Source organism: Lagenorhynchus albirostris, chromosome 3 (genome assembly GCF_949774975.1).
Source record: "Lagenorhynchus albirostris chromosome 3, mLagAlb1.1, whole genome shotgun sequence".
Lineage (NCBI taxonomy): Eukaryota > Metazoa > Chordata > Mammalia > Artiodactyla > Delphinidae > Lagenorhynchus > Lagenorhynchus albirostris.
In genome coordinates, this window is record NC_083097.1 from 170,489,956 (window position 1) to 170,622,566 (window position 132,611).

The following is a 132,611-nucleotide window of genomic DNA, read 5'->3' on the forward strand; positions in this document are numbered from 1 at the left end:
TGCACTCTTCCCCTACCTCTCACTTTGCTGAATCCTAACCCCAGAGACGGGGGTCAGGTGAGGTGTCAATGTCACCCCAGGGCTCCATCTCACCCCAGGGCATCACAGGGCAAAGTTCAAAGGTGATGAATAAAAATAGGTGTGTTTCCAATCAGCAAAAAAAGGGAATTCCCTGGCGGTCCAGTGGTTAGGACTCTGAGCTTTCACTGCCAGGGTCACGGTTTCCATCCTTGGTCGGGGAACTAAGATCCCGCATGCCGTGCAGCACGGCCAAAAACAAAACAAAACAAAAATCAAACAGCAAAAAAAAAAAATCAGTGTAACCAAATGATTGACCAGGGATCAAAGCCCTGCTCTCAGGGTGCCTGTCGGCAAGTCACCCCCTATGTGGACGTCATCTGGCCCATGGAAGTTGCTTTGGAAATCATTCTTTCCATCTGGGTGACGCCGGAAACCCAGTTACCCCTGGGAAGGAGGCAGCTTCCGGCCTCACCTGGAGAGCGACCCACACCGCCGAGTCATGTGCAGGCCGAAGTGCATTGGGTCCTCACACCTAAAATTCCACCATAGGGCTCCCAGCTTCTTGGCCCACTTGGCGGGCGGGGGAGGTACCAGAGCATCAGCCATGAGTCAGGAGGGAGGAGCTCAGGGACCAGGACAGGGGCAGGGAGGGAGGCCTGAGGCCCTGCGGATGGCGGGGCTCACACTCGTGAACAGGCACGGGCACCCACACGGCTGCGGCTGGGCCTGCCCCCGCCTGTGCTCTCGGCCGGTCCTCTCTGCGGCCATCACCTCTGCCCGCCCCCCAGAAGCCCCTCGTGCTGGGAGATGAAGATAAAAAGCACGTAATAAAAGTAACATTCATCACAGAGATAGGACGAATAATTACAATAATTATCTTTATGAAACTCCCGTCTCGGAAAGAAAAATGTAATTTTTCTTATATTACGGAGACTTAATTTAAGCACCTTCTTCCCCTCCCCCACCCCCTTCTTCCCTGAATTAAAAAGAAAAAATCCAAATAGAGCAGAGAAAGGAGGAAATGGGAGCCTCGTAGAGTTTAATTTGACTCAGCAGGAACCGGGGTGGTGAGGCGCTGGGTTCCTCTCCAAAGCCCCGGGGGCAGACCCCCCTTCCCACCTGCTCCCCATCAGCCCCCAGGACGCTGAGAAATGGGACCCCACAATCCGTTGAAGTCTCACTGCCTCGGGAGAGGCATGAGTCCGATGCCAAGGTGGGCTCCCTGATACCCCCTCTCGGCAGGGGCGATGCCTGGACCCCAGTGTTCCTGGTTTAGGTTCTCAGACTACAGTCTGCCAAGGCCCCACTGAACGGGAACTTGAACCCAGCCCCGACTCTGCCGCCTCCCCAGACCCTGCCCTTGGCACTTGATGGGAAGGAAAAAGGGGCCCCTTGGGAACCCCTGATGCCCAGGACAGGTGGGGGCAGCCTAGCCGGCCCCCCCCCCCCGCAAGGCTCACAGCGGGGCACGCATGCGCAGTGTCCCAAGGCCGCCACCAGCCGACAGTGAAAAGCTCCTCGGGGAATCTGGGCGCGGGTGGGCCGCTGGGAGATGGGGGGGTGGGCCCGGGAGACCCCTGCCATGTCCAGGGTTGGTCGCCCTCACCCCCTCCCTCAAGATTCCACAGGCCTCAGTTTCCCATCTCCTGCAATGGGGGGATGGCACCCCTGGTCTCAGTGTGGGACAGGCTGACCACATGGTCCCAGTCCAGAGGCCCAGAGGCTTATCCAGAGGCCGAGGTCACAGGGGGGCTTGCGGGGAGGAGGGCGAGACCACCGGAGCGTCCGCCCGGAGACAGAGGCCAGCGCGGAGGAGGGCCCCCCACCCCCGCGCCCCTGCCCCGCCCCCACTCACAGATGTAGTAGTACTCATGGCCCGGGCGGAACTCGAAGCCCAGCGAGAAGGGCGTGAAGAGCTGGAACTTCTCCGAGAACTTGAGCGGCCCCCCGGGCGCCGCGGGCCGGTTACACTCCCAGCGCTTGAAGCCGCGCTGCCGGTGGTCGCAGGAGGCGTGGCCCTCGCCGTTGACCATGTACAGCACGTAGTGCTCCATGCGCTCGGCCGGCGGCAGTGGCGCCCCGTAGTGCGGGCAGTAGATGTCCAGGTAGTCGTTGATGCTCACCTCCACCGTGTAGCCGCCGCCGTCGTCCGCCGCGCCCGCGTGGAACCTGGGGGCGGGGCCGGCGGTCAGCGCGGGGGTAGGGGCGGGGCCCGAGATGCGGATGATGGATCAGTGCAAGGGAGAAGGGGAGGGTCAGGGATGGGGTAAATGGAGAGGGGTCAGCGGTCAGCGCGTGGGAGGAGACGGGGTAGGGGACAGGAAGCACGAAGGCGGGTGGGGACGGGTCAGTGCAGGTAGAAAGGGGTAGGTCAGAGATGGGGAAGGGGGAGGGGTTCGGGGACCGATGGGCGGGCACCCTACCCACAGACAGGTGCCAGGGTCCGAGCCCACGGCCCCCTGCCTGGCACAACCCTGCCCCACCAAGGCCACAGCAGGCTCCTTGAGACTGGGACTAGCGCTGAGCCCACGAGGTGGGTGCTGGGGAAGAGGGGCTGCCGCCAGGCATTCTGGGTAACCACATGCAAACGAGCAGGCGCCACGTGACTCGGAGCCCCCCCAGTCTCTCCACCCGCTGCAGAATCCACATCTGGGCCCCTCAGCCGCAACAGGCCTGGCACAAGATGTCCGCCCCCCCACCAGGAAGCCCCTCTCCAAAAACCTTACTACTTGACTTCGATGCCCCCTCCTCCAGGCAGCCCCCCACGCCATCCCCAGATGCAGCCTCCTCAGCTTTCCTTTGCAGATTTGCCTGCCAAGAAGGCCGAGGGCAAGACTATACTTTCAGGAATCATTTCTATAGTTCGTTACTAGAAAGGTTTCAATATTACTCAGCCATAAAAAACAATGAAATTGAGTTATTTGTAGTGAGGTGGATGGACCGGGAGTCTGTCATACAGAGTGAAATAAGTCAGAAAGAGAAAAATAAATACCGTATGCTAACACATATATATGGAATCTAAAAAAAAAAAAATGGTTCTGAATAACCTAGGGCCAGGACAGGAATAAAAACGCAGACATAGAGAATGGACTTGAGGACACAGGGAGGGGGAAGGGTAACCTGGGACGAAGTGAGAGAGTGGCATGGACTTATATACACTACCAAATGTAAAACAGATAGCTAGTGGGAAGCGGCTGCATAGCACAGGGAGATCAGCTCGGTGCTTTGTGACCACCTAGAGGGGTGGGATAGGGAAGGTAGGAGGGAGACGCAAGAGGGAGGGGATATGGGGATATATGTATATGTATAGCTGATTCACTTTGTTATAAAGCAGAAACTAACACGCCATTGTAAAACAATTATACTCCAATAAAGATGTTTAAAAAAAAAAAAAAAGGGGCTTCCCTGGTGGCGCAGTGGTTGAGAGTCCGCCTGACGATGCAGGGGACACAGGTACGTGCCCCGGTCCAGGAAGATCCCACATGCTGCAGAGCGCCTGGGCCCGTGAGAGCCTGCGCGTCCGGAGCCTGTGCCCCGCAACAGGAGAGGCCACAACAGTGAGAGTCCCGCGTACCGAAAAAAAAAAGAAGGCCGAGGGCAGTGTGGGACATAGACCAAGTGTTCCCAGCCTCTCTGGGGCAAGCTCTGACCCTCCTCTAGCCTCAGTTTCCCCAGAGGGGGCAGGGTTTGGCATAAAGGATGCTCAGGCCCTCCCTCGCTCAGTCCAACTCAGGGGTGCCCTGGGTTCAAGACCCCCAGTTCCACCCCTTCCATCCTGTGTGACATCCTTCCTTCTTCCTCCAGAGCCTCCAACTTCCTGGTCACCCCACCAGCTTCCCCACCCCTGACACCTCCACCCCCAAGCCCTGCCTCCCAGGCTTTGCTCTGGAGGTCTCCCCACACTATCATGCAACCTGCACCCCTTTCTCTGGGGGGAGGCCCCTGACCCAGGCTCATCTGTCAAGGATAGAGGTCAGCTGAGCGAGGGACCAGCAGCTCCCCTTCCATCACTGCCTCGGGCTACAGCGCCAGGAGCCCCTAGACCTCCCGGACGTGGTGCCCCAGGCCCCTGTCATGTAAACGTGGCCTGGATCGAGGGGGGACAAGGGGGCCTCCCGAGAGGGGCTTATTAGCACATAAAAGGCCTGAGCATCAGAGGGTTGGGGGGCGGGCTCCCCCAGCCTCCTCTACTCCCTGTATCGGCCAGTAAGCTGAGGCCCAGTGTGGGTCGGAGGCAGGGAGGGCTGCTAGGACCCCAGCCACGCCGCTGCCTCCGTGCCCGCCATGCCAGCCGCCCCGGCCCATGGGAGGGAGCCAGGCAGCCTCCACGCCGGGTGCTGGCACCTGAGGGGGGCTGGATTATCAGATGGCATCGGCTGGCCCCCCGCCACCCGTGAGACTGCGCCAGGTGGGGGCGAGGGGTCCTGGGAACTCAGAACTGGAATGACGGAGACAGGGGACCAGCTCACGGTGCCTGAGTCTCCCCCGCCGTCAGCAGGGACCCAGCATGATGATTCCCGTCTGTGGCTGAGGTCAAGGGCCGCAGAATTTCAGCATGGGGAGCAGGGGGAGTGGATTCACCTCCAGCCCCTTCCCTGCTCCACTGGGTTCGTCCAGGGACGGGGAGGCCACCCCCTCTCGCAGAGGTGAGAAGGCGTTTGCAGAATAAATGTGTCTGGTCTCGGGGGTCAGTTGGGAGCCGAGGAACCTCAAATGTGGTTCAGTCACAGGTTGGAACCCAGCTGGGTTCTCAGCTCCTCTTCTCAAAGCCTCAGATTCCAACTCTGTGCCGTGGGGATGGTCCTCGAGGCTGATGGGAGAACTCCAGCTCTGTACACAGCAGGCACTACATAGATGCATGCGGGGCGGCCCTGGGTCGGGCTGGGACCCTGCCCGTCCCTCGGGCAGCTCCATGGCTGGCCAGGCACGGGCGTCTCATTGACCGGCCCGTCCTCCGGCCCCTTGGGCACAATCGATGCAGAAGCTGCTCCAGGCTTTTTGAAAAGTCATTTTCGCCCCTTGCCGGCCCCACTGAAAGCCCCATTGATCAGCCGATCGATGGCAGCTGTGGCCCGGCAGCCGCCCAGGGACCCAGCCTCACCCAGGTGGGCCCCGCAGGGGAGGCTGTGACGCGGAACCACGGGCCGTGGGGGGAGTCCTGGTCCTGCCCTCCGGCCCTCAGCGTTCCCTCTTGTCCCTGGCACGATGCCGAGGGGTGTATACTCAACCTGAAAGGGAACGTGACTCCACGCATGGTCTTTCTGGAGAGAACGGACTCCAGAAGGTGGGCTCCCCTTTCCTCCTGCCTGTCCCATCAGGTTTGCCTCCCTCCCCCCGTGACACCTGCACCATCAGGTCCCCCCAGCTCACTTTCTGAAGAACATCAGAGACTGAAGCTGCTTTGCTGCCTCAGAGGCTGGACGCCTGGGCCCCACTAGGGCGGCCAGACTCCTGGCCTCCCAAAATCCAGGGCTCACTTTTCTGAGTGTACATCAGACCCCGTGACCCACTGTCTCAAAGCCCTCCATTGGCTCCCCCCACACACAACAAAATCCATAGTTCTCCCAGGCCCACGAGGCCCCGTGTGGTCCCCATCCATCCCCAACCTCATCGCCCTCTGGCTCCCCCAGCTCACTCCCTTCCAGGCACACCAGCCTCCGGGCTGCCCCTGGTCCCACCCCAGGGCCTTTTCTTTCCGGCTGCGTTGGGTCTTCGTTGCTGTGCACGGGCTTTCTCTAGTTGTGGCGGGCGGGGGCTACTCTTTGTTGCCATGCGTGGGCTTCTCTTGTTGCAGTCGCAGAGCACGGGCTCTAGGCGCGCGGGCTTCAGTAGTTGTGGTGCCTGGGCTCAGTAGTTATGGCTCGCAGGCTCTAGAGTGCAGGCTCAGTAGTTGCGGAGCACGGGCTTAGCTGCTCCACAGCATGTGGGATCTTCCCGGACCAGGGCTCGAACCCGGGTCCCCTGCATTGGCAGGCGGACTCCTAACCACTGCGCCACCAGGGAAGCCCCCACCCCAGGGCCTTTGCACATGCTGTTCCCTCTGCCTGGCACATTTTTCCCTACTTTTCCCAACTCATCTCGTTTGGACATCATCATATTTATACCTTTAAGCAGCCCATTGTCTGCCTTCCTTGGATCCTGGGGGTTGGCCTCCTTCTCCGCCCTTTTCCCTGTAGCCCGCACAGGCCCTGTATACCGTGGTGCTCGATATACGTTTGCTAATCAAACAAAGGCCAAAGACTCGAGGTCTTTGAGGTGCTAGAGTCATGGGGAGCAGAAAGCTGCCCCCAGGTGGGGGCGTGAGGACCCCAGACAGGCGGGTCCCCAGGAGACGCCTACAGCCACACACACCTGAGCTCTGGCCGCCTAAATGGACCATTCTTCTCCCTTTCCTGCTCTAAAATAGTGGCGGCCTTGCTGCGTTGGCATTCCCGTTCCAAACTGGCGCCACGCCCCTGCTCAGGGTGACGCTTATGCAGGGGAGTGGGCCCCCACCCCAGACAGAGCCCGGTGAGAGCAAGACAAAGCCTTCATTTCCTCCCTTAGCACCGAAGCCTGATATGCAAATGCTCCACTCAAGCGAGAGCGAGCGGCAGACAGAGATAGAAATTCTCACTAAGGGGTTAATGACTGACTTGGGATGGTTCCCAGACAGAGGGCTCCCCGCCCCCGCCCCGCCACACCTTCACCCCCAGCTGCTCACCCTGCCGGCCCCCTGCCAACGTCCACCCTGCAGGCAGCCCCCCCCAAAGCCCAGGTGACCCTTACCCGCCACCGACCCACCCACCACCCCTTCCCCAGCAACACCCAGCCCGCAGCTAATCAGCTTCAATCGGGCGACTGTCAAGTCATTAGATGCTAATAGCAAAAGCCACTAATTAGGAGTCTCACCCAAAATGGGGGTGGGGTGCTGTGCCACCTTCCCAGACTGGAAACTGAGGCACAGGCAAGGCGGGCAGGGGAGTCTGTGTCCCCCTCACTCCCTGTGGCTCTGCCTCTATCTCCCTGGTCTGAGTCCATGCACAGCTCCTACTAAAGGCGCTCAGACCTGCCAACAAAGATCCCAGCAAACAGCCCCAAGGCCCAGCATGGGCCGAGCTCGCCCATCCCCGCCTGCCACCCCCAGCAAGACCCCTGAGGCCTCAGTGTCCTCCCCTAGCTTTTCTAGGGGCCAAAAGACATGTCCCCCATCCAAGGCCTGGCCTCCTTCCTCCTGCTGGCGGGACGTGGGGAGGACCTCCCAGAAAATTAGGGCCCCAAGGTGGTGCGGGATCAGCTGAGAAAGGACGATTATGGCCTTGTGTGTGGATGGGTAAACTGAGGCACGGGCCCCAGAGCTGAAGCAAGAGGTAAACAAATGGGGCTGGGTGGGCGGGAAAAGTAGGGTGAGGGCCTCAGGGCCACCCCACCCCTCAGGCCTTGGTCTGAGGCAGGAGGAGGCCCAGGTGCACGGTCCACGGGGCACACCTGCCTCGGTCATCCCACCCTCCTCTGCCCCCCGGTGTGCACGGTGTCCCTGATGCTCCTCGGCCAGCCCCAGACGTGGCTGCCTCTTGGAGGGGGTCACCCCACTGGACCCGACTTCCTCATGACCACAGATGAGTCACTTTCTCTGGGTCCATGAAACGGAGGCCTAAGGGGGAGCCCGACCCACAGGGTGGGCAGATTAGGGGGTGCATGGCTGGGTTGGGGCGGGCGAGGGGCAACGTGGCCCAGGCGGTGGAACGAGCCCCTCGAAGCCAGGGTCCCTGCGTGTGAGGGGGTGTGGGGACAGGCACCCCCCCCCCAGGGCCGGCCGGAGCAGAGCTCGGACTCTGGCTTCTGTGCTCCCAGCCTTCAGCTGCGCGTCTGCCACGGGGCAGCCACAAAGGCGGCTCTGCCCCTTCCCCGCATGGCCCACCAGGTGGGGGACGCAGCCAAGCCCCCTCTGGACCCATCTTCCAAAGAGACAATTTCCCCAAAGCAGCACCTTGGGGGGGCAAGGCTGGCCGAGTGCCAGGTCCTGAGGAGGAAGAAAGGGGAGGGGGGGTGTCCCGGAGTAAAGCTGCTGAGAGGCGGGACCCCCCATCAGGCCCAGCTCGGGAGCGGCAGAACCAGCCGGCGGCCCTGCAAGAAGCCTGTCTTCCAGAGCCCCGTTCACGCACCTGCCGTCCCGAGGAAAACCACCTTTGAACCCATGACCTCGAGGGACCCGTGAACCTCGCGGGACGTCTGCTGGAGGGTCCCGAGGTCAGAGACGGCCGCCCCTTCCCCGGCCCAGCTCCCAGGCAGGCTGGAGGGCCCCCCCGCACCGCCCTGCGTCCTGAGCTGGTCCCCAGCCTCGGGTCCTTCCTCTGCAAACTGAGCAGCCTGGGGAGGGGAGAGGCCCACTGCAGGGAGGGACCAGGGCTGGGGACAGGGAGCCTGTGGACCCCAGCTTCAGCGCCCAGGCCCCCCACAGGGTGGGGGCATCTCAGAACCAACCCCCAGCCCCGCACTGCGGTTCCCCCCTAACGTCGCGACTGCTGCAGATGTGAGGGCCTGGTCCCCCAGGCTCCCCCACTTGCCCACAGGGGCTGCGTCGGTTTCCTCTCCCCCTCGGGGGCCTCTGATTCCCTGGGGTCACGCCCATGCCTCGCCCGTCCACACCGCGCCCTGCTGCCATCCGCAGAGCTGCCATCCACAACCCACCGGCCCACTTCCTGGAGGAGGCGCGGGGGCTCCGAGCAGCCAAGCTGCCCACCCGAGGGCACAGCCGGGCTTCCCGGATCCCCGAGTCCGAGCCCCGGCCCCCCACGGCCCCCCAGACCCATGGATTCTCACTCTCCAAGCCACCCCCCACCCCACCCCGCAAGCCGGCTGGTCGAGCCTCTTCCAAAGGAAACAAAAAAGCCTCATGCGGCAAAATATGGCATCTCCCTCTTCAAAGCCGGTTCCCCGGAGGCCTGGGCGAGGCTGGCAAGGACAGGGTGCCTGACATTCCCCGCCATGGGGAAGATGCTGCCCCAGTCGCCATCTTCCCACCCGGTCGTTTGAGAGGGGAACGTGGCTGCTGTCCACACCCGAGGGCAATCAGAGCCTCCACCCGGGTCCGCACCGCTGGGTCCACCCGGGCTACGGGCCCCCAACCAGGTGGGGGCCCCAGGGACGGCGGGTGTCCTGCCGGTGCCAGCTCTGAACCTCGATGGCCCCTCTGCACCGAGGACGGCACGGTGCCCATGGGACCTGGCCGCGTCCCCCCAGCAGGAACCCACCGGGCTGGAGGAGGGGGCAGGGGAGGAGTGGCCGGGTGGGCAGGGAGGGCAAGCTGTGTCCCCACTGGTGTGGAGTGTCTGCCCTCTCACCGGAGCCCCCGGGACAGCCAGAGCCGGGCCGCACACGCAGACGCTCTAAAGACACGCATGCATCCCACATACAGATGCACCTGCTCCCCAGGTGCCAATCTGCACACACGGATATACACACGCACCTCAGACACCACGTACATTCCACACCCAGACACACTGCTGCAAACATGCATGCACCCCGCACACGTGTGTACTCCAGGCACACTCACGTGGGCGCGTGCAAACGTCCAGGGCCAGGGTCGCTGTGCACACGTAGGCACACGAGTGTCTGTGTGGCAGGGTGACGCATGTGCTCCACACACACAGTTCTGCACCTCCCAGGGTCCCAGGACCCCCGAAAATCATGGGCAAGAACACGCAGCTACACGCAGTGACACATGCAGACACACCCTGCAGCCCAAAGAGACTCCTGGGTGCCCCCGGGTCCCCCACGTACACAGATGCACCCGCAGCCCCACGCTCGGCCCGTGAGCAGCCAGCCAGGACCCCCGGCCCAGTCCCACCCGGGCCGCAGACAGGTCCAGAGACACCCGGCAGCCAGCCCGGGAGTGCCCGGCCCAGGCAGGGGCCGGCCGGAGAGACGGCTGGACAGCCGGCTGGTCGGGGTGCCGGGGCCAGGTGGCTGGACTGGGCTCCACCCTTTGGCTGCGGCGGAGGTGGGTGCAGGGCTCCCTGGCAACGTCCGCCAGCCTCACGTGTGCAGGAAATACACGGCACAGCAGGAGAACGCAACTGGGGAGACATAGCCACATACGCATTACCTCGGCGCGGGTACCAGGCCCGGCCGGGCGAGGGTGGCCGGCCTCACTGCGGCGCCACCTGGGCCTGGCGGTCCCCCACCTGAGCGCACTCATCCCCTCCCACCCCCACTGCTCTGCTGGCTGCCTGATCGCCCACCACCCGAGCCCGCCCAGCCCTGGCTCCGTCCCCGTCCCCACGGTGCCTTTTGTGTGCACCCCTGTCTCCGGCATGGCCCCGTCCCTGCGTTCCCCGTCACCTCCGCCTGCCGCCACCACCAGTCTCTCTGTTTCGACCCTATCCTTGTCTCTCCCCGCACAGGCCTGTCTCTGCCCACGGGACTACCTCCTGCGTGGGGCCCGCTCAGTGACTCCACACCTCTCCCCGCACCCCCCGACCCTGGCAGCTGCCCCCGGGACTGGGCGCCCTCAGGAAATCTCCATTCCGGGTGCCCTCGGACCCCAAGGCCGGACAGCACCCCTCCTCCTGTGACTGACACATACCCTGTCACTGGACGCAGATTCCAGTCCAGACACCCCTGGACACGAAACCTCCTGAGGGGCCCCCGGGCCTCCAAGGCCCCCTTTGGAAGAGCCCCTGAACCTCAGCGATGGATGGAGCCCCAATTCTGGACCCAACCGGGCTTCTTGGGCAAGTGGCTCCCCAGGGCCCCAGACCCCATCGCAAGAGGTCGGGGAGGTCATCTCCCACCAAGGATGCCCCAGGCAGAGAAGGGGGAGGAGAGGTAGGAGAGGAAGGCCCTGACAGCCAGGGTCTGCTCTGGACAGCAAGGCCGTCCCCTCGGACGGCTGGTCGGAGCGGGGCTATCAGGTCAGCAACAGGAGGCGGCCGAGTGGCCGGCCGGAGCCCGGCCCCAGGGGCTATCTCCTTCCCGGCCGAGATCCTGCCTGCGGCCCAGTGGCAGGTGGGGCAGCAGGCAGCCCCAACGACCCCTTTCTGTCCCCGTTCGAGGCTCCTCGCGTGTCTGGCGTTTGCTAGAACAAAGGACAGGCCATGCCGGGACGGAGATTCCGGAGCTGAAACCAAAAACTTGGGCCGGGGAAGTGCTGCCCGCTGGGCTCCCTGCTCGGCCGCAAGGAAGAGCCTTAATCAAACCCACATGTGACCAGTGGGGCGGGCCGCATGGGGGACCAGCTCCATGATGGCCCGGCCAACCCTCCTAGGCCCGGGGTCTCTGCCCTCGGCCCCGGGGCCCAACCCCACAGCCAGGCAACGGACGGGGGTGTCTGGGCGCGCTCCCTGCCCCCACCCAGGACGCTGACTGCCCTGGTCCCAGGCCTGCCTCAAATATGGCCCTTTATGCAACTTTCCAGCGGAGGATGGAGAACGGTGGGGGACACTGAGGGGACGGCGGGCTGTGGAAGGCGGTGCGGCTGGCACTTGAAAACCAAGAGAAGGTGACTGGTAGCAGAGGGTCATGGGGCGGGGAGGCCAGCGGCTCTGCCCCCAAGTGCAGCCCGGCTGGCCTCGATGCGACCGTGACCCCGACCGTGGGGCTGACCGGGAGCAGCAGGACCCCGAAGCCCCATCTCCCACGGATCCCCGGCCCGCTCCAGCCTCCCAGACCCTGGGTGGCCCGAGGCGTCTGCAGCTGTCCAGGATGTGGTCAGTCACCAGCAAACTTTTCTCACTCGACAAACAAGGGCTTCTGCTGCCCCCCAGATGGCACTCAGTGCCTGACACCGAGGAGGACTGCAGGCAGGCGGGCGTGGCAGGCTGGGCACAAGGCCACCTGGGTCCCTGCCCCAGCTCTGCTCCCCTGGCCGTGACCTTGAGCCAGCCGCTCGGCCCCTCTGTGCCTCAGTTTCCCCACCAGCGCCAGGACAGGAGAGGACGCCACCTGGTCAGGACTCCCGGGACAGACCCCCAACCCCCTTGGTGCCTCAGTCTCTCCGTCCCTGCAAAGCAGGAGCCAGGGCCCCCCTGCAGCGAATGTGGACGCCGGGCCGTAGGGAGGGACATTCTAACTTCCCCAAGTTCATCTGGGGACCCGCCGGCAGAACGCACTCCTGGACCCCTCCCCCGAGGGGCCACGGTCCCCCACCTCCGGGCGCGGCTCAGTGACAAGGTTCCCGGGAATCCCCACCAACTCTAAAGCCAGCGGGGGTCCCTGGAGAGGCCAGAAGATGCGGTGCCCCAAGTCCGGGGAGGGAACTCAGGGCCGCACTGCATCTGAGGGTGCCAGAGGGGATCCCCAAACTCCAGGGCCGGCGGCGCGCCGGGGCACGCAGGGCGCCCAAATCTGCAGGCGGCGGGGCGCCCTGGGGGTAGATGCACACGGAGCGCGAGTCCCCCAAACTCTGGGGGCCGGAACTCCCTGGGGGCGCCCGTGGGAAGCGGGCGCTCCCACTCCGGGGGCAGCGCGCAGGGTCGCCCCGAGCCCGGGGCGGGAGACCAGGCTGGGATGGGGGCGTCCGGAGTCTCCCGGCGCCCGAGATCCCCGCCCGCGGCCACGCTCACCTGGGGTTGCTGCGGTTCCAGTAGACGGCGTAGCGGTCCGAGTTGGCGCGGGCGGCGTCCTCGGCGCGCGCGAAGGGCGGCGGCGGCGGCAGCGGCAGCAGCAGCAGCAGCAGCGGCAGCAGCGGGCGCTGCGCGGGCGCCATGGCCCCGGTCCGGCCGCCGCGCTCGCCTGGCCGCCGCCTGCCAGCCGTCTCCGCCTCCTCCGCCGCCGCCGAGCGGGCGGGCGCGGGGCGGGCGGGAGGAGGGAGCGCCGGCGCTTGGAGATCCCCAGCCGCCCCCGCCTGAGCGCGCGCGACCTCGGGCGCCGGAGAAGTCAGGCGGCGGCGGGCGGGGCGCCGGGGTCGCCCCGGGCGCCGGCCCGGCCGCTCGGACTCTGAGAGCGCCGGCCGTCGCCGCCGCACCGCCGGGGAGGGGCCGGGACTCCGGCCTTTGTCCCGCCCGAGCGCCGGGAGGGCCGCGGGCGCCCCCTCCTGCCGTGCCCCAGCCGCGCGGGGGCTGGGAGGGGGGCTCCAGCCCCCGCCGCGCCCCTACCTCTCCACCCCCCGCCCCGCCCCGACTTTCCGGGACGCGTCCCCCGCCGCCGTCGGGCTGCCTGCACCCCCGGGGTCCTGCCCCCTCCAGCCCCCCGGCCACCCCAACTCTGCGGGGCCCTGCATCTGCCCCTGTCATCACGAGACCAGGCCGGGGTCGCTGAGTTGCTCTCGATCACCTCCATTCAAGCCACCAAGCGGGTCTCCAGAGCCTGGCCTGGAGCCAGAAGCAGAAGACACAGAGATTGCTCACCCCCATCTCCCCTCCCTCATTCAAACCCAGACCCCAAAATCCTAAACCAGGCCCAGCCAATGCCGTACCACCCCGCCCAGCCTGGTGAAGAGTTTTACAGTCAGGCTGACCAAAGTCCAAAGCCAGTGTCCACTGCTGCCACCCAGGGGGACCGCAGGGCAGTCACTTCTCCTCCTTGAGTCTCTGTTTGTTCATCTAGGAAACAAAATAGGAATCCTGACCTCAGCCCCTAAGGGTGCCAGGCATAGTAGGTGCCCAATACTCCCCGCAGCCCAGAGTTGGGTCCAGGCCAACAGCAGGTGGGAGCACGGGTGTCTGACCAGGGTGGAAGATAGGAAAGGCGTCAGGCGGAGGGTGCAGCTTCAGCAAAGGGCTAGAGTGCCTGATGGGTTCGGGGCACTCAGTGACCACTCCCGGAGGAAGGGGGCAAATTGCTGACTGTGGAACTGGGAGACTGTCCTTCAATTCTGTCCTCATTCATGCCATAGTCTCCCTCACCAGACTCTGAGTTTGTGGAGGTGTGCTGTCACCAAGTGCTGGCAGGAAAGTGCCAGAGGTGCCCAGCCAGATTCCACTTCTCTGGCTTTGTTTCACTCTCCCAGGCCTGGCGCAGGGTCTGGGAGCCAAGAGCTGGAAGGTCCCCATGTGAGGGATTATCCAAACTCCTCGCAAGAACCTTGAGAGGCCAGAGACCGGCAAACTAAGTTTCGCCCCAGCCAGGCGGGGATGGCAAATGCACCCGCCCCAGCTACACATTTCCGATATGCTGTGGCCATGTTCCACACGTGCCCTGAGCTTCCTGCTCTCCTACCGGCACTCACCCCTCTTTGCTTGGGCTGCACCGTGCCTGGGAGGCCTTCCCTGCTCTTCCTGTAAAATTCTGGTTCCTCCTTCAAGGCCCATCGTCCTCCCTGTACTTCAGTCACCCCCCCAACCCCCACCCCCAAGGTTCTCTGTTCTCTGCCCTCCAGAGAGCTCTGCCCATCTGTTTGGGGTGTTCTGGCTTCTGGGTCTTGTGCATTGACTGCAGGTGCCCAAGTCTGAAGTCCCAGGGCTGGCTGAGGTGGCTCTACAGAGGAGGGTGGGAACCTGCCCCCAGGTGGTGGGTGGGGCAGGCCCGGGAGGCCGAGGGAGGACCAGAACTGGCCCAGGGTCACGTGGCAAGGCCCCAAACAGACCATGTGGACACCGCTGGAGTGAGGGCCTGGGGCTCCAGCCACACAGGCCAGGCTCGGCCCGGGATGGCTGGTCTGGCTCTTTGGGAAGTGATGGGACCACTCTGGAAGGTGTGGGGCCTGAGCCCAGGAAGAGGGGCTGCGAGCCCAGGGGTGCCAGGCCTGGCCGGCAAAGGGGTCCACCCAGAAGCTCTCTCTGCCCTGGGACGAGAGCACCCTCCATGGCATGGGACCTCATGGATGGGTGAGGGTCTCTCCTGTCACACCCAGCAGGACTTGGACCCGCAGGGTTGCAGGGGTGTGGGAGACAGAAGGGCACAGCAGGTGAGGGGACATCCAGCAAAGGCCCGGATGGGTCGGCTCATTTGCATGCAGGGGCCACCGAGGCGAGAGCCGCCGCCACCGCCAAGCGGATTTGAGCAGAAGCTCCATTTTCCTTCTGTTCTTGTCTCTCTCTCAAGGTCAGAGCCCGAGCAGGGACAGGAACAAAGGCGCACGTCCCCCATTCAACCTCCCTGCGCCCGCCGTGCTCCCGGAGGAGGGGCCCTCGAGGAGGGGAGGGGAGGGCAGAGCTGCTCCACGGTCCGGCCCCGGGCAAGGCGGGGACGGGGGCGCGGGAACAGCTGCCCAGCTGCCCTCGCGGACCCCTGCCCAATGGGTCCCGCTGTGGGCCCCCAAGAGGCTCTGTCGCCTCCCAGAGTGGGTGGCCATCCCAGCCTCCAGGCTCTGCCGGCAGGGGGCGTCAGCTAAGGTCAGGGGTCGTTCTGGAGTGAGCTTCTGCTGGAATCAAGGGTCAGTGGTCAGGCTCACTTTGGGGACCGGGGTCAGTCTTAGGTTCAAGGCCCAATCAGGGTCAGGGGTCACTCAGAGTCGACTGTCAGCCCCAGGCCCAGACCCAGGGCAGGGTTTTTGATGGGGTCTGTCCCCGTCCACTGCAGTCTGCACTCCTGGGCTCAAAGGTCCACCTCAGACTCAGGGAGGGTTTTGTCCGAGCCAGGCCCAGACCTGCCCCTAGTCTGTGCCCAGCACCCCTGCTCCAGCACCCACTGCCCACCGCCCACCAACCCTGACTGATCACCCCTACCCACTGTCCCCTGCCCACCCCCACTGGCTCCTGACCCACCACTGGTCACCCACCGCCCACAAGCTCCAACACATCACACAATACCCATCACCCTCTGCCCACTGACCCCTGGCCCAGTGCCCACCACCCATTACCTGTCGTCCCAGCCCATAGGGTGAATTCCCAGGGCTTGGCATCAGCGACCACTGCCCCCTCAACCTTCAAAGGCCACAGCGCTTCGGAGAAAGCTAAAAATATGCGGGCAAAAATTTCTCATTACAGAAAATATTGGACCCAGTCCACCGCCCACTCCGGCTCGAGCGCTTTCCAAGAGGCGGGATGGGGTCGCAGGGGAGGGCGGGGGGCCTTGGCGGGTCTGGGGCTTCACTGAACCAGTTCAGAGCGGGTCTCAAGGAGAGTTCTCCAGGCTGTGACTGAGCATAAACAAACTAACCTGTCCCTTTCTCTTGCTGGTAAATTAAAATTCCCACCCTCGTGTCCAGTGTCCAGTCAGGCCCTTGAAACCTCAGCCCGGACCTCAGATTCCTGCAAGCTCCACAGCCAGGCCAGCGCCGGACCAAGCAGGCGTCATCCCAGCTATTCCCCCCCTCCTCCCCCCTCCCCTCCCTCCTCTCCACCCTCCTCCCCCTCCCAGTCCCAGGGCCCTGGACACAGACCCCCTCCTCCCAGTGGTCACCTGACAGTCTGGGGGCTAGACCACCGCTGTCCAAAAGAACTTCCCACAAGGATGGACAAGTCCAACACAGGCACCACCAGCAGCTCCACATGGCTACTGGGCACATGAAATGTGGTCAGTGCGATTGAGGAACAGGACTTTAGGCTTCACCTACGTTTAATTAACGTGGATATAAATAGCTAGTCATGGCCACCATACTTGTGGCACAGCTCTGGGTGGAGCCGTGCCCGAGTGGGCACCTGGACCGCCACTCTTGTCCGGGACCAGGACATCAAGGCCTGCGTGGAGAAGGGAGGTGGCGGCTCAGAGAGCGCAGAGAGGAGACGTGGGCGGGGCTGAGCCCCCGGGTAGGATGGGGGATCAGGGGAGGGGTCCTGGGAACCCCAGGGAGGGCACAACTCCCTCGCCTGCTGACCCCAGGGGAGCGGGGGCCACGTCCGAGGGAGAGCACGTCAGAACCAGCAGAGGGGCTCCCACCTACAGGGAAGACGCCTGGCCTTGACCAGCTTCCCCGCCCTCTCCCGGCCCCAGTCCCCAGACGGAGAACCGAGGCTGGGGGCGAGGCCGTCTAGCCGCACAGCGACCCTCCCGGGAGCCAGAGACCCCAACGTGGCCCCCGGGCCGAGGGGGCTGCTTTGTTGCGTGTCCAGTGGGCACTCCCAGGGTGGGGGCTGGGGGATGGAGGTGGTGGGAGGGGCCTCGAGGGCGCCGGGCTGTTGGTCCGCGCGCCCTCACCCGGCGCGGGCTTGGGACCCGCTGCGGGCGACACCCGTGTGTGCGCGCGTGTGGACTTGTGCCTTGTGTCCGTCCCGCACGCCTGGCGGCCGTGTCGCCTGTCCTCGCAGCCGTGTCATGCCTGTGCCCGTGTGTGAGTGCGGAGAAGGTGCTGGAAGGCCTCCCGAGCCGGCATGCACACGCACACGCGGCCCTCCAACCATCCGGGCCCGGGGGCCTTTCATCTCGCGCTGACAGGCCCCTCTCCCGGTTCTTAGCCGCCGAGAACTTCCCGCTAATAGTGCATTAACCTTGGCGGGGGCTGCCAATTACTCGGCACTAACGCCGGGGGCGCGGTGCGCGCGCGGACGGCGCTGACAGGCGCAGGGGCCGGGAAGCGGGCGGGGCTCCCCCCCCACCCGAAGGGGGCGGGCAGGAGGCGCGGGGCTGCGGGGGCACGCGGTGTGTTCCCGCCTCCGGATGGCAGAGCGCCGGGTCTCTCCTGACCTCATTATAGTAATTAATGTGCCTTTTGAAGCTCGAGAAATCGCTCAGAGCTGTGGGAAAGGGGCGCAGATCACGGGGTGGGGGGCTGGGGGCGGGCCGTGGACGGTGTCTGAGCGCCTGTTAAAAGCGTGTCCCCCCAAAAAAAAAAAATGTGTCCCAGCGGGTCAGACACGGAGAGAGACAGAGTGACAGAGAGGGACAGACGGAAACCCAGGGAGGCTGAGTGAGAGGCGGTGCAGATGGAGAGAGACACCAACAGGGAGACGAGCAGAGGTTCAAAGACAGAGACGCAGAGACAAAAAGACAGAGATGCATAGAGAGAGACCCACAGGGGGAACAGGTGGGGAGAAAGGGCGGCCAGAGCCCGGGGGTCAGGGGGCATGACATCTCAGGGCCTCCCAGGGACTATGGCCTCACTTCCTCAACTCTCCCTGGCTTCTGGGGACCGGCTCGCCACTCCGTACAGGACCCTCCCAAAGAATGGGGGTGGCAGGGGCAGTGAGGACTTCCTGGAGGCGGCAGCTGGGCACCAGAGCGGGGAGAGGAAGTGTGAGCAGACTTGGAGCAGGGTCGGGGGCTGCCAACAGAGATGCCCAAGGAAGCCAACTGGGGGCCAAGGCAGAGGACCCCGGCTGGAGAGAGGGGTGGCCAGCTGACCATGACAGCTCTTCCGCAGGAACCCGGGCTCAGGCCGGGCCAGGAAGATCAGCAGGACTGCAAGGTAGACGGGCCACAGGGGCTGATGGGTCTTGAGTGGGCAGCAGGCTGGGACCATCCCATGGTGGCCATGGCAACAAGGTGGGGTCGAGAAGGCGTGCGAAACAGGGCCCCCGACTTCGAAGTACTTCCCCACTTGTACAACGGTTTGCCTCAGGCCACCCCAAGACGACAGGGCAGCATGGTAGAGGCCGGGCAGCACAAGGCTGCCACCTGGTGGCAGCTCCTCCTAATGACAGCTTCTGCTAACGACACGGCCTCGGTGCCTCCGGCCAGCGGCCCGGGGAGACCTCAGGCTGTGGGCAGCCACAGGCCAGCCCCACCTCTCCCACTCTCCAGAACCACAATGACAGGGTGCGGGCGGGGAACAGGCCAGAGCTGGACTCCACCTAGAAACAAGGCCCACAGAGGAACTCATCAAGCCCCTCACCAGGGATGGGGACTGAGGTACCCCGATGGGACTCAGGTGCCCAGTATGGATCTCAGATGGCCAGGATGGGGATTGAGGCACCCCAATGGGGTGCAGGTGCCCGGGATGGGGCTCAGGTGGGAAAGGAGGTCAGGTGCCCAGGATGGGGGTCAGTTGCCCCAGTGGGATTCAGGTACACAGGATGGATCGCAGGTGGCCAGGATGGGCAGTCAGGTACCCCAGGGGGGCTCGGGTGCCCAGAATGGGGCTCAGGTGGGAAAAGGGTTAGGTGCCCAGGGTGGGGGTCGATTGCCCCAAGGGGATTATGGTGCCTGAAAGGGGTTCAAGTTCCGGGGATGGGGCTGAGGTGATCAGGATGGGGGCTGAGGTACCCCCCATGGGACTGGGGTGCCTGGGATGAGGGTCAGGTGCCCCAGTGGGACTCAGGTACCCACGATGGATCTCAGATGGCCAGAACGGAGGCCTGAGTGCCAGAATAGGCTTCCTGGGATGGCGGACCAGGTTCATCAGTGGTTCCACAAGAGGCTGACGGGGGAGAGGCAGGGTGGGCACAGGGAGCCTCGGGCTGCACAAAACTCCAGACCCGTACACTACAGCCTGGGGTTCCTTAGGAAACACCTCCAAAATAGTGGTGTGAGTGTGGTGAGGCAGAGAGCATGGCCCTTAGGGGCCCCAGGCTGAAGGCATTATGGACAGGGGAGCCCTGAGCAGGAGCTTTGCTGGATGAATAGGAGTTCTCCCTAGGCTCAAAAACAATGACTGGCAGGGTCTTTTTCCAGGCAGGTGGGAGTAGTTCTCCCCCACCTCTTTGTCTCCTTTGTGGGATTCTTCACGGGACCCTCTGGACACCTGAGGATGGGACCAAATGGTCACAGGTGGGAGAACTAAGGCCCACATGGAGCCCAGGTCTGCTGCCCACCCCCCACCTGTGAGCCAGAGCGCTGGGTCTGGCCCACTGTGGAGCTGGGTACCAGCTACAGAACCACTGGCTGCCTTTATTGTCCTCAGCCCAGGGATATGGTGCTCCCAGACAGGCCCCCCAGCCCACCCGCCTACCAGGCCTCAGCTTGGGGCTGCCGCATCCCCACCAGGAAGGGTGATCGGCACAGGTCACAATGTGGCCAGGGGACCTCAGAGTTCTGCGTGCTGCTGCCGGGGACCCTCTGGCTTCCAGCCGGTATCCTGGGCGGTCTTGTCCAGGGGCAGGGCTGGGGCGGCTCCTGGCAGGCCGGGCAGGCCCCACACAAGCTCTTTGGCGGCAGGAGAATCAGCAGGGCATTCCAAGCACTGGGAGGGGCCCTGTCTCTTGTCCTTCCCACAAGGCCGCTGGAAATGCTGCCTTCCCGACCTGTACATCTGGAAACGAGAGGTAGGAGGTGAGAAGTGTTGGGTGGGGAGCCCGCCCCGTCCCCGCCCCGCCCCCGCCCCACTGTGCCTGTGCCTCTAACATGCCCAGCCCCCACCCCCAGCCTGCAGGCCCTGCCAACTCCCTACCTGGGGGAAAGGGGTGCCCCAACCAGGAGATGCCGGGACCAGAGGGATGCCCAGGCCATACCCGCACCTCCCTCGGGGGGCTTGGAAAGTCAGAATCGTCCTGTGGTCTCTCAGCTTCGGTGCCTGAGCCCCCGATAAGCTGGGGTTAAACAGGCCATCCCTCCCCGCTCAGGCCCTGTCAGTGGCCCTGAGCCCAGTGGCCACTGGGTCACCTCCGTTGTCAACCCTCTTTCTTTGTCTCTGCCATTGCCTCTGCCTGGGATGCTCTACCCCTGGCTGGGGCCGTGGAGAGGCCGTCTCTGACCCGCCCCCCGGCTTTGGTAGCACCTCGCAGTTCATTCTCCACCTCTGACACTGATTTTGGCCTTCGGGGTCAGGCCCAGAGCAAGTGCCCACTGACTCAAGCACTGCAGCCCGTTCCCATCTTAAAGAAATGGGAAACTGAGGCTGGGAGATGGACGTCCCTGGGACGAGGCCACACAGCCTGCGACGGCAAAGCCAGGCCCGGCCACTGTCGTGTGCTGACCGCACTGAGGACCTCACCGGCCGACAGTCTTCCTAACTCGCTGGCCTGCTGACCCCACCCCCCCAACCCAAGGAGCCCCTGAAGGTGTGTGGAGGGCTGCCTTACCATCTCAGGTTCCTTGTTTCAAAGACCGTCTCCTCGTCGCTGTCCAGCGATGCCATCTCGGTGGGGTCCTCGGTGTTGGCCAGGAGCCCGTACCTCCTCTGCTGCGGCTTTTTCAATCTGGAAGCAGACCCAGGCTCGCTCAGCGGCCCTCTCATGGCCCTTCGCTGGAGCTGCTGACACCCTGCCCTGCTTCCCACCTTCTCCGATAATGCTCGTCTGCTCGACTCCCAGAGTCTTGCTGTGAACTTTCCGGTTCCAACTGCGTTTCTTCTCATAATGGTCACAATCGTTATGAGTTGCTGTGCACATCTCCCTTGGCAGGCCCCCAGGGCGTAGGCCCTTGGGCGAGGACCCCTGGGAGGGGAGCGCTGTAATTCCATTTTACTAATGAGACGACTGAGCCTTAGAGAGAGTTTGCCAAAGATATCAAGTAGAAGGCTGTCGCGGGCAGAAGGCCCGGCTCCTGACCACCACCAGGGAAAGCACGGGACCCTCTGTGGTGGATGTGGCACGTATTCAGATGGGAGACGAACATTGTATACCCACAGCAGTGTCAATGCAAGACAGAAAAGGCCCCTTCAGAGCATCTGGATATGATCAGCTCTGCGTGACAAAGGCCCTCTGGAGATCAGCCCCAGAGAGGAAGCCAAACGGGGAGGACGGGCCTGAGGAGGGGGTCACGGGCCTGCAGGAGGCAGGGCGTATGCCGCGGGGAAGGCAAGGGGGTCCTCAACTCTTGGGGAGAGCGTGGGCAGAACCTAAACACTGACGATCACAGCCAGCTCTGGGCTGAAGAAACAGGAGGAGCAAGGTGCGGGGACAGGCTCCCGCCGGGCCCTGGTCAGGCTGTGGGCGTTAACTACAGGAAAGGATGCGGCCAGGCCCGCGTGGCAGATGCAAGTTGGGTTAGTGGGCGCTGCGCTCGTCGTCACCGGGCTGGGGGAGCCGCAGAGGATCCCGGGAATTCCCGGTGCCCTCATCATCCCGCAACCTCTAGTCTCGGTGGCTGCGTCTAGAAAACCAACCCCAACATCCCGAAGGAGCGGCTCGTCACGTGATTGCATGACCCCACCCACTCACCACCCACGTCCCCACCCACTCACCACCCACGTCCCCACCCACTCACCACCCACGTCCTCACCCACGTGACGATGGCGAACCGCGCCGGAGAGGCGGGGCTTTCGCGCCGCAGCACTTGGGGCGCGAGACGCGCGCCCATTGGCCGCGCCAGGGCAGCGGCGGCGGCGTGCGCCTGACGCACCTGAATGCCCGGATGAGGAAGTAGAGCACGGCTAGGACGATGAGGCCCGTAACCACGTAGAGGGAACGCAGAAGCGGCGAGTCCGGCGAGCCCAGCGGCCAAGGGCGTGTGGTGTTGTGCGGCGCGCCCGGCTGGCTCCCGTTCGTCACGGCGGGATGCGGCAAGAGCGTGACCTGCGTGCGGCGCAGTGACGGGGGCATGGGGTCCGCGGCTCCGAACAGCTGCACCGGCAGCAGCAGCGCCGACAGCAGCAGGAGCCGCGGCGGCAGCACACGCAGCCCCATAGCCCGGCGGAAGCGGTAGCCGCGCCCCGCCCCCGCGAGGAGCAGTCACTCACTGGCGCGGGGGCGGGGCCAGCCAATGGCTCGCGGGGGCGGGGCCTGGCTCCCGGAAAGGCCCGGGCCGCCACCGCCCCCTGCCTCTCACCTCGCTTCACCCGAAGCGGGGAAGTACCCCGCGCCCCGCTGGCTCCGCGAGCACCCCGCCCCCGAAGGCTCGGAGCCGCAGTTCTGTGTCCCCGGCCCAGAGCGTGAGCACCGCGGCCGCCCCGCAGGGGGACTACGGTGAGGGGACAGGCGCGACCGTGCCCTGCGGGCCTCCCTCCCACTTGGACCTTGGAACTCTCGCGTCCCCGCCCCCAGTCGCCCTGGGCTTCGGTGACACCAGCACGGTGGCCCGCTGTCCCTGGCCCTGCAGGAGGGGAGACCTGTCCCGGCTGTGAGCCTGGGCATCCCGCCTTTGGCGGGGGCCAGGAGGGACCAGACACACCCCGTGGGAGAAGGGGGGGGTACCGGTGACCCGGACCTCAACCTGCTGAGACTTGAGGTAACTCGCCCAGAGCCCAAGGCAGCTAGAACCGGGGCTCAGCCCCAACGTTCTGCACCCCAAGACCAGGCCTGGAGGCAAACAGCCTGGGAAGGCAGGCCGGCTCCGGGGGCGGACAAGCTGAAGGTGCCCGGGGTTACTCTGACAAGGCCTCTGCCTGGCTCCGGGGGACGCGCCGCCAAGGGACCACCTCCTCCACGGCTCCCTCTGCCCGAGAGAACTGCCCCGGGGGGGGCAATGAACTGCCGCCTGGCCTTCCGCGTCTGGATCCAGCTCGTGGCCAGAACGAAGGCCCCAAGAGGAGGCTATCTCTAGCGGACTCCCCGCCACAGCCCCTCCAGCCAGGACTCAGGCTGAAGCTCAGTGTCCGCCCTCCACGACGCACCCCACACCAGACTCAGATTTGTGGGTGTACACACCATCCCTTTATTCAAATGCACCTTCCACATTTGTCTTGTCACATCGCGAGTGAGGACTGGCCGCCGTGCCAGCACCACACGCCCATCCTCCTGGAGCACCTTGAAGCCCCGCACCCCAACCTCGCCAGTGAAGCACCTGCTGGAAAGACGGGAGAGGTGAGAGGGTGACACGAGGGCTGCTCCAGCAGGAGATGAAGACGCTGCCCCCGACAGACGTCACACAGCCAGGACGGGGGAGAACCCACCACAAGGGCCAGGGCCACAGGGCCACATGTCTCCCCCGCCGAGAAGCACTTACAGGTGACGGGCTGCAAGGGCAGGCAGCTGTGCCGCTGGCTCTTGCTCCCGGGTGAAGTTCCTCCTGGGGCAGTGACCCCAGGTCGTTGTTGCTCTCGGGTCACCCTTCCGGGTCGCACTGGCTTCCATTCAACCTGCCAAAGCAAAGGAGTGTTAACCCTGACACCCTGGCTGAGCTCACAGCCGCCCCTCCCCGACTCCCGCGAAACCATCCACAGCTCCTAGGAGGGTCTCAGCTAGTCACCGGGGCCAACCCAAGAGGCCCCGCCACGGGCCAGCGTGCCCAGGGCGGGCCTGCGCCTTTCAGACGGGCCAGGCCACTCTGTGCTCTTAAGCAGAGCCAGCTACCCACTTGGGATGCAGCTGCTTAGAGATCGGCGCGGGCTCTGAGCAAAAACTCATGGCGGCAACAGACATCAGAGAGAGCTAGTTAGGAGTGTGACTCAGAGGTCTGCAAAAGACAGTCAATTGATGAACAAAAAATTCCAAAAGGCGGGGCGTTTGGTGGTCTCCAATCCTGCTCAACTGCCCGGGCCGCTCGCCTGGCTGCAGGCGGGGAAGGGCAAACGGCCGGGGTCTGCCTTTAGTTCTAGCTTGATTTTTTTTTTTTTTTAAAAAGGAAAAAGAAAAAGCAAAAAAGTCAAAGGAACATTCCCCGGGTACACGACTTTACTTTCAAATGAGCTCTCAACAAGAGGAGGGATGCGGACGAGCAAAAGGAGTTACCTCGAATTACAGGACTATCTCCACATATGAGCTAGCCCAGGGAGCAGCTTGCGTCTCAGAGCTTTCTGTTGGGCGCACAACACTTCTGTCCTCCGAGGGGCTGCAGCTTCCATAGGCTAGCAGAGAACGCTCAGAACTTGTAAAGCAACAGCAGAGCTAGCTAATGAGCCGGTCAGTCTGGGGTCACCCGGGGACCCTGCCTGTGTCTGCTCTCTGGCCTGCTTCTAGACTAAGGAGTTCAGGGTCAGCGTCGGGCGCCCGCGTGTCCACCGTCCCTGCTAGGCTGCCCGCCCCATCGAGCCTTCTGGCTGCCACGGCCAGAAGCGCTCCGGGGCTGCCCTGCGGTCCGAGAGCCCGCTCCCGTCACCCACCTGCTCGCCTAACTGGGGCCGGTGGTCGTTGGCTGTCACAGGGGCCCAGCCAGCGTCACTGACCCTGCCTTTCTCCTCTAGCTGTGGCAGCCTCGGGCGGGACTGCGGACCTAGTCCTCTAGCTGCCCTCTCCGCTCAGGTCTGCCTGCCTCGAGCCCCTGCAGGGCGCGTGTGGTGCAATCAAAGGGAGATGGTCAGAGCGAGGTTCATTCAGATGGTCTTTTAATCGGCTTCGTGAAGCCAAAGAAAACTGCGTACAAGAATTCCTTCACCACTTCAGATACAACATCGACGGGATATGCGTACGTCTTCCGGCAAAAAAGGACAATATAAATACACATTTTCAAGAACCTCTCGGGGATGTCTGCAAGTCTACTGTGGGTCCCACACGACAGGTGGGCGCCCGGGCCGGGCCAGGGCAGCCCGGGTGCTCTGCTGCCACCCGCACGGTTCTACCACGCTACACTCAGAAACGTGACACCGAGTTGGAAAAAAGCTACAACTTGCTCAGCTTCCGACAAAGAGCAGATTCAGAGTCTGTTCAATCTCAAAGAGAAGTGACTCGGGGCACCCAAATTCATGGGGCCAACCCCACTGAAAAGAAAAAGAAAAAAAGCAACACAACCGAAAACAAAAAAACAAAACTCTCACAACCCCTGGTGATTTTCTAAAAAAAGAACTCTTGGCTCACGGTAAAAAGGTGAAAGTAAAACTGGAAGTGCTCTTCAAAACGTTTTTAAGACTCTTAAAAACGGACAGCGCTTCCTTAAAATGCAAAGTGTAGTAACGAGGCCATCTGGGGGCCAGAAGCAGTCAGGCTGTGTTTGACAAGATCAGAACCAATAAGACTACAAAAGTGGGTACAAGGAGGTGTGATCACTACACATTAACGATTCAGCGGAGCTCCCAAAATCTTTAAATATACGGCCATTGGAAGGACGATCTCGAGCAGGAAGGATTTTTACTCGTTGTGTGTAGCTGAGAACAAGAAGCAGGCACAGTGTAAAGGCGCTGAAGCACGCGACGAGAGGCAGCATTCCACTCCCGGCCCAAACCTGGGGGCTCAGCCCTGGGGGCTCGGGAGCGACCAACCCCCCCCATGGCCGAGGGTGGCGGGCACGGCCCACATGCACGGATGCGGCCTGCTCTGCTCGGTGGGCCCTCGCTCTCCCTTTCCTCCTTGGTCAGCCTGGTTTTGCCTTTACGTTCTGTGGCAGAAGTGGCTGCTGGCACCGAGACCCAAGAGGACAGTCTCGTCCCTTACGGGGCAAACATAGTGACCGGGTCTGAGCACTGCCCAGAGGGCACCGAGGCTCACTGAGCTCCCACCACAGGCCCTTGGAGCGCCGCTTACCGTAACTGTCGTAGCTGTCTCTGTAGGACCCGCCCGAGCTCCGGTCACCGCAGCTGCCACTCTGACTCCGGCTGCAGGAAGGACACAGGTGAGCGCTGGGGGCCACCTCGGGGGACTCTCACCAGTCCCCGTGCCAGCGTCCCCACAGAGCCTCCCAGGCCCCCCTGCGCAGGACCACCGCCCATACCTGCTGTAGTAGTCTCTGGAGCCTCCATAGCCCCCACTCCTGGACTCGAACCGGCTCCCCCCGTAGCCGCGGTCCCCTCCTCCTACAGACGGGACGGGAAGGAGAAGTGAGTGTCAGCTTCTGCAGCAGTGCCCCCACCTTGTCCCTGCAAGTGGCACTCACCTCTGGAGAACCCACGGCCCCGACCTCGGCCCCCGCGGAAGAAGCCCCGGCCCCCGACAGAGCCACCTCGGTACCCGCGGGATCGGTTATCAGACGATTTGCCAGCCTGGTCGACCCGGATCTGCCGCCCATCCACAGACTGGAGACCAGAAGTGGACACAGTTAGCCTCTGCACCTCCCGCCCTCGGTCTACAGCCCGGACCCACTGAACCCCAGAGCAGCCGGCCCTCACCTTCCCGTTCATGGCCATCATGGCGTCCTTGGCATCGTCGATGTTCTCAAAGGTGACAAACCCAAAGCCCCTCGATCGCTGGGTCTCCCTGTCCTTCACGACCACCACTGTGCAGGGGAGAGGTCCGCGGTCAGCACCCAGCCCTCCCCGTGAGCAACCCCACTCAGCCACCAGTCTGGCACCAGCCTCACCTTCTGAGATCTGTCCATATTTTGAGAAGACCTGCTCCAGTGACTGCTCGTTGGTGTCAAAACTCAGCCCTCCGACGAAAAGCTTGCCTTCATCTGATGCCATGGCGGCCTGTGACAAACATCATCGAAAGCCTCAGAGGTCCTGCAGGAGCTTTGAGACTCAACGCCCCCCCCCTTTACTTTATACAAATAACGTATGTTTCGGGGGGAAACGCTGGGAAACTATTTTTCTGCCCTTTAACCATCCCAAGCCCACACCCAGGACTTAATTCAAACAAACCCTTAATTCCTTTATCACTCTGAGTCCCTGGCCGCTTTTCTGTGTTTGGGCCAACTCCGCTCCCCAGACTGGGGGGGGGGGTCCCTGAAAGCTGGGGCCACACTGCGGTTCTGCAGTACTCAGTGCTGCCTGGCTGTGGAGCCCCAAAACTCCAGGCAGGGGACGCCCTCACGGGACGTTTAGGGGTACACCCCGAAGGCAGGCATCGGCCACCATCGTCACTGGCTGAGTGCACCTTGGTTTCTGCCCGTTGCAAACAGCGGGGGGGCTAACTCCTAACCCGACCGTCGCGGGGCGGGCGGAGTGGCAACGTGCTTGGTCCACTGCAGGGCGCTGTGCAGGCGGGGCGGGGACTCTGCGCCGGGATATCAAAGCGGGGCGGTGCTTATACCGACCCTTTACAGGCTGGTAGCCTACGCTGAATGGCTCCGAAATACAGGCCAGAAGGCGCCCTGCAGCACGTAACTGGGACACAAACTTGGGGCGTTGGGGGTGGCACCGGGGTTGTGTCGCCCTCGCACTACTCCAACGGGAAATCGGGGAGGAGCCCCAGCCTGGCCCCACCCACGCGCGCATGCGCCCCACGCCACTCCATCCGGGCACTCGGCGCTCCCGCCATTTCGCAGGGCGCAGCTTCGTGCTCGCGGCCGCCATTTTGCGGCGGTGTCCCGCTCGCGAATACCCTGGCCCACGGGGGATGCCCTCCGACCGCGGTTCGGCCCGGTCTCCGCTGCCCCTCGCCGCCGGCGGGGCGGACTACACCCCGGGCCCGCCCCGGCACCGCCCCCGCCCAGGGGCGTGCCGCCGCCGCCCCGCCTCCTCCGGCCGGCCGCAGGCCGCCCGCCGCCCCGGGCCCGTGGAGCCGGTGCCGCCAGGGCCCTCACCACTGAGTCGGGCAGGTCCCTGGCGCAGGCGGGAAGACGGCACAGCACAACGACCCGAGTCTCCTAACGCGCGAAGTGACTGGGGGGGCGCCCTGCGCCCGCCTTATGTACTTCTTCGCTAGGCCCCGCCCCCGAGCCCGCCCCTCCGCCCCTCGCTGGCCAATCCGAAGCTCTGGAGGCCGTGGCTGTGCCTCATATTCATGAGCTGGGGGCCGGGCCTGTACCGGCCGCGCCCCCTCCCGCGAGCGGGCGCGGGGCACAGTGAACGGCGGGGACGCGCATGGTCCGCAGTTCCCCTCCCGCGCCCGGGAGGCGGGGCCAGTGCTCGGCGGGGCGGAGCTGACCCACTTCCGCGCGCCCGCCCCCCTCCCCACCCCGGCCTGTGGCGGAGAACAAAGGGGTTCGGGCAGCTTCTGCCAGTGGCCCAAGCCTCCTGGGAACCTTCTGGGAGTCGCTGGAACCCAGACCTTTGCGGTGCTCCCGCAGTCGGCGACTTACCGACCTCACCCAGGTCCCCACACCCACCCGAGATCAAGTTCTCGGACACCTCAACTTCATGTGAACCCCGATATCAGTCATTATGTACTTGCCAACATAACCGACACCCCAGAACTCTCAGAACCCCAACGTTCCACTTCGTGTGATCCGCCCCAAGGCCCGCCCAAACCCTACCACTGAGGCAACTCCATTTATGTGGACCCCAATATTCTCCACGATCCCAATTCTTCCTGCTTCCCAACTTTGGGTCACCCCAACTTCACCCAACCCAGTTTGCCTACGAATCCCAACCCGCAACCACACCTAACTCCCACCCCAATCCGGACTTCACCCAGTCTGGTGCAGCACCCACACGCCACAGTCACCTGGCCAGACACTTTTTTCATCCCAGCTCTGGACCTCAGGCTGACCTCGACTTGGGCTCTCAAATCCACCACTGTGCCCAACTCTTGAGTCTCCACTGCACCCCAAAATTCAGCTCAGCCCCCCATCTCCCTTTCACCGCTGTGCTCCAGCCGCCCACCAGCACACCCAGAACCCACTTGGCTCCTCCCCCTGCATCTTTTTTCTGTCTGGGAGTCCTGAGACCTCTGCTATCGGAAGAACCAGCTTTGCAGAGATCTTCACCCCCAAGGCTGCTCCTGGGAGCCCCTCTTGTGGTCACCCCTTTCCCCCTGCCCAGGCCTTGGCTCATGTTACCTTCTGTGGCCCTGGCCCCTTCCATGGGTGGAAGAAGCTAGTGCAGACCCCTGCCTGCCCAGACCAGAGGCCCAAGCTATACCCCTGCCCCAGAAAGTCTTCAAAGGGCATACCTTCTGCATAAAAGTTAGGGGGAATTTGAGGGACTTCCCTGGCTGTACAGTGGTTAAGACTCCGCGCTTCCAATACAGGGGGCGTGGGTTCGATCCCTGGTTGGGGAACTAGGACCCCGAATGCCGCACGGCACAGCCAAAAAAGTTAGGGCGATTTGAGAACAGAGACCCCTGCTTTGCTGCCTACCCCAGGAAAGTTCCAGCCCCACTCCAGGCCCCAGACTCGGTGGGTCTAGCTGACGCAGTAGGAACGAGAGCATGGACACTGTCTCCTGTGACAAGGCCACTGGGACACCCTCCTCAGGCTCAGGACCCCTTCCCCCAGGCAGCAGCTCATGACTCATGGCAGCCATGTCCGCACCTCGTCCCCCCACGCCACAGCCCCCCCCCCATACAATTCCCCGTCAGCCACAGCCCGCTGCTGCGTCAGCCACTCACGCAGGGCGGTTACTAAAAGGAGCAGAGAGAATCAGCACTCAGCTCTCGCCCTCCCGCCAGGGCCCATGGAGGGGACCTGGGGCCAGGCATGCCCAGCCCAGGAGTAATCCCCTCCCTTCTCATCTGCTCCCCCAGCAAAGTCAGGTCGGCAGCTCCTGTCCCCAGACCAGGCGAAGGGGTCCTTGCAGTCACCGGGGCCCCTCATCACTCTTTGCACCACCCCCCGTCCCCGCCCTCACTGTTCTGTGGTTCCTAGTCTGCCTTCTCCTGGTTTTGTGAAGTTCCCTGGTTCATTCATTCATTCCACCAGCAGTTATCAAGCGTGTACTTACTACGAGCCTGTTGCTGGGTACGGGGCTCCATGCGTACCCACGACTGTCCTGGGTTCCCATCACGGTGTGGACCTTTACCTATGGATATCTATGGATACCATACCTTTACCTATGGATACCTGTCCCCAGGTGCGCCTGCACCGGATATTGTGTGGGAACTGTGTGCTTGCGTCTCAGGTGTGTTACCTGTCTGCCCACCTGTGTTTCTGCGGCTACCGACGTCGGCGTGTCCCTGTGACTCGGTGTGTACCTACGACCTTGTGAACCCGTGAGGGGCGAGATGGGGGACTGGTCTCAGGGGGCTGGCACCACCTTCCTCCCTGGAAGGTGATGCCAGCTCCCTCGGCCGCGACTCCACGCTCTCCCCGCGGACACAAGGGGGAGCTACGGCCTCGCTGTCAGCCTGGCCGGGGGCTCCCGGTCCCGCCCCGCCGTCCAGCCGACGGCCGCGAGCACCAGCGTGGGAAGGGGCTCCCGTCCCGCCCTCAGGCCCGCCCTCGAGTCTCCGCCCAAGCGCTGGGGGGTGGTCGGCGAGGAGGGGACTTAAAATAGCCGCGGGCGGGGGCGAGGCTGCTATTCACGGCCGGGACACGCGGTGCTCACCGCCTGCCCGGCGGGACGGGGCTTAGGCCGGAGGTCCCCGTCTGCACACTCACAAGACGCCCCTCCCCGGGCGCCCGCCGAAGACCACCCCCGGGGCTGCGCCGGCGTTGCCACGGAGACGGGGGCGGGGCCTTCTTGCTCCCGCACCGCCCCCTCTGTCCTCCCCGCCGGGTCGGGCCCGCCGGACGCCGGGTCCTCCCCCGACCCCGGCTAATGACCGGGCGAGAGGCGGTAATGAGCGTCTGGGCTCGGGTCGGGCGTGGACGGGATGAAAGGCGCGTGGTGGGGGGGAACCCTGGGGCCGCGTAATTACCGGCCCCTCCCGGCCGGCCAGGCGGGGGCAGGGACGGTGCACCTGGAGGCCGCCCGGCGCGGGCGCGGAAGGGGACCGCCCTGGCAGAGACTCCAGCCCGCCCGCCTGGCCCAGATCCCCGGGGCTCAGAGCCAGGGAGGGGGAAGCGGGGACTGGATGTGTGTGTACGTTGCCAGGTGTGGTGCACATGTGTGCCGTGGGCAGGGGACTCGTGGGTACAGAGATGGAGAAACAAGGTTTCTGGGGACCATGCCTGTGTGAACATGAAAATGGGGCCGTGTGCCTGTGCACATGGCTGTGGAAGTGTGTGCATAGAACTCACATGTGTGTGTGTGCGTGTGCACACATGGAAACATGTTTGCATGGTCATGCCTTATGTGCAAGAACACAAGGGGTTGTGCGTGGACCCCAAAGCATGTGCATAACCAGGATGTGGGATCAGCCGGGGACAGCGCTGCTGCGTGTGCATGACGCGGGGGAACCGGGACTCACAGATCATATGTGCCCATGGCTGGTGGCGTGACTCATGCCCCTGGGGTGGGAACATGCCACGCACTGTCAGCAGCCGCCGGGGTCTCTAGGGCAGAGGAGAGCTACAGGAGCCCAAAAGCCAGGAGGAAGAGTTTAACTTTAACTGACTCCCCCGTCCCCACCCACCCCGTTTCCCACCTGCATGAGTAGGTGGGGACATCTGAGATCCCTAGGTGGCTGCCAACTGTGAATTGGCAGGAGATTCAGCTGCCTGCGCCCTGGCCTCAGTTTACCTCCTGTTCCTAGGAGGGGTCTTCCTGGCGGAGGGGGACGTGGGAGGGGGCACCTGGGTGGAGCTCCCTGTGACTCATGGCCCAGGAATGTGGAAGCTGCCACTCTTCTGCTCCTGCCCCAGCCCCCATCCCAGAAGTGCAAAGGCCAGGCAGCGCATCGGCCTTGCTGGTGACCGCAGTCCCCATCAACGGCAGGCACACGGGCTGTGGAATGGGACCCGGGGGACACCCGGAGGCCCACACCAATAACATGCATTCATGCAGAGGACATACGTCAGGTGTGTATGAAACGCCAGGGCCTGTGCATGCGCAGAGACCCCTGTGTGCTCGTGGAAACCCCAAAGCTTGCCTCGGTGGGGGCTGGGGATGCAACCCCCTGGGTTTCCGAGACGGGGGGAGGGCTGAGGTTCACAGCCCCGCCCCAGGGGTGGGAGGAGCTGACCCCCACTGATGCCCTGTCCGCTCCCTTGACCTTGGCCCCACGTACAGGCTCCCTGCAGGCACACAGAGGGGCCGAAGCACCCCTGACTGGGGCTGTGGCATCTCCATGGCAACACTGGAGTGGCAGTCATGGAGAGCACACCCCCCTGGGGCAGCTGCCAGAGGCTCAGGGAAGACACCTGTGTGTGTCCAGGCGGCCGCACACAGCAGTCCCACATCCTGGCCCCCACACCCAAGCAGGAAGACACAGGTGCCCATGGACCTCGTCCAGCCTTCGATCACCATCCCACCCTGGAGTGTCAGCGATGGCCCGGTGCCCAGCTGTGCAGGTAGGCGGTGTCTGGGCTCCTGTCTGAGCCTAGGGTGCATCATCTGAGAAGTGGGCACAGCAGCAGCATCTCCTGGGATCAGCGGGGGTGATGGAAGGGCAGCCGGTGACAAAAACACACCACGGAGCGGCTCCCAGTTCTCTGCTGTTCTCTCCTTTCTCCGTGTCTCAGGACACTCAGGGAATCGCCGGCCATGCCGGAGGAAGCCCCAGTTCTTCTGTGGGCGCACACAGGCCCCTGCACCTGCCCCAGCCCAGTGGCCGGCTCTGCTCGGCTGGGCCTGCAGGCGCGCACGGTGCGTGTTTGTGGCTGGAGCGTCCGCGGGTTTGGGTGCCGCCTCGGCTGAGCTGCGTCTCTGAGGGTCTGAGTTTGAGCTGCCTGGTGTGACCTTCAATTTTGCGGGTTTTGTCAGCGAGGTCTTGGCCCAGGGTGAGAGTGGGTTTTGAGGGTCACACTGTTGATGGAGGTTGTGGCCCCCAAAGTGTAGCTTGGGGCGGGTTTGGGGGTGTGGGGGCGGTGTGCATTGGGGTCCTTGTGCTGCAGAGCCGGAGCCTGTCACTCAGGTGGGATCGGCATGTACCCGTTGACTGCGGAGGGTGTGCAGCGCGTGTGTGGGACGGGGAGACGGGTTGGTCAGGGTCTGGTGGCGGTAAGAGGCCCTGCGTGGGCGTCTGGGCTTGTGTTGATTTTCCGCGAGGCCTATGGATAGCGTCTGGGGTGTGGGCCGTGTGCAGGGCAGATGTAGCCAGCTGTCTCGGGCCACCGGCTCCGCCTGCCGGCGGGCGACCTCCTCCCCCCGACCCCGTGGGGCCGGCCCCGCCCACATTCCAGAAGAGTTAGGGGGTGCCCTCCCCATCCCCCGCCCGCTCCCGCCCTCTGACCCCGGCTCAAGCCCACTCCTAGCATCCCGGGCACCGAACGCCGCAGCAGCTGGCCCCAGGGAGGGGCGGCGAGGCGGGGGTGGAGGCTGGAATGTGTGCGGGGGGTGAGGGAGGGTGCCCCCGAGAGGGGGCGGAAGCGGGGGAGGGGCCAGGAGGAGGAGCCGGTGAGACCGAGACGGGAGGAAAATAGAGAAGAGACCTCCAGGGAGAGATGGAGACCCGGACAGAAATACAGACAGGCCCAGAGATCGAGGAAGGCGGAAAGGGGAAAACAGAAAGACACAGGAAAAGAGAACTCAGAGGGAGCAGGGAGAGGGGCACACGTGGGTGGGGGGAACAGAGGCAGCAGGCCAAGGACAGAGGCCCCTCCGAAGGGCAGTCTCCAGTCGTGGAAGGGCCCCAGGTGACAGCGGCCCCGCCCGCACCTGCGGGCTGGACGCTCTCCCATCCCGAGTGACACCGGCGGCTGCCTGTCCTCCGCCCTCCCAGGTCTGGGCGGCCGTGGGTGGGGCCCCAGCACCCTCGGCCGTAGCTCGGCGACTCCCGTTCCCAAGGTGCCTGGAAAGGAGGGCGTTCCCGCCAGGCGCGGTAGGGGTGGCTGTGCTGGGGCAGCCTCCGGGTGCTGGGGGTGCCGGAGTTGGCCCCAGCGGGGCACCACTCCCTCTCATCTTTCTAGGGGCCTGGCTCCTCCCTGCCTTCTTCCCAAGCCACCCCTCACCGCGTCCTTTGGCATTTCAAAACCGTGCAGCTTGCCCCAATTACCCATTTGGCCGCCCCCAGGGGACTCTGGCCTTCAGCAGAAAGACGTGACCCCAGTGACCTTCTATTGCCCGCCCACAGCCGCCTCATCATCCCAGAAGCCAGCACCTGGATCCAGGCCTCCGTCCGGACTCCACACTTTGGTAGCCACACCTGTCCACACCGCCAGCTCCAACCCCCATCAGTCTCAGGGCTCTCTGCCCGTCCGGCTAGCCCCAGGGGCTAACGTCGGACCAAAGGTTTGCTCACATCCTCGCCACCCGGCAAAGGCGACCCTGTTTACGCCGACCGCGGCCTGCTGCCTTTTCAGAGGGGACTCCTGGCCACAGCAAAACTGCGCCTCAGCCAGGCAGCGATGAGGACTTCCTGCCGCCATAAGCCCCCCCGGGCCCCCAACTGTCCCGGCTCCTGGCTTGTAGGCTTCCAGGTGCACAGGGGCGTCTCCAACTGCTGCCCTCCCCCAAATCTCCGAGCTCCCTGCAGCCCCCTTGCCAACCACCTCACTGTGAACCAGAGGCCACGTTCAGACAATGCCCCATCGGTCCCTTCCCAGGCCTCTCCGAAGCCCAAGCACAGAGTTCAGAAAGCTCCTGGGGTGTTCTGGCCTTTGCCCTCTTCACCCGCCCCTCCTCCCTGGGGTTCCCATCTCATCCCCCCCCAAGCCAGACTTGAGGAATCACCCCTTTCGAGTCCTTGCCTTCGCCTTTTGGTTTAGGACCCCAAATGGACTTCCCAATTGTTCCCCAAATGCACCCGCTTTCACGTCTTCAGACATTTGCACACGCCATGCCCCCCACCTGGGGCACCAGTTCCCTCTTCCTATCCTTGGCAAAGTCCTATTCCTTTGGCAGGGCCTCAATCCAAGTGCCCTCCTCCCGCTCCTCGCCCTGCGCTCCCCCCAGCCCGGGGCTCGCGCACACGGGGTCGTGAGGAGGGGGCAACAGGCAATGGCCCGGCTTAGAATGGGGGGGGTGCACGTGCGGCGCCCCCGGGTACGCCCCCTCTTCCGTCCCGGAGCTGCCGCAGGCGTCAGACCCCTTGGCGCGCATCCCGCCTCCAAACTGAGGACGGCCGCACGCCTCCGCGCCGCGCCGCGCCTGCGCACTCAGACGGGCCACGCCGCAGTCCCACCTCCGGGCGGCAACCCCGCGCAGCTATTGGTGCGTGCGGAAGAGCGAACGACGTGGCCACCAATGAGGCGTCCCAGGAGTGGGCGGGGCCTGGGCCGCCCGACGCGAGGACGGGGGCGGGCGGGGCGCCCTCCCCACGGTGACGTCAGGCCCGGTTCGCGGCGCGTTGCCATGGAAGCCGCGTTTCCATCCCTGCGGGCTTCCGGGGGCCGCCCCCTCCCATTCAACTTTTTCCTCAATGGGGGGAGGGGGCGGTGCAGGGCTGTCCCCGCCCCCTGTGATTCCGCGGCCCCTGCCTACTCTGGGCCTCGGTTTACCTTTCCGTGCTGCCCACGCCCACGTGGCCTGGCGTGCTGCCTTTCCGGTCGCTGCACCCCCTTGGCTGGGCACCTCTCCACTCAGCCCCCGCCTCAGGTGTGTGCGTTTCAGGCTCGCGCAGTGGGAAGGGGCTAATGGCCGCAGCACCCAACCAGGGTGGAGTTCTTCTAGGACTCCCGGGCAGGGCTGTGACCCTCGGACCCCAGGGCTGGGCGCCAGGCAGCGCCCTGTGGAGTGAGTTCCCCGGCAGTAGACCAAGTGCCCCCTGCTCTGCAGCATGCAGACACAGCCCCCGTGATTCAGCGGGTGCCGCCATCTACTCCCTCCTTCCGCATCTCCCACCCAGCCCTGTAGCGGCCACCTGGGTCACAGCCCTGACCTCCGGGGACCCGGCTGCGTGGGCAGGGGGCTCGACCTGAGCTGTCCCACCCACACTTCCACCCTGCGGTCCTCCGGGCCCGCGGGTACGTTTGACCTGAAGGTCTGAAGGGATCAGCCTGACCTGAGTATCCTACCTTCCTGGCGTGGGCGTGCGATGATTTGGGGGTGACAGGGTAGCAGGAGGGACAGAAAGGCCTTAGCAAGCTGCTCCCAGGACACTCCTGGGACTGCACCTGTTTCCGTTCCCCATGGGCGGGACTCCTAGAACTGAGGCTTGGGAGGGCAGGGTCTTGGGCTATAAGAAATCAGCCCGGGGATGGTGGTCGCTAACGTAACAATCACCCCAGTGCTCTGGAGCAAACGGTATTTCTCTTCGGGCCTCGGTTTTCTCATCTACCAAATGGGAGGGTAATTAGTTCTCTTAGGTGGCTGCGTTAAGTGAGGAAATACATGTGAAATGACCTTCAGTGTTGTTGTGATTGTGTGTCTTTGCCCAGCCCCAAAGTGGATGAAGGTGGGACTCGCCACCTGGCCCGGCCCTCAGGGAGCTCCAGGTGGGCAGGGGTGGGAGTTGCAGACAGGGGAAGTTCCCAGGCAAAGCAGGGGCGCTGGCTAGGGGTGTTCCTGGGTAGGGCACGGCCCGGAGGCTTAATCCCGATGGTCAGGGATGGGGAGCGCTGGAATGCAAGGCCGGGCAGGCCGAAGGGAGTCCACGCAGGGCTGGGGTGGAGCCAAACCGGGAGGCCTCGAGCGCCAGCCCCAGGCCCTGGCTTGACTGTGGGAGGGAGAGGGGGTGCTCTGGAGGCCTGGCGCCATACCCCGGGGGGGGCTCGGGTCAGGGGTCCTCAGGCTGGGCCCCCCACGCGTGGGCGGGCAGGTGGAGCTGCTTCCCCGTTTCTGGGGCTGGGGAAACCGTGGCGCAGAGCCTGCAGCCAGGTCTCCCTGGAGACTGAGTCCCTGGGCTCGCCTGCAGCCCACTTTATTATTTATTTATCTTTGCGGTACGCGGGCCTCTCACTGTTGTGGCCTCTCCCGTTGCGGAGCACAGGCTCCGGACGCGCAGGCTCAGCGGCCATGGCTCACGGGCCCAGCCGCTCCGCGGCATGTGGGATCTTCCCGGACCGGGGCACGAACCCGTGTCCCCTGTATCGGCAGGCGGACTCTCAACCACTGCGCTACCAGGGAAGCCCCCTGCAGCCCACTTTAGAGCCTAGAACGGAGAGGCCCCACCCAGGGCACGCAGGCTGGCAGCCCCGTGCCCACACCCTGCAGGACTTCCGGCCTTGGGTACCGGGAAGTGGCCGGCCCTCCCTCCCCCGCCAGGCGGCTTCCTGCCCACCCTCACCCCAAAGCGGGGAGGGGGCGTGGGAACTGTTCCGGGACGCGCCCCTCCCCCCGCTGGGCGCCCTGGGAGCACGTTCCACCTCCCACTCCCTGGGGTGGCGGGCTACCCCAGCATCCAACCCGACCCTCCTGAGACAGATCACCCCCTACCGTACTCAGCCCACTCTGTGACATTCAAGACCACCCCGCCCCCCGAGATGAGCAGGCCGGAGGTTCACTCGTTTCATTTTGTTTATTCCTTGAAATCACGGTGTTTGTGGAGGCTGTTTTCTTTTCCAATTTCATGTTTTCATACAGGAAACTCCCGCAAGGTGCTGGGACACCCCACAGCCCGACCCCCCGAGGGTGGGTAATGCTTTCTTGGGGGGGGCCCTGGAGAGGGCAGAGAGGGGTGGGCGGTTCCTGCCTGGGGCCTCCACTCTCAGACCAGCGGAGGCACAGACGTTATTTAAAAATCGTTAAAAAAAAAACCCCATCAGAACACACATTAAATAGATATCCAAGACAGCGCTTCAAAAACAAACCCGCCCCTTTTTTTCTTTTTTCTTTTTTTTTGGAAAAACGAAAACAAAAACAAAGATCCTTGACCCCTACCCTCTGACCCCTCCCTGCCCACCCCCCCCCACAAAAAATGTACAGAGCTACAGTTAACACAAGATGTTCACATCTGAAACCATTAACTTTAAACACATAATCGGGGGCAGGGTGAGGACTTGGGGTTCATCTAGGAGGGAGGGGCAGGCAGAGGGCGAGGGGTGTTGCGCAGCACAGAGGGGCGGGGCCAGGACGAGACTGACAGGTGGGGGGGCAGGGCCCAAACATCTCCTTTATCAGTAAAAAATAAAAGTGAATGAAAAAAACCCTCCACCCCACTGAAATGGCCCCAGTAAGGGGGGAGAGGTCTGTCCCTCTGCCCTGGGGGATGCCCCTGGGGCATGGGCATGAGTGGGGAGGGTCCAAATTAGACCAGCAGCGAACCCCCCCCCAAGGGGGTTAATGCTACACAGCGTTGCCCCTCCTGGGGTTTCACAGCTCAGCACCCCCTCCCCTCCCCTCCCAGCTGCCGGAGGGCCCCCAGACACAGTCCACAGGCCCAGATCCCTCAGGTTGGGTGGGGAAGGAGGGCTGGGGGCGTCAAGCCCGCCCCCCCAGCCATTGCTCTCCGTATTTTTCAAGAGATTCCCAACCACTATTGGCTCAGTCAGAAAATTAATAGTCTATAAATACCCCAAGCTCAGAAAAACGGGGTGGGGCGGTGGGGTAGCGCTGAAGGAAGTCGCACAGTGCGTGGATGGGGTGCAGGCTGGCGGCGGGCACCACCCCTCCCTCCCTCTCCTTTCCTGGCAGGAAAGGGTCCCCCCCCACGCACCCCAGCCCACACCGAAAGGCAGGCTCTGGCCAGCCTCTCCCCTGAAACGGCTTTTCTTTTCTTTCCCAGGAAAAAGAAAAATGGAAAAGGAGAGACCAGGAAGAGAAAAGAGTACGGATGTGGAAGAGAAACAGTCCCTGGTGGTCAAGGTCGCACCTGCCGAGTTGTTTTAGGGCCAGGGTTTGTGGTGGGGGCCTCTCCTCTCCGCGGCCCCCTCCCCTGTCTGTAAAGTGCATAATGAGGCATCTACATTTTTGACTTCAACCTGAAAAGGGTGGGGAGGGCGGCAGAACGGAAGTGGGGGGCGGCTTCCTTGTCTCCGCTCTCAACCATCTGGAAAGACTGCTACATATTTGGAGCTTGGGAAGGTGGGCGGGAGGGACCCGGCCAGGTCGGGGATGAGGATGGGAGATGGAGGGAGGGGCGGGCAGTGTGAGCCAAACCGAGGAGGCAGGAACCCAAGTCCATGGAGAGTTCGGAAAACCACGGTAGGAAGTGAAATTTCAAAAAAAAAAAAAAAAAAAGGCCGCGTAACCGGGAGGGGGAAGCGCCCCACTGCACCAGCCGGCCGCTGGCCCTCCCGCGTGGGGCCACGCTCACAGGCCACCCTGGGCGAGGGACAGGGTTCCTAGGCCACCACGAACTCTGACTTGATGTCGGGGTTCACTTCTGGCTTCCAGACGGCGTCCTCGAAGTCAAGGCCCAAGCCAGCTGCCTCACTGGGGCCGCCGCCTCCCCCGCCGCCGGTGCTGTCGCTGCGGCCGGCCTTGCGGCTGGGCGGCCAGTGGTAGGGGCCCCGGGCATCGCGCCGGGCCTTTCTGCGGAGCCGTTTCTGCTGGAGCAGCAGCTGCAGGCGCTCCACCTTACAGCGGGTGGCTCGGTTTTCTGTCTGCCGCAGCCGGTCCCCTGCAGAGGCGGCAGTGACCATGACCCTGAGCGACCCTTGGAGGCCAGACCCCCAACCAAACGCGAGGACCCCCAGCAGATGGGCATCAGGCCCGATCCAGCTCTTGTGGACGCTCCCGCCAGCGAGTGAGTGGGTCAAGAGGGTCTGCTGGACCTTTAGATCATTAATTCCACGTCTGCTGAACAGCAGGCTGTGAGCTCCATGAGGGCAGGGGCTGGCCTGAGCCGGGCACCGGGGACACGGCTGGCATAAAAATGAGCTGGAGCTTGAACCCTTTAGGCTATTTCTGTGACCCAGGGTAGGACTCAGGCTGTGCCCTGGTTTCCCCTTTGAGACCGGGCCTGGGGGCCCACATCACGGTTCTACAGGACTCCGGAGGCATCCGGAATAACGAGATGGCTGTGGTGGTGGGGCGGCGGAGGCCGCCCTTGAGCGGGAGGGGGAAGCTAACCCCCTCCTCAGCCTGACTGGCCCATTCACAGAGGCCCCACGCACCATCTGGAGAAGGTGCCCGAGGGGGGCGAGGAGGAAGTGAGGATGGACTCCCCCCCCGGGGAGGGCACAAAGATGCTGTGTGCCCCCAGCACACACACTCCCTTCTCTACACGCGCCTGCAAAGCAGGGCGAGTGGCAGCTGGCGGCCCCCTCCCCGCCACCAGCGGCTCAGCTGCTCTGAGAGGCGCACAGAGGGGCCTTGAGAGACCCAGGACGGGGTGGGGTGGGGGTGGACACTCACCCGGGGGCTTGCACAGGCGGGCCTGGCTCAGGGAGGCCGGGGTCGCGGCCGCCAGCTTCTCGCAGGAGGTAGTTTTGGGGGCGAGGTCCGGGGCACACTGGGCGTGGCACCGCAGCTGGGTCAGCGATGGGGGCATGCCCTGGTAGTGCCGCGTGGCACTCAGGAGGTCGTTGAGGATCTGCAGGATGGTGCCGATGTCCCGCCTCGGCCGCCCGCTGCTGTCCTGGCAGTTGGGGTGCAGCGTACCTGCGGGAAGGGGCGTGGATGAGGACCCCAGTGGTGGACGTGAGGCCTCGGCAGTGCCCGGGTCTCACATGTGCAGGCGGAACCCTGGGTGACACGGGCGCTCGCACCCACCCATGAGGACACGTGGCTTGCTGTATGGCCGGGCACACGCGTGGGGATCCCGGGGAGTGTGTCCCATGCCTGGCGTGGGTTCACGTGACTGCTCGCAGGGCACGCCATGACACCTACCAGAGAAGGTCCCTGAGAAGACCCCCGGGGCGTGGTTCACGAAGCTCTCGATGACTGCGCCAGGTTTGCGGGAGCGGGACGTGGGGCTGCCCCCGGCGGGGGACGTGGGGCTGGCACCGGTGCTGGCGGTGGGGGAGCAGTCCATCTGCTGATGGGGGAGGGAGGCACATGAGCTTTGGGGTTCAGGGTCAGGGGATCACCCACCAGACCAACACCAGCCCAGGGTCTGGGGACGGCCCTTGATACAAAAGACGTATCCAGGGCTCTGACGTTCTCCCACCACGTCCTCCCCCAGACTCACCTCGGGGCAGGTGGCAGAGGCCGAGTGGGAGCGGAAGGAGCCGGCCGTGACAGGGGAGGACGTGGGCGCAGGGCCAGTGGGCACTGGGGGGACGCGGGTGGCACTGGACACTGGCCGGCAGGGAGAGGACACAGGGGTGGTGGTCACGCTGGGGTCTCCACGGGCGGCAGCAGCGGCGGCAGCCAACACGTGGCGGTGCTGCAGTGGGGCGTGCTGGGCTGCGAGCTGCAGCTGGACGAACATCATATGGTCACCCACGCGCAGCGCCAGAGTCAGCGGCGAGCGGCCCGACAAGAAGTCACTGACCTGCAGAGAGCGGCCCATCAGCCCAGGGCTCCAGCCTGTCGTGCCCCCAGCCCGGCCCGGCCCGGCCCCCCGCGCTGCGTGACCTGGGGCCTCTCGCCGCCCCTCTCTGGGCTCTGGGGTCCCTGTCGGTGCCACGGATGCTTAAATAAAATGAATCGGTATTTCCGGAAGCTGCCTCCGCCAGCCCGGCCCGGGCTGGGCGCCGCTGGGGGCTGTGGGGGGACAGAGGCGGGTGAGACGGGGGCCTGGCCCGCCCTGGCCAGCTTGGTTCTTTCAAGGGGAAACCGAGGCCAGAGGGGGCGGGGCCCAGCCAGCAATCACTGTTCTCAAAGAACCCTCACCTCATACCTCTACCCCACCCTCTCTCGCCTGTGAACACTGCAGGGGCCTAGCTCAGGCCCCCTCCCAGCTAAGCCACTGGAACAGCGAGTGGGCGAAATTCCTGGACAAATTCTTGTCCTAACCTTTGCTTTCTCAAGATAAATATTTATCTGTCCTGGGCGGGGCCGAGGCTGAGGGGGAGGCGTTGCCTCTGCGGGCGCTGGGGGGACCCTGACCAGTTCCCTGGGGCCCGAGTCTCCCAGGGCTTCAACACAGCCCATTCAAACATGAACCTTCAGTCTGGCAGCCCCTTCGCAGCGGGCGAGGGGTGCATACCACCCCCATCTGCACTGGACCCCTCCTCTGGGGCCCGGCCAGTGCCGTGCTCTCCCCGGGCAGGGATGGGGCGGAGGTTTCTGAGAAGTGACACAGGCCGCGATGACTCAGAACCACCCCCTCCCTGCTGGCAGTGGCTGGCGTAACCTTCCCTGCTTGGGGGCCATGGGGAGAAGGCAAAGGAGGCGGGCCGAGCGCAGCCCCCACCCCGCAGTCCCTGTGCACACGCCCTCCCCAGCCCCAGAGATGCCCTTTGCAGGAAGGGCCTGGGGTGGCTTCCCAAGAGCAGCTGGGGTGTCCCCCCCCCCACTCCACCCTGCAACTTCCTCCCAGGGGAGGGTGAACGGGCAGGCATGACTCGGTGCCAGGCGGAGAAGCAGCTCTGGGAGCCCAGTCACTCCGCCCAGAGCCTCCCATCTCCCTCCTGACGTAGACACCCTGCAGCGGATGCGAACCAAACACGCCCAGGGGCCCCCTGCCAACCACAGCCCCCCCAGGAGCAGGGAGCTCAGTTCACATCTGCCCCAGGAAAGCACACGCTAGCCCCACCCGACTCCAGGGACCCTGGCTCTCCCCCCACCCCACTGCTCCTCCTGACGGCAGACCACCCAGCTCCTGGGTCCCCCCCCCCCCCCCGCGCCAGCTGGCTGGTGAGGGCAGGATGCTAAACGCCGGGAGGGGGCAAGGGCCTCAGGGCAGGAGGAAGGGAAGCCGCTGAGCAGGTTCCTGAGGCCGGGGACCTGCCACCCCCACCCTGGCAGCGGGCAGATAGCTGAGGCCTGTGTCACCCTCCTGGGAGGAGGGCCCTGCTGCCAGAAAAATGAGGAAAGGAGGAGGAAAGAAAAAACCTGAAACAAAACCGGGAACCCAGTGTGGGCCAGCCCCAGCCTTCCTCCTCGTCGCCCTCCCGGCACTTACTAAATATTTCCCTAACATCCTGTCTGGTCTGTGCTGGCCCCAGGGGCTGCGCGCCCCCGCCCCCTCCCCCTTTTGGGGCAGAGAACAAAGGGTAGAGGGAGGAGGGGGAGGGGTGACTCCCCACCCCTCGCAATGGGGTCACGAAAGGCGGAAAGAGTATCACCCAGTCCCATTCCTCCCCCCCCCCATCAGAAATGTTAAAAAGGTCGCTCTGGGGAAACCACAGTGGCGCAGGGGGGAGAGTGCCTCGGCACGGCTGGTGAGGCTGGGGACGCAGGCCCGGTGGTGTGGGAGCATGGGCCAAGGTCACCCCGCAGGCAGGCTTGTGAAAGCTAGGCCCCCTCCCCCATGGCGGCCACCGTGGGAGAGAAGGCTCTCAAGGTCAGATGGTGAGTGCTGGGGGGGCGGGGAGGAGGAATAGGAAGCTGGGTGACCAGGCCAAGCTGGCACGAAGGCGGAGTGGCGCGTCCCCTCCCCTCCTCACAGGCCTGCTGGGGGCACAAACAACCCCCAGGCCCTCCAGAGTGGCCGGGCACTGGGCCTGCTGCCCCCAAGGGCCAGGAGGGGGCCGGCGCGGGTCTTACCTGGGTCTCAGTCAAGCTCTCGAGGGCCTGCATCACAGACTGTTCTGGCCTGGAGGCCTGAGACTACAGAGAGAGGAAGAAGAGACCCTGAGGGCGCACCCGAGCACCGGGGTTGGGAGGGCCCCTATTGATGGGTGGGGTGGGTGGCCCGGAGGGGAAGGGGTCCAGTGTGTGATGGGGACTGTGCTGGCAGGGGAGGGGACTGCGCTCGCAGGGGAGGGGGCTGCCTGTCAGTGCGGGGCCTCGAGGCGCACCGCCCCAGCCATTTACCATGAGGCCCGCCTCCACGGTGGGCACGAGCGTCAGCTTGCTGCCATCCCCCACGCCGAGCTCCTGCAGCTTCCCCGAACTGAGCCGGCTGAGTGGGGAGGAAGGAAGAGGGTGAGGCTACACCGAGACAAGGCAGGGGCTCGGAAGCGGAGTCCGCGGGGGAGGGCTGGGCTCGTGAGGTAGAGACAGGCATCCATCACCCCCACCCCTTCCTGGTCTCCAGATCCAGAGACCTGAGTGTGTGCGTGGTTGAGGTCAGACCCTGGGAGCCCCTGCTGACGGTGCAGATCCCTTCTTCCAAGGAACCCCAACTCTGGACTGGGGGCACTCCCTTTGCGCCTCAGCGAGGCACGTTTTCACCATCTAGGCCCAGCGAGTCCCTTGGCACCCTCCCCCAACCCTGGGGCCGCCCCCCTGTAATTCAACCACCGGGGCCTGGGCTGTCCCTGCGGGCCAAGCGCTTAGCCTTTCCGGGCTTCGCCGGGCGGGCCTCCCCTCCTCCCTCCCTCCCTCCTTGGCGCAGGCCGCCGCCGCGGCCGCCGCTCAGACAAAGGAGACCCTCCCCCTCCCGCCCCTCCCCCACCGGGGCCCCTCCGCTGGGGATGGACACTGCGTGTCCCCAGAGGCCCGCGGAGGGAGGGCTCCCGGCTTGGAGACGATTTAAATGGCGGGGGGGGAGGGGGAGACTGCGGGAAGGGCTTGGTGGCGAGAACAAAGGGGGGCAGAGAGACGCAAGTGGGGGGAGAGGCAGCCAGACGCAGAGGGGGCCGCCGAGCAGATGCGGAAGCCGGCGGGTCGCAGGCAGAGGAGGCAGCCGCCGCGCCCCCCACCCCCGTAGCTGTGACCCCCGCGCCGCCCGGGACTCCTGCCTTCCGGTGGGGGACGCCGCCTAAGCCCGACCCGAGGCGCCCTCGCAGCCGCCTTTGTGCAGCGACCCCGGGCGGGGGAGGGGGCCAAGACTGGCAGGGCCGAGCAGAGGGCGCCCGAGAGCGCGCGGCGCGCCCCCGCCCCCCGTCTGGCCGCCCCCTTCCTTCCCCGAGCGGCGCGCTCTTTGTTCCCGCCCCGGGGCCGGGGCCAGAGGGGGCGGCGGGCCCGGGGGGCGCGGGGGCTGGGGGCGCGCGGTACCTACGTGTCTTTGTGGAGCAGCGCCAGGCGCTCCTTGGGCACTTTGAGACGTTGGGACAGCCTCTTGCGCAGCCCCTCCACCGTCTCGTCGGGGGGCACCGACAGCTCGTAGCGGGTGCCCGTCGTGCTGTGGATGGCCAGGCTCATGGGCGCCGTCTCGGCCGCCGGGCCCAGCTCGCAGGCACCGCCGGGGGCACCGCGCCGGCAGCTCCGGGCGCCGCCGGGCTGCGGCTCCATCCCCGGCCCGCGCTGGGGGGCTGGAGTCCGCGGGGCGCCGCCAATTCTTGCCGCGCCTCCGGGCAGGGCGGGGGGGGCTCCCCAAACAGGGGTCCTCGGGGCCCCTGAGGGCGGGGGGCAGCGCGCTTTCCCTTCGAGAAGGTCCCAGGAGCGGAAGGCGAATCAAGAATCAAAAATCCGAGTGGCGCTCCGGAGTCGCGTCGGCTTGTCGGGGCACCTTCCTGGGTGGGGACTACACTCTCAGCTCCTTTCAAGGGCGGCGGGCGCGGGAAAGGGTCTCGGAGGAGGGGGCGCCACTCAGCCGGCCGCGCTCAGGGCCGTCTGCCGCTCGGGCCGAGCTTCCCCGCGCGTCCCCTCCCTTAGCAACAGCCGCCGCCGCCGTCGCCGCCGGAGGATCTGGGGGTGAAAGTAACAAGAAAAAAAAGTTATAATGTATCAACGTCCCGAAGGGCGGGGCCTCCGCCCCCTCCCATTCACTACTTACTCCGCCGGCCCGCGCCGACCAATCAGCGCGTGCTGAACGCCCAGTCGGCCACACGGGCCGGCCAATGGGAGCCCCCGCGGCACCGCCCCACGTGGCCGCGCGGGCCCACCCCTCGCTCCGCCCCTGTCCCGTTGGCCAAGCGGAGCGCGGCAGGGGCGGGGCCGGCGCCGCTCTGGCCCGCCTCCGCACCCCCGCCCCGCCGCGGCCATTCATAAGGCCTGGGCCCGCAACAAAGGGCGGGCGGCCCGGCCCGGGGGGCGCGGGACCCAGGCTTGGGGCGGCGCGCCGTGGGGGAGGGCAGTGGCTGCGCGCCGAAGGAGCAGGAAGCCGGGGCCTTCCCTAAGCGCCGATCCGGGAAGCCGCCGCTAGCGGAAGCTGGACGCTGTCCCCGCGCCTCGTGGCCGAGCCCAGGCTGGGGCGCTCGCGGGAGGGTCGGTCCGGGGTGCCCCCCACCCGTGAGGCGTGAAGCCCCGGCAAGGGGTGGAGCTGCGGGCGGGGCCTGCACCCCCGTGGCCGGTGCCGTGGTGACGTGGCCGGTGCCGGAGAGGCCCTCCCGCGCCGGTGCCACCTCGCGTCCCACCCCCGTCCCGCCGGGCCGGGCCCGCTTCCCGACTCGCGCCCGCCCGAGCCGTGACGTGACGCGGCGTCCCCGGCTGCGCCCGCGCGCGCCGCTCGGGGCTGCGGTGAGTCAGCAGCGCCGGCGCGCCCTCTGCCGGCCCCACCTGGGAGCGCTGCCCGGAGACCCGGGGAGGGGTCGCCGAGGCCTCCAGGGACGGGGGCAGTCCGACGGGACTGCGGGCGTTGTGGGAGCCTCGCTAGGGGTATGAAGCCTCCAAGTCAGGAGACTGGGGCCTCACATTCGGGGAAACTGAGGCCGGAAAGGCAACTAGCTCAAGGTCACTCTCGGGGAGGGGGAGTGCCCGGGGGGCGGGGCGGGGGCAGAGGTCCCTCCCGGGCTGTGCTGGCTGCGCCGAGTGCCTCCCACTCCACGTCCCGGGGGGCTTCCCAGGGCTGGAGACACCTTTGAACACTGCCTGCTCAAAGAACAAAGAAAAGTGGGGCACCCTCAAGAGCCTAGAGTGAGAACCCCCTTCCTCGGCCCGCGAGGTCCCGCCCCCCACTCACCGGGAGAGGCAAGTCCGAAGTCCCAACTGTCCTGAGTGTACCCACGTCCAGGCTGAGTGCGCGGTGGCGGAGCCGGTCTGGGGCCGAGCGGGCGGCCCCCGAGCCTTTATCCGCGCCGCCTTCCCTCGGGGTGGAGTTTGGGCGGCCAGGGGGCGGGGGGCCGGGCAGGCGGTGACGCAGGCCGGCCCCCGCCCCTGCCTGCCGGCCAGGGCCCTGGGGCGCCGTCGGGCCTGGGCCACCCGCCCCCTAAATCTCGCATTTTAAACGGGGAGGGGGTGGCGCTCCTTGAATGCTACGAACCTGGGGTCACGGTCGGCCGCGTTGACGACTCGGGTGCACCCGCACTCCGGCCCGTGCTACGGGGTTTCGGGGTGCACAGCTGGATTCTCTGCCCCGCCCCCTTTCTGGCCGAGTGCTTCCGCCTGGGGGCGCCCGCGTGGGGGAGCGGTAAGGGGGGCCTGAGTCAGCGGCCTCGGTCCAGGAAAACAGGCTGGGGTCACCTGCCTGCAGTGGGGGGGCCCCAGCCAGCTGCCCTGGCGGCCCAGCCAACTACATCCCTTAACGGTGACCTCAGAGGGCATTTATGGAGCGATTCACCAGCGCCAGGCCTGCCTTGTGCATCCAGTCACCGCCCGCTGGGCTTTGTGACCCCGTAGGGCACTGACCTTTGTGAGCCTCAGTTTCTGCAGGGTGGCAGTAGAATGAAGTGAGAGAACACAGCAGACCTCACTCTGGAGCCTGGGGATGTGGGGCCCTCACCTAGGCCTGGCAATATTGCCATCATCCCATCAGGCATGCTCACCTGCTGGTATCCTGCCTTTGTGGTGGGCGTAATCACCCTACCCATTTTACAGGTGAGTAAACTGAGGCCACACAGCCATTAACAGGCAGAAGCCTGGCATGTCCTCAGGTGTGTCCCTACAGGTCGCCCTGTGTAAGGGGTTTTCTAAGGATGACCCTGGCTGAGGGTAGGGCCCTCTCAGTCGTCCCTCCCTCTCTGTCCAGAGGAGGGGGACCCCAGGCCACTTGTCCACTTATCTGGTGTCTCCCTTTATCTGACCCGACCACCTCCGCCCCCAGCCTTGCCCTGGGGGCCCCTCCCAGGGCTGTGCTCCTTTCCAGGTCTGCCTCCTGCTCCCACCCAAGGGCTCCTGCAGCCTCTGGCCCCCCACCCTCTCACAGGCACACCCAGACACTCCCAGCCCCATAGGGTCAGGGCTGGGCTTGAGGGAGGGATCAGGAGGCTGGGGTTGAGGCACGGATAGGAGTTTGCCAGATAAACAGAACAGTGCTCAGGTGAGAAGCAAGTGAGCGCAAAGCACCGGAGGCTCTCACGAGTGCCCCGAGACCTGGTGATGGGGCCGGGCTGAGGGTCTGCGGGCCCAGCCTGCTCTGCCTGCAGAGAGAGCAGGAAGGCAGCACAGGGGACCGTGCGCTCTGAAGCCGGAGCATCTGAACGCTGGAGGGCTCACGGAGGGACAGGCCAGGTGGGACCCTCAGGTGGGCCGGTGGCGCTGGGTGGGGTGCGGCTGAGACCTCCAACGGGTCTGTGATCTCACTGGGGCTGGTTTGTCTGCCTGCAGGGAAGTGGGCTGTCTCCTGGCATGGGGCCCCTGAGGGTCACACACACAGGAGACCAGTGGCCCCTGCCTGGCTTTGCAAGTCCCAGTTGAGCAACGTGCCAGATCAGCCTAAGGCCTGTTCTCTCCCACTCAGCATCCCTGTGCTATGGGGGGCGGTCCCAGACCGTGAGCGCACTCAGAGCACGAGGGGACCCCTTCCTGGGAAGGAGATGAACCCTTGGGCACCGCCTGCCCCCACGAGGCCCAAGGCCTGCACTCTCAGAAGGGGTCGTGACCCCTGGTTCCTGGCCCTGTGACCCATCCCACCCTGGGTGCCTCCCACCCCAGGACGCAGCCTGGCCAGCACAGGCTGTCCCTGAAGCTGTCAGGGCGCAGGTGTCCCCAAGCCGGGCTCTGAGGCGTGCACATCCCCCAGGGGGCCTGCACCATGCTGGGGGTCCTAGCTGTGTGGCTGTGTCCCATAGCCCCGGGCTGTGGCCTCAGGGGGTGATGGTGCAGGCAGGTTCCCTGGTGTGGGGACCACTGGTCCAGGGTCTCCTCCCACAAGCCCCCACCAGCCCCCAACTGTGTCCTTGCTCTTATTTATAGAACAGATGAGAAGCCAGTCCAGGAACTCGAAGACCTGGGCTCTAAGCCGGGAGACAAGGAGGGGAGGAGTGGGGCTGCACCTGTGACCCCACGGCTGTCCCAGCTTTAGCTGAGCTGGGGTTTCCTGAGGAAGTGGGGGCCGGCTGCTTGGACCTCACCTGCACAGAAGGAGCGAGCCCCAGACGGACACCGCCCAGAGCCGCAAGCTTGCCTGGAGACTCCTCAGACATCGAGCCTCTGAGGCAGCTACGGGACAGTCATTCGCATAAGATCGTGACACAAGACCACACAGCCCACCCGTGCCAATGACAAGCCCGGGAGTGGCCTCTCCGTCACCTTCTGGCTGCCGGTGACACACAGAGAGGCCCAAGCTTTCCCACACACTCACCCCCATGAAATGCCCCACCAGCTCTGCTCTGACCCAGGGCCGGGGAGGGGGACAAGGAGGTGGCCAGTGCCTGGGTCACCCCCATGGTTGCAAAAGTGAGTTACTGGCTGAAAGAAATGGGACAGCCCTGAAGCTTCAAGGTGCCAGGACCGCCCCCGCCTGGCCACCCCACCCATCTGGGGCCAGTCCAGGGGCCCGGGTGCCATGGAGGTGCCAACACCATCAGGGATCGGGCACCTGGCCAGCTGGGGCCACCCACAGGCCAGGCAGGCACAGGGCAGGGCCTCCGTTGGAGCAGGCAGGACCCACCCCCTCCCAGTGCAGCTGGGGCGGGGCCGGGGAGCCCACGGGACAGGCGTCACAGTCTGGAACCTGGCAGAGCCTCATGTCTGTCCAGCAGCCCAGGCCCAGCCCAGAAGTGGCAGCCACGCTGCTGCCTGCCATCCCCAGCCCTGGCTGGTGACCTTCGCCTGTGCCCACCCTCCCGGCGTGACAGCCAACAGCCTTCCCACAACCCAGTCTAGTTTTGCGAGCTGAGCCCGCACCGCCAACACCCCAAGCGGTTCAGACTACAGCCTGCTGAGCTGGGAAGGCTGAGGCTGGCTGCCCCACCTCGCTGCGCAGACACAGGACACTAGGGGAGAGGCCGCGCTGGGTCCCAAGCCCACCACCAAGCAGGATAAAGTCAGCGTATGCAAACTGGATTCCAGGTGTTTAATGAGGGTTCGGGCAGGGAGCAGGCTGTCCGTTGCCGGTGGCTGGGAGCAGAGGTCTCTGTGGCAGATGCGGCAGAGAAGTGGTGGCCAGCACGTCAGGTTGGGGACATCTTAGGAAGTGGAAGAGCCTTCCGGGGTGAGAGTAATCCCCACGGGTAGGGCAAGTGCCCGACCTTGACGCCAGCCCCCAGGCCTACCAGAGCTGGCTTGTTTCCCTGGTTTATTCACCACAGAGCGGCAGAGCCCTGAAAGGCGCTCTGGGCAGGCGCCGGTACTGCGCTGCCCCCTGGTGGCTTCCTAGAGAGGATGGCTTCCCCAGGATCACTCCCCCAGCCTCCCAGACAACCTGCACCCACAGGAACTGGGTCCTCACGCCAGGCCATCCCCTGCCCAGCTCTGGCCCAGTCTCCCTGCCGGAGCCAGCATGGGGCATGCACCACCTACTCCAGGGCCTTCACCAAGGCCTCGTTGGCCTCGATGCGGATTTGGATCTCGGCCCTCATGGCCTCGTCCGTGGCCCCCAACAGCTCCGACTGCGCCTTCTCCAGGTTCGCCTTGGCCACCTGCAGGGGGTGGGTGGCGGGTGAGGGCGAAGCAAGGAGCCCAGCCCGGTACCTGTTCCCTCCCTGCAGTTGGGGATTTCGTGGCAGCTCGGAGCACCAGCTTCCCCTGGGACACTCACCCCCAGATCCAACATGTCCAGTGTGACGACTTCCTCAGCCAATAACTGCACCGAAGAGTCAGCGTTCACCGTGACCGAGCCACTGCTCACTGCAGGAGGAGGGGGAGTGAGAGGTCCATGTACGGGTGTGGGGACACAGTCAGCCCCAGAGCCCCTGCAGGGCCAGGAGGGTGACCACACAGCGTGGCTCCACGATCCAAAGGCCCCAGCACACAAGTGAACAGAGGCCACCAAGTGCATCTACTGTAGACTGGACATGGGGACAGAGTCCCCTCCTTTTGCCCAGCAGCCCAGGAGTTGAGCCAGGGTTAGGAGTGAGCCGAAGCTGATTTCCAGTCTGGGTTGTACCGCTGGGGCCACGCTGTGGAAAACCTCCTCCGAACTGAGGATCCTTTCTCCTCCGATGGGCCCCCGCCCGGCCCACTGCTGACCACTTACATCCCTAACCACACCCAGCCCAGTGCCGGGGAGTTCTATATCCTTGGTGTCCTTCCTGACACTGCCAACTGAAACAAGAACTAACCCGTTGAGACAAGCATCTCCCACCCAGCCCCTTCCCTCTGCCCTCCCAATCAACTCACCAAAGTATTTGGAGATGGTGCCGTCCTCAGCGTGGACCACAACCAGCCCTGGTCGCAGGACCTGCAGTGTGGGTACGTGGGCTGCCAAGATGCCAAACGCTCCGGTCTGCGTGGGCACGTCCACCTGTCGAACGTTGACGCCGTTGAAAAACACCTAGACAAGATACATAAAGAAAGGGTCACTTCAGGCTAGTCCCTCGGGGAACAGCAGTCAGTCTCCGCCGCAGTTAAACAGCCAAGGCAAGACTGAAAGCTGACGGGGGACACGGAGGCAGCCGATGCTTCGGTGGGGTCCTCGTGCAGGACTGCAGCGCCTTCGTCTACTTGACAATGTAATCCAGGCACCCTAGCCCTCGGGTAAGGAGGCGCGGTCAAGGCAGAACCAGCGAGCCACCTGGGGAGGAGCGTACAAGAAAGGTGCCCAGGGACTCAGGTTCTGAACCACGTGAGGAAGGGCGCACATCGAAATGGGAGGCTGAGGAGCGACCTGAAAGTTGGGCGGTCAGATCCCGGACCACACGGGGGAGGGGCGCGGGTCGGGAATGGGGGTCGCCGACCTGAGGGTTGGGGGCTCGGATCCTGGGCCACACGGGGGAGGGGCGCGGGGTCCAGAATGGGGTCTCGAGCCCGGCGGACGTCCGAACCTGCGTGGGTGAGGCGAAGGTGAAAGACATCTGTCCCGGGCCCGCGGCGGGGGCCGGGGCGGCGGCGGCCTCGGCGTAGGCGCGGGCCTGGCGCACGAGGCGGCCCAGGCCTGGGCGGCGGAGGAGCGCAGCGGGCAGCATGATGGAGGGCGGACGGCGGACAGCAGAGCAGGGGCGGGCGGACTCCGGCTGGACGCCAGCGGCCTGGAGGTCGAGGAAGACGACGCTCGAGGACTTCTGGGAGAAGAATCCCGACGAGGGCGCAGGCGCGAACTACGACTACCGGCGCGCTGTGCGCGATGTTGTAGACGGCGAACCGCCTGGACGCGCGGCATGCTGGGGGTTGTAGTTTCCTTCCGGCAAGAGCTCCCAGCCCGGTGGTCAGGTGCGGGGGTCGGTTACACGGCTCTGCACGGGGAGCACCAGAAGCCCGCGCGGAGAAAGAGACACTTAATTCAAGATTTTGGGGGCGCTCATTGGATGTCAGGCGCTGGGGAGACATCAGGGAAATATTAAGATTCCTGCTCTAGTTTGGGGTGGTGGGGGCGTTTAACAGACACTCAACGTAATAAATTGTACAGTATGTTAGGAGGTGACAAATACTTAAAAATGAAAAAGAGTATGGGGGCCGGATGGGGCACGCAGTGATTGTAGGAGGTGCAGGCGTCCCGGGAACGGTATCCCAGGCGGAGTGTCCAGCTCCCGTAAGCGTCCAACGGTGTAGGAATCTCTTGGCTGCACCCCTAAGGGCGCCGGCAGAGGGCGCGCCGCGCCCGGAGATGCGCCCCCCGCAGCCCCTCCCGGCCACCGCCTCCGCGCGCTGCTGACGCAAGGGCGCGTGCGCGGGCGGCCCTGGGCTCCGCGGACGTCACCTCGGCCCGCGCAGCCTCGCTCGCGGCGCTGACGTCACCGCTCCGCCCCCGCGCGCGGGCAGGTCGGCACCCCGGGTTGGGCCCCAGCCCCCACCTTGGGCTCCGGGAAAACGTGGAGTCCGGCTAGACCGGGCTGGGGTCCACATCCGGAAGGGCCTTGGGTGAGGAGCGGACGGGTGCAGGGCGCGGGGGGTGGAGGGGGGTCACACCTGGGCTCGTGGCTGGGCAGGTGCTGTGGCCGAAAGAGGCTCCCACACCAGGGAGGCCCGGGGCCTGGCGCCCAGGCCCCCGCACCCTCTCTAGGTCAGCGCTGTGAGAGGTACTCGTGGAATCAGTCCTTATGCGCTGGGCATCCTGGCCCTAGTCAGGTGTGTGCAGAGGGAAGCTCTGCTCCCATTTCTTAGGGGTGCGTCCTGTGCACGGCTTGCTCGTCCCGGAACCCTGGATCCTACTGGAAAAGAGGCCTATTTTCATATGCTTCTCAGACCCATCTATTGGACTTGTCTCTAATCCCCACTCCAGGGTAGCCAAGGGGTCGGCGCATCACCTGTTACTCAGGTCCCCAACCCGGGTTTATCCTGGAATTCTCTGGTGTACCCATCGACAAGCCACCCAGCTCGGCCCCTGCAGCTACCTTTACTGACTTGGATGGCCACAGGCTCCTCCCCTAGCTTCACCAGGGCACCTTCTCCACAAACAGCCAGAGGGACCACATCATTCCCCTGCTGGGAACACAAGCTGCCTCCCCCTGGTCCTCCAACACATTCACCTTCAGCCCACACACTTGGGGACCTCAGGGACTTTGCCCATGCAGTTCCCACACGCCTGGAGCCAGCCTTCCCGGGTAATTGTCCACTTGACTGCCCCTTGCCCTCCTTGGGCTGTGTCACCCTTTCATCCACTGGACACACACCTTCTCTCCAGGGTGCTGCCCCTGTGCTATGCTCTGTTCTCGGACCCAGCTGTAAATGAACTGCTTTTGGAGGTCACCGCAGTGGGGGCAGGGGTGAGGAGGGACACAAGGCAGAGGAACAAGTAACAGGCAACGACGTGCAGGGCCTTGGAGAGAAGCAAAGCGCAGCAGAGCTCCGGAATGTGGGGTGGGAGTTGCTTTGTTAGCAAAGGGAGTCAAGAGGAGATGAAGACTTCGTCGTTGGGAAAGAGGTGAAGGAAGCTCCGGAGGGGACAAGCTGTCCGGGCCTGGCACCTGCACGTGCAAAGGCCCTGGGGTTGGACTGGGCCTTCCTCTTTCACTGGAGGAGAAAGGGGTGCCATTGTGCTGCGCTGAACACAAGGCCTGGCAGGCTGGGATGGGACCCCGACCTGGCTGGTGGCAGATTGGTGGCCTGAGCATCTAGAAAGATGAGGCACAACTGTCTGAGAAAGAGCAGTTTGGGGTTGACCAGGCATGGGGTTTCTGCAGGGGTAGTCCTGTTGTCACCCCACCCCAGGCAAGCCCTGGTGGCACTCAGAATGCGTTGTGTTCCATTATCTTTGCTGCTCATCCTAACAACAAGACAACCCTGACAGTGCTGCCCATGTAGGGGAAGAAAAGTGGGACATGTGCCCTGGAGCCCCTAGGCTGTGCACCCCGGAGACTCCCAAACCGGGGAAGCGATGGTTAGGGAGTCTGGGCACCCCCGGACTCCAGGCCGCGGGGAGTCGTGCGCCCTGGGACCAACACCCCTTTGGTCCCCCGTCCCCGGGGATCCAGTGAAGGTCGGGGAAATCGTGCCTCAGGGGCCGGGGGCGGAGATTCAGCTGCCTCGGGAGAGGGCGGCTTCGCGTGGGGAGGGGGCGCCCAGGAGCACAGGCTCCGCCCCCCGCCCCCGCCGGAAGGGACGGGGAGGCGGTGGCCGGCGCGGAGCAAGCGAGGAGCGGCGGCGAGCGAGGTGGGGGCGGCCGGCCGGGGACCCGGCAGCACCGGGCGGCACCGAGCGGGTCGGAGCGGGCTGGCCGCCAGCGCGGTCACGTGTGTGACCCCTCCTCTCGCGCCTGCCTCCCCCGCGCGCCGAGCTCTCCATTCATAAATTCTCCGCCTGCTCCGCGGCTACCGGGCGCCGGAGCCCGCCGGGAGCGCCGTGCAGCAGCCCGCCCGCCGCCCATGGGCCGCGCGCCCCGGCGCTGAGGTAGGCGCGCGGGCCTGGGGCTGCACCGGGGCGGGCGGGGGACAGGCCGAGGCCGCACGGCCCGCCCTGGCTAGAGACCACCGGCCCTCTCCCGCGAGGCGGCGAGGCCGGAGGCAGGGAGCGGAGGGGCCAGGGCCGGCGTGGGGGCCAACCTGCCAGGCTCTGCACCCGTCTTCGGCGGCCCGGAGAGGGACCCTCGCCCACGCCCTCCCTCAGCCTCAGTTTCCCCCTGAGAAATTCGGCGAGGGCCGTGGCGTTTCCGCCCCCGGGCTTAGCCCGGGGTTGAGATGTGCCCGAGGTCGGCTGTCTGCATCTCATCGTTCGCCATCCCGGTCCCCCGGGCCGGTTGGGGACGCGGGGGTGGGCGCGGTGGCGAGCCCGATCGGGAGCCGAGGCCCGGCAGGACTTTAGGGTGGCCCGTGGGCAACCTCCGCCCTGGTCTCCCGTCCCCACCTGCTCCCTAGGAGTCCACCTCCCTTCCCCTTCGGCCTCCTGCTGTCTTTCCTGGTCTCCTGTCATCGTCCCTGTGCCTCTGCCCCCTCCCCCCAACCTGAACTCATTTCCCGACCTACATAGAGGCGCCCCCTCCCCCGAGAATGCAGGGGAGCCGCGGCCAGCCTCTGACCCGAAGTGCCGAGGACACCTGGCTTTTCCCGGACCCTCCCCTGCTATGGGCCTCAGTTTCCCCCGCTGTCGAGTAGGGTGAAAGTCCCAAAGGGTTGGGGGCGCTGGAACCTGTACACAGGCTTTCCCTTTCGTGTGGGGACGGGCCGCGCGCCGTGCCCACTCAGGGCTGCTGGTCGTCCCGGCCCCGGACTCGGTTTCCTGAGATTCCAGAATGCGGCCACCGGTCCTTCCCGCCGGGAAGAGCCGCGCGTTGGGGAGGGCGGTCAGGTGCAAGGTCCAGGCAGTCCCTCTCCCGAGAACTGAGACCCTCTCTGCCTCAGTGCCCCCGGCTCCAGGCAGACGTGGAGCCCAGCCGGCTCGGGCGGGGACGGGTGCGGCGGGGGCGCGCAGCCGACCGGGCACCGGCGGGCGGCGGCGGCAGCAGCCATCTTGCCGCCCGGGGCTGGCTCCAGCCGCCCCTGCAGGAGGCCTCCCTCCCCCGCGCCCCCTCCCCTCCCCAGTGCTCCCTGGCAACCCGCCCCCCCCCCCGGCTTGGCCTGCTAGCTCAGTCGCCATGGGAACCAGATTCTTGAGGGTTGGGAACAGATGCGCCTCCTTTGGCCTTTTCACTCCCACCGGTACTGGGCGGAGGGGGAACCTGTACATCCAGGAGTCGTAACCTGGAGTCCCGGCGCTCAGCCCCTCCACCCCCTCCCCGGGCTGGCCAGCCCCAGGGATGGCCCGCGTCCCCGCTATTCTGGAACCAGTCTCCTGGGGCCGAGGCGGCCCCTCCCGCTCCCTGATGGTGCAGGCAGGGCCCCTGGGGTCTGGCGGGAGTGAGTTGACAGCCTCAATTTGCCTATTCCTCGCAGAGGCACTTCTCCTTTCCTGGGCAGGGCTCCGGCCCCATGCCACCTTGCCGGGCCGGCCCCACCGGCTGGGGAAGCTGTTGATACGCACGCGCCTCTCCCTTTTCAAAGATGGGGACATGGATGTCTGATCTGACCCGGGTGGGGGCTGCCTCGGGGCTCCTCCCCACCTCTTCGTGAGTCACCGCCCTGTGTGGTCCCCTGCTCGAGCTCCCGGGAAAGCGGGAGGAGGGACAGAGGAGCTGGAGCTGAGCAGGCCCTGCCCCTCCAGGCCCCTCCTCCTAGCCTCAGAATGCAGCCCACGGCCACCATGGCCACGGCCGCCACCACCTCCACCACGGTCGCCCTGACCACGACGTGGGACAACGCCACGGGCCGCCCCACCGTGAGTGAGGGGGGTGTGGGGGGCGGGGCCGCCAGAGTCCACGCCCACAGGCCCTGACCCTTGACGCTGGCCCCGCAGGGGGAGCCCGACCCTGTCCTGGACAACTACATGCTGCTGGTGGTGGTGATGGCGCTCTTCGTTGGGGGCACCCTCGTGGTGCTGTCGGGCACGCTGCTGCTCTGCAGGCGCTGCTGGGAAGTCCACAGGCGCGTCCACAGGTGCGCGGGCCCCCAGCCCCACGACCTGCCCCGCAGGGGAGCTAGGACAGGTCAGCCTAAGAGCCCACGCCGCAGGGGCGCTGGGCCTGCTTCTGAGTGACGGTGCCCACGTGTCTGCGCAGGAGCCTGGGAGAATGGGGTGGGTCCGAGGGAGTGGGCTCCGTGAGCTCAGGATGCCCCGGTGGCCATGAGCCCTGCGGGGGACCCCGTGGGCAGCGCCCTGGGTCCTCTGGCCCACTTTGCTCTCCTGCTGCCCCTCCCCAGAGCCACAGAGGAAGCAGAGAAGACCACCACCAGCTACCTGGACAATGGCGCCCGCCCTGCCCAAGGTGAGGAGCCCTGCCAGGCCTGTCGCCGCCCGTCTGTCCGCCCCCCCCCCCCCCGCCCCCGGGCCGCCTGACCATCTGTGTCTGTCTGTCTCCCCCACCAGACTGGGCGCAGCTCGAGTCCGACTCATCTCTGTTTCCTTAAGCCCACGCGTAGGTGCTCACAGGCGCGTGCTGCGTGAGTGAGTGTGTGAGCGGATGAGCGAGTGCCCTCCACACCCCCACCCCGCCCCCGGTGGTCAGTCGGGCCCTCGGCGCTCCCTTCCCGACCCGGCCCCGCAGCCCAGCCGCCCGCCGGCGCCTGGCGCGGCCCACCCGGGGCCCACCCTCTCTTGGCTCTCCTCGCAGACCCCGAGTTCAGGGGGGAGGAGCCCGAGGGCCAGGACGCCGAGACCGAGCGCTTCCTGTCCACCAGCTCCACCGGCCGCCGGGTGTCCTTCAACGAGGCGGCCCTGTTTGAGCAGAGCCGGAAGGCGCAGGACAAGGGCCGCCGGTAAGGAGGGCTCAGTGCCGGGGCTCACCTGGGAGGTCACCTTGCTGCGCTGGGCTTGCGGGGCAGAGCTGGCCCCCGCCGGTGCCTGGCTGTCCCCCACTCTCGGCGGGCAGGGTGACGGTGGGGCCGGGGAGGACGCTGGGGTGTGGGTAGAGGGACCCAGCTCGCCCAAGGTGACGGGCAGGCGCGCTGGGCGCAGGTACACCCTGACCGAGGGGGACTTCCACCACCTGAAGAACGCCCGCCTCACCCACCTGCACCTGCCGCCCCTCAAGATCGTCACCATCCACGAGTGTGACTCAGGCGAGGCCAGTGCGACTGCCACACCCCACCCCACGGCCGCCCCCAAGGCCAGCCTTGCCATCTTCCAGGTGAGTTGGGGGTGGCAGCTGGCCCGGAGCTCAGGGGCGGCCCACCCTCCCCCAGCAGGCACCACTTTTCCCACCTTCTGGCTGCGCCCTTCACCTCCGGGTGGGGAGTGGGGCCTGGCCGGGTCCAGCGGGTGGCGGGTCCAGCACGCATCCCCCCCACCCGTGCTCTTTGACCTGTCACTGCTTCCTCCCCACCCCGGCTCTGTCCCACAGCCCCCGGGGAAGGCCCTCACCGGCCGCTCTGTGGGCCCCAGCTCCGCCCTGCCAGGTGACCCCTACAACTCGGCCGTGGGCCCTGCCGACTTCGAGATCAGCCCCTCGGCTTCCAGTGACTCTGGGGAAGGCACCTCGGTGAGGCCCCCGCGCATGCATCCCCCATCCCACTCCAGGACGGGGCAGCCTGTGGCCCCCTGCCTGGTCCCCGAGCTTGGGGGGAAGAGGGGCAGGTGGCACACAGGGCACATGCACGGCTGGCTCACCTGCACACAGGGCAGTCCAACAGCTGCAGAGGGTGTGGTCAGGGACCCATCTCAGCCCAGGGGACGGGACCCCTTGTGTCCAGGGCTGGGGGAACAGAGGTGGCCAGCGCCTGGCCGAGCCCTGGGGAGCCTCTCAGGCAGGGTCTCGGGGGGAGGAGGCCCCAGCCCACCCCCAGCCCCCTGTTCTTCCTCTGCCTTCTGTGTGAGTGCCGGGTGGCCTGGGCTGGGCTGGCACTAGTGCAGCAGGGAGAGGCTGGGGGGTCTGAGAGCATCCCTCTTCCCTCACAGTTGGATGCAGGGGCCAGGAGTGCAAAGCCTGGTGGGCCAGGGGCCGCAGCAGGGCCTGGGGAGGCAGGCCCAGCCTCTGGGGCAGGCCCCGTCCTGCAGTTCTTCACCCGCCTGAGGCGCCACGCCAGCCTGGACGGGGCCAGCCCCTACTTCAAAGTCAAGAAATGGAAGCTGGAGCCCAGTCAGCGGGCGTCCAGTCTGGACACGAGAGGTGAGCTGTGGTCCCTGGTGGGGAGCGAGGCCCAGGGGCGGCCCCAGGAGAATGTGGAGCAGGCGGCTCTGCACCCTGGGAGGGGTCCCCAGCGCCCACCCCATGCTGGCCAGCATCGCCCGCTTACCAGCGGGCATCTCGCCCAAGGTCAGAGCTGGTCAGGAGGAAGAGCCAGGGCTGCACGCTGAGCCCCGGTAAAACAAGGGGTTGTCAGGCTAGAGCGGGCATCAGCGAGCGTCACCTACGAGGCACTGCATGGTGTGTTTCTGGTTCTGTGGTCAGTGTTTCTGCTGCGGTGGCGTGAAAGCAGCCCTAGATGGCGTGTAAAAGAGTACAGCTTTGGCCAATAAAACTTTATTTACAACTGCAGGTGGTGGGCCTTCGATCCTGCAGACCCCTGGTACGGGGCCCTGGATACAGGGCTTCCAAACCTCAACCCGAGGACCATGCATGTGTGTCTTGGGGGGGAGGTGGCACCAACAGCTACAACCATCCCTGCTCATGGGAGCTGAGCGGGGCCAGGCGCTGGGGTGCCTGCTGCCCTGTGGCGGAGGTGGTGGGTCCCACTGCCAGGAAAGGCGGGGCGAGGGGATGAGCAGTGTTGGAGGCCAGGGAAGGTGCGTGGCCAGTGACAGTGCCAGTCCCCTTGTTGGGGCCCGGCTCCAGCTGCTGTGGGGTGGGGGGAGGGGTCAGTTCTGGCTGAAGTGCTCCTGGCCGGGGAGGGGAGGGGAGGGGAGGGCTCGTCCCACTGTGCCATTGGGAGCCCAGACAGAGCCTGTGATTCGGGAGGTTGATTATAAGCAAATGCAGGCACAGAAGCACCCAGAACCTGTTTGCTGGGTGACTGTCATCCCCACCCCTGAGGCTTTCCCACTGAGGCCTCCCTTGTGGGAGGGTCCTGGCCTGGGCCGGCAGGGCTGGAGCTGGCAGGAGAGGGCGTCACCTCTCCCCCCTCACCTGTCCCTCACTCTCCCCCACCTTCGGCCTTCTTTGGCACTCTAGCCGGGCTGTGTCTGTTACCTGGCGTCCAGGACAAGGCTGTGCTCTGGCCACACCTGCCTGCCAGGGCCACTCGGATCAATGCTGCCACCTTGGCACCTCCAGTCCCGCCTGCCCTGGCTGCTGGGCTTTCGGTCCTGGTCTTTCTGCCCTCAGCACCTTGGTTTCCCCACCTGCACGGCTGGGTACATGCTCACCTGGTCCAGGCTGGCTCTGTTGGCTCAGGGGTCAGGGGGTGGGGCCCGCGGTGGGAGGGGCCCAGGCAGGCTGCTGTACCTTATTCTGCACAGGCTCCCCCAAGCGACACCACTTCCAGCGGCAGCGGGCAGCCAGCGAGAGCATGGAGCACGAGGAGGGGGACGCCCCCCACGTGGACTTCATCCAGTACATCGCCAGCGCTGGCGACACCGTGGCCTTCCCGAGCCCCCGCCCCTTCCTGGCCAGCCCCGCCAGCCCCGCCAGCCCCGCCAGCCCGCCCCCCACTCTCGGCAGGTATTTTTCAGTAGATAGAGGTGCTAGGGGTGGGCCCCTGCCCCACCCCGTCCCCCATAGGTGGCCCAGGGAGCGCTCTCCCCGCCCTTCGGACAGGTGGTCGTGTTCGTGTTCCTCTGGCTCCACCGTCCTTCCCGGAGGCTGCCTCGCTGGGGCCACCTCTCCAGCACGGACCAGAGGAGGGAAGCAGGGGGAGACTGGGTAAGGGTAGAGGGGCGGGCGGGGCCTCCAAGACAGAATGCCTGCTCAAGTAGGGCCGCTGTGGGTATGTGTCCGCGTGGGTATCGCTGCTTCCTGGTGGAGCCTGAAGGGTTCCGCTGTGGCCCCAGGGTCCCTCTTGCCTGTCCATGCTCCTGAGGGCTGGAGGCCGCTACTCAGAAACTGCTGTGACCACTTCTGCCAGCGGTACCCCCTCCCCCAGCCCAAGGACAACTCTGCTGAAGCTCTGGGCCCACGTCAGTGGGATGGGGAACTGGATCCCGGGAGCAGGGCTCCCGACTCTTGGGCATTTCCTGGTCTGGGTAGTTAACACTTCCTTTGTGTGTATCTTCCTCCTGGCTACTTGTCAGTCTATGGCGGGGGGCTGAGGCGACACACTCAGAGTCACCCAGGCGTAGGGGCTGAGCTGGACCCTGCTTGGTCCAGTCCATCCCCAGCCACCCCTTGGTACACGAAGCTCTTAGTCAAAGAAGGCCATCTCCCGAGAACAGCCTTCACTCTTTCTGGGCAAGGGGCCAACCTCCTGCAGTGGCAGCAGATGCTCTGGTCACATTTTGTAAGAGGCCCTGGTTGAACGGCAGGCGCCAGGACGGCTCCGGGTTTACTCGAAAAGCATCCAGTGCAGAGTGAACAGGCAGCATGCAAATACATCATCTTCCACAGGGCCTGGCCAACCTTAGAGGGTTCCCACCTGTGCCCACCCTCCCGGACCCAGAGGCAGGGTGGCCGGGGAGGGGGTGCGGGGGGCCTGGGCTGCCTCCTGACGGCTGTGGCCTGGTTTGCAGGCTAGAGGCAGCCGAGGAGGTGGGCGCCGCAGGAGGAGCGAGCCCCGAGTTCCCCCCGGAGTGCGGCGTCAGCGCGGGGCCTGAGCAGCAGCAAGACACAGATGGTGAGCGAGACGCGGAGCCAGAGCAGGCGCAGACCATCTATCGCGACATCTGGAGCCTGCGCGCCTCGCTCGAGCTGCACGCGGCCACCGCCTCAGACCACAGCAGCAGCGGCAACGACCGCGACTCGGTACGCAGCGGCGACAGCTCGGGCTCCGGGGGCGCCGCACCCGCCTTCCCGCCACCCTCGCCGCCGCCCACACCACGGACGGCGGACGGCGAGGCGGGCGGGCCGCGCAAGCTGCTGCAGATGGACAGCGGCTACGCCAGCATCGAGGGCCGCGGCGCGGGCGACGACGGGCCCCCCAGCGCGCCCGAGAAGCGCTCCTCCTTCACGAGCTCGGGCCGTGAAGCCACCGTGGGCTGCAGCTTCGAGGGTCCCACGCCCGAGGCGCCCGCCCGGCCTGGCAGCCCGCGCGCCTGGCCTCGCCGCGCCCCGCGCCGCGACTACAGCATCGATGAGAAGACAGACGCGCTGTTCCACGAGTTCCTGCGCCACGACCCGCACTTCGACGACGCCCCTCCCGCCGCAGCGCGCCACCGCGCGCGCGCACACCCGCACCCCCACACGCGCAAGCAGTGGCAGCAGCGCGGCCGGCAGCACAGCGACCCAGGCGCGCGTGCCGCACCCTCCGCCCCACCCGCAGCCCAGCCCGGCGCCCCCCGCCCCGCACGCGCACCCCTGCGCCGCGGAGACAGCGTCGACTGCCCACCCGACGTCCGTGTGGGCGACGACCCGGCCGCGCCTCCCATCCCCGTCATCGAGGAGGAGCCCGGCGGCGGCTGCCCTGGCTCCGGCTTGTGCGCCGGGCCCCCGGGCGCGCTGCTGGATAAGCTGGCGGCCAGCCTCGACGACAGGCTCTTCCCGCCACGCCTGGCCCAGCCTGTCGCCGCGGCCCCTGCGCTGGCCGTGGCCGCGCCCACGTCCCCCGACCACAGCCCGGTCTAAGCCTGCGCCCCGCGCCCACCTCGTCAGCTTAGTCGGCACCGGCGGGGCCTCGGCGCTGGACACACCTGAGGTGCGACGCCCCGGCGCGCCTGCGCTGGGACCGCGGGCCTCGAGCACGCACGCAGTGCCCCAGGCACCCTGCGCCAGCCCAAAGTGCGCATGCACACAGTCCCCTCCGGGCACTTCATCGGGTCGACTAAAGGGAGTGTGGCGGATTCTCAACTTAGGGGTTCCGAGGACCACATTCAACTTCCCTTGGCCCCAGACAGCGGCCTCGGCCTAGTGACCGGGGTCGCCGCGTCCACGGCCCGACGCAACGGGAAGCGCATGCGTAGGGCTTGCATCCTGGAGGGGCAGTGCGAGCCAACTGCGCGAGACGCATGCGCAGAGCGCCCCTCCCAACACCAATCGAGCCTAGCGACGCGTCCGGTTCGCACGCGTCCGGTTAGCACGCGCCGGAGTTCGCGCTAAGGCGCACGCGCAGGGACCAAGGGGCGCCGAGGCTCCGCGAAGAGAGGGCGCGCGGGCCCGGGCTGTGAGGTTAGCTCGAGGCCGTGGCCTCCAAGCCCCCGAAGCCGTTTACCTCACCGCGGCGAGTGCTCGCGGCAGTCCGCGCCCCCTCCGAGCAATAACCGTACTCGCCGCTGCCGCCCCCAGCCCTGTACACGCCCCCCGGTCCCCTTCCTCCCGGTGTCTGCACCCTGAGCCCGCCCTCCGCATGTTGAGCGGGCCGCACTTCCCGTAACCACACCGTCCAAAGAGCAACCAGGACTCACCAGTGTTTGAGACACAAAACCCAAACGGTCAAAGTTTCAAGTTTCCCAAGCTTTATTTATTGCCAAAAGATGGGGCAGCCCTCGCCAGCGGCCGAGTCGCCCTGCCCCGCCCCTCGAAGCTTTGTGCTGTCTGTGTACCATCCAGTGATGGAGTTTGTGTTGTTTTCTGATTGATTATATTTACTGCATACTCTTGCTTGCTCTGGGTTTTCTCTGGGGACCCAGGAGTACAGAGGCCTTGGGCGAAAGGGGATCAGGCCCCCCTGGCCACTGCACTGTGGAGCTGTGGCCCCTGGGCTGAGCAGAGGGGCCTGTGGAGCTCTGGGGAAGCCGGGTCACCAGAAAGCACAGAGATCCAGCATGGCCAGAGGCAGACACGCGTGGGAGGCCCACGTTTCCACCCGGCACCACCAGCAAGACCTGCAGACCCGGGCCAGCCCGTCCACTGTGGGGTCCACAAAGGGCCCCAGGCTCAGGCTCAGACTCACACCCCCCCCACCTGACAGCACGTCCTGCCACCCACAGTTCCCAAACATCCCTCACAACCACAGCTCAAATCCACCTGTTTTATTTTTTCTTAAAAAAGAAGAAAAAAGAACCAACCAAACAATGAAAACAAGGCAGCCGCCGGGCTCCCCTGGGCACTGGGCATGCATCTCGGTCGACAGGCCCACTTGTCCTGCCCGTCCCGCTGAGGCTGTGGTTGGTGGGAACACATCACCAGGTGTGGGAGGCGCTAACGAGCGGCAGAGTAAAAAGAGGGGTTGGGGCGGGCGAGAACCAGTAGTCTCAACGTAAAGTGCATGGCGAGGGCTGGCGTGGGGCCGCGCCGGGCCCACTCCCTCCTCCCCCGGCGGGGGGAAGGGGCTCAGCACAGGATTGCAGTCAGCAGGAGGTCGTGTCCACCGGCCACCAGGGGAGGGCGGACCCCAGTCCCTGCTGTCCCCCAACCACAGCCCTCCAGGACACTCCGGCTTCCGGAGGGGCAGTCAGCACGAAGGGTGCAGCGGCCGCCTTCCTGGGCAGTGGGCGGCAGGCCAGCAGTCGGCGGGAAGACTGAGCAGGACCTGGCCGGGGCTCCTGGAAACAGGCTGAGACCAGAACAGAAGGTGGGTCACTTTTGGGTCAACGAAAGGCCCTGCATCCCAGGAAGCAGGCCCCCCTGAGGCCGCCCAGAGGGTGGGGAAACTGAGGCCTGGTCATGCCTCAGTGCTGTCAGACGCCTCAGGAGGCTAGGGAGGGCTGCGCTGCCTCAAGAGCCACCCCGGGCATCTCTGGCCACCTGGTGGGATTAAGCACGGCCTTTCTGCCACGGAACCGGGCCTCCCTCCAAAGAGTTCCTACCCCACCTGGCTGGTTCTGCTGCTGGCATACAAATTCCTTGGGAGGTGTTTCAGGGGCAGCTCCCTGGGAGAGGGGACATGGCTCGACAGGGGCTGTAGCCTCAGGCCCCTACCCCACTGCTCACATCCTGAGCAGGCGATGGGGTCTCCAGTGCCTCTGGGGCCCAATCACCCTTTGTGGACTGGGCGGTCAGGGCTGGGAAGAGGAAGCAGGGAGGGGAGATGACGGCCTCAGTCAGAGCCCAGCCCCTCCTGACCTGCTCACCCCCCAACCCCCAGCCTGGTCTGACGCCAGCATCGCCCTGTCTCAGAAGCAGCCTGGCGGGGTGGGGGTGAGCCCCGCAGGTCTGCAAGACAGGCTGCCGGCTTAGGGGCCCTGATCCTGCACACGCCGCCCCCCGACCCCAGTGTGTGGCCAATGCCCTGATGAAAGTGACCTCCAACCCAGACCCCGGGGGCGACAGGCACAGGCCGTGACAGTGACACCAGCCAAGCAGGACAGTGACACCAGCCAAGCAGGGCAGTGCCCACGGCACACCCCCAACCCATTCCTCCGGTCCCCGCCACTTCCCACCTGCAGGCGGCCACCCTCACTGCTGCTTGCAGGCTGACAGCCGGCGAATCTTGCTGCTGGCCGAGCAGGCCTTGCGGGCGGGGTTGGAGGCGGCACTGGCCCGGCGCTCCGCCCTCGACCTGGCGCTCAACTGGGCTGACTCGGTGCCATTCACACACACGGCTTTGGGCGGGCCCCGGCTCTGTGCGCTCCGCCCAGCCTCCTCCTCCGGGACCTGTCCTAGGAAGGAGAAGGCAAACTTGTGCTGACTGGGGGTTCCCGACCAACACGCCCCCAGCGCCCCGCCTGCCCGGGCCCAGGGCACCTCCACCACCTGTCCCACCAGGTCCTGCCAATGGGGAGCAGCGGGGCTGGCCTTCGAGCCGGCTGGGGCGGGGCCCAGCCTACGCTCACCTGCCTGTTCAGGTGTGAGTGGAGCCCTGCACTCAGGTGGGTGGGAACACGGTGGACATCAGGGACCTGGGGCCCGAGCCTTGGCTCTCTCACCTGTGCGATGGCCAGACCTCGCTGGGCCCCGTGGGACTCGGAGGGGCTGGGCTCGGGCCGGGTGTCCGGACTCGCCGTCTCTCCCACAAGAGCCCGCCCCGGCTCTCCACGCCGGCACAAACGGAGAGGCCGTCACAGGTGCCTGCCATGCCCCGGCCCCAACCGTGTGGGCTGCCAGTGCTCACCGGGTCCCAGGGCCACTGGCCCGGGGCCGCCCGCCCCACTCTGTCCCCGCTGAGGCGTGGCGGGAGGGAAGGGTGAGGGAAGCCCGTGCTGCCCACGGTGCACCCCCCTCCCATGGATGTCGGCAGGAAACTGCCTGCAGCTGCCTCAAGCCCATCTCCTCCGCACACGGAGCCCCGTCTCCACCAATGGCATCCTGTGCCTGACTCAGCCTCTGAACCTAGCCGGGAGGCACCGGCCCGTGACCGAGAAGCGTCTCAGGTCAGAACCCAGAGCGTGGGGCAGTGTCAGCTGCCTGCTCTGAAGGGGGAGGGGGGCTGCAGGGGCGCTGAGCACCGAAACTCTGCGCAGATCACCTGGGGCCCAGCCTCTGGCACCGTGACCACGGTCGGAGGGTGGCTGGAGGGCACGGGATCTGCCCCACATGCCCTCAAGGCACTGGGGCCAGTGGCCCCGACCAACCAACACCCGGCCCAAGGCCCAGCACCAGCCCTCAGGGTGGACGGCAGGACCAGGGACCCAGGGGAGCAGCTGAGAGCCAGCCTCTGACCGTGACCACACGACAGGACCAGAACGGGAGAAGCCCCAACACGGCCTTCTGCCGGCCCACGGGCAGGTCAGCGAGAAGCGGCTGCCCAACCTCAGCACAGGACCGTCCGTCCCCACGTCTCATGTGGAGGACGTTCCCAGGCCAGGGATCTGGCTCCGGCCCAGAGAGCCGCTCTTGAACAAGCCCTCCCCCACCCAGGCAAAGCAGCCCCAAGCCTCTGGAACAGGCCTGAAGAGACGGTGTGTGGTCAGTGCCTCTACAGCCGGCTGACCAGCAAGGCTCACGCCCAGGCACCTGTCCCGGGGCCCTAGTGCCTCTGAGAGACAGGACACCTTGCTTCTATCCTGTGGAAAGGACGGAGGATCCAGGAGGCCTCAGGACTGGACCGTGGCCAGGGTTCCCAGGGCGGGGCATCCCACCTGACCCCAGGACCCCATGGGGAACAGCTGCAGCCAGATGCACCAGAGGCCTGAGTGTGCCCCCAGGAGAGTGGGACACGCGGACCCACCCTGGGGCTGCTCCCTGGAGGCCCCACTGGCCACCCTGCACACGGGCTCTTTCTACAGTAAACGCCTAAGCCCTAGGCAGCGAGCCGGAAAGAAACAAGCATGACCCGCACACGCTCAGCGGGGCAGACCTTTATGCAGGAGCCTGCGGAACCAGCCCCGGGATAGCACAGCACCGCGGGGAGGCGGGTGGGGCAGCGCTACACTAGGGCCCGAGCTCTGCCCGGAGCTCCTCGGCGGCCCTGGCCTCAGCTTCCTCTCCAGAAAGGTCTGAGCACTGGCTCTCCTGCGGGTCTCTCTCTCTAAGCCCTGCCTCAGACGCCTCCTCGCCACCTGGGGAAGAAGGCCACTCGTCAGAAGGGTGGCCACTGCGGGGAGGGCCACTGGACCCTCGGGCCGGGGGCGGGGCCTCCCCACTTCTCCCGTGATCCCCGGGGACTCACCGGGCACCGTGAAGTCCTGAGTGTAGATGATGTCGTCCTCAATGTCGAAGAGCTCGTCATCCGCAGCGTCGGCACAGCCGTGCAGGTCCTCCAGGTAGGGCACCACTGTCATGCCGCGCCACCGGTCCTTGCAGTCCGCGCTTGGCGGGATGGGCACCGGCTCCTCGGCCGGCGGGTGCTTCTTCCGGAACCAGCTGCGGAAGCCAGCGGGTCACGGCAGCCGGAGGCTTGCCTGGCTCACCATGTGGGCCCACCCCCAATTCCCGCTGAGAACCACGCGGGGTGGGAGAGGGAGAAGGGGCCCAACGGGAGAGACTGAGCCAGCAAGACCCCCGCAGCCCTGACCTCCCCCTCCCCTGCTCCCACTTGCTCTCACCACATGGGCCCCCAAGTGGGGAGCCCTGCAGGGACTCACCTGTGCTGCCGGATCTGCTGTATGGAAAACCGCTTGGCCGGCTCGTATTCCAGCATCCCTGCCGGGGAGACCAGCGGTGGGTGCAGGGGCCAGCATGGGCAGAGGGCCCTCCCCTGCCTGGGAGAGGTGGGGACGCCCGTGGGTGCCCGTACAGGGGAGGGGGTGGCGTGAGTGAGCGGAGCCCCCTCCCCTGCAGGCCTGGCCTCTACAGCTGGGTGCCCAGCACGGGGGCAGATGCTAAGCCCCCAGCTGAACGGAGAAGGACACAGCTGGGGCCGTCTCCCTGTCTTGACACGAGGGGCTGCCCGGCAGACACTACAAAGCCAGGTTGGGAGGACCAAGACCAAAAAAGGCTGGGACGCAGGACGGACAGCCCACCCCAGTGACCCTGAACCTGTTCACACGCCCTAAGGAGACAAAGCACATGGCTCGCCCCTGCTGGTGCCCACCGGCTTTGGCCAGCAAAGCCTGTGACTGGCCATTCTAGCTAGGACACCAAAGCCCCCCGAGGCAGTGGCAGGAGAACCGGAGGCCTCGAGGGCAACACACCGTATGTAGACATTGGTGTGAGGGCCTTTTGCCTGGCACCCGGACACTCAGAAGGGGCAAGGCTGACCTGCAGGCTGTGCTGGGCTGGCCCGAAGCAGCAAAGGGCGGCACCCCCCCCCCAGGGCTGCAGGGGGCCCAGGGCCCAAGGTCCCCAGCCCCCACCATGCTCAAGTGCCCACCCCCTTCCCCACGGGAGGACCGAGCGTGACGCAGAGAGGGGGATGGGGGCGGCAGGGCTCTGCACACCACCTCTTGGAGGTGCCTTTGTTCTCAGGAAACGAGAGGCCATTTCAGAAGCTGGGGCTCAGAGAGCTGAGTGTCTGAGTGATGTGAGAGAGGAGGAAAGGTCAGGGTCGCGGGCTCGCTGCAGGAGGGCAGGGCCAGCGCGGTGTTCCAGACACTCACGGGGGAGGCGGCTCAACAGCCCAGTGGCCGGGAGGAGCCTGCATGCGGAGTGCAGTGCAAAGGCCCTGAGGCAGGCCTGGGCGGAGGAAGCGAGAATGGGACACCCTGCCTGGACCTGGGGACAGGGACACGGGTGCCCTCTGCCATCTCGTCGGCCCCTCCTGGGGCTGTTTTGAGCGTTTATGAGAGCGAGGGTGGCAACAGATCATCATCTGTGTCACTGGAGCAAAGAAAGCTCCGTACAGAGGAAACTCCAACCCACCAGCCCCTGGCGAGGGAAGGAGAGTCCGAAACAACAGCTCACCGCCTGCAACAGCCCTCGGCCCTCAGTGGAGCTGGGGGAGGCCGGGGGCACGCTCCAGGCACCCCCAAGGACGGGGCCCACGAGCTGCTAAGGAGCGCTCAGGTGGGGAGGGCTGGGACTGAGCCAGCCGGGCCACCGCCTCCCGCTTGCTGGCTCCTCCCACATTCCAAGAAGACCCCAGGCAGGCGGTACGCCCACCCCTCTGAGGGTCCTGGGGCAGCTGGCAATGCAGGCCTGGACTGCGGGGGGCGGGGGGGGGGGGCCGCAGAGCACTGGGAACGCGGCTGCCCAGCTTCATTTCACCTTCACTAACAAGCCAAAGAACCGGCGAGACTCAGTCATCAGAAAGCTCAGGCGCCACGCAGGGCTGTGAAGATCCTCTTGGCTGTGCCTCACACGAAGGCCGGGCACTGACCCAGCGTCCAGCACAAGCCGAGGGTCAGGTCAGTTACACAGAGCCCGGGACTGTGGGCAGGGAACCTAGGACGGTGCCGGTCACACAGGGCGATACCCTGCATGTGCTGCGTCATCAAAACTAACTTCAGGCAAGCCCCAGGATGCTGGTGTGGCTCTCACCCATCCACGCCCAGACAGGCCCCTGCCATACACAGACAGCGCCACCTGCTGTACAGGCCGGGAACTGCAGCAGGAAGAGCCCCCCCCCCCCCGCAGGAGACCCCCACTCAGCAGGCGGACTGGGGTCCCCGCTGCTACTTCACTGTAGGGATGGGGGATCAGAACAGGGTGGAACGAAGGCCCAGGGCAGGCAGTGGAGCCCAGAGGAGCCAGCGGCCCCTCGCAGGCGCCCCTGCGCCCACTGCTCTCCACACCCGACTAGGCTCTGCACCACCCCGCCCCGCCCCGCCCCATGTCGGGGAACTGCACAGAGAAGGGTCGGCCCACGGGAAACCCACGGGGGCCCCAGTACCCGCCGCCAGCCCACCCACCCCACCCACCCCACCCACCCCTACAGCCCAGCCTCCTGCCTCGAGGGCCTCACCTTTGAGCAGGTCTGAGAGTGGGGGGCCGCAATCCCCCGGGATGGTGTAGTCCCCCTTCCCGATGTTCTCAAACAGTTTGTAGATATTGTCCCCCTCGAACGGGTACAGGCCTGTCGTGATGTTGTAGCTGCGGCCCCAGGAAGGACAGACCAGTCAGGAGGGCCTGCCTCGCGCCCCAGCCTGGAGCCAGTCTGGTCCCGAACCTTAACCACCCCCACCTGTGGGGACTTGGACTTGGTGAGGAGAATGTTCTGGAACACATGGTGGTGGCGGCTCACTAGGAAAATATGGAAAGCCACCGGATGGCACGCTCTGACACGGTGGGTCAACGGTATATGAGTCAGCTCTCAGAAACATGAAACGGGACACCCACGCCACTGGCTGCGCGCACAGGGGGCTGCAGCGTGAACTCGCCTCGGGCAGGAGAGGCTTCCAGAGAACACAGGCCCACCCAGTGCCGCCTGAGCTCATGGAGGAACAGACGACTACGTGGCGGCGTCTGGGTCAGGGGTACGCAGCGGTGGGCCGAGCATCGCCGGCGACTCATGGTGTCTGAGAATTCTCAGCCCCAGGAGTCAGGATGGAAACACCCACCCAACAGCGACTGTGGCCGGTGTGGGAAGCAGCGCAGGTGGAGACCAGCACAAGCCCAAGGTGGGCGGGGGCCAGGAGGATGGCCGGTCCCAGTGCCTGTCTCCCCACCCATGGGGGCTCCTGACCCTGGCTCTGTGGCCTTCACAGACTCTAGGGGGCGGCAGCAGCTGGGGGACCTGCCAGGAGGGGCAGGTCAGGGAAGCCTGGAGCCCAGACGGGGTACCTGGGGCTGGGGGGGTGATGGAGGACCCCTGGGGTGGAGGGACCCAGGCCCAGGGGCACTTACAGTGTGACCCCAGCTGACCAGATGTCCACCTTGAAGCCAGAGAAGGTGTCCAGGCCATTGGCGATCTCGGGCGGCTGGAACGCGGGGGAACCCTGGCTCGTCCGGCACGTGTCGTCCTCGGCAAACGGGTGCAGGGCCTGTAGCAGCACCAGACAGCCCTCAGGGAGCGGCCCTCGGCGGGGCCGGGACCCCACCCCGGGTCTGGCTTGGGGGTGGGGGGCACCTACCTCGGCCACGCCCAGGTCGGAGATCTTGAGCGTGCCACCCGTGGTGAGCAGCAGGTTGCCGGGCTTGATGTCCTTGTGCACGATGCCCTGGCTGTGCAGGTACTCCAGGCCGTCCACCAGCTGGCAGAAGTACCTGCAGGGCACAGCCTCTGTGACCCACCGCACCAAGAGGCGCGGCCCCACCTGTCGGGAACCTCAGCTGCCTGCAGCGACCCAGCGGGACCAAGGATGGGAGGCCGAGGCTCAGGGGCCGTCGGTGCCGGGCAGCCCATCAGGGAACCAGAGGGCCAGTGGCTGGGCTGAGCCACTCCTGGGCCCCCGCTGCAGTAGCTCCCACCACGGGCACCTGCCCCAGCTGCCCCCCCGGCCTGGGCAGCCCAGGGGCCCTGCTATCACCCCAACCTCTATGGCCTGGATACAGCCCTGCTGCCCCCCCGTCCTCCCTGAGGCCAGGGACCCAGGCCAACCCACTGACCCCTCACACCACAGGCCAGCTGGTCCTACAGCAATCGGGTGTTAGGGGTTGACTGCCCAGGAGAACTAGCCAGCCGGGGCAGGACAGGCCGCTGTCAGCAGCTTCCCAAGCACAGGAGGCCCCAAAGCCTCGGTGGCGGCCACAGTGGGGCAGGGAGGTGCACAGAGAGGAGCTTGGACCCGTGAGTGACCGGGCGGGGGCGGAGGGGGCAACAGTGGGGTCCGCACGCTCACCCGTGGGCCTGGCACACGGGGAAGCGCTTCTCGGGCACGCTGTCCAGCATCTCCTGCATGCCGCACACGCAGTACTCCATCACCATATACGTGCGGCAGTGCTAAGGAAGGCACTCTCAGCCAAGCCTCTGCCCCAGATGGGCCATCCCCAGGGAACAGACAGATGCCAGGGGGTGAAGGCTGCACTAGTGCAGTGAGCTGGAGACCCCAGAGGGATCACAGGTGCTGCAGGAAGCCCCCCGGTCATTCCACACCCCAAGGAGGAGCTCAAGCCCCAGCCCTGGCCCCCAAAGGAGCGAGGAGGGGCGTGCTGGCCCTGTGGAGAGAAGGCCTGAGCAGGGGCGGGAGGCCAGGGAGAGACGAGGGCAGCACAGGGGTGGGGCTGCGGAGCAGGGGTGGGGAGCCCAGGGCCAGGCTGAAGCCCCCCAGCCGCATCTACACCGTGGAGGGGCAGCCCTGCGACTAGGATGGAGAGGACCCCCATCACCCTGCATCCAGCGAGTCAGTGACAGGCCCCTCTGCGACACAGGCCCCTCAGCAGGCCCTGGGGCCCCTATACCCTGCTTCTCGGAGCTGCAGCCCAGGAGTAAAGGGCGAAGGCCGAGGACACTCCCAGTACACCACTGCCGCAGTGACACACTCCCCATCCCTTCCCCCATGCATCCGCCACAGGCCAGGGCGCACAGGCCCCCAAACAGAAGCCAGGAAAGCGTCTTGCTCCTGGGACCAGGCTGACAGCAGGGCCCCAGCTCCACTTGAGAACAGGAGATCTAAGCAGAGAACCAGCCTGCATCCTGCAGCGCCCCCCGTGGGCACTCACTGGAGAGGGGCCCCAGCCCCAAGGTCGGCAGCGCTCAGGGAACACCTGGCACCCCGAGCCCCAAAAGGATATATCTTCTGCTTCTCCTCGTTGTACAGCACGTCCACCAGCTGGATGACGTTTTTGTGCCGTAACCTCCTCAGCAGCTGGATTTCCCTGAAGACAGAGGACGGAGGCGTCAGCCAAGCCCCTTGGCCCGGCAGTGCCGCCAGCCCCCAGGAACCGTGCAGAGGGCAGCACCGGAGTGAGCAGCTCCGCACAGGGGCAGCTAGTCCTGGGCATGTCCCCGAGCCCAGCAACACGACCAGGCCCCGTACCTGCATTTTAACTGAAGACGCACAGAGACCACAGCGAAGGCCGTGCGGGGACAGCAGGAGAGCACGCGGGAGTTGGGGCTCCAGCCAGGTCCCCGCATCCCCCCACCCACTCCTCCCTCTGGAACTGAAGCCCAGGCTCCCCGCCGCTGTTAGGGCAGCTCCACGAGGACTCCCTGCAGGAGCTGGGGGCGGGGGGGGGGGCCGGGCAGCTCCGCAGAAGGTTGAACAGTCACCAACTGACCCAGCACCTCCAATCAGGGCACGTGCCCGGGAGGACCGAGAGCACGGCGACCCGGTCACACGTGCTCATGGCAGCACTGTCCACGGGAGCCCAAGGGCGGATACAACTCCAGTGTCCCTCCACACATGGGAACATCACTCAACCCTGAGAAGAGGTGAAAGCCCTGACACTCGCTACAGCGTGGACGGACCCTGAAACACGATGCTCAGTGAGAGAAGCCAGACACAGAAGGACACACAGTGTGTGATTCCATTGATGGGCAACGTCCAGAACAGGCCAGTCTACAGACAGAGAGTGGGTTCCTGGTTGTCAGGGACTGGGGATGGGATGGGGTGACTGATGAGGACAGGACTTCCTTTTGGGGTAACGGAATGTTCTGGAACTAGACAAAGATGAGAGTTGCTACGAAGATACTAAATGTCACCGAATTGCATGATATGTGAATAATACGTCAATAAAGATTTTTTAAAGTCCTCACCGGGAAGCCCAACCATGAAACATAAGACCAGCTGGGCAGGTGAGGGGTCCCCAACGTCATGAGACCCGAGGCGCATGCCTCCCACTGTCCACATTCCATGAAGAGGTCGCCTATTCCAGGAAGCCGTTCCTGACCACACCCCACCCTCGCACACCAGCACGGATCCTGTGCCTTCGACACCACCCACCCTCCCCAGCGTAGGTCCTCCTCCCATGCAGATTCCCTGGCCCGGCACTCATGCAGCCTCTGAAGGGAGGGTGCCCCGGAAACAGCATTTCTGTGTAGCACCCACTCCCCAGACCCATAGCACAGGAGGCCACCGACTTGCTGGAGGAAACACAGCTTTACAGCTGCTTCCCGTGAGCTCACTGCCTGCCTGGCCTGCCCCCCACCCCACTCCCACCCTCACCAGAGGGTTGCGGGGCGCAGCAGTAACTCTGCCCTCATTCCCCCCATCATTCCGCGCTTATCCCTAACCACCTGACCTCTGAGGTCTGGGATGCTGCACACATTTCAATCCACACCTGAGTGGGAGGGAGGGGAGGAGACTCACAGACGTTGGGGTCACCCTGGTTTACACCGCCTGACCTTTGGGATTTATCCTGGTGTCCAGTGTGAACAGGGATCACACTCAATTTTCCCCCAAATAAATGACACACAGTAGCTCCGCCTCAGCACTGTGACGTTGGCGTGTCCTGGGCTCTATGGGGTGTGGAGCAGCATCTGACCTCCACCCCTTTGATGCCAGGAGCCCCCCTCCCTCATCGTGACAACCACAGATGTCCCCAGGTATCGCCAGGTATCCCTGGGGGCAAGACGGCCCAGGTGAGAGTCCTGCTATAAAGGACCAGGAACGTCCTGGGGTGTGGGGAGCAGACCCTGTACCGCCCCTTCTGGCCTGTGAGCCCCTCCTGACCTCTGGCAAGTGCTCCCTGAACCTTCCCACCTCGGGCCCCAGTGCTGGTCCCCCAGATCTCACTCACTCACTCAGTCTTGCAACGGACGGACCTTACCAGGCCCCTGTGGGTCAGGCCCCGGTCAGGTGGGTGCCCTGTCCGTGGGGGCTTGGGTGCACCTCTGACGCTCCGGGTCCACCACCACTTGTCAGGGAGCGGCGCTGTGCCCCCAGGCGTCCTTCCCGCTCTCGCCCAGACCACCCCACAGCTCTGACTCCCAGCCTTGCTTGCTGCCAGCTCTCCGGGGCCAGAGCTCAGATCTGCTGACTCAAGGACCCTCCCCCGCGGGCAAGTCCCCTCCCTTTCTGACAGTCGAGGGCTGGTGGCCGCCCCGGGCCACACGGCACAGCAGCCTTTGTCATGACAGTGGTGACCAGGCCTTTGGGGTCCCTGCCAGGACTGAGTATAGAACTCCTCCTTGCAGGGGTCCCAGGGGCAGGGGTTCCAGGGGCAGGTGCAGAGCCAGCTCCCCTCAGAGACCAGTGTTTGGCACCTGCCGTCCACCCAGCCAGCCAAGTACCCGCTGAGCTACCTGGCCAGAGCCGCCATGGGGTCTGCGGCCCAGAAGGGAAGGGTGTCAGGTGGGGAGCAAGCTGTCGCGAGCTACAAGCTGGGGGGGGCTGAGGGGGGTGCCCAGCGCAGACTCTGACCCTGTGCCAGCCTCCCTGGGAAGCTGGCTCCGGGCACTCTCCCTCTCGTCTCCATCCAGAGGCGCTGCAGCGGCTAACTAAACCACACGTGTGGACACCAGAAGGCCCTTCGTACCTGGAGCCAACACGTGGCCACCACCTGGAGCGCTTACAGCCAGGCTTCAAGCAGCGTCTGCCGACCCAAGTGTGGGAACCCGCCTGAACTCAGACACAGGCTGCCAATAACACGCGTGGCAGCTCCGGGAGGGGGCCCCGCGGCTAGTCCAGGGGCCCCGGGGAGCTCACCCCAGGCCTTCCAAAGCGAGGACAAGCCCCATGGCTCTGCCTTCTGTGCCGTGAGATACCTGGGCCTGGAACCATCTTCCGGGCCGCACCTCCCCATCCGCCCACTGCCTTTGGGGCAAACTTCTGTGCGGGAGGAGGCGGACGGCAGCACCCCTCCCTCCACAATTAAACAGCTCACCCCCTACTCCGATGCCGACAAAGCCAGCCCTGAAGGGAGGTCCCCGCGCTGTGGGTGCGTCAAGCGCTCATGTGGTCAGTTAACCGCGATGGAAACCTCCTGGAGAAAAATGTGTAAGTTCCAGTATGGATACCAGAGAAGTGGCTACAGTGTCCAGCTCCTCCGAAAGAGGAGAACCACACCCACAGGCGACATGGAGATGTGCGCTCCGAGCGGGTAAAATGGGTGTGGAGGACCCCCGAGACATTCACTGCAGAGACCCGGCCAGGGAGGAGCTGCTACACCTTCTCTGAGTTCTCCGTCTCCTACAAAGCACACCACTGACCGGAAAAATAGAAAAACAGTATTTAAAGAAAGAGGAAAAGCCAGGCGCTCAGCCAGGATGCAGGAAGTAAAGTGACAGGAAGCTGAGCCTTCCGGCCCGGCCGCAGCTGCTCAGGGCGGGTGTCACAGGGACCTGCCTGCAGTGCCGCCTGAGCAGAGCGGACTGCTGGGGATGGACTCGCTGACTACCCAGGAGGGAAACGGAAGAGCCCCTGGAGCTCACAGAGGAATGGAAAGGAGCTGCCACCACGGTCGCCCATCCCACAGCCGCCGGGGATGCACCCACCTCTTTCCCTCCAGACGGGGATGGTGACAGGCATGGGTCCACAGAGAGCAGGGGAGGGGACGATGGCAGCTCTGGACGAGGGACACTGAGCAAGACCCCCCTCACCCCTTGGCCTCTCTGCTGATGCTTCTAATCATATGGCAAGAGGCCATCGGGGATCCGGGAGAGAGACTAAAATGAGGAGGAATTCACTAAAAGTGAAGTTCAACACAAACACTCGCTCACGCAGCTTCCCAGAAGCACAATTCCTAACGGGCACCAAGTGGGGACAACCCGAATGTCCACTGACGGTTGAGTGGATACACCACGTCCCTCCACACCCGGGAACATCACCTGAAAAGGGGTGAAGCACTGACACTCACTACCACGTGGATGGACCCTGAGAACACGATGCTCAGTGAGAGAAGCCAGACACAGAAGGACCCACGGTGTGTGATTCCACTGGTGGGAAACGTCCAGAACAGGCAAATCCATAGAGACAGGGAGTGGGTTCCTGGCTGTCAGGGGCTGGGGGAGTGAATGCTGATGGGGGCGGGGCTCCTGTTGAGGGGATGGGAGGGATGTCCTGGAATTAGAGGTTATGGTTACACTCTCTGAAAATACTAAACGACACTGAGTTACCTGTTAATAGTTGAATTTTACGTCACGTAAATTATGTCTCATTAAAGCCGTTAAAAGAACGAATCGCCGTGTAAAAGAACGAATCGCCGTGCAGCATGAGGTCAACATGGGATAAAGGGCAGCTTTGATGTGATTCCCAACACACTCCTGAGTGAGGAGCCAGTGTCCCCCCCCACCCCCTGCGCCACAGCCTGGGGTGTATCCCAATGGCCCCTGAGCTCCCACTGCACCTCACAGTCACACCCCTTGGCCAGGGAAGGACCAGACAGGGAGGCCGCGAGGACGTTCAGTGCGGGGCGCCTCAGTGGACCAGCCGTGCCCTATCGCTGCCAGCCTGGCCTCACGGCAGAATCCTTCCCAATGGGGGGTGGGGGGCAGGTGCCCAGCAGATGCCAGGACCTGGCAGAGGCCACTCAGGACGGGAACAAAGGCCAGCAAAGTCCAGGCTCTGCTGTACGTGCTAAAATCCCAACCACTCACCCCCCAGGTTTAAGTACCTGCCAGTCGCTACTGGCCTGGCCAAGGGAGGCCCAGCCTAGAGACTGGCGTCGGCCTGCTGGGACCCAGCCACACGGGCAGGGACGCCGATGAAGGAGGCTGGCAGGGCCGCGAGCCGCCCAGCACCGGCCCCGCACGGCTAAGTGCCCGCACCCCGCATACACTGGGTACAGACCCTGACCTGCCTCACACAGACGGGCCGTGGGGCACACAGACTGCCCTGGCCGCTGTACGCTTCTAAACAGCTGATGAAAGCCCACAAAGAACAGTATCTTGGGACAGGTGAGAATCCCGTGAGCGGGGCCCATCTGCCACCCAACTTCCCCGGGGGGTTGCGTCAGAGGGGCGTGTGCCCACCGTCTGTATGGGTGCGAAACCCCACGGCTGCCCCCAGCCAGGGAGGCGCCAGCGCGGCTTCTGCTGCCAACCGGGAAAGCAAGCAGGTACAACTTACTGTTGAAAATGATCTTTAGGGGAGTTTAATTTTTCATTAAAAAGTGCTTGGATAGGTGACGAAAACATGCTAAACAAAGGCTCGAAGGGAGCGTGGCAAAGGCATTAGTATTAAAACGATGAGTAATTTCTGTCTTCTCGGTGATTTTCAGAACTTTCGTGTTTTACAATAAGAGCAAATTAGTCTTTGTGAGCAAGAGGGGGACAAGCACAGACCCACAGCAGCCCTCCTGGGAAGAGCCACAAGGGGGGAGGACCTCCTTTAACACAAAGTGCATTCTTTAAGGAAAAGCTTCCCATCCCAACTGGAGCTGGAGGACTCCTGAGGCTTCTCTGGAAAATTCTGGATGCTTCACTCCAAGAGAAGAGTCTGGAGTTGAGTTCATTAAGTCTCTCCAAGACAAAGGAGCCTTTTTTCCCTGCAGCCGCCTGGCGGCAAGGCTGACCCAGAAGCCTGGATCTCTGGGCCGGGGAGTGGACACCCAGCCCTTGCTTGAGCCCAGGGCCTCACCTCCTCCGGCCTCCAACCCGGGGCACTCTGTCAGGACTCAGAACAAGGGGACAGGGTGCCTCCGAGCAGGGCGCGCCCCCTCACAGCGCCCAAGGAAGGAGGAGCAGTGGGTTTTAACCCGCAGCCGCATACCCAGCAGGTCCTCACGCCACACGCTGCAGACGGCAGGTGAACGCACGGGGCCAGCGCTGCGCTCCAAGGGGCCTCAGAGAGGTGAAGACCTGCGCTTCTAGGGCTAAGCTGGAGGAACCGGCCCAGGCCCTGCAGCTGTGACACCTCGTGTTGACTGCCAGGCCGGCTGTGGACCGCCAACCACTCTGCCTCCTGGGCCTCAGTTTCCCCTCCGGTTCTTCGGATGGACACTGTGTCTCCACAGCTCCTGGGACCGTGGCTGACCGCTCAGGAAACGAGGACTGGGAGCCAGCAGGCTGCGACCCTCCAGTGGGGCAGCAGAGTGTGAGGGTACGCTTTGGGTGGTGAACGAACGTCCCCTAACTTGACCTTGAGCATGTGCATTTGCATGTGGGGAGGGCCTTTATCACGTGTACATCATGCTTTGGCAGAAGTGGCCGCTCGACACCTCCATCAGCTCTGCTGCCCCCAGTCCACGCCCCTGGACGCGTGCACTCCCTGAAGCCCCAGGGATGGCCAGCAGGGTGGGCTTGGGCGACTCTAGCCAGACAGATCAGTTGGGGCTGGAAAGGAGCCTGGCCCCTTGGGGACGGACTCTGGGAACCCCTCCTACCTCGGGGTGCTACTCCCAAGAGGCTGGGGCCTGGGGTGCCAAAGCAGCCCAGCGTAAAGCACCGGCACCAGAACACCTCCATGGACCCAGGCTGACCTCAGGCGGAGGGAGGGTGCATCCATTCTGCAAGAGCACAGCACCGCGTTCCCTGGACAGATCCAGGGATGAGGCCTAAGAGGAGCCAGGAGGACGAGGACCAGCCCTGGAGAGTGGGGGGGCCCAACCCGGAGCAACGGCCAACTGGCATCCCAAGGGCCACGTCTCCCCCACACGCTTCTGCCTTAATGAGAAAATGTGACTTAGAAGCAGGGAGTGGGGATCTGATGAGAGGCATGGCCTCGCTTGGCCCACAGGAGGGCACCCGCTGTCCCCTGGCCTGTCTCCCCAGGACACCGGTGGCCCCTGCCCCACCCCCACCCTGCAGGTAAGAGACGGGCGCAGAGAACTGAACAACTGGCCCTGGGGCGCCTGGCCCCACCTTCGCCGGGGGTCCACAGCTGGGGCACTGACCACAGCCAATCAGGTCTCAGCACCCTGCTCCCCGACTTGACCACCCTAGGCAGCCCAGAGCAGGCAAAAACAGCTGGGCAGCGCGCTGTCACACTGCATGAGAGCAGGGGGGCCAGGAGGAGGGAATGAAAGTGGATCTGGGAGCAGCACTCCCAGTACCGGCCAAGGTCACCAGCCAGTCCCGCTGCCGCCTGGCCCGTGAGATAAACCCCTCGGCTCGGGCAGGGCAGCAGCGATAAGGATGGGTGGCCCCTCCTGAAACCAGCAAGAGGGATGGAGGCAGGGCTCCCACTGTCCTGGCGGCGGTGGGGTCTGCACACAGACCCCACCATCTCTGGGATGTCAAGGGGCAGACGGGTGCCTGAAAAAATACGTGTAAAAAGTTTGCGGGGTCACAAGTTGACCCCCTTCTCAGGAGTCACCGGGCCTGCGACTCGCCAAAGTGTCCTGTGTCACATCCCAGGAAAGTGAGAAAGGGCGAAGTTCCCCCCTGCTGACTGATAAGCCGGTGCAAACAATTATTTTTGGCAACCGCACGGTCCCCCTCCAACAGGATAAACAAACCGCGTGTCCCCAGCCCTACTAAGAGCCGCGCGCTGCGCGGAAACCTGCCGGCGGCGGGCAGGCCCCTTTCCGAGCCCAACTGCTCTCAGCCAAACCAACGCCGGCCGCTTCCGCCGGGCACCTCAGCCCTCCGGACAGCCGGGAGGGCAGAGGGGGTGAGGGGCGCCCCCTTCCGAAGAGGGTTCCGCATCGGCCGAGAGCACAGGACGCCCAACCGCAACAAGCTAGTCTGACTTCACCAAAGTACCCTAGCGAGTTGCCCACGACCTTCCCCGGCTGGTCGGCTCGGGTGTTTAAGGAAAGAGAGGACGAAAAGAAGAAAGCGAGAAATGGAGGGAGAAGAAAGGGAGGAAAGGAGGAAGGAGGGGGCCGCCCAGCGGCCCGCGCCCCCACCCAGGAAGCCCGCACTTACTTCTTTACGTTGGCCTCCCCGTTGGGGATCCTCCGCAACTTCTTCTTCTTGAGAATTTTGACGGCTCTCCGGCACAGCGTCTCCGAGTCCAGCACCTCCTTCACCTTGCCGTACGACCCCTCCCCCAGCAGGTCCCCCATTAGGTACTTGCCGATGAGCTTGGCCCGCTTGCGGCGGGGCTGGTAGATGACCTCGGTGGAGTCGATGCGGTGGATGAACGTGTCCATCCCCACCGACATCAGCTCGCCCTCTGTAAACATGCCCAGCTGCTGCGGGTCCGCCACCTCCATCCTAGACCCCAGGCCTCCGACTCCCGCCGGCGGTCCCTTATCCCCTTTCTGAGCTTCGCGGTGGACGGTTCTTCCGTTTGTCACCCCCCCCCCAAATTCCCTTCTTCAAAAATAAAAGTCAACAAAATCTCAAAAAAAGAAAAAAAAAAAAAAGGAAAACCCTTCTTGGAAAAGAAACGATTGTACTGAACGTGAGTTCAAGAGGCGCGCCTGGTCCAGAGCCCGGGCAACCGGGCGTGCGCAGCGTCCCAAGTTTGGGGGCCGCCCGGCCTCGCAGCTTCGAGGCGGGCCGGCGCGTCCACGGGGGCCCTCGAGAGGCCGGTGGGGCCGGGAAGTGCTAGGTCATTCTCCAGGGACTTTAGACCCTCGAACGAACACGGCCGCGGCAGAGTCGAGTCTTCTCCGCGCCATCCATTACCAGCGGCCCATGGCGCGCGCCGGGGGCCCCGCACAGGCCGGCCCCGGGGCCCCCAGAGCTGGGCAGGCGAGCTTAGCCGGGGGCCGGGCGCGCCTCTCGGGGGCGTCTCCCGCCGACCTCGCCGTCCGGGGAGCCCGAAACGCCGGCAGGTGCGTGTCCTGAGCGCGCGGGGCACCTCCGTCCGGCCCAGCCGGCTCCCGCCAGCGCCGGGGCAGCCCGGGGCCCGCCAGCCGCAAGGAACAAGCCCCGTCCGAGCCGCCCACTGCCCGGGCGCCCGCACACCGGCCCGGGACCCCGAGCGGCCGCGCGGGCCCGGCGGGCGCCCCTCCCCAAACGGCAGCCCGCGCTCGCTCTCCGCCCGAACGCCGTCGGCCGCGGGCCGCGGGCCGCGCGGGGCTCCGGGCGGCCGAGGCGGCGCAGGCCGCAGGCCCCGGGCCGGGGTTCCGGAGGCCGCCGGAGCCCGGGCGGCGCGTCCCCCGCCGCGGCCGCCGCGCGCGTGGAGCAGGCGGGGCGGCGCGGGGACCCAGCCCATGCAAGGCGGCCGCACTGCCGGCCGGCGCCCGCCGCCGCTGCCGCCGCGCCCCGCCTCACTCGCGGGGGCCCCGGGCCGCCTCCCCCTTCCGCGCCCGACACGCCGCCGCCATCTTGTTTACCTCCTCCCCCGCCCTGGGCCGCCGCGCCGCCGCACGCCCGCCGCGGGCCCGCCCCTCGCGGCACCGACGTGCACGCCCGTTGGCCGAGCCGGCCTGCCCCGCCCCCTAAGCGAGCCCCGCCGCCGCCCCCCATTGGGCCGTTTGGACCCAGGCGGGCGCCCGAGCGGGGATTGGCTCAAGCCCGGCCCCGCCCCAGGGGTGGATACTCCTTGATCATTGGTCCGCGGGGGCGACCGTCAATGGGAGGGGGCGGGAAACAGGCGTGTGGAGGCGAGGCCACGACGCTGACCTGGGAGGGGTTGGGGGCTGGGGGCGGAGGTCGCTAGTGCCAACAGTGTCCTCGGAACCGGCGGGGTCGGAGCGCAGCTCTTGCGGCCGGGACGCGGCTCGGGGACCCTGGTGGGTGCCTACCAGGGCCTCTCCCCCGAAACCCCGTTTGAGGCTAGGTCAAGGGTCAAAAAGTAGCAGAAAGTGGCCAATTCGAGGCAAAAAGCCTTTAAGAATCTCTCGGCCTAGATCGTGAGAGAAGTGCGCTGGGCCGAGTCTGCCCAGAGAAACTCACGGGCTAAAATTCAGAACCCAGCTGGGATGGTGCCAGCAAAGTGCTTTGGATGAAAAACAAACAGTTGGCAAAATACTACGTCTTAATGAAACTGAAAATACTTCCAGGCCTGTGTTGTTGTTTTTTTTTTACCTTTCTGTTTTTTATCATTAGATTCTTACTTTGCCGGAACAAACTGCTTGAGTGGAAACGTTGGGAGCTGACACCATCGGATTTGAGCTCCAGGTTGGTGGTTCTGAGCCTGACACCTGTGAACTACCTAAACCTATGTGCAAAATTGAGTGTGCGCATGTGCTTGTTCTTGGGGACATCCGTGAGTTTCATCAGATTCTCAAATGACCCACAGAAGAGGGATTGCTGTGGCTTTGGGGGTGGGGGGCCACAAGTCACACCAACATACCAACAAGTCCTAATCAGACCATGTGGATTAGCCTGAGATTTCTAAATCATAAAGATCAGAGCAGAAACCACTGAAACAGAATAGAAAAAGAATAGCGAAGGGCTTCCCTGGTGGCGCAGTGGTTGAGAGTCCGCCTGCCGATGCAGGGGACGCGGGTTCGTGCCCCGGTCCGGGAGGATCCCACGTGCCGCGGAGCGGCTGGGCCCGTGAGCCATGGCCGCTGAGCCTGCGCGTTCGGAAAAGTTAAAAAAATTAAATTAAATTAAAAAAAGAATAGCGAAAATCGATGAAGCCAAAAGATCGGTCTTTGAAAAGATAAAAACAATTGATAAAACTCTAGCCAGACTGACCAAGAAAAAAGGATGACCAGTATCAGGAATTAAAGAGGGGATATCACTACAGACCCTGCAGATATTACAAGGATTAGATATAGGAACAACTCTATGCCCATAAAGTCAACATGAAATGGACCGACACCTGAAAAGGCACTAAAATGAAAGCTTACTCAAGAAGAAATAGGTAATTTACATCATTTTATATCTATTAGAGAAATTAAATCTGTAGAGAAAAACCTTTCTTATTTTGGCTGCACAGCTTGTAGGATCTTAGTTCCCCCATCAGGGATTGAACCCAGGCCCATAGCAGTGAAAGCACAGAGTCCTAACCCCTGGACTGCCAGAGAATTCCTGGGAAAAACCTTTCAACAAAGACAATTAAGGTCCAGATGGTTTCATTCGTGAATGTCCATCAAACATTTTGGGAAGAAATAACATTGGTTTCAAACAATCTCTTCCAGAAAACTGAAGAAGAAGGAACACTGCCCAACTCCAATTCCTTTTAGTATTTTCTATGTTTTTGACTGCTGGCTTACGCCCAAATTTCTTGGAATCTGGGGTATTTGATAATTTTGGCATCTGTAGGCCTCACTCTCCTTCACTCCACCCCTCTCCTGATGTTCAGGACACATGGAAGGGACTTGGGAAATGTTTGGTGACCATTGCAGAAAGAGTCCATGAAGGTGAATCTCAGTTCAGACGCCACCTTTTCTGAGAAGTCCTCCTGATCATTCCCTTGAATGTAACCCCTTTCCAGTTTGATTTTCTTCTTAACACTTGTCACCAGCAGAAACTCTCATTTATACATTCTGTTACCCGTTTTTCTTCGGTGTCTGGAACTACGCTGGGAACTCTCTGAGGCAGAGCCTGGGTATGTCTTGGCCACTGCTGCATCCTCTGCAGTTTGAGCTGTGCTGTCCAGTACGGCAGCCACTGGCCACATGTGTCTGTTAAGCTCCTGTAATGTGGCTGCTGGAATTGAGATGTGCTGTGGGTGTAACCGCACACTGGAATTTGAAGCCTTAACGTGAAAACATGTTAACGTAATATATGCGTATATACATATATATATGCGTATATATGTATATCTTAATAATTGCAATGTGAAAACACCCAATAACTTACATTGATTACATGTTGAAATGATAAATTTTGGATATGTTAAGTTAAAATAAATGTTATTAAAATTAACCACTTCAGGGAATTCCCTGGCAGTACAGTGATTAGGACTCCACACTTCCACTGCTGGGAGCCCAGGTTCGATCCCTGGTCAGGGATCCCACAAGCTGTGCGGCACAGCAAAAAAATTAATTAATTAAATTCAATTAGGTTAACCACTTCATACCCACTAGGATGACTATGGTCAAAAAAAAAAAAAAAAAGAAAGGATGATAACAAGTATTGGCAAGGATGTGAACAAACTGGAACTTTCATATAGTTGGTGCAGCCGCTTTGGAAAAAAAGTTGAAAGTTTGACATTGAGTGACCACGTGGCCCAGTAATTCCACTCCTAGGTGTCTGCCCAAGAGAAATGGAAGCATACGTCCACACAAAAACTTGTACACAGATACTTGCAGGAGCATGATTCACAGTAGTCCAAAAGTAGAAACAACTCAAATGTCCATCAACAGATGACGGATAGACAGAATATGACATATCCACACACTGGAATAATATTCAGCCATGAAAAGGAATGAGTCATTGACACACATGGATGAACTTGAAAACACGGTGCTCAGTGAGAGAAGCCAGACACAGAAGGCCACCCAGTGTGATTCTATTGATGGGAAACATCCAAAACAGGCAAATCTGCAGAGACAGAGAGTGGATTCATGGTTGTCAAGGGCTGGGGGAGGGGCTGGGGGTGTTTGACTGCTGATGAGGACGGGGTTTCCTTTCCAGGTGATAGAATGTTCTAGAATCCTCCTTCCACCCTCCTTCCAGGTGACTGAGGTTTGCAGAGGCGAAGCCCCCGACCAGGTGCCTGGTGGAGCGGGCACTCACATCTCAGTGCCCAGCCTGGGAGCCCCCAGGAGCCCAGTAAGAATTCTAGCATCATCCTCTCCGGGTGATGCAGGCCTTGGAGCTGCCCAGCTGTCGTGCTTATGTAAGGTTCAAACCCAAGCCAGGCTAGCACAGAGCCAGTTTTGGGGGACCTTCCCAAGCACGATGAGGTTGAGACCCCTGTGAGGGCTGCTCTAAGCCTCAGCTGCGGAGCTGGTGGGGGGGAGGCGGGGGGGTGGGGGGTGGTGGAGTGCTGGGGGGGTTCCTGGCTTCTCCTATACCATTTCTCTGAGTGGGGGAGTAACAATACCGTGTCATCAAATATAAGAGCCATGGGAAGTGAGATATACTTTTACTTTATGAATCACCACAAAAAGAAAAGACTTAGCAGCCAGGGATGACACTTTGGACCTAGAGAGGCAGCATGACCTCTGGGACAGTAAACTGTGACACATGGGATTAGTAATAGGCCTAAGCCGTAGTTACAAATATCTACGGGAGCCCTGGGGAAAATGCTTTGCCAGCACGCTCTCACCCTCACCATGCTTCGGGTTCTGTTAAGGACCCTGGGTTACAGGTGGGGCCCAGGTTATAGAGGTGGGGGGCCCCAGGATGGGGTCTCAGGTTACCATTGAGGGGCTCCAGTTTCTAGGTGGGGTCCCCAGGTTATGCGTGGAGGCTCTAGGTTTAGGTGTGGGGCCCAGGTTACAGATGGGAGCCCCAGATTACAGGTAAGGGGCCCCAGGTTACAATGGGAGGCCTCAGGTTATAGACGGGGGCCGCAGGTTGTAGTGGGGGACCCAAGGTTATAGGTAGGGGGGCTCATGTTACAAGTGAGGGGCCCCAGGTTTGAGGTGGGGACCCCAGGTTATAAGTAGGAGCACCAGGTAATAGCAGGGGGCCCCAGGTTATAGGTGGGTGGCCTCAGATTATAAATAGAAGTCTCCAGGTTACAGGTGGGAGCCCCAGATGACAGGTAGGGGACTCCTGGTTATATGTTGGGGCCCCAGGTCATAGCAGGGGGCCCCAGGTTATACATGGAGCCCTCTAGGACTCAGGACTTTCCTCTGCCCCTGTCTCCTCCTGTGTACCCCATCCCTCTCACCTCTCACTTCTCCCAATCCCGCACAACTGTCACACACAGACACGCATACTCAGCAGGGCCCCAGACTTGCTCGCTCCCTCGCAGCCCCCTCGCTGACCCCCTTGCTTCCCTCAGCTCTGATAGCAAGACCCCTTCACCCATTCCGTGAGGACCGAGGAGGCAAAGGTCCTCCTGGACCCTCTCCTGGCCAGCTGCCCCACCCTGGGTCTCCTCCCACTTGGCGGGTCTCTTAAATGTTGGGCTCTGGGCCCCAGGACCACCCCTCTCCAGAGGCCCAGCTAAGCCCCCCACCTGCGGAGTGGGGCTCCCAGGAGCCGGAGGTGTCGTTTCAAAAACGGGGTCAGCCTCTGCCAGGAAGCCAGCCATGGTTAGGTTAGGGGCTGCGTCTGTGTGGGCCAGCGTGGCCGCCAGGGGGCGAGTGGGGATCGTGGCCGAGGTTAGCCGGGTACGGGCGTGAGCATGTGCATGTGTGCGTGAGTGTGTGTGTGTGTGTTGCCAACACGAGAAGCCACCTCAATGAGAAGTCCGCGCACCGCAAGGAAGAGTAGCCCCCGCTCGCCGCAACTAGAGAAAGCCCCTGTGCAGCAATGAAGACCCAACGCAGACAAAATTAAATAAATAAGTTTATCAAAATAAGAAAAAAAAAAAAGCCCCCGTTCCCCCCCTGTAGTTAAATCCCTCCCCCAGCCCTTCTCAAGTGCGGATCAAGTTTTGGCCTCTTATTTTGATCTTCTCTGGGATGTCACGCGGTGGAATCAGACAGTAGGAGCCTGCTCTCCTTCACCTCACATAATTCATCTGCGATTCATCAGCATTCTTTTTTTTTTTTTTTTTTTTTTTTTGCGGTACGCGGGCCTCTCACTGTTGTGGCCTCTCCGTTGCGGAGCACAGGCTCCGGACGCGCAGGCCCAGCGACCATGGCTCACGGGCCCAGCCACTCCGCGGCATGTGGGATCTTCCCGGACCGGGGCACGAACCCGCGTCCCCTGCCTCGGCAGGCGGACTCTCAACCACTGCGCCACCAGGGAAGCCCGCATCAGCATTCTTGAGAGCACTGACTACTCGTTAGGTCTGGATGATGTTCCTTCGTACGGACATCCTGTAGGGTTGTTTCTCATCCTTTGACCAGTTGAGAACCATTTGGGTTGTCTTCAGTTTTTGGTGATTACAAGTCATGCTACTATGAACACGTGTGTGCAGCTTTTTCTGTGGACAGAAGACTTCATCTCCCTTGGGTTAACACCCAGGAGTGGAACAGCTGGATCATCTGGCAATTCTGCATTTCACATTTTGAGGAACCGCTGAGCTGTCTTCCAAAGTGGCTGCATCCCTGCTGGCAACATCTGAGGGTTCTGGTGGTTCTGCATCCTTGCCAGCACTTCGTTTTGTCTAAATTTTTTTGGTTTTGGTTTTGCCATTCAAATAGGTGGCACGTTAACACACAGGCATGCACAAAAATGTGGCCACATAGAGGAAAGGATGGAGGTTCAGTTATGTGCTAAATAAATATAGTAGAATGTTAATCGTAGGAGCTAGGTTTTGAGTTTTTAACCGCAAAATCCTTTCAACTCTTCTCCACACTTGAAAATATTCATAATAAAAAGTTGGAAGAAATAATCCAAGGGACTTCCATGGTGGCGCAGTGCTTAAGAATCCTCCTGCCAATGCAGGGGACACGGGTTCGAGCCCTGGTACGGGAAAATGCCATATGTCGTGGAGCAACTAAGCCCGTGTGCCACAACTACTGAGCCTGCGCTCCAGAGCCTGCGAGCCACAACTGCTGAGCCCGCGTGCCACAACTACTGAAGCCCGCGCGCCTAGAGCCTGTGCTCTGCAACAAGAGAAGCCACCGCAATGAGAAGCCCGCGCACCGCAACGAAGAGTAGCCCCCGCTCACCGCAACTCGAGAAACTCTGCGCGCAGCAATGAAGACCCAACGCAGCCAAAAATAAATAAATAAATTTATAAAAGAAATAATAATCATCCAAGGGTGAACTGGAGAAAAAACAGGGGGTGGATACTGGTTGAGGCTGGATGCGGGGGGGCGGGGGGTGTCCATCTACTTTCTCCTCTCCTGTGTGTTTGAAATACTCCATAACAAAGAGTTAGGGGCTCATACCTCACGCCCCTTAGGTTGGCTATGAAGGAAAAAAAAACAGAAATAACAGGCTTTGGTGAGGATGTAGAGAAATTTTTGGAAGCCTTGTGGACAGCTGGAGGGAACGTAAGAGGGTGCAACTGCCATGGAAAACAGCCTGGAGGTTGCTCAAAAAATTAAACATAGAATCACCATATGACCCAGCAATCCCACTCCAGCGTACATACCCAAAAGAATTTAAAGCAGGGACTCGAAGAGGTATTTGCACACCCGTGTTCACAGCAGCATGATTCACAAGAGCTGAAAGGTGAAAGCAACCCTAGTGTCCATCGAAATATGATGGATAAACACAGTGTGGTCCATCCACACCACGTGGTCCATCCATGGTCATCCTCAGCCATGAAAAGGGGAGAAGCACTGATACTCGTTACCACGTGGATGGACCTTGAGAACACAAATGCTGAGTAAGAGAAGCAAGGCATAGAAGGACACACAGTGTGTGATTCCACTCATAGGAGGTCCTTACGGTTAAGATAGTGAAATTTATGTTATGTGTTATGCTATTTTATGTTACGTTACCCCTAAACGTACGTTACATTACGTTCTCTAAAAATTTGGAGGTCCAGGAAACAGTCTCTGGTCTTCGCTGGTGGGACCAAATGGTCCCCCCAAGGGCAGTGAGGCCACATCTTCTGAAATGACAGACAGCTGCCAGGGCTTGCTCCCTGGTTCACTTGCCCACGTGGAGGAGTCGGGACCACGTGGCTGCCCCTGGCAACCCCAGGGGGCTAGGTCAGGGTATTGTCTGGCTGAGATTCCTCTGGAAGGACACCCAGGGCACCGTGGGAGGGGGATGTTCATCTGGGCACACCTTTTTGTGGTAAAATACACATAATATAAAATTAACCATCTTCCCCATTTTTAAGCTGACAGCTCAGTGGCATCGAGCACCTTCACACTGTTGGGCAACCATCCCCACCATCCATCTCTAGAACTTTCTCATCTTCCTAAATTGAAACTCTGTCCCCATGAAACCCTGACTCCCCACCCCTCCGCCAGCCCCTGGCCCCCACCATCTACTTCCTGTCTCTGCGGATGTGACTCCTCTGGGGACGTCATGTGAATGGAATCAGACTGTATTTGCCCTTCTGTGTCTGACGTATTTCACTGAGCATCATGTCCTCAAGGTTCATCCACAGTGAAGCAGGAAATCTTCCTTTTTAAGACTGAGCAATATTCCACTGTGTGGATGGCTCATGTGTGTTTATCCCTCATCTGTCGATGAACACTTGGGTTGCTTGCACCTTTGGCCATTGTGAATCCGCTACTGTGAACATTCACACACAGGCAGGTACCTGTTTGGGTCTCTGCTTGCAGGTCTTCTAGTTCACACCTGGTAGAAGAGCTGGTGGGTCAGGTGGCAATTCTGTTCAACTTTTTGAGGAGCCACAGACTCTCCCACAGCAGCTGCCCTCTGGATGTCCTTTTGACTCTTGAATTTTGAAACAAGGGAATGAACTACCTATTCAAAAACTTAAATCATCACAGGGAAACAAATCAGCAAGTTCTAGACTGTGGGAAACTTAACAGGAAAAACAACTGGGTTTCATGCATAAAAGCACAAAAAACAAAAAAACCCACCAAACCACAGAAAAAAGGGGGGGGGAGGTGAAGCTATAAATTAAGACGTGAGCGGCATCAGCTACATTTTGTTTATTTGTTTATCCATCGATAGGCATGAAATGACCAGGTTGGACTGGGTCACCAGGGCCAGCATCTGCTGAGATGCTGTGGGCACCAAAAACCTTGAGCAAAAGAATGAGTGAGTGAATGAATGAATGGGTGGAGTGAATGAATAAATGAGTGAGCGAATGAATGGAGTGAGTGAATGAAGGAAGGAAGCAAGGAGTGAGTGAATGAATGAGTGAGTGAAGGAAGGAAGCAAGGAGTGAGTGAATGAATGAGTGAGTGAAGGAAGGAGTGAGTGAATGAATGAATGAGCGAATGAATGAATGAGGAGTGAGTGAATAAATGAGTGAGTGCGTGAATGGAGTGAGCGAATGAATGAGTGAGTGAGCGAGCGAATGAGTGAGCAACTGGGGTGATGAAGGAGGAGAAAACCTGCCCGTGACCACTCCAGTTTGCTTAGGACTCCAGGTTCCCAGCCCCAGCTCTGGGTTTCCAGACCTACCTTGAGCCTCTGTGGGCCCACCTCTGAGATAAGCTTCTCATTCAGATCCAGGATCCCTGGGTGGCCAGGGAAACGCCAAGGAAGGGGCAAGGCCGACGGCCAGCCCTGTGGGAGCAGGGTCCTGGCAGAGGAGGGTCCCTAGGGTATCTGTCCCCACTGTGCCCAGGGCTCTGCTCTCCCTGACAACCGCACCCTCACATTGATCCTTCTTGGCTTTAATGGCAGGGTTGGGGCTTGGGGGCAGCACTTACTAGAATCGGACACCTGTGGGGTGGGAGAGACATCTGTCAGTATTACCCTCCCTCCCGGGACCATTAGCCCATCAGCCCATTGCTGGGCTTTGGGAGCCAGAGATGTGGTGGCCGGCTTGACACACAGCCAGGCCAGCACAGACCTGAAATTCCGGGACATCATTGGGTACTAGCCCCCATTCTACAGTTGGGGAAAATGAGGCTTGGGAGGGGAAGGCTGGATTGGGGGTGGATGAGGGACCCACCAGCCCAGTGTGCCTGGTGGTCTGGGGCATGTGGCTTTGGCTAGGGGTCATTTTGTTCCAGTCACATTGTCCTTTCATCTCCAGTCACCAGAGCAGCTTATGTCTTACCCCAGGGCCTTTGCAATTGCTTTTCCCACAAGTGTCCACACAACTCACTCATTCAGGTTGTGGCTTCAGGTCCCCTGACCCTCCTGGCTAAGCCCCCACCCTGACACACACACACACACACACACACACACACACACACACACACACACACACACACACACACACACACACACACACACACACACACACACACTGCCCCCATCAACCCAGGCTGCAGGATCCTGTTGCCCTATTCGACATGATCTCACAAGGTTGTGCTGTGGTTCTAAGGCACAAGCATGTGTAGGTGCACAGGATTCAGGTGTGGCTTCTTCTCCCACCTGCTGCCTGGGAAAGCTGGAGGCCTCATGCCCCAGGCCACCTAAAGAGTGACAGTTATCATCATAGTGCTGACCCGGAGTTCACCTCTTGCTGGCTTGGAGGCCAAGATCCTTCCTCCCTCTCACCAACCCCTTTTTTTTTTTTTTTCCGGTACGTGGGCCTCTCACTGTTGTGGCCTCTCCCGTTGCGGAGCACAGGTTCCAGACGCGCAGGCTCAGCGGCCATGGCTCATGGGCCTAGCCGCTCCGCAGCATGTGGGATCTTCCCAGACCGGGGCACGAACCCGTGTCCCTCGCATCGGCAGGCGGACTCTCAACCACTGCGCCACCAGGGAAGCCCTCACCAACCCCTTTTGACAGAGGGGACTCCTGGGCTCAGAGAGGTCCCTGCATCCTTGCCCAGGGATGTACATCCATGTAGAGCAGGGCTCAGCCAATCCTTTGTGTCAAGGGCCAGAGAACAAACATTTTCAGCTTTGCGGCTGGATGAACTCTCGTAACTGCTCAGCTCGGTCCGTTGTGTCACCGAAGTAGCCACAGATGATGCTTAATGGAAGGTATGTGTCCGTGCCAGTGAAACTTTGTTCGTGGACAGTAAAATGTGCATTTCATGTCATTTTCACGTGTCACAAGAGAAGTCTTCTGATTTTTTTCACCCGTTTCAAAATGTAAACATCACTCTTACGGTGATAGAGTCCTCATTACAGACGGACGGTGGCTGGACCAGGCCTGCAGACCAGAGTCTGCAGACTCCTTCAGGCAACCTCACTCTATTTCACTCAAGCACTGAGCTGCAAGACGGTGGTCCTTCTTTGCTAAGGCTGGAGGCTGTGTGGAGGACAGGCCCTTAAGTGGCCTGTGATTCCACCTCCTGCTGGTCATGCCTTGGTGTCGTCCACTCCCCTTGAGGTGGGCGGGACAAACAGGCTGTGGACGAGGTGACATCATACACGACCAGACCTACATCCCCTCCCTGTGGGTTTGACAAAGTGAGAAGCTGAGTTGGAGAAGCCCACGTGCAGCCGAGGGCAGCCTCCAGCCAACAGCTAGCAAGAAACAGGACCCTCAGTCTTAAAACAGCAAGGAAATAAATCCTGCAACAACGTGAGTGGGCTGGAAAGCAGCCCCCTCCATGGTGGAGCCTCCCGATCAGCCCCCAGCCCTGGCCAACACCAGTGATTCAGCCTGAGCAGAGGACCCAGCTCCACCAGCCTTGGAAACTGTGAGATAATCAATGCGTGTGTTGTTTTAAGCCTCTGTGTTTGGAGAAATTTGTTATGCAGCAGCAGCTAACTAATACAAGCTATATGTGGGGACCATCCCAGCTTCCACCACTTGTCAGTCCATTCATTACTTTACATCCAGCATGTATTTATTGAGCACTACTGTATACCACTCATTCATTTATTGATGCTGCCACCCCCAAAGCCCAGAGCGGGATGACTGGCCAACCTTGCCCAGCAGGGGTCTCTGCTGCCCAGGGCTACTCCTCCTGTTTCCAATCCAGTCCAGAGGGTCCTTATCCCACTGGCTGACTTTATACACCCCACTAGCTGACACCATGGAGTTCTTACCCCATTGGCTGACTCCATACAACCATGTGATCCCAGCTCGGCCAATCAAGTCTTTCCCTTACCTGGCCACAGAGATTGGTTCAACAAGGACATGTGACTAAAGTTGGGCCCCAGAGATTGGCTCAACAAGGACATGTGACTAAAGTTGGGCCGATCAAAACCTTCCCTGTGACTTTTGCTGCTTTTCTTGAGGAAGAAGTGCTGACCTTCTTCTGGGGCTGTTAGGCTGATGGGGGGATTTGGTCTGGGGCTGCCGGCACCATCTTTGTCCCCTCAAAGGGGGAGACTGTTGAGGAAAAAAGCCAAGAAAGAGGATGGCAGAACTGAGAGATGGAGAGGTAGACAAATCTTTGCAACACTGTTTGAGGGTCCTGGATCCAGCTGAGCCTGAAACTAGCTGGACCAGGGACGGTCCTGCCCCCAGGGGACACTGAGCAACACCTGGGGCGTCTGTGGTTGTCAAGACTGTGGGGCTCCTGGCATCAAGTGGATGGGGGGCAAGGAGGCTGCTCCACACCCCACAGTGCCCAGGATAGCTGCAAAACACAAAGAGCCATCTGGTCCCAAATGTCAGCAGTGCTGAGGGGGAGAACTCTGAGTTAAATCTATCCCTGGACCTTTCAGTTCCATGAGCAAAATTTCTCATTTAAAAGAAAAAAGTGCCAGTTTCAGTTGCAGTTTCTGTCACTTGCAACCAAAAGATTCTAATCAAACTGGAGTTAAGACTCATGCAGGGGGTTTTGGATATGGAAGCTACGGTGGCCAGCCTGGCTGGATTTCATTCCACAGGGTGGGGTGGGAGGACAGGTCAGTCCTTACACTTTCATTATTTTTAATAGGCTTATTTTAGATTCATAGAAAAGTTGCAAAGATGGTACAGGGAGTTCCTGTATCCTGGTACCCACTTTGTCCTGCCGTTAACATCTTCCACGAGTGACAATGACATTTGTCGTTGATACATTATTATCAACTAAAGTCCTCGTTTTTTTTTCAGATTTCTTTAGTTCTTCCCTAATGTCCCTTTTTTGTCCCCAAGACTCCATCAGGATTCCACATGACATTTAGTTGTCACATCTCCTTAGGCCCCTCTGGGCTGTGACAGTTTCTCAGACTTCCCTTGTTTTTGATGACTGGACAACTTTGGAAGGGGTTTGTCTGGTGTTGTTCTCAGGGTTCAACCGGAATGATGGGCTTGGGGAGGAAGACCATAGAGGGGAGGGGGCTTCTGATGCCATCACTTCAAGGGTCCATGCTGCCCACACCGATGATCACAGTCAGGGGCCACGGAACTTCTTGAGTGTGTTTGCAACTATTTTTTTTGTTTTTTTGGAGGCCTTACTGGGATTTGAATGCAACTTTAGTTTAGGATTTGATGACCACCTGGCCGTGACATCTATCACCCCTTTGATTGCCTTTTGCTGCTGCTTCTTTTTTTTAAATTTTGGTGAAATTCGCATGACATACAATGAAGGATTTTTTTTAATGTTATTTATTTATTTGTTTATTTTATTTATTTATTTTTAGCTGCGTTGAGTCCTCATTGATGGGCACGGGCTTTCTCTAGCTGCGGCGAGCAGGGGCTACTCTTCTTTGCAGTGCACAGTCTTCTCTTGCTGTGGAGCATAGGCTCTAGGCACCTGGCCTTCAGTAGTTGTGGCACGCGGGCTCAGTAGTTGTGGCTCGTGGGCCCTAGGGTGCAGGCTCAGTAGTTGCAGCACACGGGTTTAGTTGCTCTGTGGCATGTGGGATCTTCCCGGACCAGGGCTCAAACCCGTGTCGCCTGCATTGGCAGGCGGATTCTTAACCACTGCGCCACCAGGAAAGCCCCATGGACATGGGTTCGAGCCCTAGTCCGGGAAGATCCCACGTGCCGTGGAGCAACTAAGCCCCTGCACCGCAACTACTGAGCCTGCACTCTACAGCCCGCGAACCACAACTACTGAGGCTTCGTGCCACAACTACTGAAGCCTGCGTACCTAGAGCCCGTGCTCCGAAACAAGGGAAGCCAGTGCAATGAGAAACCCGCGCACTGCAACAAAGAGTAGCCGCTGCTCGCCCCAACTAGAGGAAAGCCCGCACACAGCAATGAAGACCCAACACAGCCAGAAATAAATAAATAAATTTTTAAAAATAAATAAATAAAGTGTACGGGACAGTGGCTTTTAGCACATTCACCTTGTACAATCACCATCTCTCTCTAGTTTCAAAATATTGTCATCACCCCCTAAAAACATCGAGTACCCAATAGCACTCCCCCCCACCCGCCTTCCCAGCCCCGAAAACCACGAACCCACTCTCTGTGTCTGTGGATCTGCCTGTTCTGGACGTTTCCCGTCAATGGAATCACACCCTGTGTGTCCTTCTGTGTCTGGCTTCTCTCTCTGAGCATCGTGTTCTCACGGTCCGTCCACGTTGTAGCGAGTGTCGGGGCTTCACCCCTTTTCAGGGCTGAGTGATGGTCCCGTGTGTAGAGGGACACATCATGTGTATCCATTCATCAGCTGAAGTACATTGGGTTTGTTTCCACTTCTTGGCTGTGATGAATCGTGTTGCTGTGAATTTGTTTTTTTAAACAATTTTTACCATAAAGTCCCCAAGCTCATACTGGTTCATGACAAATTCTCACAAAAACCCTCCAAGGGAGGTACCATGATTTTTCCCATTTTATAGGTGGGGAAACCGAAGCATGTAGAGATTAAGTAACCTGCCTGGGGTGACCCAGCCACTGGCAGAGCTGGATTTGAACCCAGGAAGTGTTAACCTCATGGTCTGCTGCTGGACCTCCACTCCATTCTGCTGGTCATTTTTGCAGCCCTGGGGACATGACACGACCATCAGAGAAGGACAAACACCCCAGACCAGCTCCAATAGCCACCCCCAAATTCTCACCCATTGGAACCCAGATTCCTGGCCTCACCCTGCAGATTCTGATGGGGACACCTGACCCAGGGCTGGGGAGTCTGGCTTCTCCCTCAACTTAGGGGATGCAGGAGGGTGGGATTCCACAAAGTTTTACAAATGCCCCCAGTGCCCCTCAGCAGCCTGGCCGCTCACGTGCCACTGGGGCCTGGACGTGAGTCAGCTTGGCCCCGGCTGGTTTGGAATTTCCCCGTGGGTCCGGGCAGATCCAAGGTGAAGGTTCAGAAAGTTCCAGCGCAGGTGACATCAGTGTGCAGGGCTGGCTGTGGTCTACACCCGAGAGGACGGGCCGGGGCAAGGAGAGGTTTGGTCCACCTGCTCAGACCCTCCTCTGGCCCTTGTGTTGCAGGGACTTGCCGGGAAAGGCCAGCATAGCCGTGCCCTGTGCTGCAAGGGTGTCCTGTTCCCTTGTGACCCAGGAGCATAACGGGTGTGCCCTGCTCTCTGTTCCATCCCTTGTGCCTGGCCCAGGATGATAAATGTTTAATGGATGAACATGTGGCCTCAAACTTGCGGTCAGCCTCGTCTCTGTGCCCTGCGGCAGCCCACCCACCTCCCTCCCGGGGCCCTCTCCCCTTCCTATGTCCACCCTTGCCCTAGCTGCCTTTCTGCTGGTGCTCTAAATCCTCCTATTTTCCTACTGCCCTGGGGATAAAGCTAAGCCGAGTCCCCCTCTGAAGTGGGGTTGGGGGTGAGAGCACATCCTGAGGGTCCTCACCTCTCTCCAGCTCAGGCCTAGCTCACTGCTGGCCTTTGATAAAAAGAAATTCAAAGTTTGGCTCCTTTGGCTTTGGGACAGCAGCTGCACCTCCTCCAGTCTCCATCTTTCCACCAGATGAGCTTTGGAGAGGTGGCCCCTCTGTGCCGCCCTGTCCAACATATGTGGCAGATGGAGTGACCTCCAGCCCCACCCTGACCATACCACACCATTGCTCCATAACCTTCAATAGCTCCCTAGTGTCCCCAGGATAAAGGCCTCGCCCTAGCTTTCCACGCCCCCCACCATGCCACCTCTCCCTTCCCAGCCTCGCTCCCTGTCCCCCGCCCCCCCCGGGGGGGGTTCCTAGTCAGGTGTCACATTTAACCCCTGCTGCCCTTGTGTCCCAGGCTCCGTGCAGAGGCAGGAAGCCCTGTCTGGGGCGGATCTCAAACCCGTTAGACAGGTTTGCTGTTCCCTGAAGTGGCTCTGGCTCAGAGGCAGCCCTGCCCAGGCCTGGCAGGATCCCGCTCTGGGCTCAGGCCAGGCAGGAGGGAGCCGTAGGGCCCTGGAAATCGCCAGCCGGCGCCACCTGAGGACACCTCCGGGCAAGTGGCAGGTGGGCCGGGTACAGGGAGGGCGTGGTGGCTGGACTGGACAGAATAGGCTCCAGGCTGGAGGGCTAGTGAGAGCCGGAGATAGAGGTGGGGACAGCGACAGAGACAGACAGAAAGACAGAGAGAGAGGCGGCAGAAAAGAAGGAAAGTGACCAGAGACAGAGGCCGGGGAGGGCACAGACGTGGCTTGTGGGACCTTGCTGCCTCTGCCTCAGTTTCCTCTTCCACACCCTGGGGAGGCCTGACTGGGACTTGAGAAGGAGAGAAAAGAGGGGAGTGGGACAACGGATGGGAAAAGATGGGGAGGAGGGGGAGAGGGGAGGGGTGGGGTAGGTGAGAACCCAACCCGCTGAGCCGGGGGGAAGTGGGTGTGGAAAGGAGAAGTGGTGAGGGACCCAGGCCCTGAGGAACAGGGAGGGAGGAGGTGCTCCGTGGCCCGGGAACGCCGGGGCTTTCCAGAACGTGGAGAAACAGGAAGTGGCTAGTCTCTGCCCCCGCTGGCTGGATGGGCCAGGCAGGGCCCACCTGCCCCGCCTCACCTGCCCGATCCCCCAGGGTTCCTCCTCCCTGGATGGGCCTGGCCCAGGAGTCCTTCCCAGGAGGGAAACAGAGGCTGGCGGGTGGGTGGGGCGGTTTCTCCTAACTGAGGGTTAGCCCAAGAATCTCCTGACTGACAAGGAAGCCCCCAGGGATCTGACCTCTGTCAATCTGAAGTTTTCTGCTCTTGAAAATAATGACCTGCACAGTAAGCTTGCCTGTATGTTGGTGCTAGCATCTCGCCAATTTAGCAGGCGGAAACACCAAGGCTCGGAGAGAGGGAGCTGCTCGCCTGGCCCCCTCCTGGCTTGGCTCATGGGCCCCATTTCTCTCTGTGGTCTCCCCATGTCGGGTCCCTTAATTTCACTGATAAAAACACTGGACTCCCAAACGAGTTAGATGTGAATTTCAGATACATGGAGGCTACTTCTTTAGTATAAGTATATCCCAAATATTGCCTGCGATATACTTGCACTAAAAAGTTATTCTCCGTGTACCTGAAATTCACATTTAAGTGGGTGTCCTGCATTTTATCTGGCGACCCTACTTCCTCGAGCCTGGTCAACGTGCCTGGGGTACAGTTAGGGGGCCCCTGCATGGGGCGGGGGCAGAGGGAGGGCTTGAAGAGGAGGCTTTTTTACCTCAAACAGCGCTTCACCAGACAGACCTGTGGCCTTCTGTGAGCCCTTTTCTCACCGGACGAGGAGCCTTGGGCATTTCTGACTATTGAGTGTTCACTTAGGTGACCAGATCCAGATGTTCACCTAGAAATATTCATAATGGCTTAATACTAGGCACTGTTCATTTAGCTGTCTGAACAGCCTTGGAGATAGATACTATTATCCGTGGGAAACGGAGACACAGAGAGGTTAACTCACTTTTCAGGGGTCACACAGCACCCAGCCCAGAGCCATGCCTCGAGTTCCAGAGCTGCATCCTTTCTACTCTCCCAGGCCTCCTCTTGCGATTCCCTGGAAATCCCCAAATCTGACTAATTCCCTAGACATCCCCAGACTTGGCTGTTTCCTCCATGCTGAGATGGCTGGACCCACCCCGGCCTGGGCAAACTGCCCCCATTTCAGGCAGAGTTACCCATAGAGACCCTGTGTTTACCCGAGGTGGACGTGGTGGAGGTCGAGTCCACGCTTCCCTGCAGCTTGCTCCCTGACCTGGGCCAGCTGCGAAACACTTCTGTGCCTCACTTTCCCCACCAGCAAAACGTAGGTAATACCGGTCCCGACCCCAGAGGGCCACAGTGGGAACAGGGCCCGCTTCGGGGGCGTGTGACTCAGGACCTCGCCCAGGCCTGGCGCTGGGGCGGTGGCGGTGGTGCTCTGCTCAGTTGAATGCTCTGCGGTTTCCAACTTGAAGTTCTTAATACTTTTTGAACAAGGGGTCCTGCGTTTTCACGTTTCACTGGGCCCTGCAAATTGCGTGGCTGGTGCTGTGTAAGTGGAAACAGGAAAATGCCACCAGATACCCTGTAAATCAGTTTATTCACCCTTTCAAAGCTTAAGTGTCTGTTGCTCAATTTGATTTCTTCTCATTAGCTGTAAAAAATAGTTCCAAAGTCAAGGTTATAACCCAATTGCCGAAAACTACACATGCCAAAGTGAAGCTTGCTCTGGATAAATCACTTCTCTCTGGGTCTCAGTTTCCCCATCTCCTCCCTTGTGCTTGTGGGTTTGGGCATAGGGGTCCTTGGCCTGAATTTTTTAGGGCAAACAGATTTTAAACAGACCAAGCCTTTGAACAGCTTATAATTTGCCCTTCTTGGGACTTCCCTGGTGGTCCAGTGGTTAAGGCTCGTGCTTCCAATGCGGCGGGTGCGGGTTTGATCCCTGGTTGGGGAACTAAGATCCCACATGCTGCACAGTGTGGCCAAAATAATAATAATAATAATTTCCTAAGTTTAGCTGCCTGGCAAACTCCTACTTGAACTTCAAAGCCCCAGCTTCAACACCCCCTCAACCCCTCCTTCCACGATGCCCTAGGCAGACACTGTACTCCTCCCTGGGCTCTAGGCTTGATCTTGCAGATGGAAGTGTCTGGTCCTGGCCCTATTTCCCCTAGCCTGGGGGCTTCCTGAGGGCGGGGTTGATAACTGAGTCCTCTCTGGGGCCCCGATTTGTCTCCAGGCACGTAGCAGCATCCATAAGAATTCACTGAATAGATAAGTAAGTGGAGAGGTGATCTCTAAATTCAAGGGGTACAGGAGGCCTCTGGCTGGTGGTGAGGTGGGTCCAGGGATATGGTGGTATCTTCATTCCTGCACATCCTGCTGGGGAGGGGATGGTGCCTCCTGCCCTGGCTCTGCCTGAACCACCAGGCCCACCCCGTGGTGGGCCCAGTGGGCTCTAGTCGCAGGAACACAGCTTGTCTGTGCCAGGGCTGAGTCCCATCCTGTTCCTGGCAGTAAGGCAAATCCCAGCATCATCTGCATCAGGCCCCTAGAAGCCCTAACAGGGAGGGAGCCAGGAGGGGAGCCACCCAGACCCCGTGGCCCTGCCTGAGAGGATCCAGCTTTTTCTCCTGGTGGCCCCTGGGGCTTATCAGACGCCTTGTGTCAGGCTCCCCATTGGGGTGGGGGGTGGTCCCCGGACTCCTATTCTGGGGTGGAGACAGATTCATGAGCAGACTACTTTCGGTGGGGAGGCAATAAAGGGAGGGGGCATGACTGGGGGACCCAGGGCCCTTTCAGATGGTTTCGAGGCCAAGATCTGGGTTGTCCAAGAGCCCCAATGGCTGACAGGTCAGGGTCGGAGTGAACCAGGGGAGGGCACAGCCGTGCAAAGGCCTGCAGGTGGGGGTGATTCCTCATGCTACAGAGGAGGAAACTCGCGAGGGAAGCCAGTAACAGTCAGGACGGGATTCAAATCCAGGACCCATGTAGTCTGAGCCTCTCCCTAAGGCGGAAGGGCCTCAAGGGGCTCAGGGGCCGTCGCGAGATGGCCCCGCCCAAGACCCCGCCCACCAGAGGCTCCGCCCCACGGCATGACCGGAAGTGCGCGGGGCCCCCAAGATGGCGCCCGAAACCCGGAAGTGAGCGGGGCCGCGGCGAAGCTCGGAGGAACGGAGGCGCCGCGGGCTCCGCGCCCGGCCGGACCCGGGTCCGAGGTGAGGCGCGCCCGGCCCCACCCCCCGGCCCGTCCCCGCCGTCCCTGCCCGGCTGAGCCGCGCTCCCCGGCCTGCGCGGGCCCTGGCACCCCGCGGCCGCCAGCGCCCCGTGCCGGGGGTTCCGGGGTTCCGGGGTTCCGGGGCAGCGGGCGCGGGGAGCGCGGTGGCGTGTCCCCGCCCTCCTGTGCGACCCCCGACAACGTCCTCCGCCGCGATCCTGCGACCGCGTCGTCCGTCGTGAACTCTCTCTAACCGCGTCCTCCTCGGCGACCCTCGACCTTGCGCTGCTCCGTGACCCCCGCCCGACATTCGCCTTGGCGTGAACCCTGAACCCAGGCGACTCCCCAGCCTTTTCCTCTCGCCCTCCTCGGCGATTCCCTGACCCCTCCCGTCTTGGTGATCCCCGGACTTTACTTTGGTGACCCTTGACCCCGCACTTCTCTGTGACTCTCCTGCAGTTGGTGACCCCCTCCTGACTGCTCCTCCGTCATTCCCCGATCCCTCTGTTCTTGTGACTTTCCAGCTCCATTACCTTAGCCCCCCTTTTCTGGGTGACCCCTGACCCCAGGCTGCTTGCAGATTCCTGCCCTTCCTCCTCAGTGTCCCCTCTCCCAGGACCCCTCCTGTCCTGGCTTCTCCACCCTGGGGCTGTTGTTCCCTGTGTTTCCACTGGTGGGATCCTGTGGCCTTGGGATGGGGGCCTTGCTGGTATTAGCTGAGCTGGCAGAGCGTGTTGGGTGGGAGTGTCTCCTGGAGCTGGCACTGGAAACAGCCCCCAAGGATGTGCCGGCGGAGGTGGTGGGCAGAGGGCTGCCGGGGCTTGGAGTGGGTGGAGGAGCAGACTGTGACGGTGGATGGGGACAGTGAGGCCCCCTCCCAGCACCCCAGCACTGGCCGGGAGAGGTCGGGGTGGGGGAGCAGAGGCGTGGACAGCCAGGCAGGAGTGTCTCATGGCATCGTGTTGTTAACGTCCTGGAAAAGGAAAAAGAACCGAGCGTGTGAAGTGTGTCTGCCCCCCCTCGGCTTCTGCTTCCCGGAATGCGCCTTGGTCCTGCCTGCCCTGGACATCCTTTCTGCCTGTCCACTGCCTGGCCCGGCCAGGTTTGTGGTCATCTGTTTGCACGAGGGGCGGGCCTGGATGTGGCCTGGGATGGAGCTGCTGGCAGTCGCGGGGTGGGGGTGGGGGGGTGCGAGTGAGTGTTCCACGTGTGGCGAGGGGGCTGGTGTCGGACGGACTTTAGGTGGGAACCTGCCTACCTGCTGCCGGGCCAGGTGATCTAGCCCCGAGCCCACCATGGTGGGTCTGCCCCGGTACGAAAGGTTCGAGGGATCTGGGGCTGGTCCCCAGGGGCTGGAGAGCCCGGAGGGAAGAAAGGCTACCTGTCAGAGGCGTGAGACTCCAGACAAGTCAGTGGATGTGAGGCCCGCCCTTCCTCCAGGCTGGGCGGCCAGGGCTGGACCTGACCCTGTGTTTCCGGTCCCTGCCCTGGGCTCTTCGTGCTTGGCTGTGTGGGGAGCTCTGCCCTCAGGGACCCTTGTGAACAGAGGAGAAGCTGCGGGCTCCTGTCCTTGGGGCTGAGACCTGGGGCTCTTGGGCAGTCTGGAGAAGCCACCGCCAGCCCAGCTGCACCTTTTCTTCCAAGCACCCTGGATTTTCCCAGGGGAGTCCCCACAGATGGGTAATGGATGTTTAGGGCTGTCTGCTTGGACCCTGGGTGGGTGGTCTGGGGAAGGGTGGTCCTGGGACACCCCAGGGCCGGGGAGATTCAGGCAGGCGCCTGACAGACCCTGGGGAGCCTGGCGAGTGTGAGACACTGTCCCCAGGGACAGCCAATGGGGACCCAGGGGAAGGCTCTCTGGGATTTTGGAGGGCTGGAGGGCCCTTTGTTTAACTCTGTGAGATGTCTACTCACACCTGCCTGGAGCGGACCCACCCTGTGTGTGTGTGTGTGTGTGTGTGTGTGTGTGTGTGTGTGTGTGAGCGCACGTGCACGCACACACTGGGGAGGTGTTTACACTTTGGCGGCAGGATGGTGGGCCCCGGGGCCCAGATGAGGGGCCTGATTTCCAGGGGAGCCTCACGGCACAGCACAGAAGAGGCAGTTGGCTTTGAAGTCCAGGTGGGGTGGGCCTCAGGTGTGCAGCCCAGGGCCAGTGCTCTCCGGCTGCCTGACCACCTCGACCTGGGTGGGGTGGGGGAACGGAGCTGGCCCCCACTGGGAACATGACCAGCCCAGCTGGCCCAGCTTGGTTCTAGCAAAGTCTCAGACACCCCTCCAGCAGGGGCTGGGCCGGAAACGCTGACCCAGCACAGGGCTCTGGCCACGTGAACAGCTGGGCTGGGAATAAAGAGGCAACTGTGCCCAGTCTCCAGAGGCCGCCTCCCTCCCAGGACGGCCTCCACCCTTGAGGCTTTTACAGAGGCTGCTGGGGGCGGGGATCTGCTTGTTCTCCGTGCAGGGGCGTCTTGTCATCAAAAAGAGGCATCTGGAGGCTGACACACAGAGTGGGGAGACAGGCCCCCGGGGTGTCAGCACAGTTCCAGGGGGTGCATGTGTGTCTGTGCGCGTGTGCGAGTGCATGTGTGCAGATTCGTGTGCAGCAGTGCACATACATGCCAGAGTGTGCACGCGTCACATGTGAGTGCCACGCGCACACGTGTGCATGCGTGTTGCACGTGTGCATGTGCGTGTGTGTGTGTGTGTGTGTGTGTGTCTTGAGTATGTGCAATCCGTCAGTGGGCAGGCTTGGAGCATCTCCAGCCACTTTTCCACAGCCAAGGGCCGTGTGTTCAGATGCGGGGAGGGCTGGTTACGGAAGGCTGCCTGGAGAAGCCGAGAGCGAGGTCACTCAGGCCCGGTCCAGGCCTGGCCAGCCCTGCTCACCCACCATCTCCCCATCTGCCCAGCTTGGGTGCGGCCTGGTGTCCGTGGGCCCCCTCTCCCCTGAGTGGAACCCCAGTCCCCATCCCTTGGAACTACCCTCTCCTCTGCTGCTGGCAGGTCAGTCCCACATGGGTGACCTGAGCTGGGCTGGGGAGGACAGCAAACTTCCTTCATCTTCCTGCCATGGTGACAGCCACCAGCTTCCTCACTGGGAGGTGGGGCCGCCCTGCCCTCAGGCAGGTGACTCAGGTGAGGGCGATTTCTGAGGCTCTGGGCTTGCCAGCCCCCTGGGGCGGGGGGCAGAGCTAAGGACTGTCGTTTATGTACAGCGACAGGGACTGACTTTGAGAACAAGATGCTCAGTGAGAGAAGCCACACACGGAAGGACACACAGTGTGTGATTCCATTGGTGGGAAACATCCAATCCAGAGAGACAGGGTTAGTGGTTGTCAGGGGCTGGGGAGGGGGTGGGGGTGACCGCTGATGGGAGTGAGGTTTCTTTTTGGGGTGACAGAATGTTCTGAAACTAGATGGAGGTGGTGGTTGCAGAAGTCTGGATGTACTAAAGGCCACTGAATTGTTCACTTTAAATTGGTGAAGGTATGGCGTATGAATCGCGTCTCCATAAAACAAAGAAGTGTTAAAAAAAAAGATAGCAGGGCCTGACTGAGCCTTCAGATGCCCAGTGCTGCGGCCTGGGGTGAGCGGGCATCAGCCGGCCCAGAGCATGGAGGTCTGTCTTCTCCCAGCCCCACAAGGAGGGCAGGGGAGGTGCCATCTGCCCATCTTATGGTGGGTGAATGAGGCTCCCCTGGGAGCCCCCAAGCCCCAGCTCTGCCCTGACTGCCACCGGCAGGAAGCGGTCTTGCGGGGACGTAGGCTCTGATGTCTGGGCCTTGGTGCCTGGGCCTTGGTGCCTGGGCTGTGGTGGGAGGCCTGGGAGCCCCTCCCTGAAGCCCGGCCCTGTAGGAGGTAGCAGGCCCTCCTGTAGGTTCCCCTGATTGGCAAGGACACCCCCCCCCCCGCCCCTGCATTCACCCGTTAGGTGACTTGTCCCCTCCCGGGTCGGCTCGGCGCTCCCCCCCGTGCAGCCCACGGGGCAGAAAGGGTGTCCCCCGCACGGCAGGCAGGGACACCACCAGGGAAGGCATTGAACTTGGCCCCGCTGTGTGCCGGGAGTGGGAGTGGGGGCAGCGGTCACCCCGCGCCTCCCTGGGTCCTCAGGCACCCGCTCCCTCCAGGCAGGCGACCGCCCCGCCTTCCCCGCTGGCGCCTTCCCCGGCTGGCCTCGCCCCCGGGCTGCGCCCTCTCTCTGCGGGCAGGTACCTCCCTCCGGGTTGGCCTCCGTCCCCATTGCAGCCAGTCCCCAAGTGAAACCGAAAGAGGTCTCGCCGGCCTCGCTGCCAGGTCCGCAGCTGGCGCGGGAGCCGGGCCACATTCCGGAAGGCCGGCGCCTGGCATTTCCCGGGAGCCGGGGTGGGAGTTGCAGCCCCCGGGTCAGAGGCTGACACAGGAAGCGGGATGGAGGAGGACGGGAGGAGGGAGCGTCCTGGGGCTGCTGGCGCAGTGAGCCTGTATGGCTGTGACTCATCGCCGGATGGAGATGGGGTGAGAATCCTGCGTGGAGTTGGCCGGGAGGCGCCAGGAGCGGGTGTCCCCCAGCACCTGAGCTACGGTGAGGAAAGGCTGGCGCAGGAGCTGGGACAGTGGTGGGGGCAGGGCGAGCCTGAGGGATTGGCCCCTCAGCCCTCAGCCCTCACCTCTCGCGGACCGGACGACGCAGCCCTGCGGCGTTGGGGGGCTCGGAGCTCGGCAGGGGCCGCCAGCAGAGCCGCTCAGAGTGTCTGCAAAGCTCTGCGTGGCCTGCACGGCTTGGGGGCGGGGCTCGGCCCTGGAAGCTTCACAGTGGGGGCGTGAGACCCTCCCCACCACCCACTCCTTGGCCGGCCATGGTGCCACAGGGCGTGGGGGCCCTCCTGGTGTTGCCTGGGGTATGTCTGCGGGCCGGGGCATTTGGGGGCAGTTCCGTGAGATTCAGGCCCTCCAGAGGCCCAGCCACCGTCCTGGGCGCCGGGCTCAGGGTAAGTGAGCCTGCAGGTGGGCGTCGGGCGGCGCTCAGGAGGACCCTGGGTTGGGGGGGAGCTGGGTTGTAACTGGAGAGTCTGGCAGCTCTGCCCCCAGCACCGTGGGCACCAGGAGGAAGGCACCCCATGCTGGGACTGCACCCCAAAATCCAGACCTGCCACTCCCCTTGCAAAACCAGCCCATCTGGAAGCCCCGGGCCGCATCCCTGCGCAGAGGAGGCCCTGCAGCCCCTTTGTGGCCCTGAGGAGGTTCCCTGGCTGCGTGGGGTGGTACTATGCACAGGGTCAGGCCAGTCCCAACCAGGCTGCCTGTCCACTCGTGGGCTGTGTCCTAGCTGGGTTCAGGAGTCTGCTCAGTAACGGCCCCAGAGATGCCCCCGTCCTGGCCCCGGGACCTGCAGACGTGTCACCCCACACACAAAGGCACTTTGCTGGTGGGATTAAATTAGGGGCCCTGAGATGGGGAGGACCCTGGATTCCCCGGGGGGCCCAGTGTCATCACACAGTCGTTATAAGCAGAGGACTTTCTCCATGGAGGCTGAAGGGGACTGAGTCGGAGCTCAAGGGGCCTCCATATGCTGCTGCTGAAGCTGGGCCGCAGCCCCACCTTGCCGACAGGATCAGCACCAAGCCGGGCCTCTGGAGACCCAGAGGCGAGGGCCAGCGAGCTCGCCTGGGCTTCTGACCTGCAGGCCTGGGAGAGGGCCTGAGTTTGTGGTCCTTCATCTCGACAGGAGAAGGGGACGTAGGCTCCATCTGCTGTGATTTGGGGGCGGGTGCCCTTTGGCTTGGGCAAAGGTCTCTTAGGATGTTCTTGGCACCAGGCTGGACCTAAGGAGCCCAAGGAGGGTACTGACAGGTCTGACCACTCGCCTGGGACTAGTGCGACTTGGCTGTGGGCAGCACCAGCCACTGTCTCGCTCCGGACTCTCTGAGGAGCTGGGTGGAGAGACCTGGCATGCCAGCGGGCCTGAGACACTCCTGTCATCAAGCAGCAAGCGACAGGAGGGACAAACCCTTCTCCCCACAGAGCTTGGACAGACTGGGGCACGTCAGTGTCAAAGGACTAGGAAGTTGGGCCTGCTGAGATTTGGCTTTAACATCCACTCGGGAAGAAGACCTGGGGGTCAGAGGAGACCACAAGCTCAGTGTGTCTAAAGCCTTTTATTTTAATTATTTTTTATTTTTGGCTGTGTTGGGTCTTCCGTTGCTGTGTGCGGGCTTTCTCTAGTTGCGGCGAGTGGGGGCTACTCTTTGTTGCGGTGCGCGGGCTTCTCGTCGCAGTGGCTTCTCTTGCGGAGCACGGGCTCTAGGCGTGCGGGCTTCAGTAATTGTGGCTCGCGGTCTCTAGAGCACGGGCTCAGTAGTTGTGGCTCATGGGCTTAGCTGCTCCGTGGTATGTGGTATCTTCCCAGACCAGGGATCGAACCCATGTTCCCTGCATTGGCAGGTGGATTCCCAACCACTGTGCCACCAGGGAAGTCCTTCTAAAGCCTTTTTTTTTTTTTGGCGGTATGCGGGCCTCTCACTGTTGTGGCCTCTCCCGTCGCGGAGCACAGGCTCCGGACGCGCAGGCTCAGCGGCCATGGCTCATGGGCCCAGCCGCTCCGTGGCATGTGGGATCTTCCCGGACTGGGGCACGAACCTGTGTCCCCTGCATCCCAACCACTGCGCCACCAGGGAAGCCCCCTCTAAAGCCTTTTAAAGACCACGAGTAATCACAGGCCCTGAGCACGCGCTTCCCAGTGGAGGAAGCCCGCGTGAAGATGCCCTGCCGCTGTGGGCAGCCGCTCCACACATGTCCACGTGGACGTAGGTTGGAAGGTCCGCCACCAGCAACGGTGGGCCAGTAGGCACCACAGCGGGAGCTTCATCCTGTGGGCTCTCCCCTGGTAAGGCTGGACCACACCTGGGAGTGGGGACCAGGGGTTGGGGCCCCAAGACCCAGGCACAGTGTCCCCAGCTGTGACTAAGGAAGCTCCCGGTCTTCAACCCCATTCCCCACTTGGCCCTCGGGTGGATACAAAGGGCTACGTGCCTCCAAGCTGTGCCGTGAGGGCTGGCGGGGGCGCTGACTGTCCTTCTGAGGGCTGTAAGGCAACGACAGGCCCTTATGGATGCGGGGCGGCCGCTCTGGGTGTGTGAGTTGCTTTGTGAAGCACCCGCCCTGCCGTGGGCCATCGGAGCACCCCAGGCCGGCTCTTCTGTGCCCACACGCGGATGGGTCTGTGGGCGCGGACACAGCCAGTGCGGGTGAGCCCGGGTTGGTGCCTCTGGGACTCAGCCTGAGGGTCTCCTTTTCTGCATAAACATTCAGCAAATACCGTTCTGTCACCTGGATCTGGGGTCGGTTCTGCATCCCAGGGTGCAGTTTCTCCTAATGGCTGGCCTTGCCCTCCTGGCCTCTGGTCTGTCCGAGACGCGTGGGGGGAGCCCTGACACCCGCCACCTGCTTTTCTGGCCGGGGCCTATCCTCAGGCATGTGCCTGCCCCCGTGGTGGCTCCTGGGGTAGCGGCACCGTCCCTGGGTTGGTGTCCGGAGTCACCGTGCGTGTGCCCTGTGGCCGGCGCCCATGTGGTCTGGCTCTGCTGTGGTTGCCCTCCCCCCAGGACCTCCTGCGTGCGGCCTGGTGTTGACTGTACCAGGCCGGGACCGAGGCTCTGATGCTGTGGCCCCATGATGGGGGGGGGGCTGGCGGGGGGTGGTCTGTGTCCCAGTAGGCCGGGAGGTTTTGCAAGAGACTGCTTGTCACTTCAGCCACCTGCTGGCAGTGAAGTGTGGGCGCTGGGGAGCCTGCAGGTCCTCCCCCCCACTGGCAGCAGAACTGGAAGTTGGACCCCTGGCCTTCTCCGCGGGCCCACCTCGTCCTCCTTGTTCCAGACCATGGGGCTCCCCGTCCCGCCCGATGGGCGTGTGCTCAGTGGCTGGGCCCTTCCCACCGCTGGCATCCCAGGGCTGCTGTGTTTCACAGGCCTCCTGGGAACCCGTGGAGGTCCTGGGTCGCACGCTTGGTGCCAGCCTCGCCCTGGTCAGCAGTGCGCCCAGCCCCGGGTGGCAGGAATTAGAGCCCAGTGTAAGGGTGGCTCCTTGGCTCTGCTGAATGAAGCGGCCGAAGGAAGCCCCCCCCCGTCCTGTCCGAGTGTCCGGGGGTGGCCGTAACAGCTGACTGCACACTTGGCTTAAACCAGAGATTTATCCTCTCCTGGCTCTGGAGGCCAGCCATCTGAGATCAAGGTGCAGCAGGGCTGTGCTCCCTCCAGAGGCTGGGGTGGGGGGCGGCTGGGGGGTGGGGATCCTTCCCACCTCTTCCAGCTCCTGGGGCTCCAGGTATCCTAGGCCTGTGGCTGCATCACCCCAGCCTCTGCCTCTGTCTTCCTGTGGCTTCTCCCTGTGTCTCTGTGTCCAAATTTCCCTCTTATAAAGGCACAGTCTTTGTGTTAGGACCACCCTGCTGCAGTACGACCCCACCTTAACTGATTTCATCTGTGAAGACCCTATTTCTAAATGAGGGCCTATTCCCAGGTTCCTGGTGGACATGAACTTGGGGGACACCAGTCTCTCCAGCACACCTCCTCTGTCCCACCACCTCCCTCCTGCACACTGGGTTCTGTCCACCAAATCCCCATACCCCCATCGCTCACCAGCTGACCCTGTGTCCCCATGCGTCCCACCCGAGTACCGGGCCTGGTCAGTTGGTGGGGAGGCCCCTGAGGCTTCCCTCCCTTTCCGGCCTGTCCATGGAGGTGACTGTCCAGTGGCACGTGCCCTCCTGGGGGTCCTGACACAGCCGAGCGGTGCCAGCCAGCCCAGGTGCGACCTCAGAGCGTGGCCGGTGCCCGCAGGACAGGGCCCCATCCCCTTGCCCGAGCATCCCTGTCCCTCCATCCCTCCGACTTCAGCACGGAGCCTCTCCGGGCGCCCCCACTGGGGACTGACCCCAGGCTGGCTCTGATCAGCAGGGCGAGGAGGGAGCTCCCCACTCCGGCCCTCCCCCAGATACCCCGTTCAGCCCAGTCGGGGCCTGGCCAGGCCTCCCGATTCCACCAGGGCCTCTGTCCCCACGCGCCCCCAACTCTTCCCCCCGTCCCAGGATCCCAGGGCTGTTGCTCAGACCCCAGTGGAGGGGTGACCAGAGGGCTGCCGTCCTGTGGCCTGGAGGAGGCCGGCAGGTCCCTGATGCCTGGAGACGCAGTTCCTGGGGGGCCGGATAACAAGTGGCCAGCGGGGCCAGGCACCACCCGGCGGGGGTCCAGGCGGCCGGTTCTGAGGGTGCTTGGGGGGCTGAGCCAGTAGCACGCATCGTGGGTGAGATCCAGCGGCCTGCCCTGGGGACACCGGCCCCGCGGTGAGGTCTGGCCAGGGTGATGGGGTGAAGTGGGCTCAGGCAAGAGGCAGGGGTGGCCGCGGTCACCTGCCAGCTGGGCGCATCCTATGGTCTGGGCCACCAATTCTTTGATCTTTCTCTTTTACAATGACTCATTCGAAACCTGATCTCAAAAGGAAATCCTGCAACTCAAAGCTGGGTGAAGCGTGGGCCCTTCCCTGAGAGCACCTTGTGGGCACCCACGTGGCACGTGTCATGGGGCTCACGTCTAAAAATACACTCTGACCCGGCCTCCTTCAGCCCCAAGGCCCCGCCTGGTGGGGTCGATCCTAGGCGGCTGGAAGCCCCCCAGGGACGTGGTGAGGTCACCCTCTGCAGCTCTGGGGCTGGCTACAGGGTCTTGAGCCCGGGCCGGGGCGGGGCTGGTGGGGCTGCTTAGCAGAGGTCAGAAAGTGAGGGGATGGGTGGGGGGACTGTGTTTGGGGGCTGCCCCAGTGCCAGCACTGGTGGGACGGGGGAGCAGGAAGCCAAGACTGTGGAGGTGGGGGCGGGGAGATGACCTTGGGCCTGGGCATCGAAGGACAGAGACACCATAGGGGTGGCCCTGGGGGCATGGGGATGGCGGTGGGCACAGTGTCAACCCCTCCCCAGCCCCCGACAACTGCTCTCTGTCTGTGGATCTGCCTGTTCTGGACGTTTCCCATCAGTGGAATCACACCCTGTGGGTCCTTCTGTGTCTGGCTTCTCTCACTGAGCATCACGTTCTCAGGGTCCGTCCACGTGGTAGCGAGTGTCAGGGCTTCACCCCTTTGCGTGGCTGTGTGATGCCCCCGTGTGTGGAGGGACCACGTGGTGTTTATCCATCATCTGCTGGTGGGTACTTGGGCTGTGTCCACGTTTTGGCTGCAACGGTGACCGTTTAACCGTGTGAGGAGCTGCCGACCCCCAGGTGGCACCACGTTCATTCCCACCCACCGCGTCCCCCCTGCCCCATCCCGGATAATGGTGCCCTGCAGACGCCTTGACTCGCAGGCACATCGCTCCCCTCCCCACACCCCCCTCCGGGTCCTGGTCTGAACCCCCGCTTGGCGGTGTCCCCAAGGCATGCCCCCTGCCCCGTGTCTTTGAGAGGACAGGATGTACAGGCTCCGTTACAGGAACTCCCACCCAGTCATGGAGCCCTCGCTGCAGGGACAGACCTCTTGCTGGGGGAACGTGATGCCCTGGATGGCAGGTGACGGCGTGGGGCCTGAGCCTGCTGGGGCTGCTACTCAGAACGGGGGCCATGGGGGCGCGCAAGCCTGGCCTGCAGCCGGGGGGTTCCTCGGGCGCAGCGCACCCTGGGGACGGCCTGGGGTCCCCCTCCCATGCTTTTTGGCCGTGGGCTCTGGATGGTGCTTCCCAAGAAAGCAGCCCCGCCCTCCGCGGCTGCAGAGCCTGGAAGTGCCCGCGAGTGGGACGGGGTCGGTGGTGCTCGGGGTGTGGCTGTCGAGAGAGGGACGCTGTGGCAGCAGGGGTGTCAGTGGGGTTAGTGGGGGTCTCAGGCAGAGACACATGCCCTGCACTTGCTGCAGACAAGTGACCCAAGGGACACAGCGAGCCAGCCCGCCTTCCATCCCAGAGGGATCCGCTGAGGGGTCCCATGAATCGAGGAGCTTCCCGGGGCCTCCGCGGAGGCAGCGGTCACTGGAGTGGCTTGGGATCGCGGAGGCTCTGGGCTCCACTGCGCGCCAGGTGAGCCTTGTGCTCATACCCGAGCAGCCCATCCTCCCGATGACCAAACCGAAGCTCAGAGGAGCTCAGGCGCCCCGAGTTGTGGGAGGTTCTCCGACCCTTAGACGCAGAGCTGGGCTTTGACCGTCCTCCTGACCGAGACCGTGGGTCCCAGAGCAGCCTCGCATTCCTCCTCCTCCCGCCGGGTCTGGCCTGCAGGAGGCTGGGGGCCGTGGCACTGGCGGCCGGCCAGCAGCTGGAGCCCAAGGCCTGAGCAGAGCGGGGCGGCCCGGCCTCCACTCCCTTCCTGAAGGGCTGGACGCAGCTGTGGGCTGTGGCCCGGCCCCCGGGCCCCTTTCCTTCTGGGTCGCAGGGTGAGGCGCGCACGGGCTGCCCAGCCGGTGAAGGCGGCCCTCCCCGCCCCCACGGGATTGCACAAGCTGCCCGTGTGCGGCAGTGATTACTGGAAGTCCCGAGGATTTCTTCACTCTGGGCTTGGCCGGGAGTGCCAGCCGCCTCCCCTTCCTGCCTCCCCGGGTGATTAACGTCCTGGGGCTGCTTCCCAAGGTGTGCTCCGCCAGCCTGGGGTCCCTGCTATCGGAGGCGGGCGATGGGGCCTGGGGCCTGGGGTCCCAGGCCACAGGCGGGTGCGAATCGGGGGGATCGCGTGGGGCTAGGTCGGCCCCTGCAGCTTTTCCCGGCTGGGTGTCTGCCCTCCTTCTCAGTGGGGACCCTGTGTGACGTTAGCCCCATCTGGGTCTGGGAGCTCTTCCCCACTCAGCTTGGCCCCAACCACCCGGAGACCCTCGGCAAGCCTGACCTGGTTGCAGAGGTGTGGGGCTTCCCAGCCCCGGTGGGCCCCCCAGCTCAGAGCTGCTGGCTGGTCGGGCTTCCTCTCTGCCAGACATGCTAGGTACAGAGAGCCAGGGGTGCGCCCCCCCGCGGCTCATGCTGGGCTCGCTGGGCTCCCAGGGCTCGAGGCCCACTTTGTGGGTGGAGGGAGCAGCCCCCGGCCAGCATTATTCAGGGGCCTGAGAACGAGGGTGGGAGAGCGGTGGGGCCTGGCCACCCGGAAGGGGTTGCCCTCACCCTGGCGGTCCCAGCCCGGGTCCCCAGGAGGGGGTGGCCGGACAGCAGGAGGGCCACCCCGGCAGCACTGCGATGCTGGGAGCATCAGCTTGCCCCCTGCGTGGATGGGGCAGTCAGAGGGGCTGGGGGGACATCTACGGGGTCCCCTGGGGGTCCTGCCACCCCCTAGCCTGCTGACCCTGTCCCTGGAGGGCGCCCTCCCCTGTCGGGATCAGAGGGCAACCTCAGGACATGCGTGTCTTTCCCCAGGTCATGATGCCACCACCACGGAGCAAGAAGCCCAGATAGATGCCCCTGCGGCCCGGCGTGTGGAGCCCCCCGATGCTGGCAGTGGGGCCCACCATGGATGGGGAGTTCCCTCCGCACGAGCCTCCACCAGCCGGCAGCGTCCTGTACAGCCCGCCGCCCCTGCAGACCCCACTGTGCGGGCCCAGCGTCCAGGTGAGCCCCAGCCCTCAGGGTCTCCTCCCGGCCCCTCGGCGCTTCTCTGGTGCCTCAAGCCCATATCCCAGCCCCCAGGTTTGCAGGCAGGACCCTCCAGGGGCTCCCGTCACCCCCAAGTCCCTCACGTGTTAGCCGTGAGGTTTCTCCTGCCAAGGCCTCGGCTGGCCCTCGGGACGCTCGGCCCAGGCGGCTGCCCTCACCTGCGGGACGTCGAGGGCTTGGACCACTGTGGCAGGTCACACTCGTCTGCTCTGCTTCATCACTTCTTTCTTCTTACTTTATGAGACTTTATTTCTTAAGCAGTTCTAGGTTTACAGGAAAATGGCACAGCAAGTTCCCGTACACCTCTCCCCCCCCCACTTCCCCACTGTTAACATTCTCACACTCGTGGGTGTGCTGTGTTCCAACCTGGGAGCCGGTGCTGACCCAGCATTGTTACCTGAGGGCCACGGTGACGTTCGGTTCACTCTTGGTGTTGGATGTTCTGTGGGTTTTGACAGATGTCAAGATGACACGCATCCACCATTACGGCGTCACACAGCGTAGTTTCACTGCCCTAAAACCCCTCTGGTCCCCACCTGTCCATCCCTCCTCCCCCCAACCCCCGCATTGCTGATCCTTCCCCTGGCTCCAGAGACCTGCCTTTTCCAGAATGTCCCAGAGTTGGAATCACAGTGTGTAGCCTTTTCAGATCTGCTTCTTCCGCTTAGCGATGTGTATTTAAGGTTCCTCCGAGACTTTTCCTGGCTTCACAGCCCATTTCTTTTTAGCACTAAACAACTTTCCATCGTCCGCATGTCCCATGGTTGCTTCCACCCACCGAGGGACATCTCGCTTGCTTCCGAGCTCTGATGACTGCAATAAAAGTACCACGAGTGGTAAAACGACCCTAGGGGCCAGGCCTCCTCATATCACAAAAGGTACAAGAGGCCTCGTGAAGAGAAGTGTCCAGAGTCCTCCAGCGAGTCAGGCCTAGAGCCAAACAGGGGCTCTTTCCCTGCAGAAAAGAAAAGAAGCTGAGTTTCTCTGTGTGGAGACTCGAGCTGCCGGGTGGGGAGACCAGATGGGGTACAGGCACCAGGGGGCCGCGTGGGCTGCGGCAGTGATGCGCACACCTGCGTTGGGAGAGAGAGCAAGGATCCAGCTTGGGGTTGGGAGAAGCCGGGCCCTGGGCCTCGGGACCCAAGTGGAGCTCCAGGTTGAGGGTCCAGAGCTGTCATGAGGCATCCCAGACCCCAGAGTGTAGCATCAGATGGGGCTGGGAGGTGCGCGCGAACCCAGGACTCACTCCGTGCCTGGCTGTGCTCACAAGGCACCCTAATTGGGCGGAGCACAGTGCCAAGCCACATTGAGCGGGCCTTGCCAGTCGGCAGGGAGGGAGCAAAAACGGGTCACAGCCGCAGACCCACCCGCAGCTTCCAAGCCTCGGCTGATGGCCAGAGCCTCCGGCCAGGGCCCCGGGCACACGTGTGCCAGGCCAGCTGTACCCACGGGGCCCCTGCCCTCCTCAGCCCCACCTCCCTCCAAGCCTCTGGCCGCCCGCGCCCACCCTGAGGCTCTCGGATGCCCCGGTGCCATCCCACACGCGGCACAAAGCGTGCTCCTTCCTTGGGTGCTATGTCGCCCTGTTTTGCAGGCTCGGAGCACGCGCCTGTCATTCTTGTCTTTGTTTTTTTTTTTTTTTGCGGTACGGGGGCCTCTCACTGCCGTGGCCTCTTGCGTTGCAGAGCACAGGCTCTGGACGCGCAGGCTCAGCGGCCATGGCTCACGGGCCCAGCCGCTCCGCGGCATGTGGGATCTTCCCGGACCGGGGCACGAACCTGCGTCCCCTGCATCGGCAGGCGGACTCTCAACCACTGCACCACCAGGGAAGCCCGCGCCTGTCATTCTTATAACGCCTCAGGGTTCCTTCTCCTCAGCATCCCATCATTTGCCTAATTATTTTCCTGTTGTTGGGCCTTTGGGGTGACTCCAGTTTTTTCTGCTGCTATAAATAGCGCCACTGCGTTTTCCTCCCCCCTCCTGGATGAGTCCCTGGGGGTGTGTTTCTGGAATAGAATTCCTGGGTCAGAGCGAGCCCCAGCTTGGGCGGGTTTGCAGAGGATGGAGCTGTTCCACAGGGAATGGGCTCCTGCCACGTCCCGTGGTGTTGACCCAGGAAGCTGACTGAGGGCCAGGACATGAGCTCTGTCTGGACAGCCCGTGTGGACCAGAGGGGCTCAGATACTGGAAGTGGGGGAGGGATGTTTGGAATAAGACAGAGACCCTTTTACAAGGGAGGTGCCGCGTGGAGCCCGACCTTGGCTCCGAGCCCCACTCCGGGCAGTCAGAGCCAGCAGGGCAGGCTCCCCAGTGCCCTCCAGGGCTCAGGCTGTGCACAGAGCCTGTTCCTCTTGGGCCACCGAATGTGGGGGTTGCCCCTCAGACCACACTGGGCCTGGCCCAAGAGTGACCAGAAGCCCGGGCAGCCCGTGGAGGCTGGGGGCATCAGTGTTGGCACTGTGCTCCTTACTTCTCTCATGTGTCCTGGCCGAACCAAGCTTGTAAGGAGGATCCCAGGGTGGAGCAGGCAGGGAGTGGAGCTGGCCCAGGACTGCCTGGCAGGAACATGCCCCCAGGACTGTCAGTGTCCCTAAGGTGGCCAGATTTAGCAAATAAAAATATAGAGCCCGGTGAAATTTAAGTTTCACATAAACACAAATAAAATTTTAGTATGTGGGTGTTCCATACAGTATTTACACTAAAAATTATCTTTTGTTTATCAGAAATTCCAATTCCTGTTTTTTATCTGGCAGCCCTATGTTATCTGCCGCCCTTGCTGCCCTAGCAGGAATGTCATCTTCCTTCATCAGTTTGCACATGGCCTAGTAAGCTTCTGGCTAATCTCCCAGGGCCTGCTCCTTCCCAGAAGAGGGCCATCCTCTCTGTCTCCAGGCAGGCTCTGATTGGCTAGCTGGGGTAAGGGCCCATCTTTGGACCAATGTGGTCCCACAGGCCTGCCCTCTGAAGGTGGAGTCACCCCTCTGGCTGCAAGTGTAAAATCCCGAGGAAGGCTCTGATTGGCTGGCCATGCTGTACCACCACTGTGAGATGGGGCTGGATGTCCTTGGTTGGCAGCCTTGCCAGAGCAACGTGCTGGGGGAGGAGGTTGGGGAGCTGGGTAGACAAAGTCATGAGGGACCCTCCCCAGCCTGAGGCCTCCCCAGCTTGAGGCCTCAAACTCCTCAAGGACCTGGGGGTCCCCTGGTCTGGGAGCTCCACAGGGACCGCCCCAGGCCCAGTCTGGGTGCAGGTGGAGAAGGTTGGTGAGCAAGGGGCCCCTTGGACCCCTTCTCCCTGGCTGCCCCCTTCTGGGCCCAAACTACATCCTGGACTGGCCTCTAGTTTGGAGGCCCAGGGGCCTCTACCAGTTGATACCATCTCACCACATCTCCTTCATGCCTCTTCTCTGAGCTGGACCGTGGGGAAGCAGGCGGGGCCCTGTGGGCAGCCCAGGGCTGGGGGCACAGTGATGGAAAGTGGGGCTGGCAATCCCCTTGGTAGAGAGGGCGGTCCGGGCCCCGCAGGCTGGTTCTGGGCCGGTACTAGGTCAGTGAGTCCCGAGGGGTGGGCCTTGTGTGGCCAGGGCTGGCACAAGTGGGCACGGCAGCTGCAGCCAGCGGGCCTCCCTGATGGAGCTTCACGTGGCCAGCGGCCCGTTTAGGGCAGGGACGCAGCACCCCGATTCTACAGAGGGTGTGAGTGTCCACAGCCCTACCCCTCAAGCCAGCCCTGGCACATGCTGCCCCTGCTGACCTCAGGCTCACCTTCCAGCCATCCTCCCTCCCCCTGGTGTTTCCTAAAGCAGGTTCTCCAGAACCCCTGCCTGTGCCTCACTCTTGGGCCACACGGGCTTGGCCTCTGGGAGCTCTGAGAAGGCTGGGCTTCAGACCTGCCTGGAGTGGTTGGGCTGCGAGAGTCTGGCTGGGACAGGGCCGTCCACGGTGCTGGTGGGAGCCCTTCACCCTGACCTCAGCCCCCGCCCCTCTGAGAAGTCCCCTGCCCCTCTCCCCCACCCACCCGCTGGCAGGCTGCGCGTCTCGCTTATGGGTGCTGGCTCACGAGGGACTCTTACTGTCTTGCTTTACACAGGGTCCCCTCCTCCACTTTCTAGAATGCAGGCGTCCAGCCTGGGCTCCCCAGGCCCTGCAGGGATTCTGGGGGCCCTGCCAGTCCAGAGTCAGCCATGCCCGCCACCCCCTCCCCGGCTGGTCCCCAGACCTGCTTGTGTACTGACCAAAGCCTTCCTCTTCACCACAGCCCTCTGGGTGGGTTCTTCTGTGCACATGGGGAAGCTCCTGGGCAGGCGGGCTCAGTGCTCTCTGGTGCCTGCCCCAGGGCAGTGCAGTGGTGGGGGGGATGGGGGGGAGGAGGGCCAGGGACCCTGCCCTCCTGTCCTCTCCCCTGACGCCTGCCACTCTGTCTCAGAATGCCATGCTGCATTATCCCTGGTGGAGCAGCTTCTCGCCCACGCCATACCCAGCCTTCTCCAGCGAGAGCCAGTAAGTGCCCAGCCCCACTGTGTCCTGCTGGGGGGTCCCCCCTCGCAGGGGCTTCGCTATGCCTCCTCATCCCGCAGTCATGGGCTAAAGAAAACTAGAGCTCTCAGCCACGGGGGCTGTGGGCCCGGCCCTGGCCACATGGGGAGAGCTGAGACTGACCTGCTGTGGTCTGTCTAGCGAGAACTCTCCAGGGAAGAGGGCAGAGGTAGTGGGGACGAGGGGGCCAGGAAGGGCTATACTGTGGGGGGCACACCAGGTGGTGGTGAGAAACTTCAGGGGTGAAAGGAGCTGGGAGGACAGCTTCCCCATGGAGGGCATCAGCAAGCTGGGTTTTGAAGGGTAAGTAGGAGTTTGCCAAGAGAGCACGCCTGGTACCAGGCCAAGGAATGGCCCATGCAAAGGGCACGGAAGCACATGTAGCCAGAGCCTCGAGGTTCTTCTGGGGCGCCATGTCCCGAGACATGGGTGCGTGGGCCCCTCCTGAGCGGAGTTTCTGAGGCGCCGGAGTTGTTCCTGCTGGCCTGTCCTGCACCTGGGGTGGGCAGGCAGCACCCCCATCACGCCTGCTGGCTCAGCTTCCTTCTCCGCCTCCAGCCAGTTCATGAACTCCTCCTTCATTGTGGGCCAGCCCTGCGTGGACACCAGCTATGGGCCTGCAGCCGCCACCCCCAGCTTCCCGCCAAAGAGCAGCGACTTTCCTCAGGTAGGAGACCTCGGCTGGGCTGTGCCCCGCGTGGGGTGTCAGTGCTGGGGGACTGGGCTTGTTTGGGGGACGGGCTGGTGTGACTTCCCCGCAGCAGACGGGGGTGCCGGGTCGGAGGTCACGAAACCGAGGCTGGGGGCCCAGCTGCGCTTCTGCTCGTCTGCGGGTTATGGGGCCACATCTCGAGCGTCCGATTTCCTCGCCCACTTGCTCCATCTGGGTGCCCTAGCGCCTTGGCGGGGTCCACGTTCCCGGCGCCCCCCCAGGCCGGAGTGACGCCCCATCAGGTCGAAACAGCATAGTGAGCATTTATGTCCCCGAAACGGTAGCCACTTGACGAACGTGAGCCCCTCGAGTTGGAGGAAGGGAGGACGTCTGACCTCGATCTTTTGGGGGACGCCAGGCAGCTCAGCCCCCAGGGAGTCAGGCGGACCCCGCCTTGTAGCCTTGTCCACGGGGTTCACAAGTGGGTCCCACACCTCTGTCCCGCACGGCAGCTGTCGAACCTGAGAGCCTCAGAGGGGGTTTGCGGGAAGGAGCCCAGCAGTGTCGTGGGGTGACCCCAACAGGGGCCAGGTGGCGCCGAGTTTCCCTTGGGAAGCTGAAACCGTTGGCAGCTTCCGTGCTGGCCTCTGGGTCTGGGCTGCCTCGGCGCTCAGTTAGGGAAGCATCCACGTGGGCCCGCCAGGGAGTGGGGTGTCAGGTGCTCAGCTCCCCTGAGCCTCAGTTTCCTTCTGTAAAGTAGGGGCTCATGGGCCCCACCAGGTGACAGGCCGAGGGAGGCCACGGCACACACGGGCCAGTGCAGACCTGCTGGACTCACTTGGACCAAGGCCAGGGCCGTTCAGACCGGCCCACACTCACTGGGGCAGCAGCAGGGCCGGGCAGAGAACCGGACCGAAGGGTGTGTGCTGCGGTGACAGCATCCCCCCCAAATCCAGGTCCTCCCGAGACCTCAGGACAAGACCCTACTTGGCAGTCAGGTGTTTGCGGGTGTGATTAGGTAGACGGAGCTGAGGTCCTCCCAGTTAGGGTGGCCCTAAACCCTCTGGGGTCCCTGTGGAGATACAGCTGCGGGGGCCGGGGTCGGGGGCAGGCACGTGGCCGGGGAGGTGGAGCTCAGGCACTGGGGAGGTGGGGGAACCCGGAGCCTGGGGGGCACAGCCCTGCCACACCGTACCCTGGACGTCTGCCCTGAGCTGCCCTGTCAGTGACCCTCTGTGGCCACCCAGGAAACAACACGGCTGGGCCTCGTGGCGACGGGAGCAGAGCCTGCCCCTTGGGAGCCCCAAGTACCCCAGGGTGAGGGCGAGGGCCGTGGGGCAGGAACAGGAGGCCCGTGGACGCAGCCTCCCTGCCTTTACAGAGGCATACGTGGTTTCCTCTGCCCGCCGCCAGCCCGTGAGGAGACCCTTGGCCTCCAGGAGAGGAAGGGCCAGTGGGTTCAGCATCCAGGGCGCCCGGCCGACGGCCCAGGACCTTCTCCCCACCCACTACGGCCCCATGTCTCTGGCTCATCTGCGGGCTGGCGGCTGACGGGCCTCCTGTGCACCGTGTCCTGGGCACCGCTCTGCGTCCAGACTTGGTCCCCTGCTGGGGCGTCCCTGCTGGGTGGATGAAGCCTTTGGGGGTGTCCCGGCCCCTGCGGCCACCCGCCTGGCCTCGCTCCGCCCCCCACTCGCCCGCTCCCGCTGCTGCCCCAGCTCTGCGAGGGATCCACGCGGCTTCCGAGCCCAGCAGCCCCCGGGGCGCCGCGTCCGCTCCTTGCTGCAGGTGGGGAAGCGCGCCCCGTGTTGGAGGTTGCTCATCCACCTGACAGATGCTCGCTGAGAGCGGCCGCAGCCCACCCTCTCTCCAGCTGCCCTTGCTGGGGGCGACTTGGACCCAGATCTCCCTTTAGAGCAGCGAAACCTTCTTCAAACGCAATCTTACCTCACTGCCAACCATGGGGTCAGACAGATGTGAGACCACAGTTCAGCCAGGCTGAGGGTCTGAGGCCTAGTGGTCAGCCTCCTCCACCTCCCCCGGGACCCTGGGCCTGTGCGCCAAGCCAGGATGGAGTCCAGAGCGAGCCTGGCATTCAAGGCCCTTCCCAGCTCAGCCCTGGCCCGGTGGGTCCACCACAGCCACCTCTGCTCCTGGTTCAGACTGAGTGACGTCGCACGGGGGCCAGCACAGGGACAGCCCCAAAGACGCCCCTGTCCTGGTCCCGGGACCTGTGGATCTGTTGCCTCACGGGGCAGAGGTGACTTTGCAGGTGGGATTAAATTAAGGCCCCTGAGATGGGGGTGACCCTGGATTCCCTGGGGGGCCCAGTGTCATCACAGGGTCTTTTTTTTTTTAATATATATATATATTTTTTTCAATTAATTAATGTACGTTTGGCTGCGTTGGGTCTTCGTTGCTGCGCATAGGCTTTCTCTAGCTGCGGCAAGTGGGAGCTACTCTTCGTTGCGGTGCGCAGGCTTCTCATTGCGGTGGCTTCTCTTTTTGCAGAGCACGGGCTCTAGGTGCGCGGGCTTCAGTAGTTGTGGCATGTGGGCTCAGTAGTTGTGGCTCATGGGCTCTAGAGTGCAGGCTCAGTAGCTGTGGTGCACAGGCTTAGTTGCTCCGCAGCATGTGGGATCTTCCCGGACCAGGGCTTGAACCCGTGTCCCCTGCATTGGCAGGCGGATTCTTAACCACTGCGCCACCACAGAAGTCCACAAGGTCTTTATGAGAGGGAGGCGGGAGGGTCAGAGGCAGAGAGAGACGGGAGATGCTGCGCTGCTGGCTGTGAGGTTGCAGGAGGGGCCGCGAGCCGGGGATGCGGCGCCTCTAGAAGCTGGAAAAGGTGGGAACCGCTGCTGCCCTGGAGCCTCTGGTAGGAACCGACTCTGACAACCCATCTCAGACTTCTGACCTCCAGAACCATAAAGTAATAAACGTGTGTTGTTTTAAGCCGCTTCACCATGTGAAGCCTTCATGAGGCCCATGGCACACCGTTGAAGCGTTCACTCCTGTTTGTACATTAGAAGGAGTTGGAATGGGGAATCCAGACCTGGGCTGGGGGCAGGAAGTGAATAGAAGCCCACAGGCCTTAACACACCTCCTGGTTACTAAACTTGAGCCCTGAGTTTCCTAGCAGCCAAAGCAAAAAGAGAAAGGAGATGGGTTGTGTGACTCTTGCTGCCTAGCAGGAGAAAGCTTCTCCCCGACTTCCATTTGGGGCCGGGAGCAGTTCCCTGGGGGCTGCACATGAGCCAGCCCAGGCCAGGACCTTTGGTGAGGGTCGAGCCAGCCTCTGTGTGGGGTCCCCATTTCCCAGGTATCTGGGAAGGATCTCTGGCCAGAGGGACTCTGCCCTGGGGAAAGCGGGAAGCCAGTCCGGTCCCTGCTCTGGGGCAGCTCTGCTTCACTGGACAGTCCTGGCCATCAGACCTGGCACCCATTGAGCCCCCAGAGCCAGGGCCCTGGGTTCCAAGTGTGGGAGGGGAAGTGCCCCCAGGGATTACCTGAAAATTTCAGCTCTGACGCTCTTGCCTACACATTACACATGGCATCTTACGTAGCCAAGACCAGCGTCACAGGGCAGAAATTAGCCCTGGTGCAACACTGGTGACCACACCCATGGGTGTGCTGAGGCGCCGAAAGAACCGGCCAGGTGTCTGTAGGGTGCCCCACACTGGGAGGGGGTCTGCGTCCCTGGCAGGAGGCCCACAAACACGGCACGTTGTCTTCAAGGCCTTGTCGATGCGTTTCGTTGCTGATGGGTTGACCTTGACCCCTGGTGAGGCAGCTTCCTCTGGGTCCCCCCACTGTGCACTGTCCTTCCCACCCTCAGGTTGACACAGAGTTGCTCAGGCCCTTATACCCCTTACACCTTGAGGGGCCCCACCTGGGGTCTCCCACTGCAGGGTATGGTACATGTTGGGGGGTGTGGACGTGTGGCTTTTATTTCTTAATTGGAATGTGACTTGCATTTCATACGGTTCAGCAGCTTTTCTGCATTCACAGTGTTGTGCAGACATCACCTTTGTCCAAAGTCCAGAACCTTCCATCCCCCAAAAGAAACCCCATCCCCCTTAGCAGTCACCCTTCCCCCTCCTCCATCCCGACACCACAAGCCCCCTCTCTGTGTCTGTGGATCTGCCTGTTCTGGACGTTTCCCGTCAGTGGAATCGCACACCGTGTGTGCTTGTGTCTGGCTTCTCTCACTGAGCATCGTGTTCTCAGGGTCCGTCCACGTTGCAGCGAGTGTCCGTGCTTCACCCCTTTACGTGGCTGAGGGACGTCCCCGTGTGTTGGGGGACACGTGTGTGTATGTGTTTGTCCATCGATGGACATTTGGGTCGTTTCCACCTCTCGACTGCCGTAAATCATGCTGGTGTGGACGTGCGTGTAGACTTCAGTGTGAGCGTGTGTTCCAGGTGTGGCTGACTCTCGCTAGGAGGGCTGTTTGGGGCCTTGTTGGAGTCGGGGTTGGGGGGGTGCCCAGCCTTCCAAATGCCCCCCGAGGCGTTGTGCCTCCAGCTCTTGCTGCCCCTGCCCCTCCAGGCCTTCCCCTGGGTTCTCCCCACCCTGGTTTCTCTGGGGTCCTGGCTGCAGGAGTGGCTGCCCCGCCCTCCTTCACTGCCCCCCAGTGCCGAGCCCCGCTGCAGCCCCCGGGATCAGGTGCTGCCCTGACCCCTCCTCCCAAGGCCCCCTGGACCCTCACGTCTCAGCCGGGCCCCGGGGAGGGGGAGGGCTCTTTTTGGTGGGCTGAGACCCCCTCACGCAGTCGCAGTTGGCAGGGCAGGCGTGCGCCCTGAGGGTCCCTCCAGGCATCTCAGGTGTGCCCCGCATCCGCCCGATAAGGACACTTTCTGTCTGCCAGCCAGGCTTCTGGGAAGCAGGATGAGGTCACAGCTCAGAAAAGTGCTTTGCAAACTCTGGGCAGCTCCCCACACGGAGAGGGGTCGGCGACATCCTCTGCTCCGCGAACAGATTTCCACAGGGTCAGAGGCTTGGCCTACCCCGCCAGCAGGCTCCTGGCGATTTCTGGCGCTGGCAGGGCGCGGTGGGGGGCCGCTTCCCATGGGAAGCCCCTGGGTCACGCGGGGCCACGGCCAAGGTCCCCCGCCCTGGGGTCCGCACTCCCTCCGCAGGCTCCAGGGGAGGGTCCATCATGCTTCTCACAGCTCCTGGGGCCCCAGGCGTCCTGGGCTTGTGGCTGTGTCAGCCCACCTCTTCCTCCGTCTCCACGTGGTCTTCTCCTGTCTGTCTGTGTCCAGACCTCCCTCTTGTAAGGGCACCGGCCGTCGGCTTAGGGCCCGCCCTGCTCCAGTGCGACCACATCTTAGCCGACTACATCTGCAGTAACCCCATTTCCAAAGGAGGTCCCGACATGGGCCGCGCCCACCCCTCTGTGGCCAGCCCGGGGGCAGCCTAGGGACCAGCGAGCGTCCTGTTGGCCGGGCAGCCCCACGGATCGGACGCGCTGGCCAGACAGGGCCGACCAGCCATCTGGTGATGAGATACAGGGGGCAGAGAGTCCGAGTTTAGAAACTGCTGGCAACCTGACCAGTTTCCTGCTGCTGAAACCCAATCACAAAAAGTTTATGCTTGTCCTTTGTGGGTTTTCTTTTCAAGCCCGTTTCCTAGTAATTCTTTTTAAAATTGAGACAAAATCACACACCTTAAAATTCATCCTTCTAATGTGTATTCACAGGGTTTTACAACCACCACCTTTATGTAATTCTAGAACGTTCCATCACCCCAAAAGGAAGTCCCATCCCCATCAGCGGTCACTCCCTCACCTCCTTCGCAGCCCCTGACAGCCAGGAACCCACTCCCTGTCTCTATGGATCTGCCTGTTCTGGACATTTCCCACCAGTGGAATCACACAACGTGGGTCCTTCTGTGTCTGGCTTCTCTCACTGAGCATCGTGTTCTCAGGGTCCATCCACGTTGTAGTGAGTGTCGAGGCTTCACCCCTTTATGTGGCCGAGTGATGCTCCTGTGTGTGGAGGGACCATGTGGTGTTTGTCCGTCATCCGCTGGTGGACACTTAGGTTGTGTCCACCTTTGGCTGCTGTGGACGTGCGTCTCCATTGCCTCTGGTGGGCACCTGGCAGTGGAATCAGGGTCATGGGGTGACTATGACTGTTTTCCGAGGATGCTGCCCCGTTTTGCGCCCCCACCGGCCGTGTAGGGGCTCTGATTTCTCCAGCTCCTCCCCACACTGGTCCCTGCTGGCTTTGTGGGTCCAGCCGTCCAGGCGGGTGTGAAGTGTGTCCCGCTGGTTTCGGGTTGCGTTTCCCCGTTGCCTGACAGTTTGAGTGTCCTTCCTCCCCTTGTTGCCATTTGTATACATTCCTCACCTGCGGCAGTGGCCGCTGGCCATGTTCCCCCCACTTCCTCTGCCGGCTGTGGGCTGGAGACAGGTGAGGGCTGCAGCATTGGGCCGAGGTCTCCCTGACCTCAGGGACCCTCCCCAGTCAGAGCTCTGGGGTGCTGGGCAACCGCAGGGAGGCCCATGGGCCCGCTTGCTCCTCTCGGCCGTGGATCCGCACAGAACCGTCCTGGAATGGGGGTGATGGAAAGAAACAAGCAGGACGGGCACCAGGCCTCAGGGCTTTGTGCCCCCCGCCACTGGCCCTGTCTGCGTCCTGCCCTCTGTTCTGGGCTGCGGGTTGCAGGGGCTGACGCAACAGGGAAGAGCAGCGTTTTGGGCACAGCCAGGCCGCTTGCCAAGGCTGGAGGAGGAAGAGCAGGGCGGGGCCTGGGGCCCCATGGGGACGGCCCTCCAGGTGTGGCCACAGCACAGGCAAAGGCCCTGGGGCGGGCCCTGTGAGGCACTGGAGGCGGGCTCTGGGACAGCAAAGGTCCAGGCTGAGGAGCTGAGGGCAGGCCCAGGAGGGCGTGGGGGGCACGGAAGGGCAGCCAGCCTAGGTTTCCTCCCTGCGATGCAGGGGCCTCTGAACCTTGAGTCACTGCTGTGGGCATCCCAGGGACAGCCGTGGTCCCTGCCAGGCCCAGCTGGGCACATGCTCTGGGGGGACAGTGGTCTGGGGGAAACTGAGGCCGGGGCCAGGAGAGCGCCCGGGGCAGGCAGGGGGCGAGCCAGTGGCAGCCCGCGGGCGTTGTTGACAGCCGTATGTGGTAGATTCCGCCCCGTTCAGTAATTCTCCGCGCTTTGCCAGTAATCGTCCTGACTTACCAGGCAGACATCATTTCCTGAAAGTCAGCCGGCCTTAGGGGAAGTAGGCGCAGGCGGTGACTAAACCAACATGCAAATGCGGCCGGGCGGGCTGAGGGCTGAGGGCCGGCGGGCTGAGCCGCCCGTGGTCATGAGGCAGCTGCTCCCACCGCTTCCTCGGGACCCGGCGGCCACCATGTCCCAGCTGCGCTTCTGGCTGCAGTTTGCAGCCCTCGGCAAGGTAACCCTGGGCTCCTGCCTTGCGAGGGGGGCCGGGCTGGGAGGGCCCGTGGGAACCGCCCGGAACAGCCGGGCTGGGGGCGGGGGGGAGGGCTCCCCCAGCCTGCTCCGTCTGTCTGTTTTTGGCAGCGAGGATGACCCCGCTGGAGTTTTCCGAGCAGAGCCACATGGAATGTGGGGACAGCCAGGGAGGGCAGGGGGCTGCAGGGGGCTGAAGCCGTCCCACCTGGAGTCTTGTGGGCACTCCGTGTCCTGGGATGGTGGCAGTGGCTCTGTGGGGCATGGTTTGAGACGGGCTCTGATTGGACAGGCAGGCTCGGTCCCCATCCCTCCGTCTCTCTGTCCCGCTGTCCCTCCTCAGGGCCCCTGCCCAGGACCAGTGAGAGGACCTGTGTCCGAAGAATGTTTCTGGGGTCACTTTCCTGGCTGGGAGGGGGTGCTGAGCAGACCCAGAGCCGGGTCCAGTCTGGGGGCCATCCTGTCCCAGCCTGCTGGGCAGTGGCAGAGATGAGGTGGGGGGGGTCACTGCATGGGCAGCTCCTCGCTGGTCCAGGGTCCCCGACATGCTGAGAGGCAGTAAGCACAGTGGGCAACCCTGTGCCCTCCTGGCCCCCCAGAACTGTCGGGGTAACCAGCCAGCTCCCCCGCATTGGGGCCTGCAGTGGGAAGAGTGGGGGCAGGGGGGCCTGGGATCCCGGAGGAGTTCCAGGTGGGGACGCAGGTCGGGAGGTGAGCCCGGGGACGGGTGGACACAGGCTGCCGGGTTGGGGGCTCTGGTGAGGGCCTGGGAGCTGCGGCCCTGCCCTGACTGGGCCCCTGGGGACCCAGGGAAGGTGATTCTGGGTTTGGGTCATCTTGGAGGTCTCCTGTGGCTGCTGGGAGTCAGGTCCCAACACTGGCAGGCAGCCCACCAGGGGGGTCCACTCTCACTTCCATCCAGCCACCCGCCCTCCACGGTGGGGAGGGGGAGGGACCTCGGGAGCCCCACCCCCACCCCCTGGGGACCCAAGTGAGGCCCACCTCCCTTTGCCCCCAAGGATCCAGGGGCCCCCAGACGATGCCAGCTGCCCATCAGGGCATCTGGTGGAGACGGTGTCCACAGACTGGGGAGAGAGCACCCACTTTCTTAATAAATTATATTTTTTAGAGCAGTTTTAGATTTACAGAGAGACTGTGAATCAGTTCAGAGGGACCCTGTGTGCCCACGACCAGCCCCTTGGCGCCGCCCACGTCCCAGCTGATGGGCCCGTGTTCATACGTCGTCCTCAGGGCCCCAGAGTCCACGCTTCCCCACGTCGCCTCTGCCCCAGTAACACTGTGGCACCAGGACCCCCAGGCTGTGCCGGTGTCGCCCGCTCTCCTGGGGTGGGCTGGGGCCCTGGGCAGTCGTGGGGAGCCCGGCCTGGGACTCCTGAAGGACGTCCCCAGTTTGGGTTTGTCTGGTGTTTTCTCATGGTTGCACTGGGGCCATGGGTTCCCCGGGGGAGAACTCAGAGGGGAGGTGCCCTTCCCAACCATCACCCCAGGGGTCTCTGCTGCTGAACTTGACCTGACCTCCTGGCTCCTCCATGGGGGGCTTCTTCACCTGCACGCTGTCCTCCTGGGAAGGGTCTCTGTGCTCAGCCCTCACACAGGGTGGCCCCCGAGCGCCCCTTTCAGCCCCTGCCTCTGCCATCTTCGGGGCTGGCCCCTGAGGTCCCGCCCAGCTCCCTGCCCACTGCCCAGTGACTGTTTCACCTTTGGGAAGCAGGCCCACCTCTCAGGGCTCCAGGGTCATCGTCACCCTGACCAGGCTCGGCGGCGCTCGCTGGGAGGGCCACGCTGGTCCCAGAGGGACTTTAGCAAAGACAGCTTTCCCCGACTGTACACGGACCCCACCCCAGCCAGCCTTCGGAGTCTCTGGGGGTCACTACCCCATGTCACTTCATGGGGTCCGGGCGGCCAGCTTCTGCAGCCCACCCTTCCCTGGCATTGTCCACCAGACTCGGGATGTGCCACCTCTGATCCCAGCTGACCGGGGGTGGGGTAGGGAGCAGGCCTCAGGGGCAGCAGAGCCAGACCCACTGCCGCCGCCTGTGTCCCCCGAGATGGATGCTCTGGCCTGTTGAGTCGCCGGGCTCTCGCATGGGGGTGCAGCGTGCCCCAAGGAGCATCATGGAGCACCTGTTCCCTGCTCTGGGGTTGGCATCCCCCTCCTGCTTCTTCCCAGGCTGTTGAGCTGGTCCTGCTAGGCACTGTCTGCCACGCCCCCATCTCCTCGCCTGGACTTGCCCAGTCGCCAGGTCCTGCAGCTGCAGGCAGTGGGGGGAGGTTGGGGTCTGCCCCCCTTCCGTGGGACCAGCCCTCCTTGCAAACCGCCGGAGCCAGGGCACCCTGGGCAGTGGGAGGCGTCCACAGGGGGCCCCCAGCCTTATACCAGCTGAGCAGGCCCCACCCCTTCCTGCCAGGCCCGCTGTCCTTTTCGTACAGTGCTCTCAAGCCTGCCTGTTGGGGGCTGTGCACGCACCAGCATCTGAGCACGGGGTCCTGGGGAAGCTGGACAGTGTTGCCTGGAGGTCCCTGCACCCCAGGGCGTGGGGGCTGATTCCCATGCAGATCAGTCGGAGGGGAGCCCCAGAAACACGGCCCTTGAGGGGCCGTGGGGCAGGACTGGGAACTGGCTGAGATCAGGGGCCTGTTCTCGGTGACCTGGGACTGCGGAGACCTGCCCTCCACCCCCAGAAGCCAGCTCAGCTGTGGCCTCCAGGCCCGAACTGGTCACATCGGGTGGACCCTAGGCCCAGGCCCACCCTTCCTCCCCAGAGTCCACTGATCTGAGCCCCTGGGGCCCCGAGACCCCCACTGGTCAGCCCTGCCCACCCTCCTGGCCTTCTCTCACTGGTTAGTGGGACACCACACCCTCTGTCCCAGCCCGCCCGGCCGCGGCCTTCCAACAGCCCTGATGGGCCGAGATGTGTGAACAGTACGCGGGGCTGGGGGCTCCCAGAGGGCCATTCTCCCTCCTCCTTGGCCCCTGCCCTGCTTGGGAAATGCTCCCGTTGATGGGCACGCTGAGGCCACAGCCCACCTGGCTCCACCCATGGCAGGCAGGCGGGGGTGGGGGGTTCCCTCCCTGCGGGGCTCGGCTGAGGGCTGCCCCGCATCTGAGCCTGGAGGGGCTGAGGGAGGTGGGGGGCCTGCACCTTCCCCAGCTCTGGGCACGGGGAGCTGTGCTGCACTGCCCTCCCCAGGTGGCAGGCGGTGTGAGCACCGTGACCCAGCGGGGCACCGCAGGGGACCCTGGTCCAGAAGCCCCAAGGGGCTGTCTCTGCATGTCCCCACGTCCAGCACAGGCCAGGCACACTCAGGAGCTCCATGCCTGTGACCAGGGCTGGGAGGGAGGGGGGCCGGTATGGGACCCCCCTGCGCTGCACCTGATTCCCTTTGTTTATTTATTTTTATTTATTTATTTTGGCTGCGTTGGGTCTTCGTTGCGGCACGCAGGCTTCTCTCTAGTTGTGATGTGCTGGTTTTCTCTCTCTAGTTGTGGTGTGCGGGCTCCAGGGTGCGTGGGCTCTGTAGTTTGCGGCATGCGGGCTCTCTAGTTAAGGCGCACAAGCTCAGTAGTTGTGGCGTGCGGGCTCAGTTCCCCACCCAGGGATCGAATCCCCGTCCCCTGCATTGGAAGGTGGATTGTTTACCACTGGACCACCAGGGAAGTCCCCCGATTCCCTTTAAATTTAGGTTTAGAAACCGCAGCCTCCACAGCAGCAGATGTCTCCTGAAGCTGTGGCGGTCCGTGCGTCCTGGCATCCCTACACCGGTGTCACCTCCTCCATGGGGATGGGCCAGGGCAGGCACGGGGTGTCCGTCACCTTCTCCCGGTGTCCTCCGAGTAGAGTCCAGCGCAGCGCCTGTGGGGTCTGGTTTCTCTCACCTCCACTTGCCTTTTTCCTTTTTTCTTTTCAAACAGCTTTATTGATACAGTTCACATATTGTAAAACTGACCCATTTGAATTGCATAATTCAGTGTTTCCAGTGCATTCACAGAGTCGGGCAACCATCACCTCTGTTTAGTTCCAGAACATTCTCATAGCCCCAAAGAGAAGCCCCGTCCCCATCAGCAGTCACCCCACACCCTCCCCAGTCCCTGACAACCAGGAACCCCCTCTCTGTCCCTTTGGATCTGCCTGTTCTGGACGTTTCCCATCAGTGGAATCACACACCGTGTGTCCTTCTGTGTCTGGCTTCTCTCACTGGGTGTCGTGTTCTCAGGGTCCATCCACGCTGTAGCGAGTGTCAGTGCGTCACCCCTTTCTGTGGCAGAGCAGCATCCACCGTGTGGCTGGGCCTCACAGCTGCCCTCACCCGGCCTGTCTTGCAGGACTCCTCGTACCTCGATGACCTCTCCAATGCCTCCATCTTCTCCTCGTCCGTGGACTCCCTCTCAGACATCGCAGACACACCTGACTTCCTGCCCGCCGACAGCCTCAGCCAGGTGCCCACCATCTGGGACGTGAGCACTGGCCCCTCCACCCACGACAAGGTCAGTGTGCCCCATCCTCGGCTGAACAGACACGGAGGAGGGTGTGGCTCAAGGGTGCTCATGTCTCCCATGTAGGCCAGAAGATGCAGGGGCTCCCCAGGGGGAAGAGGGGCTCCGGGGAGCCCGGCATACACTAGTGGACACTGGTGGGCATATGCCTAGATGCCCTGATGGGTTCAGTGCCCATGAAACCCCCGGGCCCTCGGGAAGCGTCTGGGCCCAGTCTGGGGCTGGCAGGGGGATACGAAGTGCCCAGAGTAGGTGCAGCAGGCGACCCAGGCCCGTCCTCGCCTCGCCAGGGCCCTCCTACCGGTTCCCAGCCTCCCGGGAACCTGAGGCCCAGGCGGGCAGCTGAAACGCCACGCCCACTGCTGCTGCGGCCAGCCCTGCCTGCGGGAACCTGAGTCAGCCTTCCAGGAACCTGCGTCTGCAGCTGTTTGTTTGTTTTCGTTAATTCAAAAAAAAAAAAAGGGAGAGGGAATTGAGAGTAGGTTTCAGACCTCCCTGTGCCTCATTTCCATTTTATTTTCATTTCAAAAAAACTTTGTGTTTTTTTTCCTTTCAGTTTTATTGAGATGTGATTGACAGACAGCAGTAAGTTTAAAGTGTACATACAGAATGGTGATTTGACTTGCATACATCATGAAATGCTGACAAGTCAGTGAACATCCATAGTCTCATATAGATACAGAATTAAAGAAATAGAGGGAATTCCCTGGCGGTCCAGTGGTTAGGACTCGGCACTTTCACTGCTGAGGGCATGAATTCAGTCCCTGGTCAGGGAACTAAGATCCCACAAGCCACACAGTGTGCCCAAAAAAAAAAAAAAAAAAAAAAAATTAAAGAAGTAAAAACCGTATTTTTCTTTGTGCTGAGAACTCCTAGGGTTTACTTTAAGAACTTTCATATATAACATACAGCAGCGTAAATTCTATTTATCGTGTTGTACGTCGCATTCCTAGTACCTATTTTTCTAGTACTTTATGTATCCCAAGTACTTATGTAGCTATCAAATCTAGGTGGGCGGGCAACAGGAAGGAGGCTGGTGGCCAGCTGAGGGGCTTGAGGACCACAAGGCGAGCCCCCCTGGAGGCCGGGGGGCCCATAGAGGCACTTCCTCCCCACCTGTGGCCTGCAGTCTCATGCCTACTCTCCCTGCCTCTCCCCTCCAGCTGTTCCTGCCCAGCGCGCCATTTACAGGCCTTGAGGACCCTGTGTCCTCTCTCTCCAGCACCCCACTTCTCGTCAGCTACCAGGTGAGCCAGGCCCCTTCCCTACTCCTGCCCATCCCTCCTGGGGACCAGGGAGGGCCACTCACTCAGGCATCTGCTGTATGCGGGCCCTGGGCCGGCTTAGAAGCATGGTCTGACCATTATACAGATGGGGAAACTGAGGTCCCAGGGAGGCACCATGCTAGGAGGGGGGACCTCTCCCTATTGCCCCAAGTCACTGGGCTGGCTGGTGGACCAGGCTCCTGATCCGGGCA

At 62.9% G+C, this 132,611-nt stretch overlaps 9 protein-coding genes, 1 long non-coding RNA gene and 1 pseudogene across 48 annotated transcripts in view; 5 read left to right on the plus strand and 6 right to left on the minus strand.

The window, feature by feature from the left end:
- The window catches only part of EFNA2 (ephrin A2), a 5,014-nt gene extending 2,345 nt beyond the window's left edge, over positions 1-2,669 (minus strand). The window contains exon 1 of the mRNA XM_060146771.1: positions 1,877-2,669. Coding sequence (XP_060002754.1) covers positions 1,877-2,075 — 199 coding nt within the window. The 5' untranslated portion in view covers positions 2,076-2,669. The remainder of the gene's footprint in view (positions 1-1,876) is intronic.
- A 183-nt stretch (positions 2,670-2,852) lies between these two features.
- LOC132518963 (small nucleolar RNA U3) lies at positions 2,853-2,946 on the plus strand (annotated as a pseudogene).
- A 16,922-nt stretch (positions 2,947-19,868) lies between these two features.
- Positions 19,869-22,334, minus strand: FAM174C (family with sequence similarity 174 member C). The gene is made up of 3 exons (XM_060146772.1): positions 22,039-22,334; positions 20,778-20,894; positions 19,869-20,008 (listed from the first exon to the last, which is right to left on the minus strand). Coding segments are annotated over exons 1-3 (402 nt in total). The 5' UTR covers positions 22,323-22,334; the 3' UTR covers positions 19,869-20,007.
- Positions 22,335-23,265: 931 nt separating this feature from the next.
- CIRBP (cold inducible RNA binding protein) lies at positions 23,266-28,086 on the minus strand. 3 transcript variants are annotated; one of them, XR_009539829.1, is made up of 8 exons: positions 27,967-28,086; positions 26,803-26,911; positions 26,612-26,718; positions 26,380-26,518; positions 26,218-26,299; positions 26,031-26,101; positions 23,581-23,713; positions 23,266-23,418 (listed from the first exon to the last, which is right to left on the minus strand). XR_009539829.1 is itself a non-coding variant. In XM_060145802.1 (7 exons), the coding sequence occupies exons 2-7, from the start codon at positions 26,903-26,905 to the stop codon at positions 23,709-23,711; spliced, it is 507 nt and encodes a 168-aa protein (XP_060001785.1). In that variant the 5' UTR covers positions 26,906-26,911; positions 27,967-28,086; the 3' UTR covers positions 23,266-23,708. The 3 variants fall into 3 exon arrangements, 2 of the variants coding, with proteins under 2 accessions (XP_060001785.1, XP_060001784.1); XM_060145802.1 differs by having other exon boundaries at positions 23,266-23,713; XM_060145801.1 differs by lacking the exons at positions 23,266-23,418; positions 23,581-23,713 and adding an exon at positions 24,882-25,654.
- A 2,568-nt stretch (positions 28,087-30,654) lies between these two features.
- Positions 30,655-36,471, plus strand: LOC132518764 (uncharacterized). Of its 4 annotated transcripts, none has more exons than XM_060146773.1 (4): positions 30,655-30,880; positions 31,849-32,004; positions 32,216-32,496; positions 34,218-36,471. In XM_060146773.1, the coding sequence occupies exon 4, from the start codon at positions 34,667-34,669 to the stop codon at positions 35,717-35,719; it is 1,053 nt and encodes a 350-aa protein (XP_060002756.1). In that variant the 5' UTR covers positions 30,655-30,880; positions 31,849-32,004; positions 32,216-32,496; positions 34,218-34,666; the 3' UTR covers positions 35,720-36,471. The 4 variants fall into 4 exon arrangements, with proteins under 4 accessions (XP_060002756.1, XP_060002759.1, XP_060002758.1 ...); XM_060146776.1 differs by having other exon boundaries at positions 32,361-32,496; XM_060146775.1 differs by having other exon boundaries at positions 30,867-30,880; positions 31,922-32,004.
- Positions 36,472-37,522: 1,051 nt separating this feature from the next.
- On the minus strand, positions 37,523-46,931 carry MIDN (midnolin). Of its 6 annotated transcripts, none has more exons than XM_060145817.1 (9): positions 46,803-46,931; positions 44,961-45,589; positions 43,832-43,919; positions 43,562-43,624; positions 41,486-41,614; positions 41,097-41,402; positions 40,796-40,940; positions 40,322-40,567; positions 37,523-39,584 (listed from the first exon to the last, which is right to left on the minus strand). In XM_060145817.1, exons 2-9 carry the CDS (start codon positions 45,191-45,193, stop codon positions 39,307-39,309), a joined length of 1,488 nt encoding a protein of 495 aa, XP_060001800.1. In that variant the 5' UTR covers positions 45,194-45,589; positions 46,803-46,931; the 3' UTR covers positions 37,523-39,306. The 6 variants fall into 6 exon arrangements, with proteins under 6 accessions (XP_060001800.1, XP_060001802.1, XP_060001798.1 ...); XM_060145819.1 differs by having other exon boundaries at positions 40,796-40,943; positions 41,486-41,542; positions 46,803-46,930; XM_060145815.1 differs by having other exon boundaries at positions 40,796-40,943; positions 46,803-46,930.
- On the plus strand, positions 45,907-63,749 carry CBARP (CACN subunit beta associated regulatory protein). Of its 5 annotated transcripts, none has more exons than XM_060145804.1 (10): positions 45,907-46,360; positions 56,732-56,845; positions 56,924-57,063; positions 57,328-57,392; positions 57,738-57,882; positions 58,082-58,253; positions 58,467-58,604; positions 59,021-59,231; positions 60,521-60,722; positions 61,727-63,749. In XM_060145804.1, exons 2-10 carry the CDS (start codon positions 56,753-56,755, stop codon positions 62,775-62,777), a joined length of 2,217 nt encoding a protein of 738 aa, XP_060001787.1. In that variant the 5' UTR covers positions 45,907-46,360; positions 56,732-56,752; the 3' UTR covers positions 62,778-63,749. The 5 variants fall into 5 exon arrangements, with proteins under 5 accessions (XP_060001787.1, XP_060001788.1, XP_060001786.1 ...); XM_060145805.1 differs by lacking the exon at positions 45,907-46,360 and adding an exon at positions 51,945-53,017; XM_060145803.1 differs by lacking the exon at positions 45,907-46,360 and adding an exon at positions 53,077-54,985.
- On the minus strand, positions 50,062-52,257 carry ATP5F1D (ATP synthase F1 subunit delta). The gene is made up of 4 exons (XM_060145822.1): positions 51,985-52,257; positions 51,341-51,494; positions 50,760-50,848; positions 50,062-50,640 (listed from the first exon to the last, which is right to left on the minus strand). The coding sequence occupies exons 1-4, from the start codon at positions 52,123-52,125 to the stop codon at positions 50,518-50,520; spliced, it is 507 nt and encodes a 168-aa protein (XP_060001805.1). The 5' UTR covers positions 52,126-52,257; the 3' UTR covers positions 50,062-50,517.
- Positions 63,750-64,105: 356 nt separating the features above from the next.
- STK11 (serine/threonine kinase 11) lies at positions 64,106-81,984 on the minus strand. Of its 10 annotated transcripts, XM_060145810.1 has the most exons (11): positions 80,977-81,975; positions 73,020-73,103; positions 72,128-72,217; positions 71,420-71,552; positions 71,193-71,329; positions 70,312-70,439; positions 68,054-68,111; positions 67,639-67,832; positions 65,957-66,060; positions 65,471-65,684; positions 64,511-64,644 (listed from the first exon to the last, which is right to left on the minus strand). In XM_060145810.1, the coding sequence occupies exons 1-10, from the start codon at positions 81,264-81,266 to the stop codon at positions 65,487-65,489; spliced, it is 1,416 nt and encodes a 471-aa protein (XP_060001793.1). In that variant the 5' UTR covers positions 81,267-81,975; the 3' UTR covers positions 64,511-64,644; positions 65,471-65,486. The 10 variants fall into 10 exon arrangements, 6 of the variants coding, with proteins under 6 accessions (XP_060001791.1, XP_060001794.1, XP_060001793.1 ...); XM_060145808.1 differs by lacking the exon at positions 65,957-66,060 and having other exon boundaries at positions 64,106-64,644; positions 80,977-81,965; XM_060145812.1 differs by lacking the exon at positions 65,957-66,060 and having other exon boundaries at positions 65,471-65,689; positions 80,977-81,964.
- A 694-nt stretch (positions 81,985-82,678) lies between these two features.
- On the plus strand, positions 82,679-85,843 carry LOC132518765 (uncharacterized). The gene is made up of 3 exons (XR_009539950.1): positions 82,679-82,736; positions 83,053-83,124; positions 85,579-85,843. It is a non-coding gene; the product is annotated as an uncharacterized LOC132518765 (long non-coding RNA).
- Positions 85,844-97,673: 11,830 nt separating this feature from the next.
- The window catches only part of SBNO2 (strawberry notch homolog 2), a 47,546-nt gene continuing 12,608 nt past the window's right edge, over positions 97,674-132,611 (plus strand). For 7 of the 16 annotated variants that reach the window (XM_060145823.1, XM_060145827.1, XM_060145829.1 and 4 more), the window contains exons 1-6: positions 101,271-101,417; positions 113,763-113,954; positions 118,425-118,498; positions 119,093-119,201; positions 130,964-131,125; positions 132,298-132,381. In XM_060145823.1, the coding sequence (XP_060001806.1) occupies positions 113,802-113,954; positions 118,425-118,498; positions 119,093-119,201; positions 130,964-131,125; positions 132,298-132,381 (582 nt within the window). In that variant the 5' untranslated portion in view covers positions 101,271-101,417; positions 113,763-113,801. Of the gene's footprint in view, positions 97,766-101,270; positions 101,418-102,500; positions 102,519-104,337; positions 104,552-113,762; positions 113,955-118,424; positions 118,499-119,092; positions 119,202-126,383; positions 126,602-130,963; positions 131,126-132,297; positions 132,382-132,611 lie in introns of those variants that run through there. The other 9 variants (XM_060145825.1, XM_060145826.1, XM_060145824.1 and 6 more) reach the window with 9 other exon arrangements.

Bases quoted from the DNA above. Each gene is read 5' to 3' on its own strand.
- MIDN (XM_060145815.1), bottom strand. From the start codon at position 45,193: ATGGAGCCGCAGCCCGGCGGCGCCCGGAGCTGCCGGCGCGGTGCCCCC. The intron at 43,625-43,831 runs GTAAATGGCTGG...CTCTCTCTGTAG, and splicing joins CCGTGGAGGCGGGCCTCATG to TCTCAGGCCTCCAGGCCAGA. The intron at 41,615-43,561 runs GTAAGACCCGCG...GTCCCCCCACAG, and splicing joins AGAGCTTGACTGAGACCCAG to CCCCCAGCGGCGCCCAGCCC.
- ATP5F1D (XM_060145822.1), bottom strand. From the start codon at position 52,125: ATGCTGCCCGCTGCGCTCCTCCGCCGCCCAGGCCTGGGCCGCCTCGTG. The intron at 51,495-51,984 runs GTTCGGACGTCC...TATCTTGTCTAG, and splicing joins CCTTCGCCTCACCCACGCAG to GTGTTTTTCAACGGCGTCAA. The intron at 50,849-51,340 runs GTGAGTTGATTG...CTCCTCCTGCAG, and splicing joins CACCATCTCCAAATACTTTG to TGAGCAGTGGCTCGGTCACG.
- FAM174C (XM_060146772.1), bottom strand. From the start codon at position 22,322: ATGGGGCTGCGTGTGCTGCCGCCGCGGCTCCTGCTGCTGTCGGCGCTG. The intron at 20,895-22,038 runs GTGCGTCAGGCG...GTCTGCTTCCAG, and splicing joins TTCCTCATCCGGGCATTCAG to ATTGAAAAAGCCGCAGCAGA.
- LOC132518764 (XM_060146773.1), top strand. From the start codon at position 34,667: ATGCCCCATCGGTCCCTTCCCAGGCCTCTCCGAAGCCCAAGCACAGAG.
- STK11 (XM_060145808.1), bottom strand. From the start codon at position 81,266: ATGGAGGTGGCGGACCCGCAGCAGCTGGGCATGTTTACAGAGGGCGAG. The intron at 72,218-73,019 runs ATATCCTTTTGG...GCACTGCCGCAC, and splicing joins AACGAGGAGAAGCAGAAGAT to GTATATGGTGATGGAGTACT. The intron at 67,833-68,053 runs GTGAGTCCCTGC...TGGCTTCCGCAG, and splicing joins CAGCAGATCCGGCAGCACAG to CTGGTTCCGGAAGAAGCACC.
- CIRBP (XM_060145801.1), bottom strand. From the start codon at position 26,905: ATGGCATCAGATGAAGGCAAGCTTTTCGTCGGAGGGCTGAGTTTTGAC. The intron at 26,719-26,802 runs GTGAGGCTGGTG...TCCCCTGCACAG, and splicing joins ATATGGACAGATCTCAGAAG to TGGTGGTCGTGAAGGACAGG. The intron at 26,102-26,217 runs GTATGGGCGGTG...TCCTTCCTGCAG, and splicing joins TCCAGAGACTACTACAGCAG to CCGGAGTCAGAGTGGCAGCT.
- CBARP (XM_060145804.1), top strand. From the start codon at position 56,753: ATGCAGCCCACGGCCACCATGGCCACGGCCGCCACCACCTCCACCACG. The intron at 56,846-56,923 runs GTGAGTGAGGGG...CTGGCCCCGCAG, and splicing joins ACGCCACGGGCCGCCCCACC to GGGGAGCCCGACCCTGTCCT. The intron at 58,605-59,020 runs GTGAGGCCCCCG...CTTCCCTCACAG, and splicing joins ACTCTGGGGAAGGCACCTCG to TTGGATGCAGGGGCCAGGAG.